The 103,902-nt window shown below is 36.0% G+C and overlaps 2 protein-coding genes across 6 annotated transcripts; both read right to left on the bottom strand.

Moving 5' to 3' along the window:
* Positions 1-1,583: 1,583 nt before the first annotated feature.
* On the bottom strand, positions 1,584-70,242 carry LOC127869225 (colorectal mutant cancer protein-like). Of its 5 annotated transcripts, XM_052411602.1 has the most exons (21): positions 69,995-70,242; positions 62,001-62,127; positions 59,366-59,483; positions 57,445-57,620; positions 41,394-41,507; positions 40,692-40,834; positions 31,358-31,446; positions 29,483-29,652; positions 28,752-28,928; positions 26,514-26,603; positions 24,363-24,445; positions 23,777-23,894; positions 21,047-21,443; positions 19,381-19,600; positions 18,593-18,689; positions 14,382-14,510; positions 12,254-12,460; positions 11,050-11,169; positions 10,527-10,627; positions 6,806-6,908; positions 1,584-5,748 (listed from the first exon to the last, which is right to left on the bottom strand). In XM_052411602.1, the coding sequence occupies exons 1-21, from the start codon at positions 70,144-70,146 to the stop codon at positions 5,671-5,673; spliced, it is 3,009 nt and encodes a 1,002-aa protein (XP_052267562.1). In that variant the 5' UTR covers positions 70,147-70,242; the 3' UTR covers positions 1,584-5,670. The 5 variants fall into 5 exon arrangements, with proteins under 5 accessions (XP_052267562.1, XP_052267566.1, XP_052267564.1 ...); XM_052411606.1 differs by lacking the exons at positions 59,366-59,483; positions 62,001-62,127; positions 69,995-70,242 and adding an exon at positions 59,319-59,343; XM_052411604.1 differs by lacking the exons at positions 59,366-59,483; positions 62,001-62,127; positions 69,995-70,242 and adding an exon at positions 59,248-59,292.
* A 16,600-nt stretch (positions 70,243-86,842) lies between these two features.
* On the bottom strand, positions 86,843-97,271 carry LOC127869223 (uncharacterized). The gene is made up of 3 exons (XM_052411600.1): positions 96,517-97,271; positions 91,180-91,300; positions 86,843-90,408 (listed from the first exon to the last, which is right to left on the bottom strand). Exon 3 carries the CDS (start codon positions 90,202-90,204, stop codon positions 89,068-89,070), a length of 1,137 nt encoding a protein of 378 aa, XP_052267560.1. The 5' UTR covers positions 90,205-90,408; positions 91,180-91,300; positions 96,517-97,271; the 3' UTR covers positions 86,843-89,067.
* Positions 97,272-103,902: the final 6,631 nt, after the last annotated feature.

Genomic DNA, 103,902 nt, shown 5'->3' with positions numbered 1-103,902 from the left:
TTAGAGTGTTGACAGATAAACCATGATTATTTATTTGTTCGTCCTTTAAAATCTATTAGAAACACGTTAAACTGAACATGTTCAATCAGTCGTTCCAGACGAGATGGTCTTGTCGTAGTTCATCAATCAAGTTATAAATGAAAAGTGTGTACATGTATATGCTAGCCACGATAAATGTTATATTGTCAACGTGCCGTCAGTTTTCTCTGATGACAACAAATGACTGCACTGCTCGCATATCATGAATAGTTAATAATTACGTTTTCACTTTTGAGTAGCAACTTGGAAGTTGTAGTGACAATCATTTTTACCTCCAAACCGAGATGGAGCTGGTGTAAACATTTTGTGAATAACTTGAAATTGACTTAAGACGAAGTTCAGTACTCTACTCGTAGGGCTAAGTGACACTTTACCCTTGCCCACTACTGTGTCAACATCATGCGTATTCTAGGATGATGGCTGCTTGTAAGACATACGTTAAGCACCGTATTATTTATTAAATCTCAAATATTTTTTTTACTGACTAATATATTAATCACAATTTTCTCATATCTATTCTCCGTAGCAAAATATTAATCACAATTTTCCCATATCTATTCTCCGTAGCAAATATAACGTTGCAATATTATCTTGTGAAAGCTCGGGTAATAACTTCCTATTAACGAATACTTGGTAAGACACAGTTGTTTCCCTTTCGTTAATACTTGTCTTGATTCAGATTGTCGTGTTACTGGTTGTGTCACGATACGTGTTTTGACACAGGCAACTGGAGAATTCCTGTATTTGACATTGACCTTTAAGTGTGACCTTGATCTTTAGCTACAGACGAACGTTCTTCAAACACCGTCTCTACACTGTTTTCAATTGCTATAAGTTATTTTGAATTCTTTGATTAAGACAAATAAGATACAGTCTGGTGAGCTTTATTTATTCTGTATTTGACTTCTATCTTTGAGACCTTGACCTTTGGGCTCGAGTCATTGGTTCCCTGCGTGACACATCGTGGGTAACTCCGCAAGGCGATGAAATGTAGCAAGTTGCTAAAACAACGCATGCGCAATAATGAAGTTACAGTCGGACAAGTTTTAGTACATTTGACTTCAGAGGGTTATATTTTGTGGCAGGTTATTTTTAACAACTGCATGATTAATGTTACAGTCCTGTATCAGAACGTACATACATTATTGCGGGTGGGGGCAATTAATTGCCTGAAGCCTACCTCTTCTGGGAGAGTGAGGGGCATGATAATTTTTTTGGTAAACTGATCCACAAACTCATAATACACATATAATCTATGAGAGATTACATACATTGTTTTAAATGATGCGGATATGAACTACAAGTTAAATTTCGAGCTAACTCACTGCCAAGGTTTCCGTCTCTAAAAGCAGCAAAAAGTAGAATGTTTCAATTGTAGTAATTTATACAAATTAGTGTTTTTCAAACATACTTAATGAATTAATAGGCTCTGTGAACGAAGATCTTCTGTATGTCTTGAATTGCGAAAGTAACAGCAACTTAGTAAAATGGGGTCCTGAAGAATCTACAACTTTAATTCAATGGATACACGAAATACAATGCTATCGTGCTTTTGTATGTAAATTTTATTACTATTTGACATGTTGTCCAGTATAATAAAGTGCGGATGGCACAGGTTAATCTGGAACGGCATCTATGCACATGCACTTAACCGGTTATTCCAGTGCGCAGCTTTATTATTAATAGACCAGGTATAAAATACAGCCTGGATTATGCCAACAGCATTGAAAGCACGGACTTTTTAGTGAGCATGGCGTGAGCATGAGAACAAAATTGAAGACCTTTTTCTGAAATGATTTATAAAAGACTTGCATGTCGGATACAGCAGTAAATGCATAGAGCAAATATACAATAGCTCAAAAGAACAGGGAATTTGTATCATTAAGCGAAAATTAAGATCATTAAAGACTTTTCATAATTATTCATGTAAGTAATACATAACAAACATTACATACTTCCAGTACATTTTCATGTTGAGAAATCTCCTTGGATATGTCTCCACTTGCTTGCTTGATAACACTGATTATTTACGCCACATATGCATATATACTACTACATCCGATACAAAACTTTATATGTGCACAGGAGACCGTTTCAACAAACACTTGTTAGTTAACGATTTGAGCCGTGCTCTGGGAAAATGGGGTTTAATGCATGTGCGTAAAGTGTCTTTCCACAGGCTAATCAGGGACGACCATTTCCGCTTAAACTTAATTTTTGCTATGAAGAGACTTTCTGGAAACGAAATAAATCATAAAAACGGAAATTGTTTCCCTGATTAGCCTGTGCGGACTGCACAGGCTAATCTGGGAAGACACTATGCACGTGCATTAAACCCCCTTTTCCCAGAGGAAGGCTCAACTGTTTAGTGACATGCCATGCAACTGGCAAACAAGATGTAAGTCACCACAGCCTAGACATGCCATGCAACAGGCAAACAAGATGTAAGTCACCACAGCCTAGACATGCCATGCAACTGGCATACAAGATGTAAGTCACCACAGCCTATTGACATGCCATGCAACAGGCATACAAGATGTAAGTCACCACAGCCTAGACATGCCATACAACTGGCATACAAGATGTAAGTCACCACAGCCTATTGAAACTGTAACCTACATATTCCTGTCATGATACCTGTGACTTTTTTACTAGTCTGTTAAATACAAACCCTGATTTGTAATCATAATTTCCTTTGAAAATATAATAAATAAATACTTTTAATTTTCCTATAATGAGTCATAATAAAAAGCTATTTTAAACAAGAGATTGCCAAGCAATATGGTCCCCTACCGGTGAAACTCCACAAAAGTCAGATTTTTTATATTTGTTGCCATAGCAACCAAAATTATTGACGTAGGAACAATATGAAATGACACTCATAATCTCCATATTGCCGTCTATCCATTTTAAAGTTTCATGAAAAAATATGAAGAACTTTTAAAGTTATCGCAGGATCCAGGAAAGTGTGACGGACTGACAAACTGACTGACGGACAGAGCGCAAACCGTAAGTCCCCTCTGATTTCACTGGCAGGGGACAATCAAACAGGAAATTGCAAAAAAATCTGCATTTATCATGTACAAAATAGTTTACAGATCTTAACTGCCTTTCAGGCACATGATCAAACGAAATAATATATCTTTGTAAGAAAAAATTACTCAGAATTTATCATTATAGAATAAATATGAACATATGAAATGACAAATTCTTTTAAAGCTCTAAACATGGTTGGGTGTGTATTCCAATTATGGGTAAGTAACTGCTTGTGGCAAACGAAAGTTTTAAGATCAAATGATGATTATCAAAATATATATGAGCCTTGTTCTGACAAAACTGGGCTTAATGCATGTGTGTAAAGAGTTGTCCCAGATCAGCCTGTGAAGTCTGCACAGGCTTATCATATGCATCTAATCGGATACTTAACACATAAACTGGTTTTTTGCTTAGAAAAGACTCCATTTTAACAAATTTTAATAAAATAAGAAAGTGTTCTCCCTAATAAGCCTATGGGGACTGCACAGACTGCCTATGGGGACTGCACAGACTGCCTATGGGGACTGCACAGACTGCCTATGGGGACTGCACAGACTGCCTATGGGGACTGCACAGACTGCCTATGGGGACTGCGCAGACTGCCTATGGGGACTGCACAGACTGCCTATGGGGACTGCACAGACTGCCTATGGGGACTGCACAGACTGCCTATGGGGACTGCACAGACTGCCTATGGGGACTGCACAGACTGCCTATGGGGACTGCACAGACTGCCTATGGGGACTGCACAGACTGCCTATGGGGACTGCACAGACTGCCTATGGGGACTGCACAGACTGTATGGGGACTGCACAGACTGCCTATGGGGACTGCACAGACTGCCTATGGGAACTGCACAGGCTAATGTGGGACAATACTTTATTCAAAAGCATAAAGCCCAGTTTTTTTTCCCAGAAAATGTCTCTCAGTATCACTCTAATTTGCATTATTTATTTTTTTCTTAAATAATAACTTTTTTACAAACCTGATTGTAAAAGCAAAAATGAATTGTTGGAATGAGACTGATACCCATCCATATTACCAGATCATATCAATAAATGCACTGTGAGAAACTCAGATCTTTAAGCAACATGGTACAAAACTTCAAAACATTCAAACTAAATTAAGAAGCAAAACAACACAAGCATAATAGCACCATCTTAGCAAAATAGAAAATGTACACAGAATCAATTAAATAAAAAAAATACACACAACCTATCTGGTTTAAAAAAAAAAACAACATAAAATAGCAAAGCACTGTTTGGATGGAACCAAGAGTTATAAATATCCACACTTGACAACATTGAATTTTTCTTTGAACGACTACGGTGACATCAACAATTTTCACAAAATACTTAGCTTATTTTTTGTGTGTAGACACATGCTTACATAATTATATGATGAAGTGGACTTTAATGTGTGGAGCATACTTCTACTATACAGTAAGCAGAACATTTTAATGTTTATTTGTTAAAATGTAAACCATCGATTGGTCATTGTTGGCTCGAGTTCTACTTAAAAGTACCCCTGGTACTCCCAATAATTTTTTAATGTACCAGGGGTACGGACAATATACTAAAACGTACCCTGGAATTCGAGCGCTACATTGGTCATTGTCATCTATTTGTTTCAAATAAATTATGTTCATATGTAAGAATTTTGTTTTGTATAATCCCTTAGCGCATCAAGATTTTTGGCGGGAATACAACTTGAGCTCAACCTTAATTGGCTGGGTACGTTTAAGTATATTTTCCGTATCTTAGTACATTAAAGTATACTTAAGAGTAACCAGCAACATTTAAGTAGTACCCTAGCCGACAATGACCAATCAAGCGACAGTGTCTTATTCCATTTGTGACACAAATACGGTAAACCACTAACAGTGAGTGAGTACAAAAATGATATTAAAGTAAATTGTTGTTCTTAAACATAATTCACAGAAGAACAAGCAATAGCCTTATCCACTGTCTATAAGCTACAAGGATTGTACATTCATACACATATTAAACTATAGGACTATAAGTGGGCCTCAAATTGGGAAAACAAGGCTTAATGTATGTGCTTTAAGTATTGTGCTAGACAAGTCTGTGTGGTCTGCACTGACTAATCTTGGACAACACTTTCAGTCTAGGCTGGATTTTCATTTCAGAACAGATTTCTTTTAAACACAAAAGTTCATAAAGGCTTCCCTGATTAGCCAGAGACTGAGCATGCTAATCCCGGAAACACTTTACGCACAAGCATATACAGAATTATTTCCAGAAAAAGGCTAAATTTTGACATTCAAGATACAGCAGAGCATTTTATTTATTGTGATTTATAACACACTTTTGTGTGCCTCGTTTGATTAGATAATGTTATTGACTGAACTCTTGAACGTTCACAGTTGCAAGAACTCAGATGTAGGCCTCATATAGTTTGTATAATTGTCAGCATATAGCCGCAATATATTATAAACAAGTACTGAATCAAACATGATACATAAAAGATCAACTTAAATCTGACTTTTATGAATACATGACCCTGTTACAAGAATAAAGACCTGGCATGGACAAACAAGATAAAACTAAATGTTCTACACGAATACAAGTATGGCTACAAGGAGGTCTCGCTGGCCAGTCTTTGTTGTGTTTCCTCTTCCTGTCTAGACAGCCGCTGTTTCAGCATTCGTATCTGCAAGGACATCAATAGGATTTGAGCCTCTTTTTGAGAAAACGGGATTAAACCCTTTACCACTTAGATACGTATTTTGATGTGTTTGTAGACCCTTAGAAAGTTTAATGTTATTAAATGTTATTAGGTTCAAGTTTTTAAGTTTTCATTTCTAATCCTTAGATACTGATGAGCAGCAAACAGCATAAAACCTGAACAGACTGGGAGTTACTTGCAGGCTGTTCTGGTTTTATGCTATTTTCACATAGCCATTTCCACTTTGCTTCTGAGAGGGAAAGGTATAAATGCACCTGGGTCGTGTTGTGCCAGACTACCCTGTGCAGTCTAAACAGGCAAATCAGGAAAGATAGTTTTCACTTAAATGGTATTTTTTTATATTAAAGGAAGTCCATTCTTACTGAAAATCCAGTTCAGGCAAAGTGTTGTTCCAGATAAGCCTGTGAGGACTGCACAGGCTAGTCTGGGATGACACTTCATGAATATGAATTTAACCTTTATTCATCATTGTTTTTTGGTCAATAAACAATCATTTTGTGTCCTAATGCTTACATGAGGCCTTTAGTCTGAATAAATAAACTGCAAAACAGAGTGAAAAGGCCGTGTTAGTAAATTGAGGAATAATGACACATTGTTTTGATTTTAATGTGATTTCATATATAATTTTAAATTTATACATTTTGGTCATGAACAGAACTTCTTTCCGTACAACAAACGTATTGTCACAATCATCTTGCACGAAGTTCAAGTTATCAGCTAGGTTCAAAAGAAAATAACTTAGGAACTTTTGAATAACTGGGGCTGAAAATATATTGGCCGTGTTCTGTGAAAAAGGGGTTTAATGCACTTTCCAAAAAAACATGTTTTTTGCTAAGAAGAGACTTTCTTGAAACGAAAAATATCATACAAGTGGAAAGTGTCATCCCTGATTAGCCTGTGCAGACGTCACAGGCTAATCTGGGATGACACTTTACACACATTTATGAAACCCCGGTTTAACACAGCACAGCCCATATCTTGCACATCCACACTTCACAGTTACCCATGATTTCTACTCTACCTGTGACTCGTATCTCTCTGTCAGGGACTGCATCTGTGACTCCAGCTTCTTCAGTTTGGCCTGGTACTTCTTTTTGGCTTTATCAAATGCTGATATCAAGGCACTGAAATATGATATCAATGCACTGAAATGCGATATCAAGGCACTTAAATGTGATATCAATGCACTGAAATGTGATATCAATGCACTGAAATGTGATATCAAGGTACTGGAATGTGATATCAAGGCACTGAAATGTGATATCAAGGCACTGAAATGTGATATCAATGCACTGAAATGTGATATCAATGCACTGAAATGTGATATCAATGCACTGAAATGTGATATCAAGGTACTGGAATGTGATATCAAGGCACTGAAATGTGATATCAAGGCACTGAAATGTGATATCAATGCACTGAAATGTGATATCAATGCACTGAAATGTGATATCAAGGTACTGGAATGTGATATCAAGGCACTGACATGGGATTTCAAGCACTGAAATGTGTTATCAAGGTAGTGAAATGGGATATCAAAGCACTGAAATGTGTTATCAAGGTAGTGAAATGGGATATCAAAGCACTTACATGTAATATTAAGGCAGTGAAATGGGATATCAAGACACTTACATGTGATATCAATGCACTTATATGTGATATCAATGTACTGAAATGAGATATAAAAGTACTTACATGTGATATAAAGGCGCTTAAATGTGATGTGAAGGCACTGACATGTGATAACTTTCACACACACTTTCACACAAAGGCACTTTCATAGGGGAAAACCATACATGTCTGGTTTGTCAGACATAAATAGCTGGACTGAAAGTCTTTGGGGCTTATTCACAAAGATCCTTAGAGAAACTTTTAGATATTCATTTCATTAAAATAATCTAATAGCCACTTGCTACTTCCTTCTGCAGTCTTTTACCATTACATTATTTCAACATACATATATTTGCAAAATGAATAATGTTTATTTATTTTATGCTTTCAGCTGGTTTATAGAGAAATATCAGCGAATTGAAAGTGATAATTAACAAATTAATTTTCAAACAGTGAAAATTAACAGTGAAATTATAAATAATTTTCACTGTTATAATGTGAAATGATGTCATTTTCATGACGTTTTGACACCCATATTTCAGCAAAAATACAAAAAATCCTCTGTAAGCATAAAATAACAAGATACGTTTGTGAAACACAATGTCCCCCTATATGACATTTGACCTTGGAGGATGACCTTGACCATGTGAAGGATGACCTTGACCTTTTACCACTCAAAATGTGCAGCTCCATGAGATACACATGCATGCCAAATATCAAGTTGCTATCTTCAAAATTGCAAAAGTATTCATAAAATAAGCGATTTGGGCCACATATATTTGACCTCTGACCTTGAAGGATGACCTTGACCTTTCACCACTCAAAATGTGCAGCTCCATGAGATACACAGGCATGCCAAATATCAAGTTGCTATCTTCAATATTGCAAAAGTATTCATAAAATGAGCGATTTTGGCCACATATATTTGACCTCTAACCTAGAAGGATGACCTTGACCTTTCACCACTCAAAATGTGCAGCTTCATGAGATACACATGCATGCCAAATATGAAGTTGCTATCTTCAATATAGCAAAAGTTATTGCAAAATGTTAAAGTTGGGCCAAACAGACCAACAGACCAACAGACAGACAGGGCAAAAACAATATGTCCCCCACTATTATAGTGGGGGACATAAAAATAAAATGTTGGATTTTGTGGACTATAGATTTAAATTCACTTGTGATTATAGAAAACATATTTTTATATTCGTGGCTATGCCACTCTTGAAAATATTATTTTCTATAATCACTCAATAAAAATCTATATTCCACCTAATCAAACAAATATCCTTATATTATTTGTAAGCCGAACATTGGCTTTCAAACAAAAACTGTTAAACTGTTAGATCTTAAGATTCCCCTCAAGAGCTTTGAGAAAACCAGCTCCTGACCTTTTAGTGACTGACCAATCAGAACTGGAACATAGTGAACTGAAGACTTAGGTAAGCTATATGTTTTAAGGCTGACTAGGCAATGGTAGACTTAAAGTGATGTCTACTATTACTTTAGCCTCGCTCTGTGAAAACTGAGCTTCATGCATGTGCATTAAGTGTCATGTCAGATTAGATTGTGCTGTCTGCGAAGGCTAATAAGGGATGACCCTTTCCGCATAAACTGTATTTTTGCTATGGAATCTTAATTTAAACGAAATATATCATGAAACTGCAAAATTTTGTCTCTGTTTTAATGCCAGAGCAATGCTCATATATAAATCAGAGGGGGTAATCACGTGATAGTCAAGATGGCAACGTCCACACCGAGACAGTTATTTTCCGCCGTTTTATACCCTTTATTACTTCTGTTTATTTTTAAAATGACGCTCACTTTCCAGCCAAATCAGTAAAAATGTGATAAGCGTTTATTTCATATTTAAATTTGCTTTATATCTCGACTTTACTCCCAGCAAATTTTCTTAGGGAGCCCTAATTAGGTCATCCCGCTAAGAAATTTCGCACCGAGTAAAGTCGAGATATAGAGCGAATATTACTATGAAATAATAGCCAGTAAATTTCTACCCAATATGGCTGGAAAGTGAGCTGCATAAAAAAAATTAATACAAGTAATAAAGGGTACAAAAACAACGAAAAATACCTGCCTCGGCATGGACGTCGCCATCTTGTCACGTGATTACCCCCTCTGTTAATTAGATTAAATAATTTTGAAAGCTTCATGAAGCAACAATTATAACATTTATTAAACGTTGTTATCAACATAATGGTGAAACAGACTTGGTTTTTTCTAATTGAAGACCAATCACCAATTAAGTTTAATGCCCTGTGTTTATTTAGTTGAGCACAACCTAGCAATGTATTCATTTTTTCACAGGGCTTATTCTTTGCAGGCAGTTAAAAAAATAGTCCATTGTAGCTTTTTTTAGTCATAAAACAAATCTTGATCAATTAAAATAGACTCCTTTTGTTTGCTTCAGGCTAGGTTATAGACTGCATCTTCCTAAGTAAGAGTGCTTAATATTTATTAGCGCTTCCAGGTTCAATTCCACTGCCAGATAGAAGATAGCGTCCCCCAATAGACCCATGCCGAAGGTCTTTAACACTTGACCACTAAGATGCGTATTTTGACGAATTTGTAGTCCAATAGATAGTTACATTTAATTAAAGACCTTTACCAGGTATTACTAAATTCAAGTTTTGAAGGCTTCATTTCCAACCCTTAGATACAGATCAGCAGCAAACAGCATAAAACGTAAATAGACTGTGAGTTACTTGCAGGCTGTTCTGGTTTTATGATGTTTGCACATAGCCATTTTAACTTTGTAGTTTTAAAATAAATAATATTTTTTTATGACAAGGATAAGTTTTTTTGAGAGTGAATATAATGAATGGAATATTATGATAGAAGTCACCTCACCTTTAGAACACTTTAATGGCCACTTGTTGGTCTCTATGGATTTATTATTTAACTTGAGGAAAATTAATATTTTTGTGAGAGATATTTACATTTTGAAAGATTGTAACTGGAGAATTTTGAGGTAGTAATAAAAGCAAAGTAAGGTCCTTATTGTGTCCAGAATATTTGACAGTGAAAAACCTATTTAAAATTAATCCCATTTCCAAGTAAATCACTGTGAAGCATGATAAATAAATCAACTAAAAGACACAAGAGCCATGTACCTGTTTGCCCGTTTCAGGTCGTTGACAAACTCGGCCGACTGCTGATGTCGCACTTCAGAGTTGTGGGACAGCTTCTCCAGAGCTCCCACCAGCTCAGACACCTGCAGTGTATGGGAAAACAGGCTCAGACACCTGCAGTGTATGGGAAAACAGGCTCAGACACCTGCAGTGTATGGGAAAACAGGCTTTAATGCATGTGCCTAAAGTGTTGTCCAAAATAAACCTGTGCAGACTTAATCTGGGTTGACACAATTTTCGCACAGGCCTGGTTTTCCCAAAGCAAAGCTCATATGCTTTTAATTGAATTATAATGAAGAAAGAAAAATGGATTTCAGTGGAAGTACAGGATCATACATTTTTCACTTAAGTCAAAATAAAAGTAAAATCTCACTATTTTTTCATCAACATTTATTTTTATATTTGTGCAGTAAATAAATTTAATAACAATTAATACAATCACATTTTCATTTTTTTTCATCTGTGATCAAGTACACTTAAAACTGAAACATTTTCATACACAGACCTGGGTCTTGAGCTTTTTCTCACGTTTCAAAGCGTCTGTGAGCTCTTGAAGAATGTCTGATTGGTCACTGGCCGATGGATTGACCAATGAGATGGAAGGAGAGGAACAATCACTACCAGTCTGAAAGAATACGAAAAATATAAATTCCAGCCAGAGTCAGTTATGTTATATCAGGGCCTGGGTGTACATCTATAATGTACAAAATGAACATGTATAGTACTTAATACATGAACAGATTATCTGTATGTATCAATTTTTTTGCTTTTGGGAATGTTTCTTTGAATGACAATAACACTTTCAAATGACCAGCCATCTAAAATGTTGTCACCTGCCTTACGCAGCCAACTGCCATAAGCGGCAACTTTTACCACTTCACTTGAATGGCTTACTAAACGCAGGTTATTCTGTACTTTACATTTTAAAACCGTTACTTTCACCTCAGTGTCATCATATTACCTTGACCTTCACAAAACCTCTGTCATTAGGTACACTTTATTTAACATATTTGACTTATGAACCTATTATTAATCTCCAAATATCCTTACTTTGTCCCAGGATCAATGTGTGACCTTGACCTCTCTGTGACATATGCCTCAAGTTGCACTATATGCAAGTGGCACATAAGACAAGAGAACACTAAGAACTACGCTACATTTAACTCCATCAATATCCATCAATATCCTTACTTTCTCCGCAAATTTTCCTTGCTCCCACGACAAGCCATTAACTTCTGACTGGAGATAATCTTATCTATGCGCATTACACAGGCTACCACAACAACACTTATTTGAAACACACTTTAATCAATTTATCTCCTGATCTGATAGCATTCTCCTTAAGGTCATCATGTGGCCTTCAAGTCTAAGTTACCTGTGACTCACATACTCTTTTCCAGCAATTACAACTACGCTCCCTAAATCCTAATTGCTATTTAAATCCACTAATTTCACAGCCTTCTTACTTTGACTGCAATGTCATCATCTGACCCTGCTTTCTTGGTGACTTCTTCCTTTGGGTGCTCCATCTGCAACTTTTACAAAAAACATTCCTATCTGCAACTATTACAACTACAGTTCTTATCTGCAACTATTACAACTACAGTTTCTATATGCAACTATTACAACTACAGTTCATATCTGCAACTTTAACAACTACAGTTCCTAATTTATCTTTAAAGCTATAAATAATCTCCCAATCTCCCTACCTTCTCTGCCAGGTCATCATGTGACCTTGCCCTCTCGTGATCTCTCTCAATGCCATCCCGTGACCTCTCTGTGACCTCTGCCTTGAGGTGCTCTATCTGCACGAGGTATGCCGCCTCCTGTGACTGCATGCTGCCCAGCCTCAGTTCCAGGGACCTCTTCTCCTTCTCCAGCAGGTACGTCTGGGCCTTCAGGTCCGCTTTCTCCTCCTGCAAACATCAATGGCATAACCCTTTACCACTCATATACACACTTGATGATGCGTTTGAAGTCCCTTAGAAAATAAAATAAAATGGAAGACCTTTATTTCTAGATTCAATTTAAAGGCTTCATTTCCAATCCAAAGATACTGATCAGCAAACAGAATAAAATATGAACAGACTGCGAAGGATAGTGTTTTTTGGGGGGCAAAATTTTGAGCTAAAATTTAGCCCAAATCCCAATGATTAAGTATATTGCATACTTTGACAGGATACATTTCCCAATTGAAGGTTTACAATTATTATTTTTTTATAATTAAAATACATTGCTAAGTTTCTCTTTTATAATTAAAATACATTGCTAAGTTTCTCAACCTTTCCATCAATATAAATTGAACCATAGTAAGTTTAATATTGAAATCACTATTCATAATTTAAAGTATTTTAAAGTATTTGTAAGCAAAACAAGATATGTGTTTGTCAGAAACACTATGTCCCCTACTGCGCCGCTTTGATTTTTTTATCATTTGGCAGGTTCAGATAATTATTTTCCTTTAAAGCTTATTACTTCCCTTGGATATTTTTTTTACCTTTGACCTTGAAGAATGACCTTAACCTTTCACCACTCAAAATGTTCAGCTCCATGAAATACACATACATGCCAAATATGATATTGCTTTCTTGAATATTGCAAAAGTTATGGCAAAATGTTAAAGTTGGAGCAAACAAACCAACCAACCAACCAACAGACAGGGCAAAAACAATATGTCCCCCACTGTAGTGTTGGGGGACATAAACAAGAGCTGTCAGAGGACAGCGTGCTCGACTATTCGAGTGCATGACAGTATAACGTAAGCCATCATGGGGAAATTGTTCATATTCAATAATTTATTAGACAATCTTTCAAAAATAAAAAAAAGGGAGAAATAAAAAATTTGTTTTGTTTTTGGGGGTGAGAGGGGTTATAATGTGGGGTGTGGTAATTTATTAGATGATGTTTAAAAAAAAAATCAAAATAAAATGGTTGGGGGGGGGGGACAGGGATTCTGGGTAGGGGCATGGGGTATTGTTTGGGTGGAATCCATTGTGGTACTAAGGTAAGTGTTGTTTTGTCAAAGTAATAATAAAATGTGATCATAAATAAACAAGTTATGGCAATTTAAGCTAAATTTTCAATTATCTAAGTGTAAAAGAGGCCATAATTATGTCAAAATGCTTGATACAGTGGTCTGCTCTTGTTTATAGGTTGGGGTCATGTTGGTAAACAAGTACGCAAAATATAAAAGCAATATGTCAAAGGATATAGGAAATATTTGGGGTAGTACACAAGGTTTAACATAGATTTATCAATAATATGCATATTCTAAGTATAAAAGGGGCAATAATTCTGTCAAAATGCTTGATACAGTTGTATGCTCTTGTTTATAGTTGGGGTCATGATGGTAAACAAGTATGCAAAATATGAAAGCAATATTCAAGGGACATTGAAAATATTTGGGGTAGTAGGCAAACTTAAACATTTGCTGCATATTCTAAGTACAAAAGGGGCCATAATTATGACACAATGCTTGATAGAGTTGTCTGCTCTTGTTTATAGGTTGGGGTCATGTTGGTAAACAAGTATGCAAAATATGAAAGCAATATGTCAAGGGACAATGAAAATAATTGGGGTAGTACGAAAACTTTAACATTTGCACGGAAACGGCAACGGAAATGGAAACGCCGACGCCGGGTTGAGTAGGATAGCTCCACTATATATATTTCATATATAATAGTCAAGCTAAAAAACAAACAAACACCAAATGTATTTTTTTGGCAAAAACAAATTGATTTTTTCCAATCCAAAGGGCCTGGCCTCATTCCCAAAATGGTGAAACAAAACACTAGTGTAGTTGTGCAGATTAAAACAAGAGCTTATAAAGGCTCCCACCTTGACAGCCATAAGCTCCTGCATGATGACGGCATTCTCAAGGTCCAGACGTTGGGCGTCCGCTCGGTTCTTCTTCTCAAGACTCGAGTCTGAGTACACACTCTCCAGCTCCATCACCGTCAGGTGCACCTACAGGGAGAGAAACTAACTGTTTACAGTAGGCTGCATTGATGTGCACCTATCTCTGATAGTTTGGTAGCCTGGGTAGGTAGCCCAAAAACAAATAAGATAGTGTACAAGGGATTCTAACACTGCACATGACTTGTTTTCTATAGACAAAGAAGGAAATCAAGTGTGGGTTATTCTGCAATAACTTATGGGCGGAGCTTAATGTTTCGAAAATAGTTCCGAATAAATAAAGAAAATATTGCAGTAAAATGCACGTGCTAAAACCCGCTCTAAAAGAAATATAATAAATGTAGCATGTATATAAGAGTAATTAAACAACTAATTCTATATTTGGTGATTATTGGCATAACCACGCCTACAAAGAATGTTAGTTGTTAGGAAACGTAATTCAGAAAACATTTATAGCATGTCAGCTTTTCAGTAGCATCAATAAACGTGACGTCATTAAGTTTCTACGATTGTTGTTTTCAATGAAAGTGACGTCATTTGCAAAATATTTGTAAATGAAAACGACGTCATATGTTTGAACAATTCAATGATGTCACTAAATAGTGAACTTTGTTCTAAGAAGGGCGGAGTATTGAAAAATATAGTTCACGTCCTAAAACTTGAACTAAATCAATTAGAATCGTGTTAGAATCGAAATAATATTTTTCTATGATGGTTAGTTGTCGAATAACCCACAGTAAGTTGTATAGATGCGTGTTATCAAATCACTCGTGCTTTGCACTCGTGATTTAATTCCTACGCATCTATACTCCTTACTGTGGGTTATTCGACAACAAACCATGGTAGAAAAATATTATTTTAAAAAAAAACCTTACGTTTTACTGTAGGCTGCCTAGACTGGCGACCATCTATAGTTTTTTGTACAGTTGTACCACACATGTGTTATTATCATACAAAATAACAGATGCCACGCTTGGCTGCGAAAGCTTGTCAGATTATATTTTTATGTCCCCAACTATAGTAGTGGGAGACATATTGTTTTTGCCCTGTCTGTTGGTCTGTCTGTTGGTCTGTTTGCGCCAACTTTAACATTTTGCAATAACTTTTGCTATATTGAAGATAGCAACTTCATATTTAGCATTCATGTGTATCTCATGAAGCTGCACATTTTGAGTGGTGAAAGGTCAAGGTCAAGATCATCCTTCAAGGTCAGAGGTCAAATATATGTGGCCAAAATCACTCATTTTATGAATACTTTTGCAATATTGAAGATAGCAACTTGATATTTGGCATGCATGTGTATCTCATGGAGCTGCACATTTTGAGTGGTGAAAGGTCAAGGTCATCCTTCAAGGTCAGAGGTCAAATATATGTGGCCCAAATCGCTTATTTTATAAATACTTTTGCAATATTGAAGATAGCAACTTGATATTTGGCGTGCATGTGCATCTCATGGAGCTGCACATTTTGAGTGGTGAAAGGTCAAGGTCAAGGTCATCCTTCAAGGTCAGAGGTCAAATATATGTGGCCCAAATCGCTTATTTTATGAATACTTTTGCAATATTGAAGATAGCAACTTGATATTTGGCATGCATGTGTATCTCATGGAGCTGCACATTTTGAGTGGTGAAAGGTCAAGGTCATTAGTAGTACTAGTAGTAGAAGTAGTAGTAGTAGTAGTAGTAGTAGTAGTAGTAGTAGTAGTAGTAGTAGTAGTAGTAGTAGTAGTAGCAGTAAAAGTAGTAATAGTAGTTGTAGCAGTAGCAGTAGTAGAGTAGTAGTAGTAGTAGTAGTAGTAGTAGTAGTAGTAGTAGTAGAGAAGTAGTAGTAGTAGTAGTAGTAGTAGTAGTAGTAGTAGTAGTAGTAGTAGTAGTAGTAGTAGTAGTAGTAGTAGTAGTAGAAGTAGTAGTAGTAGAAGTAGTAGTAGAAGTAGTAGTAGTAGCAGCAGCAGCAGCAGCAGCTGCAGTAGCAGCAGCAGCAGTAGTAGTAGTAGTATGCATTACAAAAATGCAGTTAGCCTAACATTAGGTAAAATTTAAATATATTACAAGGGAGGCAAATGCTGTAACAATAAATTTAAACTTATTGCATTTGTTTCCCCTGTATATTACAAAGATATAATAGTGTATTACCTCCCCTGTCCTGCTTATATTTATATTAATCAACAAAATTAAACATTAACACAATATTTAATATACAAAATATACAAAAAATCTCATATTCTGATAATATTTTTACTGATCCAATGTATTTTACTAAAAGGATGATGTTTCATTGGACTGATAGTTATAGATTTAGGATTACAGACCAGTTGCTTCAGTAATATTGTTCAGAGTGTGCCCTGTTGGCCGCGTATGCATTCTTGAGTTATCATTCAAAAACCATTTTACTATTTCGTGTCACCGTGACCTTGACCTTTGACATAGTGACCTCAAAATCAATAGGGGTCATCTGAGAGTCATGATCAATGTACCTATGAAGTTTCATGATCCTAGGCCCAAGCGTTCTTGAGTTATCGTATGACAACCACCTGGTGGACGGACGGACCGACATGAGCAAAGCAATATACCCCCTCTTCATCCAAGGGGGGCATGAAAATGACCAAGTCAGATATCACTGAAAACCAAGGCCTGTAGTTTGTCAAAGAGATCATAGCCAGAGTTTATCATGTATCTATGGACATAAGTCCACAGGTATGTAATGAACACTACTATTAACAACTAAATACATGAAAGAAATGATAATTATATCATTAAAAAAAAAACCTTTGACAAATCAATCATTTTAGTTATAAATAATCAAAATAATAAATCTGTACAGTAACTGTGAAAAGAAATTCATTTATTGGTAAGGAAATTATAATATGAGATTTAAAATTATATATATTACTTCCCTTGAAAATAATTGTCTCTAACAAATCTCTATTTTTAGTAGCAAAAAATTAAAAGCCACTACCGTGACTGTAGATTCAGCACTCAAAATGTGCAGCTCCATGAGATACACATGCATGCCAAATATATAAAGTGGCTATGTTCAATATTAAATAATTATCTCCCTTTAAAGGTTATTACTTCCCTTAAATGTGTATTTTTTACCGTAGACCTTCAAGGATGACCTTGACGTTGACCTTTTACCACAATGTGTTTGTCAGAAACACAATGCCACCTACTGCGCCGCTTTGATTTATTTAACAAAAATATATATATGGGCAGGTCAGATAACTATGTCAATTTAAAGCTTAGTATTTCCCTTGACTTTTTTCGACCCTATACCTTGAAGGATGATGTTGACCTTGAAATTTTACCACTCAAAATGTGCAGCTCCATGAGATACACCTGCATGCCAAATATCAAGTTGCTATCTTCAATATTTAACAAGAAATGTGTTTGTCAGAAACACTATGTCCCCTTTTGCGCCGCTTTGACTTAGTATTTTTGACCTTTGACCTTGACCTTGACCTTTCACCACTCAAAATGTGCAGCTCCATGAGATACACATGCATGCCAAATATGAAGTAGCTATCTTCAATATAGCAAAAGTTATTGCAAAATGTTAAAGTTGGCGCAAACCAACAGACCAACCAACAGACAGGGCAAAAACAATATGTCCCCCACTATAGTGGTGGGGGACATAAAAAGTTATGGCCAATGTTAAGGTTTTAGCACGACGCCTATGGCGGACTGCGGACAGCGAGCTGGCTATGACAATAGCTTGGATTTTCTCCGAAAACAGCCGAGCTAAAAATCAGTTCATGTTATAAAACTCCTGTGATTACTCAATCCATTTTGCCTTTTTATGAGTCAGAATCTGCGTGCTTTAAAGATAATAAACTGATCAACTGCAGCAAGACTTCATTATTTTTTATTTTTTAATTGCCCCGCAGGGACTACCAAATTTGGCAAATGGTCTTGCTTGGACCTCAATCTACTCATACAAGTCCAAGGACAATCACTCATATGAGCCGCGCTCTGTGAAAAAAAGGTTTCCTGCATGTGCATAAAGAGTTCTGGGACAATAATCTACACATATGTGTTAAACCCCCTTTTCAAAGAGCAAGACTTATATCTTATCCTGACCTTGACCTAAATCTACTCATCCAAGGCCAAGGGCAACCACTTATATCTATTCCTAACCTTGCTTTGTTCCTGCTTCAGCCTGTGCACGTAGTCTCGGAGGCGGCGCTCGTCATGCTTTGTGAACTCAGTGTCACAGAAACCTGAGGAGCTGTTGCTGTGGGAACAAACATGAGCTGCGCTTTCTGCATGTGCATAAAGTCTTGTCCGAGATAAGCCTGTGCAGTCTGCACAGGCTAATCTTAGGCATCATTTTCAGCCTAAACATGATTTTTCACTATGAGATCTTTAAAAAAAATATATAATACACGCAGAAAATGTAATCTCAGATTGGCCTGTGTGGACTGCACAGGCTTATCTGGACTGACACTTTACGCACATGCATAAAGCACAGTTTTCCCTTATGGCAGCACACATTTTTTTGAGTGCTATTAAAATCAGTTTCATTTTCATACATCCTTTAAAAAAATTGCTTACACAAATGATTTCATTTAGTGTCAGTTTTGAAAAAAAATATAACTATTGATAGAATGTTCACAACATTTTTTTTTTAAAGTGACATATATTTTTACCTTTCAATATACCCTTTCAAACTTTGTGAACCCATCATACACACAAATGTCAGTACCAAGTTCCACACAAATTTGGCAATAATTTAGATCACAGATTTGTATAGTTTTTAAAGAAGTCATATAAGAAAACATTCTGAACCCATTCCTTGCTTGCAATGTCAAAATTCATTTTCATTTTCTAAGTGATAACAAATGCTTTCAAGTAAGTTATAAGTGGTAAACAGTTTAATCAGCAAAATTAATGCGCTTAGTAGATAAAAAGTTTATCACACTTACGCAGTATATTTCCCGGACGATGACGTGTTCAGATCTGCCCAAGACTGCCCACCAGGTGAATGTCGTCCTGTACACGTGCTGAACGATGAATAAGCATTGAAAGACTTGTCTAGCTTGTGTAGCAGGTGCTTGCTCACGTTTTCTGCGGCTCTACGTGACTGGTGAGCCCGCTGGAGAATGGAGGAGATCTCGTCTTGGTCCTCTGAGAAACTCTCACCTCCTGGGAACAAATGTGAAGAGTCAAGTAGAAAATGTAAAATGTTGAAATACAGTTGAACCTGACCCAACGGTCACTTGAGAATAACGGTCAATTGCAGACAACGTTCAGTCTGGATTTGCCCCGACGAAAATCACTCTATATTACAGTTGAGAATAACGGTCAATTGTCAATAACAGCCAATGGCTAGAATATTTCACTCCGAAAGACATGTTTGAACAACAATCACGCTTCAGTCGTTTCGAGTCGCAAAAATTAAGAACACAAACTAAACAGGTGCATGTAACAATAAGAATCTGTATTTTGTGTTTTTTTTCTTTGAATTTGAACGACACAGTTATACTGTACCATACTGTCATTTAATGACAGCGAATGCGCTTTTATATTTGTTAGAACGTGATGTCCATGACACGTGACAATCTTTACTTAAAAATACATCCCAATGAATGTAATACAAACTCTGGGATTTACTGAATGAATGAGATGCATGAGTAAACAACAATTCTATCGTTGATAAAGTAATAGATTCAGTTTACAAATAGTTATGAAATTAAATCAATTTATAAGACATTATTCTGTATTTAATACAAATTATTTATGTTATTTTGCTTAGGCCAAGTTATCAGCAATGAGCCTTTGTTTTACACAGTGTGCAAACCACATGGTGGGATTACAACATGGCAATACTACCAACTGACCAACCATCTAAAAAGTGGTGATCCAAGCAGTCACTCATTGACAACAGTCACTTTCGCCATTTTCTTTGACTTAATGCTTTTCTCAGTTTTGACTGTACCATGTTTATTTGCTAAAATATGCATATCCTGATTAAAATGTGAGTAATAAAGCAACAATTTACAATCAAGACTTCAGCACATGTCTGCAACTTTTGATCTCTCTTGAATGCTTCTAGATTTTCCATTTGCATTACTGAGCTGTCTGTCCAGATCCTCTGTTACCTTTGTCAGTCATATAGTCAGCAATGTTCCAGGTATGTGAATGCTCCATTCCTTAAATCTATTTGTGTATAAATTGTTCACATACATTTTATTTTTGTCTTCGACTCTTACTACTTTCTTTGCATTAATTATGCATTTATCACCCTATTTTTGCCTCTGGGACAGATCTAATAGTAAAAGGGTCTTACAGTAGATATAGGATCTGAAAGTGGATATAGGATCTGAAAGTGGATATTGGATCTGAAAGTGGATATTGGATCTTAAAAAGGATATAGGATTTGAAAGTGGATATAGGATCTGAAAGTGGATATATGATCTGAAAGAGGATATAGGATCTGAAAAAGGATATAGGATCTGAAAGTGGATATAGAATCTGAAAGTGGATATATCTGACAATTCATCAAGTGTCTGACAGGGATATAGAAATCTAAAGACGATATCAAAACTGATAGGATATATGTACACATTTGTGAACAAAAGCCCTGCTTACCTAGAGAACCCAAGCCAGCTGCCCGACAGTTGGCCAACACAACCCCAAGTTCACTCTCCAGCAATGCACAAATAATTTCATACGTCTCTATACATGACCCGCTATAACTCAATACCATTTGAAGAGCGGTATTGTTTGATTCGTACTTTCCAAGTAACAGCGTCAATCTATCACAATTTGCTTTTGACTCCTCCAACGTTAAATTACACACATCAATCTGTGATTTATAGTTGTCTATTTGGCTCTGAAGACGCTCCAGTTCGATCTCAAATTCCGTCACTCTAGAGTCCACCTCAGTGAGTCCAGACTTTTCCGTGGCATTTTGCACTATTTCTTGAACATTAGAACATTTCCAAAGACTCTGAACAAGGTGTTCTGCAACCTTTGTATTTGGCATCTGAAAAATGAAATATTGAATTCAATGCGCAGTTTGGCTTTTATTTTTCAAGTAAATTTTTGCTAAAATAGGGCCTAAATAAAATAGTAACACGTACGGGTCTATTGACAAATTTTAATACAACTTCACAATAATAGCAGTTTAATCTTTGAGTAATTTATATGATATTGCAAACTGGGCTTAATGCACGTGCAGGCGAATCAGACACTTTTTGCTTTTATTGTATTTTTTTGTTCAAAGGAAGACTCTTCTTAGCAAAGTCCAGTTTAACCCTTTGCATGCTGGGAAATGCTCCAGTTTAACCCTTTGCATGCTGGGAAATTTGTCGTCTGCTAAAATGTCGTCTGTTGAATTTCTAAAATTAGCATTTTCTTCGAATTTTTTTCAAAGAATACTATCAGAATAGCAAACAGTTTGGATCCAGATGAGACGCCACGTTCTGTGGCGTCTCATCTGGATCCAAACTGTTTGCAAAGGCCTTTAAAATTCAGCTCCAGCGCTTTAAGGGTTAAGAGGAAAGTGTTGTACCTGATTAGCCTGTGCAGACTGCACAGGCTAATCTGGGATGACACTTTACACACATGCATTAAGCCCATTATTCCTAGAATGAATCTCTGTTACAAATATTAATACCTACATCGATCTTCTTTTATACAGATATTGCTGTTGATATTGATAGGCATAAAATAAGTTTGTATTCATTCAAAATAATGTGAATTTTCATGGACAGAAGTTTTTTAACAAGCCTAGATATTTTTTTGGCAAACAGTGTTGACCCAGATGAGACGCCGCATGATGCGGCATCTCATCAGGGTCTACACTGTTTGCTTATCTAATTGCATAAAATTACCATGATGTGACACACTTTTTTCAAAATATAACCAGGGAACAATGTTTTTTTCATTCAAAATCGTAAAAGTATATATTTTTCCCAAACAAGAGCTAAAAATGTCACATTGAAGGTTTCCAAAACACATTTATTTATTTTTTTATCTCAATATTTTGTTCATCTCCAATCCTTAGTGAATATACACTGTTACTCCAATATAACGCGCTCCGTTATAACGCTGAATCCAATATAACGCGTAGGGTGCTTGGATACCATTTTTTCTCTAACCTTCCATTTGATTTCTGATTCAAATCCATATTATGCAACTTCATGTATTTTCAGACAATTCAAAGATGGCGGCAATCACATGTTGATTGCTTTATTCAACCGTCCGTTGAACCGATTATAATCGCCTCAAGGTTAAAAAACACAGACAGCTCATTGGTGTAAATCTGTTGTGTAATGTCAATCAAGGTGTGAAAAACTCGCGTGTCAGTGTTTATTACATGTATTCCTCATCAGAGCGGTTCAGTGCGATAATTTCCATAAGTTAAGTGCAAGCGGGATAGTTATACAATTTAAGTAATTCAAACCGATTGAAACATTCTTACTTTGATATGGTTGCAGTTTGACTATATTAAATGAGCGGCTGTGAAATATACTGCCTACTGTATAAAACAACTTTTTTCTGTCATTTCATTATCATTCTAGTATAATGTCATTTAATCTTTCAGTTCGTGGATAAGAAATTAAATAATGCAGACGATTTATTAACATGCGATCGCAGTGTACCGGTAATTGTTAACAGAGTTTCACGTTCATTTTCACGCGGTATCAGAAAGTCCTGGGGAAACACGTTTTTTGCATGCGTATGACGCAATAAAACAATTTTTTGTACATGAGTCGTTTTGCATTCAATCTAAATTTAAAGTTGCTCGTCCAATTAAAGCTCTGCCCCATAATGCACCTTACTCTTAACACTTCTGAAAATGGCATATATGCGTACGGTTGTGAATACGAATTTCTTAAACCTATATCCTCATTAATGTTAAAGATTATTATTTTTTAAGTGATGTTGCAATTTTATTGGATTATCGGATATATGTGCACATAAGAAAAGCGGTATGTATACTGTTATCGATACAATTCGGTTTATATGCATGTATTTGCGTCAACACAGCATGGCAATATACATGACCTATATTATAGGCTATTCTATACCTGTTGTTTTTATAGCGCCCTGCAGTAAATGAGCTCAAAACCTATAACGCGGATCCGTTATAGCGCGGTTTCGCGGCTTGGACCCCATTGACCGCGCTATATTGGAGTTACAGTGTAATACTGAAAACACAATTTTCATCTCAATTTTGAAGCATTTTTTTTTTTAGCAAAACAACACAAAAACAGCATAATCTGGGACTAAATATAACGCAAATGCATTAAGCCCCATTTTCTCAGAATGAGGCTTATTCTAAGAATGTTTGACAAAAATACAAAGTCCTACCCCAACATTGCTGATCACTGATTTCTCGCTGGTAGAAGTCTTCAGTTTCTTGAGTTCTGCCACCTTCGCAACTGGGAAGTTATCAGAGGCCTTGGTTGGGGTGATATTAACACTGGGTCTGTGAAAACAGATTGGGTTTTAAAATAGCATGGGATGTGAAAATAGCATGGGATATTAACACTGGGTCTGTGAACATAGCATGGGATGTTTACACTGGGTCTGTGAACACAGAGTGGGTTATTAACACTGGGTCTGTGAAAACAGATTGGGTTTTAAAATAGCATGGGATGTGAAAACTTGGTCTGTAAAAAAGCATGGGATATTAACACTTGGTCTGTGAAAATAGCATGGGATATTGACACTTGGTCTGTAAAAATTGCAAGGGATATTAACACTTGGTCTGTGAAAATTGCATGGGATATTAACACTTGGTCTGTGAAAATAGCACTGGAAATTAACACTGGGAAAAAATGTATAGTTTGTGAGCTTGGCAATCAGGCCGAATATTTGTCATAAATTTGAAGATTGGAAATAAGACCAAATTTCGGCCACAAATCTGAACAAAAAGAAAAGCTCCAGAACTGACCTGTCCAGGTTTGTGCTCTGGGGCTGCTTGGTGGGTGTGGAGGTCCTGCTGTTGACAGGACTGCGTGAGGTCTGCTCTGTGGCCTGGAATGGACAGGGAACCACAACATGAGCCTCATTCTGGGAAAACAGGGCTTAATACAGTTCACACAGGCTAATTAGGGACAACACTTTGCTTACACTGGAGTCTTGTCTTTAAGAGGGCAATGTTTGGTTAAAAGTGAGCCTTGTTCTGGGAAACAGGGTGCAATGCATGTTTGCAAAGTGTTGTCACAGATTTGACCATGCAGTCCTCGAAGGCTTATCAGGGACAACACTTGCATTTTTGTTTAAGAAGAGACTTCTTTATAGGAAAAAATTAAATGAGGGCAGAAAGTGTCTTTCTCTGATTAGCCTTTGCAGACTGCACAAGATAATCTCAGACAACACCTTAGGCACATGCGTTAAGCCCAATTTTCCCAGCATGAGGCTCATTATGTCAAGTTTTAGCATATTGACAGACACAAAGACTCATTGTGCAAAAGTTGTAGGGCTCAAGACAAGGCTGCACAATTTAATTCAGAGATCTTTAAAAACAGACTCAATAAAGATGGGTTGTGATGGAGTAAGGATGCACAAAGCAGAGACCACACCTCAACATCAAATGGTGTAGGGACCTAAATATTTTCAACAGATTCAGTCAGAGCTCCAGATAAGATGCATATCTGCGTATAAACGCATTGAAAAATTACAAAAAATGCATTGAAAATCGGCCCAATACGTAACATTCCCAATACAAAACTTGATACGTATTTTAATCGATTAATGTGCGTAATCTGTTTAACCAATAATCCAGCTGAATTTTTAGATTAACCTTTGAATCAAAAGTAAGTCAATCAAAAGAAACTTGTAATCAAAATGGCAGCAGCCACCGTGTTCTAATTACGAAAAAGGGACGTTTCAAGCGAACAGCGGCTCCTGCAGGAAGTAACTGTATATCCTTTGAATCAAAAGTAAGTCAATCAAAAGAAACTTGTAATCAAAATGGCAGCAGCCACCGTGTTCTAGTTACGAAAAAGGGAAGTTTCAAGCTAACAGCGGCTCCTGCAGGAAGTAACTGTATATAACAATATGTCAATAGAGATAAATCGTATGACACTTCAAGAATTGTTAAAATAATTTAAGGCGATCTCAATGTAACAGCGATTGGAAAGTCAGAAAAGAAAACCAAACACCATGGCGGAGACAAATTGTCTGACAAAACTGGCAGTGCCATAACTTTGTTTAATTCTGAAATGACGTTCATGTATAACATGAATACTATATGCAAGAAAGACCCAATCAAGCCAGAGATACAACACATGTAAGTTGAATTTTTTAAAGAAAGTCTGTTAATATCATCATTTAAAATTTATTCTGTTTGCATTTATTAATAATAAATAATAATATTTCTAGATTTAACACTCCATGTCAGTTTTTTATGGAAATGGAAATTCCCCTGAATATTCCTAAATATCCTTTATGGCTGAAACAATGTAGCAAAATACCCTTTCACAATAATAGAAGGGGGTAAAATACCCTTTAGACTAAATCCTTATCTGGAGCTCTGGAATCAGTATTTCAATAATTCTACTTGAAACCAAATGGTTAAACTAGCGCTTTGTTACAAACACACTAGCATCATAATGGAAAAATAAACAAAGAAAGTGTAGATCAATGGGGTAGAAAAATGTGTCTTGCACATCTAAGCTGCATGGTGATGACATATTTAAAGCCTCAATTTAATTTCTTGAAAAATGTGGAAGAAAACCAGTGTTGTTTGTTATCTCAAATTGGGGTCTGAATTCCCCATTCACCATCTCAAAAAGAATATATATTTCCAAATGGCTTCCTTTATTCCCCAATAGAAATTAATGAATATGAACACTCAGTTCTTTTCCCTATCCAGCTCAATAAGATCCCAATCCAATGGCCCCTGAACCCGCTCCAAAAATGGTAAAAAAGCACTGTCAACGTATAAAAATGTAAAGCTGAAAAATCGACCTAGGAACTTAGACCCCCATCACTAGGAGGTATAACTAGTTTGTAATTCACAGTTTGATCACAGGGGTACAGTACGCTCTCTTTTACATTTAACACAGTTTTTAAAATTCTCGTCTGGTAGCCTGGTTACCTGCTTTTTGAACTTGTTCTTCTCCTCAGTAAGATTGGCCAGAGCCAGTCTAAGGTGCTGCAGATCTTGTTCCTGTTTGATTATCTGCTCCTGAATAAAAAAGGGAGACAACCCTGAGTCAAATAATCATAGAATATAGTGAAAAGAGAAGGAATTACAATTTTCTGCACAGCTATTTTACCGAGCCGCAAATCTTGTTCCTGTTTGATCATCTGCTCCTGAATGTAATAAAAGAAGACAACTATCATTTGAGATGCCTTCTGGAAAAACTGGGCTTAATACATGTGTGTAAAAGTCCCAAATTAGCCTGTGCAGACAATAAAGGAAAACACTTTCCACTTGTTTCGGATATTTTTTTAAAGGAAGTACCTTCTAAACAAAAAAATTGTGTACGTGAAAAGTGTCAGCCCTGATTAGCATGTGTGGATTGCACAAGCTAATGTGGGATGACACTTTACGTACAGGCATTAAGCCCTGATTTGCCAGAACGAGGCTCAATATATAATTCATAGGAAGGCAACTCTGTTCTACTCCAGAGCAAGTCTAGGGTACTGGACATCATGTTCTTGTTTATTATCTGATGTTCTGCTCCTGCATGGAATAAACAGAGACAACTGTGATACCATCCTACAATCCATAATTAAAAGAGAAACAACTTTGTTGTACTCTGATGTTTCAAAACCCATGCTTTTTGCAAGTCATTCTCAAAGCCACAAGTAAATATTTTTTCCCAATGTTCGAATTGCTAATAAAAATAATAATTGCTTGAAAAGTCTTATCAACAAGAGCTGTCAGAGGACAGGGCGCTCGACTATTCGAGTGCTTGACAGTATGACGTAAGCCATCATGGAGAGGGGGTGTATAATGTGGGTGTGTGATCATTTAATAGATGATCTTTCAAAAATAAGAAAAACTATTTATTTTTTTTGGGTGGGGGGTGGGGGGATTAAGAAAACAAAATATTTTTTTTGGGAGGGGGGGGGGGGGGTTGGGGGGGGGAGTTCTGGGGGGGGGGGCGTGGAGAATGGTTTGGGTGGAGTGCATTGTGGTATGTAAGGTAAGTGTTGTTTTGTCAAACTTTAACATAGATTTATCAATAATATGCATATTCTAAGTATAAAAGGGGTCATAATTCTGTCAAAATGCTTGATACAGTTGTCTGCTCTTGTTTATAGGTTGGGGTGATGTTGGTTAACAAGTATGCAACATATGAAAGCAATATGTCAAGGGACACAGGAAATATTTGGGGTAGTACGCAAACTTTAACATAGATTTATCAATAATATGCATATTCTAAGTATAAAAGGGGCCATAATTATGTCAAAATGCTTGAAACAGTTGTCTGCTCTTGTTTATAGGTTGGGGTCATGATGGTAAACAAGTATGCAAAATATGAAAGCAATATGTCAAAGGACATTGAAAATATTTGGGGTAGTACGCAAACTTTAACATTTGCACGCAAATGGACACAGGAACGGCAACGCCGGGCAGAGTAGGATAGCTCCACTATATATATTTCATATATAATAGTCGAGCTAACAAAATGGCATAAAATATGGCACCTATTTATTTAATTTAACGAACTTCAGAATAAATAATTATATATTGTTGAAAAAAAATTCCAGAAAAAGGTGAGAAAAAGGCCTCATTAACCCTCTAACATTATCCTTTGTTGGAATTCCTCTATCACCTTTGGTGCTTTGACTACCTACAGGGCTTTGTTATCCCCTGCCACAGGCGGAGGAATATAGAAATGGCTTTTTCTGTCTGTCCGTCAGTCTGTCACAAAACATTTCATGGCTTTATCTCAAAAACTATATAAGATATCAACATGAAACTTCATGGGTGTTTAGATATCAAAGAGGAGATACGCCATGCACAAGAACAATAACCCTACACTTTCTGAAATAAAAGTTATTGCCCTTTGTTTTTTTTTAATGTTGTGTCACTTTTTAGGGCTATAAATCAGATACTCTACAAGATTCAATATGAAACTGCATGGATGTATAGATATCAATGAGGAGCATTGAAATGCTGCATAAAAACAATGACGCTACACTTAAATATTTTTATTTTAGGATTATACCAAATATAAAGGGTTTGCACCCTTCCATAAACAAAATTTATTTGGCACCGATATTAAGTCAACAAATTTCTTGTTAATATTACCATTTGATTTGTGTTCATATTACCTTTAAAGCTGTGTTAATATTACCATTTGATCTCTGTTCACATTACCTGTAGAGCTGTGTTCTCATTCCTAAGTAAAGTAACTTCCTCTTGCAGATAGCCTGGATCAGGGAACTCATTTGGAGGGGGTGGAGGTGGGGGGTGAAAGGTCGCTGGGCGTAGGCCACCCACCGAGAGCTCTGATTGGTCCGGCTCAAAACTAAAGTCTTCCAAATTCTTACAAACCTGGAGAAAATACCAAAACTTAAACAAAGTACAAACATGTAAAGGCAAATTTTGATTTTTAAGCTACCCACAAGGTAAGAGAGACAATACAGAAAAGTTTATTTGTTAAGCGCAGAAGTATGAACCACTGCCTAGTACTTCAGCTTTCCTAACACACTCCATATTGACTGATTGAAATTCAACATCACTCTATTTCTATTAACCCTTTCCCGCTCAAAAGCAAATATAAAATGGCTATATGCAACCAGCATAAAACCAGAACAGCCATCGAGTAATTCTCAGGCTGTTCAGGTGATATGCTGCTCGTAATTATTCTAGGATCAGATATGAAGCCTTCAAAATGTTTGTTAAATGTCTTCTCAGAGTAGGCTTTGGAGTCCACAAAGGAGACACTTTCCACTTTTATCATTTTTATTTTTTTTAAAAGGTAGTCTCTTCTTTGGAAAAAAAACCCTGTTCTGGTGGAATGTCCTCCCTGGTAGCCTCTGCACACTGCACAGGCAAAACTGGGCCAACACTTTACTCACATGCATTAACCTCCGTTTTTCCCATACCTCCAACGCCTGTTCCTCCACCCCGTCATCCTCCCCCAGCAGTGCGAGGTTATCTACCCCTGACTCCTGGTCTCCCACTGTCTCTGTGGCTCGCTTCTTCCGCTCATGTATCGTCGTCTGCAGCTCGATCACAACCCGCGATAGCTCCGAGCCAAGGTCGCAGCCCGACTCTGTTCAAAGGAAAATACCTTGACAATGTTGCAGAACTTTAGGACAAGTGCTTTTTCAAATATGTTTGTTTATGCCATATGTGCACACTTGCAAGAATGTCATAATTTGTTTTGGGAAGTAAACTATGTTTCAATTACATCCCGATTCTGCTAAGAGACCACACAAGTGAGCACATGCCCTGCACTGTTTAATTCTGAACCAGTTTGCTCAGATTGTCAATGTCATACAGGCAGACACATAACTATTATTTTTGGTATGAGAGTGGGACAAAAAATTATATATGCATTATTGATCAATGTACCACCTCAATATAGAAATGTTTCAAAAGTATAACAAACTATAAGCATCTGTTGCTTAAATTATGAATCTACCATATTTCAAAATACATTTTACACCTACAGAATTACAGAGATTATATTTGTAGGTTGCTTTTGATACATCACACCATGGTATACTTCTCAATCAACATCAAACAACCATGTAAGGGGAAATCTGAACATTCACAGTAAGCAGGGGCGGATCCAGGATTTCTGGTTAGGTGGGGGGATATTAAAAGATTTGCTGGGGGTCGAGGGGGCCGCTAGGGCTCCTGGTGGGTGCAGGGCAAAGCCCTACTAGGGGGTCCCCGGGGGCTCCACGATTTTAGTGATTTTGAAGGCTTTGACAACCACTTCTCGCGCATGTCACGCCTTATATACTTTCATCAAAGTACCTTCTTATAATGCCAAAAAAGTGCATAGTTTATACGTAATACGGATGGATAAAGTCCGAATACTTGAAAAACCGGGCGACAGAGAGTCTTAAGTTAAAACATTTAGCGATTGTCTGTGATTAGTGGGAAATGTTAACATCTGAATCTTTACATTTGAATTTTAAACAGGAGAGGGAACATTTGATAGAATTTACTCTAGATTATTTTTATGGACTAGTTGCAAACCACATTTGTTAACAAGAAGTTAATACAAGATTTGTTCACCCCTGCATACAAGGTACTAGATAATATATCAACTGTGAAATGTGCTCGATGAGGCCAATTCATTTTTTACCCAGGTGTACAATACCAGCTGTCCCATTTAAAATCCTTTTAAAACCACATAAGTCATGTTCTGAGAAAACTGGGCATAATGCAGGGACGACATTTTCCGCCTAAATTTGATTTTTGCTAAGAAGAGACTTCATTTAAACAAAAAATGTCATAAAAGCGGAATGTGTCGTCCTTGATTAGCCTGTGCGGACTGCACAGGCTAATCTGGGACGACACTTTACGCACATGCATTATGCCCAGTTTTCTCAGAACACAACTCACATGTGTCAACTATAACTTAGCTTCATTCTGAGAAAAGTGGGCTTAATGCATGTGAGTGAACAGTTGTCGAACATTAGCTTGTGCAGAGGGACAAAGCTTTCATGATGGTAATTATTGTTTAAAATAAGTCTCTACTTGCAAAAATCCAGTTAAGGCAGAAAGTGTTGTTCCTGATTAGCCTGTGCAAACTGCACAGGCTAACCTGGGACATAGCTTCCCTCACATGCATTAAGTCAGGTTTTTCGCCCAAGGCGCCAAAATAATTTGAATGAAACTACCACTGATACATAGAATGGGGCAGCGTCGTTTGATCCAGCAAATGAGAAGGATTTGTCAAAATCTGTGGAGATCTGGATTACTACTTTTGTTGGTATATTGTAACAGACATTATTTTGTACCATGTGTTTGTGACTGGGCCTCAATCAAACTTCCACCATCTTGACTCTTCGTGCTTACAGCTGGATCTAGGTCATCTTCGTCCTCTTCTCTATAAATAGTAACACAGTTTTACAGAGTTGCGCCATGCTCTGGGAAAACAGGGCTTAATGCATTTGCATGAAGTTGTGTCTCAGGTACTTTCCATTTTTATGAAAATAAATTGTTTAAGGAAGTCTGTTTAAAAAGGAAAATCCAGTAAAGTCGAAAACTGTACTTGATTAGCCTGAAAACTGCACTTGATTAGCCTGTGAGGACTGCACAGGCTAATATTAGACAACCTATTACAGATATGTATTAAGCCCTGTTTTCCCATAGCAAGGGTCATACATATATACAGTTGTCTTTATAATACAAGTCTTCTTAATATCGAATGATGAACATACAAATAAAAACAGTCTTTACATATCAACAATCTCTTGCATATAGAATTGATACATAATTCTAAGACACATATCAAACAAACACAGTATTGAATATTACAAAGATGTTGTATAAAGAGTTTGAACAGCATAACTTATTCAATTTTTTTAACACTATCCAGTCTTTACCAAAAAGTTTTGACATGAAGACTTGCTTTTACAATATCTTGCTTATCCAACATCAAATGAAATAATATTTATTTTGATGTACTTTCTCAACATATTAACATATGCTTCACATTATGACCCCCTGAACAACTCTTATCACCAAATAACCCTCTTAATTACCACATGATCAACTTTTGTAACACACGAGCAACTTGATCCCCACATGACCTACTTTTATTAGCATATGACCCACTTTCATAACTTATATAACACATTTTATCAGTTAATGACCTACCTCACCACATTATCTTCTTTAACATCACAAAACCTACTTTTTTATCACCTTACCCGCTTTATTACCAAATGGCCTACCGAAAGGTCAATTAACTACTTTGTTACCACATAACTAACAAGAAATGGCGCTGCTGAGGCCGAGGCGTATCCCCACACTGCATGTTTGACCCAGGGGGCACCCCAGGGTTGGTAATGGGGCCATACATACTGTGAAACCATTATTAATCGTCAGGCATTAATTTTCATAAATTTCGTCAGTCGACCGATCGGCGAATTTAAGATCCTAACGAACAATCATGCTCTTTGTTTGAACAAAAACACACTAAGTTGAACAATATTTTAAAACTTTACCGTAGACATGAGGCATTAAATTCCAACATAATCCATGCACACATTCACTGCTGTTTCGTAATCAAGATTAATCCGGTTTTGACACAAAGGGATGTAGATTACACAAGGTACTTAACTGACACGTTACACTTCTTTAAAACGCGTGTGCAGTACAGCTGTATCGAATGCGTTGACTTCGTTTAAGTAGAATGGTAATGAATTAGCGCTTATTGTTTATAACGTTATTACCCATTAGGTGCATTGTGTTTTCAGGGGTGTTGCATATTAGCCATCACGCAGCGAATGCCGATGAAAGACAATAAACCAAATGAAAAGATGACGATGTGTGATCAATATGCGTATTTATCACAAATTAATAAAGAATATTTTAGTATGGCAATTAATAGAATAAGACTAATTGGCAATTGGCTTCGTTGTTACAAACACTCGTTGACGGTTATTCGATCCTACTTGTCCGTTAATCATAACAATGAACGTGTGAATGGCATACATTAAGAGGGCCCATTAATGTCCCTTGATAACAAAAGACTAGTTAATTGGCATGTGACAAACAGGCCCCACCTCCTGCAGTGATTCTCAAGTGTGTTCCCGCATTCGTACCACGATTTTTCACAACTGCGATTGATCGCGAATATGTATTACACACCAATCGGATATTGACTGACGCATTTTTTTTAAAATTCAAAATCAGAAATCGGCGAATTTAAGTACTGACGAAATCGTCATTTTTATAAAAATGACGAAATTTTGTGCTGTCGAAAATAAATGGTTTCACAGTAGTTGAGATTGACCGTATTGTCATAACAGATGTTCAGTATCAATTGGAAGTGAATCGGTGTAGAAATGAAGAAGTTAATGTAAAATAACAAGAGATGTGCTTGTCAGAAACACAATGCCCCCTCCAGAGCCGCTTTGATTAATTAATTTTTTTATCATTTGGCAGGTTCATTACTTACCTCCCTTTTATGCTTATTACATCCCTTGGATTCGTTTTTTTACCTTAAACTTTGAAGGATGACCTTGACCTTTCACTAGCTCCATGAGATACACATGCATGCCAAATATCAAGTTGCTATCTTCAATATTGCAAAAGTTATGGCCAATGCACCATACTGGGAGCATAAAAATGAGTGAAAATCTCTGACCCGGCCCCACCCCAACCCCCATAACTTTTGAGTCAGATCGAAATTCCAAATAGTGCAGGGTCGCACTGTAACAAGTTAGTTGTTACAGATCTTTTTATAGCCATAATTCTTAACTACTAATATTTTCTAATACTGTGAAACCATTTATTTTCGACAGCACAAAATTTCGTCATTTTCATAAAAATGACAATTTCGTCAGCACTTAAATTCGCCGATTTCTGATTTTGAATTTTAAAAAAAATGCGTCAGTCAATATCTGATATTATGTAATACATATTCGCGATCAATCGCAGTTGCGAAAAATCGTGGTACGAATGCGGGAACACACTTGAGAATCACTGCAGGAGGTGGGGCCTGTTTGTCACATGCCAATTAACTAGTCTTTTGTTATCAAGGGATAGTAATGGACAGTCTTAATGTATGCCATTCACACGTTCATTGTTATGATTAGCGGACAAGTGGGATCGAATAACCGTTAACGAGTGTTTGTAACAACGAAGCCAATTGCCAATAAGTCTTATTCTATTATTAGAATATTATCAGATTGTTAAGTGTTTTTTTTTTTCAAATAAAATGCTTTTTTATTCTGATATCAACATTAAAATTATAAACTCTATGTGTGTGTTTGTTCTTAAAAAAGTAAACTACCGGTATATAAATCAATAATGTCAATAATTTAAAAATTAATAAATGGATACATATAAAATAGTAATAAGTGTGGTTAAACGCAAACAATCAAACAACAAACAGTAATTAAAATATTCTTTATTAATTTGTGATAAATACGCATGTTGATCACACATCGTCATCTTTTCATTTGGTTTATTGTCTTTCATCGGCATTTGCTGCGTGGTGGCTAATATGCAACAACCCTGAAAAACACAATGTACCTAATGGGTAATAAAGTTATAAACAATTAGCGCTAATTCATTACCATTCTACATAAACGAAGTCAACGCATTCGATACAGCTTTACTGCACACACGTTTAAATAAGTGTAACGTGTCAGTTAGGTACCTTGTGTAATCTACATCCCTTTGTGTCAAAACCGGATTAATCTTGATTACGAAACAGCAGTGAATGTGTGCATGGATTATGTTGGAATTAAATGCCTCATGTCTACGGTAAAGTTTTAAAATATTCAACTTAGTGTTTGTTTTTGTTCAAACATAGAGCATGATTGTTCGTTAGGATCTTAAATTCGCCGATCGGTCGACTGACGAAATTTATGAAAATTAATGCCTGACGATTAATAATGGTTCCACAGTATATATTTCATATTGTATTTTTACTTAGTAGTTGTTAAATGAATAATTATAGGCTATGTTTATATTGCAAATGCAATATTATTATGACTCAAATAATTTATTGTATTTTTACTTGGCCATTGCCCAAGTATCAATGTTGGGCTAATGTAGCCTATGCAATATAATAGTTAAAATGTGATTTTATTCACCAGTAATTTACTGGGAAACTGTTGAAACTGTATTTAATCATTTATTGATGTGTTGTTATTTTGCAGTTTTTGCTAATGCTTAAAAAAGTATGATTCTGAAAAAGGTCACTCTTTACATATATTCAATATGTTTTTCTTATAGCCTAATGGCTAAATGAGATTGTTAATGTGAATGTATGTAATTCAATTTTTAGCAGTTTTCTCATGTCAACTTACTTGTCAAACGGCATTCGCATCCGCCATCTTGTTTGGAAGCTGTCATTGTCTATTTTGAAAACCGGCGTTTGTTATCATTTTTTTGTCAATTAAAACCATATGTGGTGAAATTTTATTCATTAAATATTGTTCTTTCTAAATATCAAGTAAACGCCACATTATAAACAGACCTGTTTACCCTACCGATTGCTTCTCAGTAGTATGGAGGGCATCTCTCAGTAGTTTTGGGCTGTTGTCAGTAGTTTGAACCTTTTCAATCATTTTGAGCATTGAAACACCATGACTGGGTCACATATCAGTTTAATGGTAAATAAAGCATTTACTTGCTAATAATTTAATCTGTTAAGTGATTTTTTTTGCTTTTATTTGTTACAGCCTGTGCCATTTGGATGGGGAAAATTATCGTGATAAACCATGAAATTGGATAAAATAGCGCGATAAACCATGAAATTGGGAAACATTAAGCATTATAAATATGATTATAAGTAACAGAATTAAAATTGTTTTTAAGTGCATGTTTGACAGCATTGTTATATTATAAAGTGCTGCTTTAACGTATTCTTACAATGAAGACAATATTTAGTTAATATCCATCCACATGCATATTAAACTTGCAATAATCTATAGATTCTTAAATACACCATTTGATCATAAGCTCTTTAAGAGAAGCTAATTAACTAATTAATTAATTTCATTCAGTTTTTTTAAAAATTAAATATCATAAGGGGAAAACATAAACAAATACTGACAAACACCCTTTAGTGTTCTTGTTGTGTTAATGATGTATTAAATGGAGTTAAAATAATATATTTTATTTGTTTACCTTTCAATATCTTGCACTTGACAACCTCAGTTCAATGCTATTTCATTAAACTGTACAGCGTAACAAACATAATAAAGCAGAATATGCATATGAATCTGAGTATACACAGATCCACTTACATATAAATCAAATCATGTTTCTCTCTTTCCATTTTCGAACGATACTCATTGTGAGTAGACTGAACACCAATTTTCCAACACTCGTTTCCGTGACGCACATTCACTGTGCAGATTTCTGATAAATATTTGTTGTTGTTTTTTATCTCAAACGTAGTATTTTGCGTTAATTAACACACGCATTACATTATTCCCTAATGACCATATGAAATCCGTTGTTAATATGAATGGTATATATTATTTTCGCCGTTGATCGCAATTTCTCGTCTGCTTGCCGCCATCTTGGACGTGTGTAAAAACAGGCATGCTCAATCCCGATACATCGACTATCGTCGGTATTCTCCGCAAAAGAGAGAGAGAGAGATGTGTATTCTGATAAGCAACGTAAAATCGTATATATTCGGCTAAATTTGCGAACCAATACGTAAGTCAGTTGTCGTTCGGTGACGACTCGACCAGCTCGATCAGCACTCGTTCCTCGGGAGGCTTGAATTTGAACGTTTCTTACTACACAAGCGCCATAATGATTATGAATGATAAATTACCCGCTAAAAATAAGCCAAAGTACGATTAAAAATTGAAATTTGACCAATTTGATCGATGGATCCGTAGTTTTTCAGTACAAATCCGTAGTGCGTAGTTTAGCCAAATTATCCGTAGTAACTACGGCGAATCCGTAGAAGTAAACAGGTCTGTATAAATTGTAATTAATTGTAGTTTTGCATCAGAAGCTTAATTTTCTCTGAAATATTTATTTTAGAACTCCAATGTCACTTTGTAACATTTGCTTTCATTAGTCCAAATTTTGTAATGTGCAACCCGATTGGCTGATACTGTCTATAAAAAGGCGGATTCATTCAAATTTCCAACTCTGAATCGACAACATCTAGTAACAAGATGTGTTTGTGAAACACAATGTCCCCCTATATGACGTTTGACCTTTAAGGATGACCTTGACCCTTCACCACTCAAAATGTGCAGCTCCATGAGATACACATGCATTTCAAATATAAAATTGCTAGCTTCAATATTGCAGAAGTGACATTACGTGAGCAATTTTTACCCATATAGTTGACCTCTGACCTTGAAGGATGACCTTGACCTTTCACCACTCAAAATGTGCAGCTCCATGAGATACACATGCATGCCAAATATCAAGTTGCTATCTTCAATATTGCAAAAGTATTAATGAAATAAGCTATTTGGGCCACATATATTTGACCTCTGACCTTGAAGGATGACCTTGACTTTTCACCACTCAAAATGTGCAGCTCCATGAGGTACACATGCATGCCAAATATCAAGTTGCTATATTCAATATAGCAAACGTTATTGCAAAATGTTAAAGTTGGCGCAAACAGACCAACCAACAGACCAACTAACCAACCAACAGACAGGGCAAAAACAATATGTCCCCCACTACTATAGTGGGGGACATAAAAATAAGATCCTCTAATAAAATACACTAGTCAACTTAAACTTAAAATAAGAAACAAATCGTAACCATAACACAACTAAAAGAAAGGGTGAACCTAATGTATATTTATATGTGGACGTTATAGTTGTTTTGCCTCGTAATCGAACAAGAAGAAATATAGTAACATTATCATCAACCTTATAGTCTTACGTTTATTATTTATAATCCATACACGGAAACACGTGTAAGTTTCAAGGTTCTAGTGCTTATAGTGTAGGAGAAGATAGTGGCCAGGACGGACGGAGATAACCACAATAGCCCCATGCTTTTAAAAAAAGCGTGGGGATAATGACCAACTTTAGAACCACATGAACCACTTTATCACCAAATGATCCACTTTATAACCAAATGAACCAATGTATCACTGCATGGGCCACTTTATAACCACATGAACCACATAATCACCAAATGATCCACTTTATAACCACATGAACCACTTTATCACCAAATGACACACTTTATAAACACATGAACCACTTTATAACCACATGACACACTTTATAACCACATGAACCACTTTATCACCAAATGAACCACTTTATAACCAAATGAACCACTTTATAACCACATGAACCACTTTATCACCAAATAGACCCACTTTATAACCACATGAACCACTTTATAACCACATGACACACTTTATAACCACATGAACCACTTAATAACCACATGACACACTTTATAACCACATGAACCACTTTATCGCCAAATGATCCACTTTATAACCACATGAACCAATTTATCACCAAATGACACACTTTATAACCACATGAACCACTTTATCACCAAATGACCCACTTAATAACCACATGAACCACTTTATCACCAAAAGACCCACTTTATCACCAAATGATCCATTTTTTCAACACCATACCACAACACGACCTACTTTCTTATCACCTGAACAACTGCATAATCACATCACCTACTTGATGACATTGATCTGATACATGTGACCTACTTGATGACATTGATCTGATACATGTGACCTACTTGATGACATTGATACATGTGACCTACTTGATGACATTGATCTGATACATGTGACCTACTTGATGACATTGATCTGATACATGTGACCTACTTGATAACATTGATCTGATACGTGTGACCTACTTGATGACATTGATACATGTGACCTACTTAATGACATTGATCTGATACATGTGACCTATTTGATGACATTAATCTGATACATGTGACCTACTTGATGACATTGATCTGATACATGTGACCTACTTGATGACATTGATCTGATACATGTGACCTACTTGATAACATTGATCTGATACGTGTGACCTACTTGATGACATTGATACATGTGACCTACTTAATGACATTGATCTGATACATGTGACCTACTTGATGACATCAATCTGATACATGTGACCTACTTGATGACATTGATCTGATACATGTGACCTACTTGATGACATTGATCTGATACATGTGACCTACTTGATGACATTGCTCTGATACATGTGACCTACTTGATGACATTGATCTGATACATGTGACCTACTTGATGACATTGATCTGATACATGTGACCTACTTGATGACATTGATCTGATACATGTGACCTACTTGATGACATTGATACATGTGACCTACTTGATGACATTGATCTGATACATGTGACCTACTTGATGACATTGATACATGTGACCTACTTGATGACATTGATACATGTGACCTACTTGATGACATTGATACATGTGACCTACTTGATGACATTGATACATGTGACCTACTTGATGACATTGATCTGGTACATGTGACCTACTTGATGACATTGATACATGTGACCTACTTGATGACATTGATACATGTGACCTACTTGATGACATTGATACATGTGACCTACTTGATGACATTGATCTGATACACGTGACCTACTTGATGATATTGATCTGATACATGTGACCTACTTGATGACATTGATCGGATACATGTGACCTACTTGATGACATTGATCGGATACATGTGACCTACTTGATGACATTGATCTGATACATGTGACCTACTTGATGACATTGATCTGATACATGTGACCTACTTGATGACATTGATCTGATACATGTGACCTACTTGATGACATTGATCTGATACATGTGACCTACTTGATGACATTGATACATGTGACCTACTTGATGACATTGATCTGATACATGTGACCTACTTGATGACATTGATACATGTGACCTACTTGATGACATTGATACATGTGACCTACTTGATGACATTGATACATGTGACCTACTTGATGACATTGATCTGGTACATGTGACCTACTTGATGACATTGATACATGTGACCTACTTTATGACATTGATACATGTGACCTACTTGATGACATTGATACATGTGACCTACTTGATGACATTGATCTGATACACGTGACCTACTTGATGATATTGATCTGATACATGTGACCTACTTGATGACATTGATCGGATACATGTGACCTACTTGATGACATTGATCGGATACATGTGACCTACTTGATGACATTGATCTGATACATGTGACCTACTTGATGACATTGATCTGATACATGTGACCTACTTGATGACATTGATACATGTGACCTACTTAATGACATTGAAACATGTGACCTACTTGATGACATTGATACATGTGACCTACTTGATGACATTGATCTGATACATGTGACCTACTTGATGACATTGATCTGATACATGTGACCTACTTGATGACATTGCTCTGATACATGTGACCTACTTGATGACATTGATACATGTGACCTACTTGATGACATTGATACATGTGACCTACTTGATGACATTGATACATGTGACCTACTTGATGACATTGATCTGATACATGTGACCTACTTGATGACATTGATCTGATACATGTGACCTACTTGATGACATTGATTGTATTCCTCTCTATCTTCTTCCTAAGTTCAGCTATCACGCTGTGCAGCTCTGTGATCCTTTCCTCGTACCGGAATGTCAGCTCATCCACCCGCTCCTCGCAGTCGTCCTGTAGGTTCCTGTGCTCTGCCTGGGAACAATTATACATCAATCAAGTATTATCTTCGTTCTAGGAAAACTAGGCTTAAAGTGTCGTTTCAGATTATCAGTAGTAGTCTGCACAGGTAAATCAGGGACAACACTTTCAGATAACACAAGACTCTTTGTCACGGTTTAACTCCTATCAATCACCTTCAATTTTTTGGAAAAAAACAACATTTTCATCATATACGTAATGCAATTTGTTGGCCAGTTCCTTTTCCCAGAAACATTCCTCAATCAAATGACATTTATGCTGGATGCCTATAAATACCTACAGCTACCTACGGAAACCTTTGATTTACATAGAAATATTGCTTTTTTAAGGCTTCAGGTAAGGGCCCTATAGCCTTCAAATACAGGGAAACAGTAGCTTGTGAAAACATGTTAAAGGATAATTTTCATGTGATGTAACTGAAACCACATCTCTACTCTTGATATTATTTCAAGAGGCAAACAATAATTAATTATAACAAATATTTTAAGGGGATATAACCAATATTCAGAAAGAATTAAAGAAGAACGAACAGCACCCTCTCTTATTGACTTACGTGCAGTTTTCCTAGCTGTTTCTCCAGACCGTCACGTTCCAGGTTTTCCCGCTGCAGTCGACTGCGTAGGTCCACAATCTCACCCTTGAGTGACGTCAAAGAGGCTTGATGTAGCTGCAAATATATCAAACTGAGCCTTGATGTAGCTGCTCTGTTAAATCGTCATCAAGTTTTCTTATAAAGTACCAGAGAATAGATTCAAAGGAACACTTTTTTTATACAAAATCAGTTTTCTTTTTCATTAAAATTATGAACTACAATTTACAATTAAATTTAAACTATCACTTATTTCAACTGCTATGAGTATACAAATTCTTACCTTATAATATATGAGCTGTGTTCTTGGATAACTGTGCTAAATGCGAGTGTCCGACCAGATTGTGCAGTCTGCACAGGCTAATCAGGGACAACACTTAGTGCCTAAACTGGATTTTTTAAGAAGAGACCTTCTAAATGAAAACTTCAATAAAGGCAGAAAGTGTCTTCCCTTATGAGCCTAGGCAGAGTGCACAGGCTACTCTGAGATGACACTTTATGCATGTGCTTTAAGCCCAGTTTTCCCAAAATGCGGTTACTATAAACACAAATATGTTTGTTCTGAATAAGCTTGGAGAAATAAACATTTATGTTTTACATTACTTATTAGCCACGAACACTGTTGTAAAAAAAGTTGGGAAAGAAAATGCAATAAGCCCATTGTTATAAATCCTGGACTATGAGAAATCCCGATGGAAAATAACCTATGAGTGCAAAAATTAGTGTGCTTGTGTTAATAACTGTATGATTGTAAACAATGAAGCAATAGTGTTGGGAAGAAATCAGGTTCAGCCCATAATTTCATTGGAAATCAAAAAATCATAAACAAATTGTCTGTCACATATCTAAGAATATGCTGAAAAATATGCTGCTTTAAAGAACATTTTTCTCACAGGTCAATATCCAACAAACTGAAAACCTAAGAACTCCTGACAGAAACTCAAGACACTAATTCCCCTTCAAATATCGGCCCATTTGTAATGTGATGCAAATACTATTGGGCCAGACGGAACTGTTAGAGCATTCCTTCTAGTTAAAATCAATCAACACACAAGGAGCTGTCTGCTTTAGTAACAAGGGGTGGGGTGTTTTTTGGGTCTTGATACACCATCTTTTTCTTAAAATATCATAAGACACGCCCCCCCCCCCCCCCCTCACAATATTTTTTAATAATAAACTTCTTTCTATGCCAAATTTATGCTTGAAATTGCATAAACGCACGCAAATTTATGCGAGACATAAATAATTGACTAAAACATATATATAATAACAAAAACATTATAACACAGAACAGCCATTAGATATAAAAAATATATAATAGTATTTCGACATTTATTAAGAATATATTGCATATACAGAAAATGGATTTTTCAAACATTCTTAGAATAAATAGTATGTTTTCTTATATCAAGATTATTTAAAAAAGACTTAGAAAAATTAATAATAAAAAGGTAATACCATAAAAAATGAAATATCATAATTTCTTTAGTAGCTAGAACAACAGACATTTTGCACAAAATTTATTGTTTTTTTATGGAAAATCAAAAACCTCATAGAAAGCCTTTTATAATTGCCATGAAACATTCTTGGAATGTCAGAAACAGGGGAATGATCTTCTCATCATCAATAATCAATTTGAACGTTATTTATGGGCCAACTCAATTACCCCTGAACCTTCAGTCTTCTGTTAATGAACAGACTGTAGGGATAATAAAACAATTATAGTCTGTGAGAATAAACTGCATATGTGAAAGTCTAGGGGGAAACTGGACTAAATGCATATTATAAAATTATAAGCCCGGATTAAGCCAGTGCAGAATATGGGAAAACACTTTACATCTTGACTAGATTTTATTTTATAAGAGACTTTCTTTAAACGAAAAAATTCTATAACAGCGAAAAAGTGTCATCCCTGATTAGCCTGTGCAAACTACACAGCCCTATCTGGGATGATACTTTATGCACAAACATTACGCCTGTGTTCCAGAGACCAGCTCAAATTTAAACTTGAGGAAATGATTGCCATCAGACTATATATTAGGAAAAATGTAGACTGCAGGACAAATGTAGACTGCAGGACAAATAAAGACTTGGGAGAACTGTTGACTTGGGAGAACTGTTGACTTGGGAGAACTGTTGACTTGGGAGAACTGATGACTTGGGAGAACTGTAGACTTGGGAGAACTGTAGACTTGGGAGAACTGTAGACTTGGCAGAACTGTAGACTTGGGAGAACTGTAGACTTGGGAGAACTGTAGACTTGGGAGAACTGTAGACTTGGAAGAACTGTAGACTAGGGAGAACTGTACACTTGGGAGAACTGTAGACTTGGGAGAACTGTAGACTTGGGAGAAATGTAGACTAGGGAGAAATGAAGACTTGGGAGAACAGTAGACTTTGAAGAACTGTAGACTTTGGAGAAATGTAGACTTTGGAGAACTGTAGACTTGGGAGAACTGTAGACTTGGGAGAACTGTAAAATTGGAAGAACTGTAGACTTGGCAGAACTGACGACTTGGGAGAACTGTTGACTTGGAAGAACTGTAGACTTTGGAGAACTGTTGACTTGGGAGAACTGTAGACTTGGGAGAACTGTAGACTTGGGAGAACTGTAGACTTGATAGAAATATAGACTCGGGAGAAATGTAGATTAGGGAGAAATGAAGACTTGGGAGAAATGTAGACTTGGGAGAACTGTAGACTTGGGAGAACTGTAGACTTGGGAGAACTGTAGACTTGAGAGAAATGAAGACTTGAGAGAAATGTAATTTAATGAAGTTTGTGTCTAAAATGTTTACAATATTTTCACAATTTTTAACAGTTTGAGACTCGTTTTTCACAAAATGAGGGGCCAAGGCTGCTTCACAAAGATGGGGAAAAAAGCCCTGATATTGATTTCTGGAATTCAGAAGCCAAGGCCAGTTTAAAATCCAGACTTTTTTTTAGAAATTTGGCCCAGTTTACTCATAAGTTTAGATTGATTATATTTTTTAACGAGAGTGGCCAAACTGTCACAAGATACACCTGTTTGAAGGTTTTGGAAAACTTGATAACTTTACCATGACCCATATTTTAACTTGACCTACATATCATCTAGACAAAACTTCTGACCAAATTTGTTGAAGATCAGATGAAAACTACTTCAATTAGAGAGCGGACACCATGCTTAATGCTTGAAATGCGATCAGTGACCTTGTGATCTAGTTTTTGACCCGGCATGACCCATATTTGAACTTGACCTAGATATTGTCTAGACACAACTTCTGACCAAATTTGGTGATGATTGGATGAAAACTACTTCAATTAGAGAGCGGACACCATGCTAAATCCTTGAAATGCACTAAGTGACTCTGTGACCTAGTTTTTGACCCTGCAGGACCCATATTCAAACTTGACCTAGATATTGTCTAGATACAACTTCTGACCAAGTATGGTGATTATCGGATGAAAACTACTTCTATTACAGAGCAGACACCATGCTAAATGCTTGAAATGCACTAAGTGACCCTGTGACCTAGTTTTCGACCTGGCATGACCCATATTCGTACTTGACCTAGATATTGTCCAGATACAACTTCTGACCAAGTTTGTTGAAGATCGGATGAAAACTATTTGAATCAGAGAGCGGACACTGCTGTGGACGCCGCCCGCCGCCAAGGTGAAACTATAATACGTCCCTTTTTTTTAAACGGGCATATAAAAATCATAGCCATAAGCATCGTCACAACAACACAAAGACACACACCTGACAGTTATGGCAGACGTTCGCCCCTCGGCCCCTGTCCCCATGTGTCTGCCCCAGATACTGGCCCTCCTCCGGGCTGTCCGGGGGGCCGGTCATGCATGACATCATCACTGAGGTCAACCCCGAGTGGCCCTCAATGTGTTACTTGTATGACCCTTATGTGTTCTTAACATTATTGTGTCCACCCTTTACTTTCATTTCATATGTAACTCTAATATTTTGCTGTTTCTATAAAATTGTGTATGAATATGCTTTCTTCACATAAAACACACATTTTAGATCATTACCAAAATCCACTAAATCCATAACCACTTGTCACCACATGTAGGAACACTATTTTCCTGTACTGTATATTCCAAAAGCTTCTCAAAATATGTTAAATTGTCGGGGTCTCTTAAAATAATGCGTATTTCCATGAATTGAGAACCACATTAGCACATGGCAATTCTGAATGTCATACACATTACATGGATAAAATACCATGCTCTCTAATGCACTGCATTTAATGCCCATTTAACAGACCTTTTCAAAAAGGGGGCAATATTTTGTCCTTTATCGTAAACTCTTTTAAAAAGTATCATCAAGTTGACTTTTTTTGTTTAAATGTGGGTTTTTTCAGAGATAGTTTAACAATACAGAATACCAGACAACATGAGTTCACTGAACAGGTGTTTTACCTATATATTGCACATAAAAAACCTTGCTCCAGCAATTAACAGCTGATAAGCCCAGGCTGGGCTGACTCACTGGAGCATTATAAAGATACAGTGAAAGAGGTAGACAGTTAACTACATTCCGAAATTTCACAGGAAGTATGTTGGGTGTCTTGAGTATTGGAAAATATGGAGTGAACTTGGAAATACTGGAAATTAAAATTTATTACGATAAAGATAAAGATAGTTCTAACATTTATTTAATTTGGTAGCTTTTATATGAATGTAAATGTTAATGCACATTTTACAAGTAACCAAGAAAGTGTAAACATTGTTGGTTGGTTTCAACTACATCCAATAAATATTGATTTTAGATCAGAAGATATTATTACACATTATGCTATGAACAGAGGTATAATTATCAAAAATAATATTTTTCTCAATCACACAACCACATTACAAAATAAAAAACATTTGATATGTTACTCTTCTATTTTGCTGTTTTTATAATATGCTGGAAGAAACTGCTTCCTTCACATAAAGAGCACATTTTTAGACCATTAACAGGATGCACCATCCACCAAATCCAAAACCACTAATCACCACAGTCATGTAGGCACACTATTTTCTTGTATTATCACAATTTCACTACAACAAATTAGGCAAGCGCACACAACTTGACTTCCATCAATATTTTACACTATCAAGAATCTACCAGTTCTCTGTACAGGATGGCCAATACCAAGATTAGCATAACTGCAGCACTCAGGTTTAGAGACTTTTCCAATAAAACTTCTTTTTTTCTTGATTTTGGCTTTGAGATTACAAACAGGAAGGTATTAGAGATTAGATTACTCTGGTGATTGGACAACAGAAAAAGTTATGTTCATGAAATTTGCCAGATAATGTTATTCGGCATAACGGTATAACCCAGATTTTGCCTTAATTGAACTTTACCATGAGCCAATGAAATGTTGGAGAACTTTCTCACCAGAAGGCCGAAATGAATAACTTGATTTTTCAATTTTTTATAACAAAAATACCTAAAATTAGCTTAATATAATACATTCTGAGATGTGTTCGAAAAGTGTCCAATTATAATCTGAAAAACTGGTTGACAACCTTTGTTGTGGTGTTTAGCATACAGTATGTACACCATTGGGAAATGCCCACTATTTCTGTAGATGTGTACATACGTCACATAGACACATGTTTGGTTGTGCAATTTATACTAGTAAATGAGTGGGTATCGGCTTTGTGCTAAGAATAAGTTACAGTAATATCGTCGAAATGTCAACATCTCAGCCTCATTTAGTTTTACTGCCAGTTTGAACAAGAGATGTGTTTGTCAGAAACACAATGCCCCCTAATGTGCCGCTTTGATTTTTTTCTTTACCTTTTACCTTGAAGGATGACCTTGACCTTGACCTTCCACCACTCAAAATGTGCAGCTCCATGAGATTCACATGCATGCCAAATATCAAGTTGCTATCTTCAATATTGCAAAAGTTATGAAGAAGTGAAAATGGGTTTTGCTACCAGCATACCAGAACAGCCTGCAAGTAACTCTCAGTTTGTTCAGGTTTTATGCTGTTTGCTGCTCATCAGTATTTTTAGGTTGGAAATGCCGCCTAAACTGGATTTTTGCTAAGAAGAGACTTTCTTGAAACAAAATAAATCATAAAAGCAGAAAGTGTTGTCCTTGATTAGCCTGTGCAGACTGCATGGGCTAATCTTGGAAGACACATCATGTACATGCATTAAAACCCCTTTTAACAGAGCACAGCTCAACTGATTTTACAGTATTTTATTATGATCCCAATGGCTTGTAAAAGCAGAGTAAAACTGTACAACTGTTTCCATAGGAGCAATAATTTATTATTACATGACTGTTGCTTTCTGTTGTACAATTCATTAAACAACTGCACAGATATTCAATGTTTTGGTAGCACTCAAAAGATAAAGAAAATGGCTATATGCAAACAGAATTAAAACAGACCAGCCTGCATGCAACACTCAGTCTGTTAAGGGTTTATGCTGTTTGCTGTTCATTGGTAGCTAATTCACCATTTTAGGAAAGGGGCTGGGTCCCTTTTGATTGAGAAAAATTGACCAAAATTGGTAAATTAGTGTTGTTCTTTAATTGTAAACATTAAATGCTTGAAAAAACTAGAATTAAAGTGTTTTAACTATACAATTTTAATAAAGTGCAACTTTTAGAGCTGGATAGGATTTTTAAACCTTCAATTGGAAAGTTTAAGCCCTATTTGGGAACAATATATACTTTTTTCCCTTGGGAGGGGCCAGAATTCTGACCACTATTTTCAACAAAACAAAAAAACACTGCCATAATACAGCGACACTATACAGTTTCAATGACAGTAACTGCAATACCACTATAAGTGTTCAGTTCTTTCCCCTACAAATCAACGCTGAACAATTTAAAACAGATACTAACACAATTTGTCAGGCCTAGTTTATTACCACTGGCTTTTTATCAGTCCCAAATTGACAGTCATCGCTAGAAACTTCTGGAAATCATACGAGTGATCATTTGCATAATGGCACTGAAAGAAATTTCCTGATCTAGGGAATGCATGATAGAAGAAATTATATTTGTTACAGCGAGAGGATTTGTATAGATAACTAACAATGGGACAAATTGGCAGTGCAACGTTATTTGTATTTCCGTTATTTTTGTTGTTGTTCATGAAGAACAAAAGTCAAATGTTTGACTCATACTTTAGTCATCAAAAATTTATTTATTAACATTTTAAGTAAAAGACTGTATTTGGCCAAAATGAAGATAGGAACAAGAAATGTTTCACAGACATTGATACCGACACAACACATGAGTCGCGTTCTGAGAAAACTTGGAATAATGCATGAGCTCAAAGTGTCGTCCCAGATTAGCCTGTGCAGTCCACACAGGCTAATCAGGGACAACACTTTCAGCTTGCATGACATTTTTTGTTAAAATGAAGTCTCTTATTAGCAAAAATCAAATTAAGACAGAAAGTGTTGTACCTGATTAGCCTGTGCGGAATGCACAGGCTAATCTGGGACAACACTGTTCGCACATGCATTTAGCCCAGTTTTCTCAGAACAATGCTCATATGTTTTGACACAGACAAATCCACTTTGTTACTCTACAGTAGACAAAAAGACACATTGTGGTGCATTCTTTATCATATAAGAGCTCATTGGTTGCAATTTGGGTGATGCCCATTATGTCTAAGTATGCCCCGATATGGTTTTCTACAAATCCGTACAGCCTATATCGGGTCAGTTACTAAACCTGTAACTATTAATACTGGAAAAACACAGACAAAGTTGCAGAATAATTCCAGCAAAACTTGTCTCAGCAAAAATTCCTCTTTTTACACACATTAACACATTAAAAGGAAGATCAACCCAGTACAAAGCAGAGTTGAAAACACACAATTTTGGTATTACATACTCTTTCATGAAAAAACATATCAAGGGCCATAAATTTGGCAAAAATCATCCGTCTAAATTCCTTGCTTAACGATAATTTGCATATAAAGGTAATTTAACTGTGTGAGTTTGAGCGCAGTAGACCCAGTAGCGAAGGAGAGTTAAAAACACAAGCTTCTGTTCATATACAGCAATGGCTGGACAAGTGCAAAGCTTCATGCCTCTCACTCATTGGGCACATTAAGACAAAAAAAAACAAGGGAGAAAACTGAGTAGTAACATTTTTTTATCAAAACGGATCAGTAGTCTCCCATTAATTAATGCAATATGTGGAAAAGTTCTAGGCTATTTAAAGGCTCATACAGAAATGTAATTGGGCCGTACTCTGTAAAAAAAAGGGGGTTTCATGCATGTGTGTAAATTGTCAGAAGACACTTTCCCCCTAAACTGGATGTTGCTAGATAGGGACTTTCTTTAAAACAAAAATATCATAAAAGCGTAAAGTGTCGTCCCTGATTAGCCTGTGCGAACAGCACACTTAACGCACATGCATTAAACCCCCTTTTCACAAAGCGCGGCCCAATTACAGTGTAACCAGAGTCTTCATACGGAATGCTCGGCCATTTTGTCAAAATGGATGATAAATATATTGTGCTAGCAATTACTATTTCTTAAGTAATGTAAATAATTGTGAAATAATGCATCCTTGTAATAATACTCTGACACATATTTGATACAATATCTGTCTTTGTCATTATAGTTATGAAATTCACTATTGTTTGACAATGACTCTTAATACATGTGTGCAGTATCAATATAATATGGGCCTTGCTTTGTGAAAAGGGCGTTAAATGCATGTGTGTAAAGTGTCTTCCAATATTAGCCTGTGCAATTTGCATGATATTGAATATGATATGATATTTTTCATTTCAAGAAAGTCTCTTCTTAGCATAAATCAAGTTTAGGCAGAAAGTGTTGATTGTGATTAGCCAATGCGAACAATACAGGCTAATCTGGGACGACACTTTAGGCGTAAGCATTAAACCCCCTTTTCACAGAGCACAGCTCGTATCTTAAGTTGTTAACGATATTATGTACTAGTAGAACGCAAACTTTGAACAGAGCATTATATGAACAACAATCTGGTAAAAATGGGTTTAATGCATGTAATCAAGACAAGATTTTAACTGGGTTTAATGCATGTCATCAAGACAAGATTTTAACCTCGCTAAACTAGAACTATCCACTTTGTTTAAAATATGGTCTTTCCAGACAAAAAGCTTTGTGTAACGCAAATTTTGCAATCAGAAGAGAGGTGAGCCTAGTTCTGGGAAAACTGGGATTATGCATTCTGCACAGGCTAATCAAGGACAACACTTCTGCACAGGCTAATCAAGGACAACACTTCTGCACAGGCTAATCAAGGACAACACTTCTGCACAGGCTAATCTAGGACAACACTTCTGCACAGGCTAATCAAGGACAACACTTCTGGCTGCTATATTTTTCATTTCAATGCAGACTCTTCTGAATGAAAATCCAGAATAGGCGGAAAGTGTGGTCGCTGACTAGCCTGTGTAGGCGGAAAGTGTGGTCCCTGACTAGCCTGTGTAGGCGGAAAGTGTGGTCCCTGACTAGTCTGTGTAGGCGGAAAGTGTGGTCCCTGACTAGCCTGTGAGGTCTGCTAGGCAGAAAGTGTGGTCCCTGACTAGCCTGTGTAGGCGGAAAGTGTGGTCCCTGACTAGCCTGTGAGGTCTGCTAGGCAGAAAGTGTGGTCCCTGACTAGCCTGTGAGGTCTGCACAAGCTATTCTGGGATGACACTTTATGCACATGCATTATGCCCAGTTTTCCCACAGCCAGGCTCAAGCTGTAGTCAAGGAGATGACGAGAAAGGAGAAGCATCACAATCCAAGTTGTATTAATGAGACATGGATATATATAGGATAACACAAAGTACAAAGTAGTTGCTACTCAAAAGGGGAGGGGTGGAATGGTGTACCATTCTATTGACATTATTATATAAAATCAATAAATGTAGGTAATTTCTTAGTTTCTCACATGTAAAATGGCTATGCATTTGTCATACAAATTTGCAAAAGTACATTTATCTATCAGGCCTGATATTAAGGGCTGAAGGCCAGGACTGAAACTCATCGGCGGGGCATTTGGGGGCCAGGGTGGCCGAAGCCCCCCAAGACGAAAATAATTTTGAGCATTCTAAAACCCATTTGTCAGGCTTTCAGAAAGCCTTTAGACTCATGATGATTCATGCAGGGCTTTCCTTTGACCCGAGCTCCCGGGTTTTGACGCTTAAAAATTACAGAATACCCTAGTTTGACTCTTGAGAAAATTACGTCATGCGTCACATTTGACCCAGGGGAATGTACCGACTTGCGTCAAAGAGATCAAAAGTTATTAAGAGTAATCGATAATTGGCTTGGGGCGGAGTATCTTTTGGTAGACGCTAACCTATATCGCCCGTTTGAAGCACAAGTCCGCCCAGTAAGCGGAGTTTTGCCCATTGAGAAATCTAATAATGACCAATTAAAACACTGCTGGTTCGATGACGCGTGTATCAACGTTCCATTATTTATCTGAGCGTTTGTAATCAGCTGTTTGCAGAAACGACATGTATTCAACCCACCAAAACAGAATGGACTCACCCGCGTCAGTTTTAATAATATCCAATATATAATTATAACATCCCTATCCACAATATTTTGAGAAATACTTCCACAATATGTCAGAATGTATTTCCAATGCTGAATACAGTGTACCCAACCCTGTTTTATTCCATGTTTGCTCCGTTCAAAGACGCGCGAAAGTTATGCTGGCATATGTACTGTCTACAAAGTAAATTTACACGCTTTGCATCAGAGTTGCTAATAATAACCATAGAACTGGTATAACTGACCATGTGGCAAAGTGACAAATTTGGATGCTGCATCTGCTAATTGATTACAACATAGGTGTAATAATTTACCATTTGAGACGGCATACAAAATCGGCGTGTTTGTCGCACGTCCTCGGTAAAGATGGCACATGAAATAATTAAATCCGGATTTGAGCCGTCCAGGGTCGATTTTGAGATGATAGGAAATCCAATTAGTTAGTTTAAGGAGGTATTTTGATGGTAAACGGCTGGCACTGACATGAGCAGTAACTGACGAAACATCTTTTTGTTTTGTTTTAAAACATCTTCGCTACTTTCCCAAAACCGTACCATTCTACGAACGTTGCTATAGTTGTCCGCCAACTATAAATTATCTATTAGCAAAGTAAAGCACTGCAATATCATACTTAAAACAATATGTCAACCGAATTATATATTAATTGCGTATTTGCTAGGTTACTTATTACTGGCTTTCATTTTCTGCAGACAAACAAAACACATATTTTATTTCATTCACAAACGACGTATCTCTACCCGTTTTCGGATACTGTATGGTTCGTCGATTTTAATTTATTTCCAACGGTCTTTATAACATTTTTTATAGAATGACAAATACACATGCGGTGTTACGGATGGTCTGATTGATAAAATTTTGCATTGTACTCGCAAGAAATTGCACATAGAAAGAAAATAAAGAATAACAATAAGCAAGGGCTGGAGGGGCTTTGCCCTCTGTTCCCTTTATCCTACGGTCTCTGAATCTCTGCTTAATTTTCCGTATTTCGAATTTGGGACAATTGACACCCCTGATATATATTACATGTATGTCACTTCAAGTGCGAGTGTATTTTTCACAATGTTGGTCACAATGTATGTTTGCATTATCTCTTTTATTGACTGGAATATATTAAGAAATAAATGTTTAGATATTTGTAAATTTGTTGCTTTATATATATATATATATATATATATATATATATATATATATATATCTCAGTAATTCGCTTTAAGTACAAAAGATCATTGACTCTCCTGCGTTATTATTATGACTCATACAAATTTGATTTTGACTCTTGAAAATTTGGTCCCAAGAGTCATTGACTCTTGAGATTGGAGGTCTAAGGAAAGCCCTGTCATGTATTTTATACTGAAAGTCAATGCTGTCTGACACATATCTTACATCTCTTATATCTCTGGCAAATAACTGCTGGTGCGTGGGTTTGGAGCCCTGTTTCTGATGGAATAAATTTGACATTCAGTATCATACTCTCATTGAAACAAACAGAAATCATTTACTTCTGAGCACAGAAAGATAAGCAATAAAATGTATATTTAAATTGTTTAAAAATTTGTCCAAAATCTGAATTTTATCAACATTCATGTTCCTTGCACCAAAATAATTACAAGAGTTCCGCGGTCGGAGATGACCGCATTGAAGCCGGATTTTTGATTTAAATGACAGGAAAGTACCTTTCGTGTTTTTGTCAATGCAATACTTAAATTACTGAAATATTGTTCAAAGGTCAAAATGAAATGTAAGTACTTTTCAAGGCATGAGCAAACCTTGTGTTATGTTTTGAATGAATGACCTTGAAATGACCAGTGGTCATCTAAGTGTGCTTGCAAACCTTCATGTCAAGTTTGAAGACTCTATGTCCAAGCATACCAAAGTTATAACAATTTTAACATTTTAACATTTAAGGTCACAGTGACCTTGACCTTCAAATGAATGACATTGAAATGACCAGTGGTCATCTTCTAGTACTGGCCAATCTTTATTTCAAGTTTGAAGACTCTAGGTACAAGCATACCAAAGTTATAACATGAAATAAGAACTTTAACATTTTTACATTCAAGGTCACAGTGACCTTGACCTTCAAATGAATGACCTTGAAATGTCCAGTGGTTACTTATTAGTTCTGGCCAACCTTCATGTCAAGTTTCAAGACTCTAGGTCCAAGCATACCAAAGTTATAACAACTTTAACATTTTTACATTCAAGGTCACAGTGACCTTGACCTTCAAATGAATGACCTTGAAATGTCCAGTGGTTACTTACTAGTTCTGGCCAACCTTCATGTCAAGTTTCAAGACTCTAGGTCCAAGCATACCAAAGTTATAACAACTTTAACATTTTTATATTGAAGGTCACAGTGACCTTCACCTTCAAATGAATGACCTTGAAATGACCAGTGGTCATCTGTTAATCCTGGCCAACCTTCATGTCAAGTTTGAAGACTCTAGGTCCAAGCATACCAAAGTTATACCATGAAATAAGAACTTTAACATTTTTACATTCAAGGTCACAGTGACCTTGACCTTCAAATGAATGACCTTGAAATGACCAGTGGTTACTAACTAGTTATGGCCAACCTTCATGTCAAGTTTCAAGACTCTAGGTCCAAGCATACCAAAGTTATAACAACTTTAACATTTTTTATATTGAAGGTCACAGTGACCTTGACCTTCAAATGAATGACCTTGAAATGACCAGTGGTCATCTGTTAATCCTGGCCAACCTTCATGTCAAGTTTGAAGACTCTAGGTCCAAGCATACCAAAGTTATACCATGAAATAAGAACTTTAACATTTTCGAGCAGGCCGCCACCCCGCCCGCCCGCCCGCCCCCCCCGCCCGCCCGACAACATCAATCTATAAGCCGAGATTTTTTCGAAAAAAATCCGGCTAAAAATATCAAGTCATAAAAGTTACACATTGTAAAGTAATTTCAGTGCACTTTAAACCAACAGCGTAACAAATTTAGATACACAATGACACATATATTTCAATAAATGACTACCGGTAGTTAGAACAGTTTAATTTGTTTAAATATAGCTACACTATGAGCTACATAAGTGCAATTCAATGCATGACTAGTTAAAAGAATTGAAGGCTCATTATTTCAATATATGACTATTACAAAATTGAGGTACATTATATCTTAAAAAATTTAATAAGCAATATTGAATTGTAAGCAATTTCAATACATAAGTATGTACTCATAATATTTGAGGTACTATTTTTCATTAAATGACTTGTTAAAAAGAGTCAAAGTAATACGAATAATATGATTTAAGAAAATTTGCTCGTTTTAGTTCGCCATTTTGTTTTCAAAATTTTCTTAAAATATCCGAGTCACTTGAATGTCTGAAAAACTAACATAACGTCATAAGCGTTCATCGGCTAATGATCTACTGACAATGTTTCATGAAGATTCATAAGTCCATATAAGGAAAAATGCCCGGCCCACTGGAGGCCATGTTTTTAAAGCAACTAGAACCATTTACGAACTTGTCCAAAATATCATTGGGACAAATCTTCTGAAAGGTTTCATGATGATCGTACAAAAAATACAGCACGGGCAACCATCTTTAGTATTTTGGTTGCCCAGATAAAGAATAACGAGCCCAGAAATATGTAAATGTGTATATTATACATTCTTTTAATAAAATAATAGATAATTAAATAAAATTGCTGACATTACACATGTTCAATGCATGATGTATAAATATGAACCTGAATTGAATCATTTCCTATTCCTAAATAATGAATGTTATTTAACTAGTATTGATCCATGGTGGTCAATTGTTATTCAATTTTCATTGCACTGAATTGTTTTAAGCTTTAAAAAAAACAAGATGCCCGTCCGGACTACAAACTTTTGAAATTGAGTTGCCAAGGCCAAAATCTACTTGCCCCGGGCTCACGGGAAACCACTAATTTCCATCCCTGAAATACGGCTTCTAGAGTGTTAACAAGGTTTAACTATAGCTATATATGGAAAAATGCCACGCCCCCTTGGGGGCCATGTTTTTCCACCAACCGGAACCATTTTCGAACTCATCCAAGTTATCATTGGGACAAATCATCTGACCAAGTTTCATGATGATCGGACAATAAATGTGGCCTCTAGACTGTTAACAAGGTTTTACAAAAGCATGATATATAGCCATATCAGGAAAAATGCCCCATCCCTGGTGGCCATGTTTTTTAAGCAACCAAAACCATTTTCAAACTCATCCAAGATATCATTAGGACAAATCTTCTGACCAAGTTTCATGAAGATCGGAAAATAAATGTGGCCTCTAGAGTGTCAACAAGGTTTTACTATAGCAATATAAGGAAAAATGCCCCGCCCCCTGGCGGTCATGTTTTTTCACCAACCGGAACCATTTTTTAACTTGTCCAAGATATTATTGGGATGAAGTTTCATGAAGATCGGACAATAAATGTGGCCTCTAGAGTGTTAACAAGATTTTACTATAGCCATCTATAGCAATATAAGGAAAAATGCCCCGCCCCTTGGCAGCCATGTTTTTCAAGCAAACGTAACCATTTTCAAACTCATCCAAGATATCATTGAGACCAATCTTCTGACCAAATTTCATGAAGATTGGACAATAAATGTGGCCTCTAGAGTGTTCACAAGGTTTTACTATAGCCATATAAGAAAAACTGCCCCGCCCCCTGGCGGCTATGTTTTTCCATGTATTTTCACCGATCTGGACCATTTTCGAACTCGTCCGAGATTAATATAAAACCAATGTTTTAACCACGTTTCATGATGATTGGGCAAAAATTGTGACTTCTAGAGTGTTCACAAGGTTTCTCTATAGCCATTATATGAGGAATACTGCCCTGCCCCCTGGCGGCCATGTTTTTCAAAGGACCGGAACCATTTTTGAACTCATGAGGTGAGCTTAAAATGAGTAGGGTGCAGCACAATGCTATTTCAATGTAGATTTTTCTCTACAGACTCAGTGCAACTCCAGACAAGTCCTCTGATCAGTTTGTTAAACCATGAAACATGGGAGAGTAACCGTACTATAGAGTGACCCTACTTTATACATACTATTGCTATGGATTTCCTTAAAGCCCATTCAGCCACCATTCTGCTGAAGATACAGGTTTGTTTGTTTAGATATTTTCGCTCCTATTTGGGAATCTAACTTGCTATTTTTGGATTTGCAGTCCAGCGCTCTACCAATTAAGCTAGCAGACTGGGCTCTATATAAATCAAACCAACTGCTCTCAGTCTCTTATATTAACCCACTCTCATGCTACAATTTCATTTTCTTAAAGTTCATTCTGACACCAACAGTTTTTCTATAGATGAATCATGTGCTTTGAAACTCACCCTATTCTAAAGCAAGATCCATCAGTCTATGCCACACACTCTCAAACTCAGTCTATTAGCAAATTCCATAAGTCGTTGCCCCACACTCTCAAACTCACTCTATTAGCAAATTCCATTAGTCGTTGCCCCACGCTATTGACTTACTCACCCTGTTAGCGAGGTCCATAAGTCTCTGCCCCACGCTGTTGACCTCCGTGACCTCCCTGTAGAGGGTCGGGTCATGTGACTCCACCATACGCCCGAGGCTCACGAAGGGCTCTGGGCTCTGCAGGTCCCGAGCCCCGCTGTCATAGTCCAGACTATCGGGGCGACCAGAGAGGGCCCCTGGAATAGAAAAAGGAAGCTGAGCAAATTTTTGTCTTAAAATTGCATGAACATAATATTATAAGATCATATATTTGTCTGCATTTTTTAGTAGTTGTTTTAAAATGCCCTTTTTCATGGACATGTAAAATTTGTGGATTTCTGATTTTGCAAAAAAATAAAAAAGGAATTTGTGTCAGTCATTTTCTAATGTACTTGTGTTAAATTCGTAGCTCTGTCAACCCAAGAAAATGTGCAATTGTAAATATTCAAAATAGATGCCATGTCTTATTTTTTCAGATTACAACAATCTAATATCTTGTGGGCTAAAAGGGCAGTTGTAGACATACTGAGCAGAAGGTAATGGTAGGTGTGTTTATATAGCAATTAAAATATTTAAATGAAAAAGGCCCTTAATCACTCCCATGAGTTCAAGGTGAACCATTCTTTAAGACAAGACCCGGTGATTTAGTTTTTAATACAATAATAACCCGATTCAAACTTGGCCTAGATATTGTCAAGATACATTTTTACAAAGTTTCATTAAGATTGAGTTATAAATGTGGCATACAGAATGCAAACAAGATTTGTTTACATTTAAGCTAATGACCTTGTTTTTGGACACGCGTGAACCAGACTAGGTATTGTCAAGATCTACATTTTGACCATCAACATCGAATATTGATTTTGTTCTCAGACGACATTTTCTGCTAGATAGGTATGTATGATAAATTTATTCAGTCTTTTTGGGCAAATGATTGAAATTAAATTGTTTACTAGCAAACTCTTCTGAACAATAATTAAATCTTGGTCATTGATTTTTATAAATTTTGCACTTTTTACATATTCATCCCCTTGTTTCAATCGTTTTCATCAAAGCTAAACCAAACATTATGAAAATGCCCAAAAGAATGACAGAGTTATGGCCCAAGAATGTTTTAATATTCGCATATTAGCCCTTTTCCTTCGCTCTGTCTGACACTTTTCAAGCCCCATCATGCCATGTTCATATCTATACTTACCCATGCTGTCAGTGCTCATGGTGGGCCAAGACGTCTGACACTTTTCAAGCCCCATCATGCCATGTGTATTTCTATACTTACCCAGGCTGTCAGTGCTCATGGTGGGCCAAGACGTGATCTGAATGTGAGCCCGTTAGCTTTGTCTGACACTTTTCAAGCCCCATCATGCCATGTTTATTTCTATACCTACCCATGCTGTCTGTACTCATGGTGGGCCAAGACGTGATCTGAGTGTGAGCCCGTTTGCTTTGTCTGACACTTTTCAAGCCCCATCATGCCATGTTTATTTCTATACTTACCCATGCTGTCAGTGCTCATGGTGGGCCAAGACGTGATCTGAGTGTGAGCCCGTTTGCTTTGTCTGACACTTTTCAAGCCCCATCATGCCATGTTTATTTCTATACCTTCCCATGCTGTCTGTACTCATGGTGGGCCAAGACGTGATCTGAGTGTGAGCCCGTTTGCTTTGTCTGACACTTTTCAAGCCCCATCATGCCATGTTTATTTCTATACCTACCCATGCTGTCTGTACTCATGGTGGGCCAAGACGTGATCTGAATGTGAGCCAGTTTGCTCTGTCTGACACTTTTTAAGCCCCATCATGCCATGTTTATTTCTATACTCACCCATGCTGTCAGTGCTCATGGTGGGCCAAGACGTGATCTGAGTGTGAGCCCATGTTTATTTCTATACTTACCCATGCTGTCAGTGCTCATGGTGGGCCAAGATGTGATCTATACTTACCCATGCTGTCAGTGCTCATGGTGGGCCAAGACGTGATCTGAGTGTGAGCCCTACTCATGTTCAGGTCTATCCCAGTGTCCGTCTCATCAACTGCCTGCCCGGAGTCAGGCTCTAAAACCTGCCAGAAAAAAGCATGCTCGGTCTTAGAATAGTTCACCCTTTCCCACTCAGAGACAAAGAAATGGCTGTTTGCAACCAGTATTAAACCAGAACAGCCTGAGAGTACCTCGCAGTTTGTTCAGGTTTTATGCTATTTTCTGCTCATCAGTATCTTAGTGTTGGAATTGAAGGCTAGAACACCTGGAAAAAATGCTGTTTTACTATGGTTAACCCTTGACTGCTTAGACATGCATCTGTGTTTGAAGTCCCTTGGAAAATCAAATAAAATGAAAGACCTTCCCAACTTGATTCAAGTTTTTAAGGCGCTATTTCCCAACGTAAGATTCTGATGAGTATCAAACAGCGTAAAACCTGAACAGACTGCAAGTTACTTTTATGCTCTTCTGATTTTATGCCGGTTGCATATAGCCATTTTCACTATGCTTCTGAGAGGGAAAGCTTTAATTACGATGAACATGGCATTTCACCCTGTCTGCTCTAAAATAACTTTAGGAGTTACTAGAACAACAAGAAACAGTCGGAGACGGGTGATGCTATGTTACAACCCGTTTTGTAATAAAAACCCGAATTGTAATAATTATTACAAAGTGGGTTACGATGCATTATTACATTTCTGGTCGACAGTAACAACCAGTTTTGTAATAAAAACCCGAAATGTAATAAATTGTATCATGTCCATTAAATCAGAGATACAGACTTTTTTAGAAGTTATTTTCATGTTTAAATTAGTTTTAGAGTAGGTATTGACTGTTCCCCCGACTTTTGTTCTTATAGACTACATCAACAAATCATGAATGTAATAATTTATTACAAAGTGGGTTGCGATGCATTATTACATTTCGGGTCGACAGTAACAACCCATTTTGTAATAAAAACCCGAAATGTAATAAATGTTATCATGTCCATTAAATCAGAGATACAGACTTGTTTAGAAGTTATTTTCATGTTTAAATTAGTTTTAGAGGAGGTATTGACTGTTCCCCCGACTTTTGTTCTCATAGACTCCATCAACAAATCATGAATGTAATAATTTATTACAAAAGGGGTTGCGATGCATTATTACATTTCGGGTCGACAGTAACAACCCGTTTTGTAATAAAAATAACTTCTAAAAAAGTCCGCATCTCTGATTTAATGGACATGATAACATTTATTACATTTCGGGTTTTTATTACAAAACGGGTTGTTACTGTTGACCCGAAATTTAATAATGCATCGCAACCCACTTTGTAATAAAGTATTACATTCATGTTTTGTTGATGGAGTCTATGAGAACAAAGGTTGGGGAAACAGTCAATACCTACTCTAAAACTTATTTAAAAATGAAAATAACTTCTAAAAAAGTCTGTATCTCTGATTTAATGGACATGATAAAATTTATTACGTTTCGGGTTTTTATTACAAACCGGTTGTTACAGTCGACCCGAAATATAATAATGCATCGTAACCCACTTTGTAATAATTATTACAATTCGGGTTTTTATTTCAAAACGGGTTGTAACAATGCTCCCCAAAGGTTTTTTTGTCACAATATTGCACTATGTATTCAGATAAAAGGAAACGTCTTGAGGGCACAGTAGTTGGGGGGGACAAGAATTTTTGTATAGAAAATTTCAAAGGGCCATTACTCTGTGAAAAATCATCCGACCAGAACCCGCTGATAATATGCACATCTCTTCGTAGTGAAGCTCCCCATAAAGTTTCATTGAATTCCGGTCATTAGTTGCTGAGAAATAGCCCGGACAAAAATTGTGCACGGATGGATAGACACACGGACGGACGGACACACGGACGGACGGACACACTGACAGACGGACACACGGACGGACAGACGAAGCGGCGACTATATGCTCCCCCCAAAATAAATTTTCGGGGAGCAAAAAAATGTATCTACGGTAAAGAAGGGGATATGGTGAACATTTTATTGTGTAGTGCTCCAAAAACTAACAGCTTTTTTTTTTTACCTTTGACCTTGAAGGATGACCTTTACCTTTCACCACTCAAAATGTGCAGCTTATTGAGATACACATGCATGCCAAGTTGCTATGTTAAATATTTCAAAAGTTATTGCAAAACTTTACTGTACAGTAAAGTTTTGGGACAGAATGACAGACAGAAAGACAGGCCAAAAACAATATACCCCCGATCTATCGATCCGGGGGCATAAAAACTTTGCTTTAATTAAAATTCTGATATGCTCTATACTTGTGTTGTGTACTATCAAGACTTCCAAACCATTTTTATTGTTAGAACATTAATTTTCTTTGATTTCATGTGATGACCCATCCACAAATTTATCACAAACACATCCCAAAATGACGCATGTAAATTCCTCTCTTTTTTCTAACATAAAAAATCTACAAATTTACATGTCAACAAAATATTCATTAACAAATTTTAGCTAATTTGAGCAAACCTTCATCAATTAAAGGCCAGGAAGATCAGACTTTAAATTTTTGAAAGTAAATGCAAGTTGTTCTAAAGATAAGATCAAATAAACAAACATCGACATCACCTGTGAGCGAAAACGAATGAAGTCGTCAAATGAAATCCGCGATGAAGTCCCGATTCCCAACTGCTCCAGTATATCTGTTGTCCACTCTTCAAGGCTCAACTGTTTGCACATATACACAAAATTGTCTCTGAAAAATAAAAGCCTTTTGGTGAGATTTATCCCTTTACCACTTAGATACATGATTTTACACATTTGTTGTCCCTTAGAAAGTTACATTTAATTTAAGACCTTTCTTACTAGATTCAAGTTTTTAAGGCTACATTTCCAACCCTAAGATACTGATGAGCAGCACACCGCATAAATCTGAACAGACTGCGAGTTACACGCAGGGTGTTCTGGTTTTATGCTGTTTGCACTTAGCCATTTTCACTTTGCTTCTGAGTGGGAAAAGGTAAATATGAAAACATGTAAATTGATGTTCTGATCGTGCTGTATCTAATTAAATTTTTTATCTTCGCTGATCTTTGTATACAGGTCATCAGTGCTCCAGCTAGGATTTGAAAAGGGCAGGGGGGCTTATTATTCAAAAGGGCACTTTCAACGCGCAGTATTTTGTCAAAAGGGCACTTTCGACGCGCAATATTTTGTGAAAAGGGCACGTACGAGCGCGTGGCTGTTTCTGAAATGCTTCCTATTGCATGTTAATTTATATGTTATCAATAATTGTATTATTCATATTATTATTAAACCATTCAAAATAATGTCTACAATGAGTATTAAAGTAATTACAATATTATAAGAGATTTATAAATAATCATATGTAAAAATACAAAAACAAAAAAAATATTTTTTATTGCGGGGGGGGGGGGCAGGGCAGAGGTTCGGGAGGGCAGGGCGCGGCGCCCTTTGATTTAGGCCTAGCTGGAGCACTGGGTCATAAATAATTTGCCAAACCAAGTAATTCATTTTCAAAATCTGCAACAATGAGTCTCAGGGTTGCACATATTTGAAAAGATGATTCCAAACTAAAAACAATGGGTCCAATATTGTGTCTATGTAAATTCGGAACAAACAATCTACTTCACATGGTTGTTGATATGTCTTAAACAGAAAAAGGCTGTTAAGCAAGTAAAAACTGTATTTGTTTTACATTTAAAAGCTAACAGTAAAACAATTGCATCTTAAACTTCGAACTTGTAACATCTTATTTATCCGGATCCCAATATGACTTGTCCAATTGTTCATGCATTATATTTATGCATAAGCATAGTTTGGCAATCGCAAAACACGTTATTTACCTACCGTAACAGTGATTTCTTGCTAAAAATTACCGCCGCTTTTTTGCTGCGTCCCAATCGCAAAAATCAAAGTTTTTTCCCCAAAAAGCTGACCAAAATTTCCCCCAAAGACGCCAAATTTCCTCAATTTTTTATGTTTATTTTTTTTATAAAGAAGTCCCTTATGACTTATGATTTCTTAACTCTAGATCTCAACTTTTTCATTAAACATTCTACAAAATATATAACTTTGATTAAGTCCTTTTTGTCCATAAATAATTTCCAAATTGGCCACAAGTATCAATTAAAACAATCCCAATTCGACAAGACTCCTTTTCCCCAAATGGCTAGAAAACCCTTTTAAAACATGCACTTAAAAACAATTTTAATTCTGTTACTTATCATCATAATTATTTATAATGCTTAATTTTTCCCAATTTCATGGTTTATCTCACTATTTTTCCCAATTTCATGGTTTACCGCGCTAATTTTCCCAATTCAAATGGCACAGGTTATAACAAATTAAAGCAAAAAAATCACTGCTTAATGCATTATAAGTTATATAAATATGTTATACATAGGTATAACAAAACATATTTTTCCATGCAGGGATAATTTTAGGTCTGCGTCCTGTACGCATAGAAATCGCAGGGGACTCAAACATTAGCTATAAATGCGTCCCGCAGACGCATAATCCTAAAATTGTATAAATTATGAAACTGTAAAATATTTCGCAAACAGAGAAAAAATAATTGAAGACCAAAAAACGTGCAAATCGACCAAAAATGACCGCCATTTTACTATTGCGCAATCAATAATCCGGGTCATTGGACAGGAAAGCTTATTTCATTGATTTGTGTCATGTAGAGCTATTGCAGTTATTTTTTATGCCCGAAATTACTAACGATTTGGGATGTTTCTCAATCACAAAAAGCAATGATTTTCCTTCAAAATTCCCTTAAAGTGCCAAATTGTCCAAATAAACCCTATAATGTTAGACAGCGATCATTCTGTGGAACGAGTGCCAACAGGGCGTATTGAGTTGCCTCTGAACGACCACAGGCTTAACTATTGGTTCGCAAATTAGTCAGATTTTTTATTCATGTTGCTATTCACACCCCTCTATATTATGGATGAAACCAGAGATAGTCGATGAATCACAATTGAGCATGACGGTTGCATATGTCATTGTCGAAGAAGGCGGACGAGCAGAACAGAAATTACTAATAAAGGCAAAAATTACATTTAAAACAAATGTAACTATGCTATTCATAATCATATTAATCATTCTTCATTTTCCCCAATATCAAGGTTTATTGCACCATTTTTCCCAATTTCATGGTTAAGCGCGCTAATTTTCCCAATCCAAAAGGCTCAGGCTCTAAAAAATAAAAACAAAACATCACTGTATCGTATAGACCTTTATGTGGACGGCGTGTATTCAGTTGCCTGAGCTCAGATTGGCTGATGTGATTACTGAGAATAATTTGATTGACAACTGGCATCATGTCAGTTAAAGACAAATTCAATTAAGAACGTTGTTAAAACGTGTATTACAATATAAACTCTTAATATTATATATTTTTCAAATGAGGTTGTTGTTTGTCGCACTATACAAGCGTTAATGTGATGTACACTGAAGGCTAGTTCTTCTTGAATGCTCTGAGCTTTTATTGGTTCATACGTACAGCTCAGAATTCTTCCTGATTAAACCAAATTCAATGTAAAAAGAATATCTCTCAAGTTTGTCTATAAAATCGAATTCAATCAATCTAAAACAGCGTAACAAACACAATACCTGTTATTATCAATATCAATTTGCGTGTTGTTTCTTGATAAATGCTCAAAACAAAAAGTTGATAAAAAACGTTATCAAAATGAAAGTTTTTAATCAACAATTCGATCTATCTTACGGAGGTTCTGGCGAAAGTCAATGTATTACGATTGGTTGATTAGGCATGAGATCTATCTTGCGGGGTATTCTGGAGATAATAGTGTATTTTAAAATTCGGAATACTTGGAATGGCGCTTTCATTGCAAAAACTTAAACGTTTTTGAAACTTTGGATTAATGTCATTATAATGCGAGCACACCAATCAGTAAGTTGTTTTAATTTGCACATTAGAGATATATAATATATTCAGTACAGCCAACGCGGAACGAATGTATTTCGCGATCTGCAGCGGCAAGGCGAAACATGTCGATGCCGCGTCAGTCATTGAAGCCGCGTCAGTATGCAGCGGCAAGTCGCATTTGGCCGCGAAGCTTCGCATCTGTCCGCCGAGGCATGCCGCGATCCGCGACATGATGCCGAGTCGATGCGCATCATGAAATAAAAAATCTTTTTAAAATTATTAGTTACATGTAGTTAACAAATTTTGAAAGAACAATTATAATAATAATTAAAATCATAATAAATTTATTGTGTGCGGATTGTATTAGCATATACATGTAAGCATAGTTAATGTGTCTGGCCAATTAAGTTTGTTTCCCGCCCGTAGTGTATGTATTTCACACATAAACAAGGTCACATAATTATGTTTTCGCACATACATAGTGGTCAAGGCTCCAGCATATGGTGGATTTTTAAATTAATTGCATGTTGATTTTGCTATTATATTTAAGCTGAGAAAATAAGCAGTTTGAAGCCACATCAATAATCAAGACGGTGAAAATGTATTTGTTGTTTTGTTAATTATCAGCTTATTATTACTATTGTTTGAATATGCGTATATAAACACGTTTTGTTTTGTTCATATTATACGGTTAATATCGCTACTAATTACCCGATAATCCAGTATATTCCAGTTTTAAAGCAAATGCTGGTAAATATTTACGATACGCAAACATTCTCCATATTTCCTTTAGTATCAAATACATTTTGGCATTTGTTACTATTTAAAGTCATGATGAAATTAAGTCTAATTGGGGCGTTTTTTTTCCCACTGAACACGCGATTTACGCCTGACGTGATGTTCATGTATTTATACAACACAAAATACACCCACACTTTCCCACACTTTCAAACAAATTTTACATGTCTGCATAATTTTTGCGCGCTTTTTATGAAACAAAGGATATTTTAGCACTGTTTATTTGACGCTAGAATTTGCCAAAGTATATGATAATTTGATAATCGAACGAAACATTAACAGTTGGGCGTAAATAATTCAATGATAATTTGTTAAAGCGCATTACGTGTCGTATCGCTTATTAAAACGTGAAAATAATCCCTGATTTTTTGCCCAAAATTACAGCCTATATTCGGCTGCTTCCTAATTGCAAAAAATGACGTTTTTTTCCAAAAAATTTGATTAAAATTTCCCCCAAAAAAGACAAAATTTTCCCAATAAAGCCAATATATTACAATGTAATTTATCAATAATTTCAAACGAGTGCCGATCGAGCTTGCCAAGTCGTCGCCGAATGACAACTGACTTACGTATTGTTCGCGAATTTAGCCGAATACAATTTTACGTTGCTATCCACATCTCTCTCTTTATTGCGGAGGTTACCGACGATAGTCGATGTATCCTGATTCTAAACGCCTGTTTTTACACACATCCAAGATGGCGGCAAGCAGACGAGAAATTTGCGATGAGCGGCGAAAATGATAGGAATAATTTAATGTGTGTGTCAATTAACGCAAAATACGTTTGAGATAAAAACAATATATATTTATTAGAAATCTTCACTGTGAATGTGCATCACGGAAATCAGTGTTGGGAAATAGGAGTTAGTCTACCGGTACTCACAAAGTTAATGCATTTAAGATGAGTATCGTTCGAAAATGGAAAGAGACAAACATGATATGATTTATATGTTAATGGATCTGTGTAAAATCAGATTCATATGCATATTCTTCTTTATTATGTTTGTCACGCTTTACAGTTTACTGAAATATCATTGAATGGAGGATGTCAAGTGCAAGATGTTGAAAGGTAAAGAAATCAGTGCTCCAGCTAGCAATAAATAGAGGGGCGCTGCGCCCCTCTAAAATTTGCCCACTTAAAAAGCGCCCCTCTATTTTTCTGTCAAATGCCCTTTTGATCTCTTAATTCCTGCTTTCAGGCCTTATAAATCGCCAGAAACATCGACATGAATACACACATAACATGACTGCCTGGGGTGTATTAAGTCAACACATTGTGAACAAACAAGCCCCAAGGGCATGGTTTGTTATCAGATCACTAATTAGCCTTTTGTTGCAGACGATAGTAGCATGCTGTGAAAGATTATCTCTGAGGTCACGCTTGGTTAGGCACAATCACACTCGAATGAAATCAAACTTAGCACTATTGATTATTTTAAACTTCTGAATTCTTTGGCTATAACTTTTTGTTTGCAAAAATAGTGATTTCAATTCAAAATACCTATTAACATTTGAAAATTAATCATCTTTTTTTAATGTGAATATGCGGTTAATTTTTAGTCCGAAATTACGGCATGGAAAACATATTTGTGTTTGGATTTTATTTCTGAACTTTAAAACACTGTCTGTCCTCAATCATGATGAATTTTAACATGAATAGGGGCAGACAGTTGTTATTTCAACAAATAAAGAACTTGTTTGAAAGGAGGATTTAGCACTCTGCAAGTAAAATGTAATGTTGATATTGTCATATATTTTCGCGACCTAACAAAACTGTCAACGTTGTTGACATTAGTTGAAATAACGTGTTGTGAAATTAATATATCCTAGTATTAACAATAACAATGTGTCATTTTAATCTCCAGACTGGATGCTACTTCATGGTGACATTGATCATTGTTTAGACTTTAAATTTGTCAATATAGATTTTTGTTTTAATTAATATTATAAATTGTGGACAAACATTGGCTCAAAGTTATTTAAAGCAACGAATTTAAGTATTGACAGTCACAACGTTTTTTGACCCAGTGAAACCCCTGAATTTATTTCATGTTTTCTTCATTTCATTTTCTTCTAAAAGGCCACTGATGCTGAAAATGGAACCTGAAAGATTAACATGCAGTTCAATGATGATAGGTGATAAAAAAAACATCAAAATTCCCCCCTCCCCCCCACACACACCGGAAAGAAATATGATATCTACATATCTCTAATGCGTGTAGTCGGATGCTATATATATATAGCCCAAGTCGGTTAGGAAATTGGCTACTAAGTTGTTTTCCTTAGCGCCAATGTAGATAGTAATATATTTATTGTAATTTCATTACACAAAATGAGGAACAGCATACAATTGGTGAAGTCATCCAATGCACTAGTGTTTACAATTAATAAGTATATAGTATAACCAAAGTATATACTTAAGTATATTTATAAATAAATGCCCTATTTTTCAAAATTACGCGTAAAATGTGCCCTTTTTGGGGAATCTCCCCTCTATTTTGAAAAGCTGGCTGGAGCACTGGAAATTAAATAAATTATTTTAACTCCATTTAATACATCATTTACATAGCAAGACCACTAAAGCATTTTTTTTATATAAATATTTGTTAATGTTTTCTCCATATGATATTTAAAAAAAAATTTAAACTGAATTAAATTCTTACTGTTAAAGAGGTTATGATTCAATGGTATATTTAAGAATCAGTATAGATTATTGCAAGTTCAATATGCATGTGAAAGGATATTAACTTAACATTGTCTTTATTGTAAGAACACATTAAATTAGCACTTTATAATATAAAAATGCTGTCAAACATACTTTAATAATTTTAATTCTGTTCTTATAATCATATTTATAAATTATTATGTTTCCCAATTACATGGTTTATCGCGCTATTTTTCCCTATTTCACGGTTTATCGCGTTAATTTTCCCAATCCAAATGGCACACGTGTAACAAAAAAAGCGAAAAAAGTCACTGATTATAATTATAAAACCAGCATAAATCTTGGTTTCTACGCGACACATACATGTATGTACATGTAGGTGGATATCTTTTTACTCGATCCGCCGCGTATGTATGTGGCGGATTTACTCCGTGAAAGTACGCGAGGTTAATACAGACTCGCCGTCGTTGTGCGGATTGACGCCGAGTGCCATGGCGATACGCCGCGTGAATACACGATTTGGCCGCCGTGTTCTAATAATCTGGCCGTGGCATAGCCGCGGATTATGTTTGTGCCGCGTTGGCTGTACTGTATATATGATCTGTTGTGTTCATTTGTGCCAGAAATATAGTTTATATTGCTTATATTACTGATTTAAGTACCGAGCGGATTCCGGGCAGGAGACTTGACATGAAATATACCGTAACCATTTGCAACTCCAAGTGGCCCAAAGGGTCAATAGCAGGGAATTGAATATATTTTCAACTACACTGAAGGCACAACAAGTGCATTAAAATTGGAGCCATGGCCGACTCACGCTATATTCGACTTTATTATTATACCGGATTTATATAGCGCCCTTTTCATGCAAGAGTGCACATTCAAAGGCGCTTAAGTTCAAAGGTCCAAAGACTTAGCGAAACAAAGGATTTCCACAAATCAAACTTGTATTTACATCTGTGAAAATGTTGATATTCAGAATTTTTAAGCAAATTGTCAGATGGACGAACATGTTTTAGAATGGTGTGTCCATATGAAAAAACATGCGTATAGCCTAAACTATAGGATGCAGGGCAAAAAGAATCACTGCACACCATGTTTGTTTTCAGAGTCTTTCCTCTATATAAAGTAGATAATGTCACGGTAAAAATCCCCATTTTATAATAGGGCAATCTCTGAATAGTTTTTACGACTAACAAGATTGCATTGCTAAACATTTCACCATAAGTGAGTTGACTACCTGCTCAAAAATCCATCAGCATCATCATCGCAAGTCTCAAAGAGCTTTCTTAAGCGTTCAGTTTCCCCCGTGCTACTGGATCCCGAAGCAGAGCTGCACTGCGAATCAACTGACTCGTCGCGTACATGGCTACCTTGAACACACTCAGCCATTCTGCTTGGTGACACATCTTCTCAAATCTGGTTTAAACGAATTGTCTGCAGCATCCCAATGTTTTTGCAGCTTCAACATCCGGATATTACTTTAGTTACTTCTTTCCGTATTATGAAATTATTTATTTATTTGGCGCGATTAGAGCTGGGGACCATGTTTGGTTTGGCTAAAGTGCGGATATTGTTAAAAATAACGTGACATTCTGGTATATGCTGTGGTTGTGAACTAAATTTTATATCTTCTTGTCATGTGTCATTACATATTTATTTTATAAATGAATATGCATGATAACACCCGATAAAATTTTTTTTTTCTATATGATTGCCTATTCGCATGCAATCGCTATTTTAACAGCTTAATTCGTATCATGCATAGTAGTAATCGTCGATTGATTCTTGTCCATAATTTCTTTAATTATTGACGTAAACATGTTTATATGTAATTTTCCAAGTCGTGTCTTATAGCATAAAATAAGCATTAAAATTATCCCAAAATTCACGTCGACTTTTTTCTAGAGCTGTGACTTGTTCTGAGTATTCACATCAACCTCCGCCTGGCAGATTCGCCCAGAATAACATACCACGAAATGAACGTTATAGTTATATATTGTAATGCCTTTCGTTTAGAAGACGATTGCCATTTTCAGCTGTAACACTTATCTAAGAAATACATCCAAATATTTTATATCAACCAATCTGTAAATAAATTCCACAAGTAATTCGTTATATATATCAAAGAAGCTTTCCTTATAAAAAAGCGATTTTATAATACTGTTAAATAAATTTCATTATCGCCTCGATAAAACTTACTTGTTCTTGCCATTAATTGTGCTAATTTGAATTTGTATTCTTAAATGACTTATTTATATTATGTTATGTATTTTTATGTTGTAATACATTTTTACGTGAAAATATATGCGCATTTACGTACAAAGACGATGTACTTGTGTGTAAGTCTGAAGAAACTCTCTGTGTGCCTGTCTGTCTGTCTGTCTAAACAGCTTTAAACCCGGGAACAAGTTGAGAAAGCACTGCAAATTGATTATTAATAGTTGTATATGAAGTTATGCTATACGCATGCGCACTTTTGATAACGTGGATATGACGTCAAAAACTTTTTTTATTGAAGTAGGCAATTTCGTAGTTGTAAGTTTGAATCCATCTAGAGTCACACTCGCAATCAATATTTTTGGCATATAGATTTTGACTCAATTATTTAATCAATATTAATTGATAAGGTACATATTAATATCTGTCAGAAAATACATAATTATCGATGTTTTAATATGTCTATATTTTAATGGAAATGGCGTCGACATGACCCTTTAATTTGTTTCAACATCAATGATACAATTACACTAGATATTTCAATGTTTATTGTTATGTTTTTTTCTACATGTAATCATGTGCACCTGTATTGGAACTTTAAACGGGCCTTTTACGTTTTGTTAAATTGACAAAATTATTTAAAAAATGTTTGAGATTCGCAAATTTTCGTTGTAGCTATGATATTTGTGGGTAAATAGTACTACTGAACATTTACCATGCTCTAAAATGTCCATTATATGTATCTTTTGACGATTAAAAAACTTGAAAAATATAAAGCGTTGCAACTCGAAACAATGGAATAATATGGAGAGTTCTATTGTTGCCGTTTTGGTTTGCTATGCTACGAGGATTGCTTATATAAACATTATAAAAAAAATACATCACACATTGTATTAGTACGGATGACCGAGTGGTCTAAGCGATAGCCTTTTACTCCAGTGGTCGGTAGTTCGAGCCCAGTTGAGGGTTACTTTTTTCTGTCTTTGATTTTATTGTTGTTTTTTTACTGGAGCTTTTTAGATCCAATGTTTACATTTATCAATATAAAGCATTTAATGACAAACTTCAATACCAGGGAAGTGCCAAAATTTGTGAAAAGGCCCCTTTAAGACTCGGATAAGTTGACTTTCATGATTAACTGTTGATGCTCACTGTTTATAGACACATCGAATTGGACCTTTATATATATTGTGTGCAATCAAAATGGAAACAAACATATGCGTCGTATTCTGAGAAAACTGGGAAAAATGCATGTGCGTAAACTGTCGTCCCAGATTAGCCTGTGCAGTCAGCACAGGATAATCAGGGACGACACTTTCCGCTTTTATGACATTTTTCGTTTAAATGAAGTCTCTTCTTAGCAAAAATCCATTTAAGGCGGAAAGTGTCGTCCCTGATTAGCCTGTGTGGACTGCACATGCATTATGCCCAGTTTTCTCAGAACGCGACTCATATGAGCCTCGTTCTTAGAAAACGGTGCTTACTTCATATGCGTAAGTGTCGCCGCCGTGGGGGTTAATCAGGGACGACACTTTCCATGTTGGGGGTTAATCAGGGACGACACTTTCCGTATTGACTTGTAATCAGGGACGACACTTTCCGTATTGACTTGTAATCAGAACGACACTTTCCGTATTGACTTGTAACCAGGGACGACACTTTCCGTATTGACTTGATTTTCGTTAAGAAGAAACTTCGTTTAATCGAAAATTTTCATAACAGCGGGAAGTGTCGTCATTGATAAGCTTGTGCGGACTGCACAAACGAATCTGGGACTAACCTTTACCCACATGTTTTAAACACGTTGTTTCCAAGAGCGCACCTCATATGAAATAACGGACAACAATAAAATAATAAAAATATAAATACTGAAGAATAATGATATTTTATTATGAAAACATAGTGTCAAATATGTACAGTTAAACATAGTGTCAAATATGTACAGTAAAACATTGGTGGCATACTACAATGGTGGAATACAACGGCAAATAATAAAATGTGCAGTAAATGAATACAGGCAAATGGAAAAGAACAAAGGATAAAACAACGCAAACTGGAATAATAATAAAAAATACAAAGGTTAATGCCATTTTCTACGTTATGTGAGTGTCATACGGTTTGTTATCCAGCACATAAATAAAACAGCAGCAGAACATGTTACATCTGATAATATCAATATTTTTAAATTCTTAATATTTTATAATGAAGTCTATGGCAGTAGATACGTCATACATTTGGGTTGAAGAAACGTAGTTTGTATTTACAACAACGTTACCGCTATATTATGAACTAATTTCTATATACCGGTACAAAAGCACCTGAGTGTATTCGATCGTGACACCGATAATGCGAGGCTTACATGGATACACGATTTGTTAGGACGACGCATCCCGCCGCAAGACAAATATTTTGATCGAAACGTCGAAATGTTCAAAAGATTTGTACTGTGCTCAACGTATTTCGATAAAAAAACACGTTAGTCATTACAACACGTACCTAAATACTTCACATGTTTAATTGTTTGTAGTCGCTTTTACGAAATATTTATGATTTCTTTATAGGTGATTGCGATTTCATGTTATTCATGAAAACAGTACTAACAAGCCAGAATCCATATATGAGATCCCCCATGTCGCAATTTTCATAAAGTCTTTGAATAAATTAAATTGATCATTTAACGAACGAGTACATTTTTTACTACTGTTCAGTTGTTGGAATAAAAGCGATTTCTGTAGATAACTGTGTTGAAGCTGCCGTCGCGACGTCCTGCATGATTTGTGTCATAGTGATTATTGGCAATGTATGGGTCGAAAGATCAGAGCCGGAAACTGCACTGATGTCCATCGCTGATGATGTCATTTCCGGTAGGACTTTTACTGCCTCGATGTTTTGCTTAACTTCAACTGAAGCAGATTTTGGCTTTACCTCGACTGCCATTGCATCAGATTTGGGCGGTAACTCGACTGATATTTCAGCAGATTTTGGCGGTAATTCGACTGACATTTCAGCGGATTTTGGCTTTGCTTCTACTGACATATCAGCGGATTTTGGCTTTACCTCGACTGTCATTTCAAAAGATTTTGGCTTTGCCTCGACTGGCATTTCAGCAGATTTTGACTGTACATCCATTGATGTAACAGAAGTGATTAGTTTGCCGTTTACCGAAGACGACACAGAATGTGGCTGTGCCTCATTTGATGCAGCAGCTTGTGACTTAAGTTTGTTCATGTTGCGTTCGTTAGAAGCTGCTATAGAATTAGGATGCAAGTGGTCTATAGCAGTGCCGGCATCAACATTCACGTTACCAGCACCCGCCACGTGGTCACTGTGAGCGATGTGCGAGGATGCGTCCTTGGCAATATCTGTTGAGATGGGATGTAAAGCGCCATGCGAGTGTTCAATAAACTCAGCAGCCAAAGTTTCAGGAGATCGGGCAGTGGAGTCGTGTACGTGAAAAACCTCTGTAGCATGTGGAGCTACATCCGCGACCTTGGCTTTCTGGATGTTCACAGCGTGGCTGACAGTTTCTGACAGCGAAGGGAACGTTTCATGCGCATGCGCGTGGTGGTCTTGCAGTTGGGTCGCGTGAGCGTCATGGTGTGGAACGGCAAAAATTGCAAAGGACTCGTTACCAGCAGTAGCGGCTGCCTTGGCGAGAAGCGGTTCAATTATTGGGTCCGAACTTTGAACAAAGTCCGCCGCTACCAGATCTTTGAGCCCGCCGGCCTTGCCAAACATGTCGGCGATGAAACTGTCGCTGAGGAGGAAGTCGGATGTGGGTCCATGGTCCGCGCCTCTAGTGTTGGTGTTTGGTATGCTGGAACGGTCTTCAACATTCAATGTAGGGCGTGTAAAAACAGGTTGTATGGCTGTTCTTGGTCCGTTCTCCATGACAGGTAACAGGTTCGAACCAGTTCTTGTTGGAATGTTGACATTTACATTGTTCCAGTTGGATGATCTGAAATTTCGACCTTGACCTACCTGGTTGTCGTTATTATTGTTGTTCAAATTGTTGCTGTTATTTATTCGTCTATTTATGGTATTATTGGGAATTCTTGGGTTTCTATTATTATTGCCTCCAGAGAAATTAGTATTTCCACGCGTGATCGAAATTTGGTTATTCCTATCATTTACGATTCTACCATTAACATTGTTATTTCCTCTATTGTTGATGTTCCTATTGGGATTGAAATTTTGATTATTTCCATTCAAGTTCACGTTCCGTCCATTAAAGTTTGAATTGCCAGGTCTTTGACTTGTAATGAAATTTCTTCCATTAATAATGCGAGTGCTACGATTGTTTATGTTTGTGTTTCCATTATTTCTTCTATTATTTCCGGCTGCAAAGTTACCATTTCCTAACCTGTTGTTGACATTATTGAAATTTCCTAAACTGCTTCGCTGAGATGTCGATGAAATGGCCTGCGATCCTTGTGCCCGTACGGTAGGGCGTGAAATGGCCTGCGATCCTTGTGTCCGTACGATAGGGCGTGATCCTTGTGCTCGTACGGTAGGGCGTGAAAAGCCGAGTGCTTGAAAGGAGGGCCGTTGCTGCGATGTCCTCGCCACGCGTTGGGCAGGGTTACTGCTTTCTCTCCCCACACCATCCGGGCGTAAAGGCGATATATTGTTCCCACGGGATCGCATCATGTTGTTCACATTGAAATTGTTAACGCTTCTGGAGGGAAAACGGCTATTTACAACTGTAAACGCGCTCCCCGGGTTCTGAAAAGGGACATTCGTGTTACGTCGCGCTGGTGCGTTCGGAATCTGCCTCATTTGTCTCGTGAGAGGATCGTTGAAGCTAAGTCGCGGGGACTGTAGGGTCGCTCTTCCGAACGTTGGGAATCCGCTTCCGAAGTTGTTATTGAATATCCGGTTTCCCTCGCCCACCGGAAATGGTTGTGAAGACCCGTGTCCGGCGTCAAATGGAGCGCCCTGCAGGGAAAAAGACATGTTGTATTAAGGCGATCGGAGTTGTTTTATGTTGATTGTTTTACCAACATATGCTAGTAAATTAACGACTTCACATGATTTAATTAAAACAAATAACACAAAATAAAGGTCACAGGCTGCTTCAAGTGTTTTATACTGTATTTTTTATTTTTCTTATCACTGCATATTTAACTGGTCGATCCCAAATGGATTTGAAAGAATATGGTTAACCTAATTTATATCAAATGGACTTATATAAAGCATCGTTAAAAGCAGAGTATTTCAGTAACCGATAGTTGAGATTTTGTTCGCAAGTTATCATTTCGTTGCTTTTAATACAGTTAAATTAAAAATTAACTATACTTTTTAATAATACTTTTTCTATTTATTAGAAGCTGTAACAGACGGTCATTCACACGCAAAAGGTGCATTTATGTCGAAGGTTATAATACGAATTTGCGATTGAAATTTGAAGTCAAAAAGAAGTAACTGTTATTAACTTATGTTTAACATACTCCTTAAAAATAAAACAGTCCTAAAACCTTGACAATATTCGCTGTAAAACTTGCAGATAGTGTTTATGTGTTACGTGAACGCTTTACAAATCTCATGCAAAATAAATATTGAGTTGCGTACATAAGCTTTTACATGTAATTTAAAACTAAGGACACTAACGCAAAACATGCAATCTTTAAACATCGACAATATTCGTCGTAGCGATTGAAGATGGCGTGTTCTGTAAACGATTAATGAAAATCACATGCGAAAATGTCGCGCAAAGAAGCTTTTATATGGGCGTGCACTGTGAAAAAGGGGTTTAATGCATGTAAAGTATAGTCCCAGATTAGCCTGTATGTTATATTCTGTTTAAAAGAAGTCTCTTCTTAGCAAAACTCCAATTGAAGCGGAACGCACAAGCTAATCAGGGACGACATTTTACGCACCTGCATTCGCATCTGCATTAAATCCCATTTTCACATAGCACGGTCCATATGTTATTTCAACAGAGGAAAATATCTCCTTTAAATGATTCAATTACGAAACCATGACAATATTCTCTGTATTACTTGGAAATAGTTATTTATTAATAGTTCGACGAAAATCGCATGCAAATGGAGTTTCGCCTTAAAGTGGTTGACGGCCGGAGGCAGACAACCACGCACGCACGCACGTACGTACGTACATACGGAATAACGCATACCGTTGTTACATCTCTACGTCGTTTGGATCTGAATAGTTATAAATGTTGATAAAGAGAACACGATACATCAGCTTATCTATTTTTTTTTACTAATACAGCTAAATTATATACACAAATCGTATTACTGTATATTCAATTATCATTTACTTTTATATTGAAGTCAATTGAAAATGAACAAGCTATTAAAAAGAATCCAATTAAAATAGTGCATGTATTAGGAATAGTACGGATATTAATTCAAACTAAGAACTTACCAGCATAGTTAAGTGCTCTCCATAAGAGGTTGCAATAAATGCCGCAATAAAAAGCACACATGATTTTCGTACTTTCATCTTGCTGAGTAAATCTTATTGTAAAATTACTGTTATTTTTGAAATAAATTTCCTTTTTTTATTTGTATACACAATTATTATATATTTTACAACCCTACAGTTTATAGCACATTCGAGACTAGGCCATCGTTCTATGCCGTCTTGCTACCGAAAAAACACCTTAGGTCCGTGAAACTATCCTGGGACCAATCAACGACGCGTGACGTCACACATGTTCGACTAATTGGACTCACCGAACAACAATAGGCGGTTTGTTTGAATGTGAGCCAGACGATTTTGACGTAACGCGCGTGGAAAAGTAGTGTCACCTTAGGCCCGGGGCATCTGCCACCTGCGTTCATGTCTTAATAAGGTGTATTGACAAACGTTTCAATCGTTTCTTAAATTGACCTTGACGTAAACATGACGTTTTTCACACAAGAAGTTGCGAGAACTTGTCAACGGGTAACATTTATATGTAAATTGAGCAATAAATACAACACACATTGTTGAACTTATAAGCACTTCTCCATCCGAAACGATTTTAAATGTACTTAAATAGTGTTCAAATATGTATTGTATTTATGTTTAATTTTGCGGTGTTTACATTGATCAACATATAAAGTAAATATTGCAATTCTGTTTTTGAACGATTGTTTACATTTGGCTCATTCCGGTTACTTGTTCACGAACATTTATCACTTAGCCACGCTCTCGGAAAACGATTTTAATGCATGTGCGTAAACTGCCGTAAAGTGTCGTACCAGAATAGCCTTTGCAATTCGCAATGGCTACACAGGGACAACACTTTCCGCAATGGCTACACAGGGACAACACTTTCCGCAATGGCTATACAGGAACAACACTTTCCGCAATGGCTACACAGGGACAACACTTCCCGCCTTAATTTGATTTTCGTTATGAGGAGACTTCCTATAAAAAAAAGTCCATACAAGATAGAGAAAAAGTCTATAAAAGTTGCATCTCTGATTAGCCTGTACGGACTTTAAATAAATGTGTGTGTCCGAAAATTTAGTTACACAACATACATAACAAACACAAGTGTTAGAGACCTAAAATAAGCGTTCGAAAATTAAGAGAAATTTATCATGCGTATAACGCGATTTTGAAACGAATAATAGCACGTGGTATTAAAATATCACGCCAGATGGTATAGGTTGCTTTAATTTATGTTTCACTTAATGCTGATGGGTGAAACCATCCATTGTCTATGATCGCTAGACATAGTAAACGCAAATGCAATGGGCCATTTCCCTAAGGCATTTGTAAGCTTTGTTCTATGATCTTAATCCGGTGTAGAAACGCATGATCAAAGTGTCACCAGATAAGCGCATCAGGGCAATTGATTTTGACAAAACTCTACATGTCTGAAAATTTAGAGTCACGAGTATAATTAGTTTCGCTCAAAACGGGGTTGGCCGAAATGTAGAGTTTTCGAAAACTTACGGTCAGTTAGTTTCCCCAGGTCGATGCTCATACGGTATTCATAAGCCATTATTCAGGTTTGACACAAATGACAGGTAGACAAACCTCGGGTAATTTATCTGCCTCGAACGTATATTGTTACCAGATAAATTGGCAATCCGGTTTTATACGGAATACCGTTAGGGCCATCGTGGTTACACATTAAAATCGGCGACAATGCGATAGTACGATGGCGACAATGCGATAGTACGATTGCGACAATGCGATAGTACGATTGCGACAACGCGATGGTACGATGGCGACAATGCAATAGTACAATGGCGACAACGCGATAGTACGATGGCGACAATGCGATAGTCATATCGTACTGTCGCCATCGTATCATCGCATTGTCGCCATCGTACTATCGCATTGTCGTACTGTCGTCATCGTATTATCGCATTGTCGCCAACGAACTATCGCACGGTCGCCATCGTATTGTCGCACTGTCGTCATCGTATTGTCGCATTGTCGCCATCGTACTATCACACTGTCAACATCGTATTGTCGCCATCGTACTGTCGCCATCGTATTGTCGCACTGTCGCTATCGTACTATATCGTTGTCGCATTGTCGCCATCGTACTATCGCAATGTCGCCATCGTACTATCGCGTTGTCGCCATCGTAATATCGCATTGTCGTCATTGCATATCGCATTGTCTCCCTCTGGATTTCAATGTGTAACCACGATGACCCTAACGGTATTGCCTTAATAAGTTGTTTGCTAAGAAGAGACTATCTTGAAACGAAAAATATCATAAAAGCGGAAAGTGTCGTTCCTGATCAGCCTGTGCGGACTGCACATGCTAATCTGGGACGAGACTTTATGCACATGCATAAAACCCATTTTCACAGAGCACAACCATATGCATTAAGTGTCGTTTCAGATTAGCATTTGCAGTCCGCATATTTCACCAGGGACAACAATTTCCACCTAGACGGGATTTTCGTTAAGAACCTCCCTGAAACGAAACATTCCATAAAGGCGGAAAGTGTCGTTCATGATAAGCCTGTGCAGACTGCAAATTATAATATGGAACAACACGTTACGATCATGTATGAATCCCATTTTTTTTTCAGAGCGTGGCTTTTATGTTACTAGTATATTTAAATCTGGGACGACACTTTGCACAAATGCGTTCAGCCCAGGTTTGTAAGAACGACACTCAAAGGATGAGGTTCGCATTATGGTTCCGGGCTGCATGGGATTTCATGCGAGGAGGCACGAATATAATTGTTTTTACAAAAGCATAAACAACGCGTACGAAAAGGAGTCTTGAAGAAATATATAAAGTTTTTATTTTTGTGTTTCAAGGGACCTTTTCACGTTTTGGTGAATTGCCAAAATTAAAATAAAATGTTTCAGGTTCGCAAATGTTCGTTGTAATTAAGATATTTGTGAGGAAACAGTAATACTGAACATTTACCAAGCTCTACAATTCCATTATATGCATCTTTTGACGATTTAAAAACCTTAAAATTACAAAGCGTTGCAACGCGAAACGATTGAATAATTTGGAGAGTTCTGTTCCTGTCGTTTTATTTTCTGCAACACTACGAGGATTGCTTATGTAAAGTAACAAATACATCACTCATCGTATGATCACGGAAGGCAAATCGTTTCGCGTTGCAACGCTTTGTAATTTTAAGGTTTTTAAATCGTCAAAAGATGCATATAATGGAATTGTAGAGCTTGGTAAATGTTCAGTATTACTGTTTCCTCACAAATATCTTAATTACAACGAAAATTTGCGAACCTGAAACATTTTATTTTAATTTTGGCAATTCACCAAAACGTGAAAAGGTCCCTTGAAACACAAAAATAAAAACTTTATATATTTCTTCAAGACTCCTTTTCGTACGCGTTGTTTATGCTTTTGTAAAAACAATTATATTCGTGCCTCCTCGCATGAAATCCCATGCAGCCCGGAACCACAATGCGAACCTCATCCTTTGAGTGTCGTTCTTACAAACCTGGGCTGAACGCATTTGTGCAAAGTGTCGTCCCAGATTTAAATATACTAGTAACATAAAAGCCACGCTCTGAAAAAAAAATGGGATTCATACATGATCGTAACGTGTTGTTCCATATTAGAATTTGCAGTCTGCACAGGCTTATCATGAACGACACTTTCCGCCTTTATGGAATGTTTCGTTTCAGGGAGGTTCTTAACGAAAATCCCGTCTAGGTGGAAATTGTTGTCCCTGGTGGAAGACTTTTACTCCAGGGATCAGTGGTTCGAGCCCAGATGAGGGTTACTTATTTCTTTCTTTTCTTTTATTCTTTTTTTCACTGGAGCTTTTTAGATCCAATGTGTACATTTATCAATATAAGGCATTTAATGTCAAACTTCAATATATGACAAAATATATGAAAAGGTCCCTTTAAAAGCACAAAATGACAACGATGTAAGATGTTAGATTGAATTGTAAATTTTTAAAGCACACAATGGGAACATTTTAAGAGTATAGCATTTGTTACTATTGTCTCATAAAAAGTAACTATTGGCTTATAGGAAATGATATTATTAAAAATGGCAAGTATCATTTGTGTTTCAATTAACATTAATAGGTCTTTATTCAGAATTAATGTACAGGTTGCAGGATCACGTGCCTTTGTGGGGTTTATAATTGAACTTTAATGGATGAAAACACAAGATAAGATGTGCTTTTTGCAAAAACCTTTTTAAAAAAAATTCTTAAAATTTCAACTTGTGCATAAATAACAGTTTTTTTATTCTGCTCATGGCAATGCGAAATACCTCAGAATTACTTTATTTATTAAGCCTGTGATCTTGGCCTAAATTTCGCTGTGTCCAATATTGATTTACACCGTTCTACAACACGCAACCTGAGATTTTGGCACCGATTTCAGACACAAACTGCAAGAAACAAGAGGGCCATCAGGCCCTAAGGCGCTTCTCTAAAAGCCAAAGGAACTAGACTATTCTGAAAAAAAAATGCAAGCTGATTCATGAAGATTATTTTGGTCCAAAAAAGTGACTTTTAACATGTTTTTTTTTATATATATATTTGACCTTGTGACCTAGTTTTTAAGCTCATATGACCCAGCTTCAATCTCTAGCAAAATTTCATTGGGACAAATGTTCTGACCAAGTTTCATGAAGATTAGCCAATAAATGTGACTAATATACTGATCTCAACCATTTTTGAACTTAGCCCAGATATTATTAGTTCAAATATTCTGACCAAGTTTCAAAACTGGAAAACTGCCACGCCCCCTGGCGGCCATGTTTTTCAACCAACCGGAATCATTTTCGAACTCGTCCAAGATATAATTGGCACACATGTTCTGACAAAGTTTCATGAAGATTGGACTAAAAATGTGACTTCTAGAGTGTAAACAAGGTTTTACTATAGCCATATAAGGAAAACTGCCAAGCCCCTGGCGGCCATGTTTTTCATCCATACGAAACAATTTTTGAACTTGTCCAAGATTTTATTGGGGCACATGTTCCCACCAAGTTTCATGCAGATTGGACTAAAAATGTGACTTCTAGAGTGTTAACAAGGTTTTACTATAGCCATATAAGGAAAACTGCCACGCCCCCTGGCGGCCATGTTTTTCAACCAACCGGAACCATTTTCGAACTCGTCCAATATATTATTGAGACACATGTTCTCACCAAGTTTCATGAAGATTGGACAATAAATGTGACCTTTAGAGAGTTAACTAGGTAAATGTTGACGACGCACGACGGACAAAAGGCGATCACAAAAGCTCACCATGAGCACGTTGTGCTCAGGTGAGCTAAAGACAGTTGTTTATGCACTAAAGAATTTTGCAAATGTATTTAAATAACTTGAGATATTTGCAAAAATAAAGTTCTTAACGGCGTGTTAACATTTTGTCCAGCCCGTGTGTAAACCCATAAAACCCCTGTAGATTCTGCACCGGTGTATCATAAAAACTATCATACGAACCATTTATTAAGCCGAACTGACGTTTGCGCATTAATAACACGTTGATTATTAATAAATTACAAAATGAGACATATGTATCTGCTTTAAGGACGCCCTTATCGTTAAAAACTAGTCCGAAGTTTGTTAATATTATGGTACAAATTGATTATTTGTGGTAGTATTTCAGTGTTTATATTCTGACAATATATTAATGGTAGTGTAAATGTACGTAAATGTTGAATTTATAACCCAAGTATCTTTCTTATGACAACCTTAGGAAGCCGGAACGAAACCGTTAGAATACAGGTTTTAATCATTTTTAAAATCAATGTTCTAAAACACCAAAAACTATGTTTCAGCATTTTAGCAATAATGAACACAAAAACAGTTATTCCGTGTTATTAATCATTTACTAATTAAATAACACTAATCATTTGAATAATTCAAATATAAGATTAACAAGTATACAAGTAATAGTCAGGATATCAATGTAGACACGTGGTCGACATGGACAACTATAATTCACAAGTAAAACTTGGAAAAGTGCTGAAATAACATAACAGTTACGGGCGTCTTATGGAATTTAGTGTGATCTATCGGCAGGTAGTGACTAGTAACACATTTCGTGTACAATATCCGAGAAATTGTCTAATTATAAAACGTGTTGTTGACATCATGTATTAATTGATATGTATATCAAGTAAGATTCGACTACAATAAGTACATCGCGTTTTTTAAGTTAACATTAAATTTAAGTCCGAAATTTGTCACCAACATGTCAATTAGGAGTTGTTGTTTTTTTACTTTATTCCGCCGAAAATATTTATTTATCTATGAAAACACACGTTTATTATTGTTCAAACGGTAATGTCATACGAGTTCAATCAAATAGTAAAATAAATAAAAAATAATAATAAAAGTTTATATGACCACGAAATGCGTACACATACTCAAATATAAAGTATTTATTTCATGCGTGATATAGTTACAGAGTTATAATACGTAAATTAACGGCAAGTTGCAGTGAATTTCCGTTTATGAGTAATACAGGAACAGATACATTTTAACAAAATATATGAGCCTCGCTCTGTAAAAAGGTGTTTAATACATGTGCGTAAAGTGTCGTCTCAGATTAGCCTGTGTGCAGTTCGCACAGGCTAATCATGGAGGACACTTTCCGCTTAAACTGGATTTTCGGCACGAACAGTCTTCCTTTGAACGAAAATTTCAATACAAGTGGGAAGTGTCGTCCCTGATTAGCCTGTGCGGACTTCACAGGCTAATCTGGGAAGACGCTTTACGCATATGCATTAAACCCCCTTTTCACAGAGCACGGCCCATATAATTTTTAAATGCCGAAGTTATTTGTTATTCCCACACTGTGTGTAAATGTAACGATCGGGTTCTATAGCTATATAAGACACTCGATATCGGTATTTTACATAATTCACATTTGACACGAATGACAGGTAGGTACAGCTCGGGTAATTGGCCTGTCCTTTACGTATAAAATTACATGATAGTTTGACAATACAGTTTGAAGATGCATGAGCTGTAAACACATCTGCTTAAAATAACATATTTTGTACTTTGAAAAGTTTCCTCACTTTTGGATTATTTAAGTGTATATTTGTATCACATCCAAATGTTGCTTTGTACAACACTGCTGAATATGTATTTAGATGTAGAACAATTGGCGTAAAAAGAACACGAAAAAGGTTTAAAGTGTCAAGTTCAAGTGGTTGCATGAATGATGCACCTGGCTTGAAGTAGTACTCAACGTGCGGACGTTCGTCTCTACTTTAGTAAAAACAAATGTAAACCACTGTACGATATTTATCTGTTTATCGTCAGTAGCTATAAATCAGCTAATATATTACATAGCCGTCTGACACTTCTAAGACAATTGAAGCGCTTAAGGTCATCAATACGTATTAAATATTCAATACTTGTACATATTTTACATGTTTTTACACATAAAACATACTATAACAATCACTAAATGTATTGTGTATACAACGTATAGTATCATTATTTTGTGTCGGTCCATAAGCAGCGCGATTTTCTGATCGAAATGACTGGAAGGTTTTTTCTCGAAAACTTTAACAAGTGTAGTTAGCTAATAATACATTTAAGACGTGTTTTTAGGAGAGATTTTAATTTGTAAAGAAAATAATAGATTCAAAGATTTTATACCGAAATGAATATTTTTCATATAATACGAAACAATATTCACGTATGCAATTAGAAACGTTTACAGTAGAGGATCTCCGACTATACGTTGTCCATTATGTCTTTAACAATAGAAACCATCATATTTGTCTGAACTTAACGAATGAAACTACAAGCAGATTCACCATATTTCCATTTATACACATAGTTTCACCAACCAAGCCGAAGTGCATTTAAAGTGAGCGCATGATCCAGATTTATTCATGTTCGATTTACTTATATAAACACAGGACGGCGCATTTTGCTGATTGTTTTTTTTTTAATATTCGGCATATTTGCTTTCATCAACTCAGGATAGTACTTTTTAATCAAGACTGTACTGTCATACGATCAGAAAGACAACACTGGAATAATGTACATATTCCCGGCCATCTATCCACACACAGTTCTGGTTACCTTGCTCATGCATTGTTTAACTGTCCTATGATCATGATCTAGTTTTAATGCATGATTTAGTTTTAATACATTTATGTTATCATAACAACCACATTTTTTTCTGTTGAAAAACCTAAGTAACGTGTATAGCCCCAATATGGCCCTCTATTCGCATACAAAGTTGTAACAACCTACACGTAGCTGGAGTACTTTTTTAAGTTATGGAAGGATATAAGTTGAAATTTAAGTTGGTTTATTACCATATCATCAATGTTTGTTTCACATCAGTAACAACATGATTATTCCCAATATGGCCCTCTAACGATATACCATATCTCTCATCAACCTATAGTACATACTTTTTGAGTTATCACATGATTCAAATTTCAATTGACACACGGACAGACGGATGAACCCTGGAAAAATCTATAGTCCCAGTAGGAAACTAACAAGCAAAAGAATCCATTATAAGCAGAAACATTTTTTTCACATGTTACGGAATGAGACCAAGGGCAAAATTGGGAACTGGTGTTATTGTTTTTTTCTTTCGTACCAAATACTTTATAATTGAGAAAAGGTGTCTGCAGTATCAACGATAAAGAAATTAACTATATGTTCAATGTTTCCCCCCCGACCCTTGTGAAACCTGCTTTATATATGCAGCACTTGTTTTTCCTTTAATAACATACCATCTCATCATCTCATAAAGCTCATCTGCAAGCGAACATATAAAATGAGCACGGAAACAGAACACATCAGCAAAAAGCCATTTGAGAAGATATGAAGATGGGTTTGAGCAAATAAATTTCAGGCAATTCAAAAGACTCATTATTCCCAATCTGAATATTTCACAACGCGATTTTTCCTAATTCAGGTTTTTTATCGATAATATTTCCCAATAGGTGCGGTGCCGATATTTTCTCAATTGTGCCACAAACAACGCTGATTAATCTTTTTAAATCTATTTTCTTGTGTACACAATATATCCCAGTTAAAAAACTAAAAATGGCATCTCTATTAAATTTTAGTTTTATGAAAGGTTTAATTAACTGACAAGGGAATCGGAAGGCCACGTTAGCGTAACCAATGACTTAAATATCAAATGGCTATTTCAATGTCTAATTGGTTTTATAAATAACACATTGTCTACTAAAAGTTTGAAAAACCATTTTCATATAAGTCAGATGTTCACACATTCTGATGAATCTTTTTTAATAACATGCCTTTTGGGCTACTTATTCAGATAGCTTAGCGCCAACTTAGGGAAGGTCTTATTTATAATTAATGTAACCGAGAGTCTGTTAATTCTACTTCACGCAATATAGTATTCGGTAATCACATTTGTAAAGTAAATACATTCGTTAATCGATAGGGGCACAGCTCAATTTATGAATACATTCACAGAACCATACACAACGTATTCATCAGTAAGTGTAACCTGACCGCAATAAGCGCAGAAGCTACAGTTCTAATACGAAAATCATAATCTTAACGGTGAATGTATGCACACATTTTATCAAGACATGTATGGATGATAGTTTGAAACATGTGCATAGTTATCATCAGTTAAATGAGGGCGACTGTGAAACTAAATTTACCAATACATTTACAGATACATACACAATGTATTCATCAGTAAGTGAAACCTAACCACAAATAAGAGCAGAAGCTACACGCTACAACAGTGTAACAAAATATATACAAATGAATAAGCTATCACTCGTGCGATTCGGTTACGACTCTATAAACAAGAAAAACTAACACAACCATACAAACACTTACAGCAGAAGTGAGAAAAAATGTGTGCCTAATTTCGACCAGGTGCCTAAGTTCGATCAGTTTTCTATGACGTATTTTCGAATAACAGCACTCACATCACGCGCCAGCCTTCCTGCGAAAACTCATAACAGAAGTCGTTATTCCATCAACCTCTCGTAAAATGCGGTTTAAACAGGTCTTTATGAATAACAAAGCTTTAATTATGTCAATTGACCAGTCGCCAAATACGAGATCGCTCAACCCACTAAGTTGTGTTTTCATATAACGCTTCCATTACTCCGATAGTCTTTGTTTGTCGGACCATGTGCCGCAATAAACGAAATCTGATTGATTATTTCGTGAGTTTGATTGACTCGACTGGTCAATTATCGATACCTCATTTTTCATGCATTTATCGCGCTTATATTCTTTAAATCACCATTAAATTCATAAAACATCCATCAAAATACTCTTTTCTAAATGGCCAGGGACGCTGCAGTATTCAGGGGAGGTAAGAAAATTCTCCGTAAATGAGCGCTTTGTTTACCTAGGGCTCATAAGGGGGCATTCATAAATTAGATCGACGCATTACATTTTAAGATAATAGACGTCAAATTAAGACGTTTATTGTTAAATTTAAGCTCTTTACTGCAGCGCCATTGCCACGAAAAACTGGCTTTAAGAAGGGGTGAGACATTCCTATGTCCACATTGTGTTTAGGAAAAATATCGTATTATAATGAAAATATGTTTGGTGATTTTACTAATGTGTGTTTATGAATGTTTAATGTTCTTTTCTGTTACCTTCTTAATTGTTAGTTGTTGTTAATTTTATTAAATATTTAACACACACATTACAATAATCTTCAAAATATATGAATAACCTTTCTTTAAAAAAAAAACAAAATTAGACGGTCTTGCTCCTAGCTTTAGTATTCGTGGGAGCAAATAACTATTTATCTACCCCATGTGAGCCCCCATTTGTGACGTCATGAAGACAGCTGGTCGAACTTAGGAGTGCTTTTCAGTGACGTATATTATGTGGGGTAATAGATAGTTTTTAACCATTTACGACCGTTTTGTTTGTTTATATTTCATTTTTTTGGTAGATTTGGATACAGTTTTGAATACTTTGTCTAAATACCATAGCAAGTTTTCAGTAATCGTTGTTGATGTCGAGCATGCGCAGAGACAAAGTTTAACGTGATCGAACTTAGGCACACAGAGCATATCAATTGATAAACGCATAAGCGACTAATACCTTAAACAGGTTTTAATTATGTCAATATAAAAACACCAATACAATAGTATATATCCACTTATCTTCAGTTAAAATATAAATACGTATTTCATTGAAAAAAATAAATGTCCGTCATAAATCGCATCAAACACTTGTAACTTCACGTGTTTTGTCAATCAGCAATACTATATTCAACTGCAACTCAACATAATATCAAACCAACTACACCATGTATGCTATGAATGCATTCAACAATAATTTTTCCCAATCAATTTTAGAGACAGTATAATACAAACATGAATATGAAAATAATTGCATCGATAACGGCAATAGTAATATGTTTATTCAGTATTGCCGATAGAAATATCAGTTTATTATCAACGGGATAAACCAGAATGTTATCGATGAACGTTTCGAAATAATACTTTTGCAAATATTATTTTTGTCCTGAAAATGGTTAAAGACGACTGTCAACTATACAACTGCAAAACAGTTTGCTAAAAAATGTACGAACATTTGCAATCTACTTTAAGACTGCTCTCTGATACTTCAAACTATGAACGTACCCAATATTTATAAATGAGTTGTATCCATGCCAAGTAACTGAAAAAAACATGATCGCTTCAAACGTTTTACCCCAACATTCTCCAATAGACATCAGCCAGGTTGTTAACTCGACTCCCTTCCGTAATCATTCTCAGGAAAACCTCCCCCACAATTTCGTTCTGGCGTCTCTCTAATGCCTGCAGGATAACGTCTGTCTCATCTGTCACCCAGTTCTCATCCATGCAGACGGCCCTTCTGTTCAGGTCAATTAGAGTCAGCAGCTCCAGCTCCATTCTCCTCGTGTTGTACCATCGGAATGGTTCAGGGTGAACTATGAGGGCTTGTCGTATCTTGGAAAGTCTCAATATCATTCTGGGACCTTCATTCATCATTTCTGAAATCGTTGATATCCATGTACGCTGCTGTGCCTCCTCAAGCTCACAAGCTGCCATCAGATTTCTATCTGGAATCATATAATATGGAAGCTCTCGAGTTACCAACGCAAACCTAAGCGCATCCAATCCCTCATGTAACCAGTGCAACAGACTTCTTTCATGAAACAAGGACTGAGGATTATTTTCCGCTATCCATAATACAATGTTCTTCAACGTATACGATGAAACTTCTTTCTGACGTGGATTTAATACATCGTTCTTCACCATTTTCAATAACACATACAATTTTATTTGAATCTCGTTAAGATTGCCTACCAGTTCGATCTCACCGGCGTTAAAACACACTCTCCATTCAACATGTTGATATTCACTGCCTTTAAATCCAACAGGCGTCAGAAATGCTCCAAGTGATAAGACTTTCTGAACGACTTTCGGTGGCGGCCAGTGGCGTGGTCTTGTGGCCCATTTAGACAGGATGTTGGGACAGAAGTAACGTAATGCAAAAACTGTATCGGTGTGTATTTCTCCTAGAATTGTTACGGGCATTGACGGCCCAGCACGTTCATGATGCACCGTGTCTTCCAACAAGGGAACTTTCGACCAATTATTAACATATAAGTCACTGCTCAAAATTTCTCGACGAAATCCATCATCACACAACGCATCGTTTATAAAAGGGTGAATAGTTGTACCGCGTCTCTCTAGTAGCAGTCTACAGTGTCCGGGGTAACTCATACGGTTGCATGATCTCAGAACTGTTATCTCCCTAGGAGAGATATAAGCATGTACGCCATCTTCTAAACAGACGACACTATTGTCTAGATTCATTTCATCCCTATCACTTTCCAGGAAGAAGGTCAGCCCCTCACCCTTGCTGCCCGTGACAATATTCGTTGCCGTCCCACTGGACTTTGCAGTCCACAGCCTGCCATTCTCACTGTATGCGTCTCTCCGAGCCTGTATGATCTGCGGTTTATAACCGAGCCAGCTCAGTACAGTGCATGTCTCAACAGAGGCATTTTCCCACTGAACCTGAAATAGGTTTCAATAAAACAAAAACATGCTTTAGTCATAAAACGATATGTTATTGATAGTCGTCACATAATTCAAAAATAATAACATCTTAAATACATTTACAAGATGCAATACAATAAAATAATATTAAATGAAAATTGTACTTGAAATAATATCTAACACGCAGGTATATAACACTACTATACATAAGCTTTATCTACCATCCGACGTGTCCTCTACTTCAAAGCAACAAATTGTGAATGCAGACAAAGCGTTAACATGAATATTCACTTGTTTAAAAAATCCGATACACTTTAAAGCGAGGGGTCTCTTGATGGCAAAGATATTCATCAAGTTACCAGGATTAAAATGAAGATAATTAGCGACAATGACCAGCAGTTATTTGGGTTACTAAAACAAATTCATATTTACACAGTAATTTAATTATTTAGGTTAACCTGTGAAACTTAAGACTGTAATTTTGCAATTTAAATGGAGGTCTAAAAGTCAAAGAAATTTCATGTAAAAAGTTTTGTCGTTGTTTTTCTATATGTAGAAACGGATAAATTAATTGTAGAAAATTGTTAAGATTGGTATGTTAACTGTATTTATCAACCATGTGTTTAATATTGTAACATTGTCTTAAATGTAATGCACACCTGCCTTTAAGAATTCCAACATTACACCACTGAGGTTCGTCAAATATAATTTGTAAGGAGGGGCCGACGTCTGTTCGATTAAAACACTGCATTACAAGTCATTTGCATTAGAAACCCACTGCATACTTACCTTACCGGGGCTTGTCTGGAGAACCCTTCATCAAGCCCGATGCCACCTTCAGCCATCTATACACTGCTGTCTGGAGAACCCTTCATCACGTCTGACTCCACCTTCAGCCATCTATACACTGCTGTAATAAGATGTTAGGAACATGAAAGCTCATTAGTTGATAATGGTAACAATAAACAGTATGAACAAGAATGTTTGCAGTAGTGCAGTTCATTGTCAGAACATTAGGATTGTGAACTAGCATTAGCAAGGTCAGGAATGCATATATTTAATTCCCATAAACTGTTCATTACTATTATTATTGTAGCGCTTATTTTTTTTTAAAGTTGTATAAGTAATGATAATGGGAAAGAAAATAAGTTAGCCAATTTTCTTAAATTTCTTGCCAATTAAAAGTTCGAATGATATGAGGTCCGCTTGTTTTATAGATACGTGTCTGATGAAACATGCCTAATTTTGTACAAAATATTTTTTATTTTCTACGCCAGGTAATACGCTGATCGTGTATTGTTTGATAAATGGTTTGAAGCATTTGATATCCAATCGATATTCAAAGCTAAATGACATCACGGAATTAAACAATATGACGCCATTTAATATAGTATAGCTTATTTTTGTCCTGTAACTACGTTGTGGCTGTGGCAAGACTAGTACTGGGTAAGAACAATATGTTCCCCGGCTTCTTGCTTGTCCCTCCCGATGTAATAAACGGTAGTATATTTTTATTGAGTGTTAACTTTCTAACACCGGTACTCACAGTTTAAGGTCAGATATACGCCGTAAGAGGGGCCTTTTCACTGATTTTGGCATGTATTGAACTTTGCCATGACTTGCTTCAAATTGATAAATGTAAAAATCGGTTCTAAAAAGCTCCCGTAAAAAAACAATAATAAAATGTAAGAGAAAAAAGGTAACCCTCAATTGGGCTCGAACCATTGACCCCTGGAGTAAAAATATATCGCTTAGACCACTCGGCAATCCGTGCTCATACAATCACTGATGTATTTTATACTTTATATTATATAAGCAATCCTCGTAGTAACCTAAAATATAACGATATCAACAGACCACTCCAAATTATTCAATCGTTGCGCGTTGCAACGCTATATAATTTTCAGGTTTTCAAGTCGTCAAAAGATGCATTAAATGGATCTTTTTGAGCATGGTAACTGTTTTGTTTTACTGTTTCCTCACAAATATCATAACTACAACGACAATTAGCGAATCTGAAACATATTTTTTAATTTTGTCAATTTACCAAAAACGTTAAAAGGCCTCTTTAAGAAGTAATACAGCGAACATTCTGTACTCAATGAAGTGGGAGCTATTTCGTCCTTAAATGTGTGTTCACCTGAAGCGATGCGACTTATTAAAATATAAAATAATATTAATGCACGCAGTTGTATTTAACGCATTTGTCTTTTATTTATAGTTATGTTAATGCCCAGATAGTCTGAATACATTCAAAAACTGAATATAATAAACTATGGTATCATTACGATTAATTAATACAACTACAGAAAATATAATACCGTTACCGTGACATTATGTTAAAGCGAGATTATACGATTTTGTCAAATATTTATGAATTTATATAAAATGTGCAAAAACACTTATTATATATATATTTCAATATAAATTAGAATACAAGTTAAGAAGAACGTGTGTCGAAAAATGCAAAAAAAGCCAGATATGTAATTCTGAAATCGAAAATGTCTGTACAGTCGACTTCGCCAGCTTGTATATCATGCATGTACGATGTGGATCTAAATTTAGTTTAACGGTGTATTCTTCTTCTTCATTATTTTTTATCGAGTGCACCGGGATTGTCTCCCATATGGCCATCGCTCCCAGAAAGACGTGTTAGTTGGTTACGGGGGATAGTGCAAGATACAGGAGACACCCCGTTCCAGGTGACCCTGGGTATTTTAGTGCCCGGTGTATAGCACCTAGTACACTGCACATCGGTTTAACGTCTCATGCGAAAGACGAGTTAGTAGCAGGGGGGCACGCGTATACGGGAGCTTACCGCGTTTAAGTGAGAAAGTTGTTGCAAAACCTCAAAGATGGCGTCGTTTAAGTGTTTTTCGTGAAGGAGTAGCGGATATTTTCACCCGGTAAGCCAGTTTATATTTATATTTCTTATAAATGAATAAGCCCTTTCGGCTCTACGGTGTTTGTGCTCCCCTCGGTTTTTTGTTTCAAAACCGTAGACGTCGGAATAAAAAAGTTATTGAAGCAAAACCGTCGACAAATTTGTTGTTTAATTTCTTGACCTTCGAGATGTTGGATATTCGAATATCATTTTCTCTCATAATAAAGAGTATTTGTGCATGTGTACAGTAAAATATAACATAAATCACGAATATTTTATTATCTCGACGCGTTGTTATGTATATTAATTCATTTAATGCCGAATTATATCGGGTTCATCCCCATTTTTGGAACTAAACTTCCTTTTAAGCACATTTTGGGACCTGACTTCCAAATGATTAACAGCTCTTTCCTATGTTACAAATTTTATGCAAAATAACTTTCGTGAATGAATAAACACAGTGTAATTCTTACCTGTTTATTTTAACACAAATGGACATACTTATGTTTGAATATGCATCCAACGGAATACTATGCTTACTATTTCCAGATATCTAGACGCCAGTTATATATGTTGAGGATGCCAAGATTTAAAAAGACGGCGTAATGAAGTGTGTACCGCTCTAGAATGCGATAGGTACATGAAAACCCACCAATCAAACAAAAAAGATTACGTCGAAGTACCTTGCCAAACAATCACATATACGTACAATAAAAGTGTAATGAAAATCAGAAGAGGGTAAAGCCGGTTTGATACTAGTATAAGGTTGATGTAACCAAATACTGCCATTGTTGCGATTCGGAATACATGAAGCAATTTGGAATACCTGACATCTGCTTAGAAGATGCATATCGGTGGATGTTTTTTTATGATACTTAAATATGAATTTTTTATTTAATACAATGATATTCGACGCGTTTTACCATAACGATACTGATACATGTATGTGACTTTGATGTGACACATTTTGGACGACCTTCTTTTAAACCAGTTCTGAGTTGGTCACTATATTATAATCGCAAAATGTGAATTTGTAGTGGATAGAAAGATTTGTGCAAATGCACTACACGATATGATTTCAGTATAAGTGATCAATATAATTTTTATACATGTATGTTTTTTTCTCTTTGCAAATACATACTATTTATGACTGTTGTATTGAGGGAATAAAGTATTGGTTCACTTAGAAAGATTATTTCGTTTGTTCCTAACATTGCCATCTAATCGTCAGTAATGTTAATATGTCAAATGCATAACGAATTAAATCCGACCCAATTTTTTTTTATCATGTATGTAAGTGCTGAATACAATTGAAAATTTATGCAGAGACATCGTAGGAAGAAATGACGTAACACAGATAATGGTTTATTTTCATAAGTGAGAAACTAGCATCATGACATATACGGAATAAAACGTGTAAGTAAGTAGCACTCATAGCAATTATTTGTCAGACGTGTCTATGTAGACTTTATAAATAAAACAAAAACACTACAAACATCAGCTGTACATGTGTTGTTATGTTCTTGTTTTTTATTTGCTGTTTTAGTCCGCCTCTGTTGAAGAATTCTTTCTTGCATATTCTACATTTAAACTCATGTGGTCCATGAATGGGGCATGATATCTCAATCCTCCCCTGATGTAAAATTCCTCATTACATATACTGCAACGAAAGATGCACTTATTTTCGCCCTTTAACCTGCATCATCTGAAAAGACAGTAAAAGAATGGTAAAAAAAAAGTTCATAGCAGAATAAGGTCGACATGTCATAAAATACATGAAATTAATTATAATATTACTGAAAGATAAACGTTCTATTATCTCGTACATCAGCCACCACACAATCCATCTTCTTGAAAATAGGTGAATTGATTCAATTTGTCGGCAGGTTTTTTGAACAGCATTATTATTATTCTACAGTACGTAACGTGATTAAGAAAACACTTATAATGCACCACTTAACATGCTATAAAACTATAATATTGAAGAACACATATACACTTTATTTAAGATGGGTAGGTATATCATGTCAAGCTCTTTTACATATGAAAGAGCTGTTTGTCATTTGGAAGTCAGGTCCAAAAATGTGCTTAAAAGGAAGTCAGTTCCAAATAAGGGGTTTAAACCAATAATGTTTGCCAATAAATTAATTATCAGTGATAAAACGGCGTCGGTAAAATGAAGTAATCATGATTTTATTTATATTTTACTGTTCACGTGTGTCAATACTGTGTATTATAAGAGAAAATGATATTTGTATATCCAATTTCTCGAACGTCCCGTAAGTAGACAACAGATTTGTGGACGGGTTTCCTTCAATAACTTTTTTATCCCGACGTCTACGATCTTGAAACAAAAAACCGAGGGAAGCACACACACCGGAGAGCCGAAACGGCGTATTCATTTAAAATAATTATAAATACAAAGGGGCTAACCGGGTGAAAATATCCTCCCTTCCTTTAAGAAAATCAAACAAACGACGCCATCTTTAAAGTTTTGCAACAACTTTCTCACTTAAACGCGGTAAGCTCCCGTATACGCGTGCCCCCCTGTAGTAGGTTAGGTGCAGCGGGGGATCGAACCAGCGATCTCTGGATTGTGAAGCCAGTGTGTTACAACTAGACCACGGATCCGCTACAACGGTTCATTTTAAATTCCTGCAACGTTATATATCGCCCCATTGGAGCAAAAAAATACCATGTGCCTTCTAATAATAATTTCGATGTCACATGGTACCTTTTTGCACTTAGGGGGTGATATATTAAAACGACACACGAACACTAACTTTGATCCTAATAAAAAGAAGAATGCTTCGATTATTGTAGGATAATATGTACGAAATATCTTCGCACAATCGGCTAATTTGTCTTTGCTGCATTTTATGAAAATCGTCACAAATGTATACTTTTTCTTGCCTATTTTGTGTCATTGTAACATATTTTATCAATATAAAACAATTTACCACATATAAAAATCGTATAATCTCGCTTTAACAGTTTGCATTTGTAATACTCAACAATAATCCATTCCCACTGCATTCAACTCGCTATTTATAGTTTTTAACACGAAACAAATGGGAAATCCCCTTAAAACGGAGACGATTATTTATAGAAATACATACGCCAATAAAAGAAATTACAAATATTGATGTGTTTATCATATCATCTCAAACATATGTTAATAATTTACAAAGCACTCAACAATTATAGACCCATTAAACAAACTAAGCATAAACATAACTTACCCCAACGTATTGTATGTTCCTGTTTTGGCTTTTAAAAGGAAATAAGTCACTTTCGATTTCGAACAATAAATTACGTTTAACAGCCGATATATATTTTAACTATTACAAAACCTTCACGCTTAGAGTTCATGCTCATAAAATATAAATCCTTATCATAAACAACATAAATTGAGAAAAACATAAACAAGTTAAATTAAAATAACATCAATCGTTCGCTTAAACCATCGATGCCGAAATCAGACACGATTTTCGAAGCATTGTGTCACACCGGTCTTACTGACCTGTGTGAATGCGCGCTAAGCATTGTGGGAAACGGACTTTTTTCCATCATGGCGTTGGTAAACAAAATAAACACGGAAGTGAAAAATGGTAATTAATTATTATCAAAAACAGGCCCCATCAAACCGGGCCAGCTGTAATATATACATGGATGCAGTTTGTGCTTCAAAAGGAGCCACTTTTCATGTCAGTCTATTGTTTGTAAGAATCACCTAACACGTAACTTAGACTAACTAAACACGTTGCAAGACTGTATCTTCGAAATAGTAAATAAATCAAAATCATAAATAAATATTTATAATTAAATACCTGCTGAAATTTGAGAACGTAAACGATTTAAAATAAACGCTGTGAACATTACAAGGAATCTTACATGTAGGCCTCATGTGTGAGAGGATTAATCAGGGAAAAAATAAATGGAGTTCAAAGGATCTAACATTTTGAGGAGGACGTCATGGTATCTTGGACATTTGGCACTTTCATATATTTATTTAGTAGATACTGAAAATGCTGAATGTGCTAATTGCAACATCAAAGACGAGCAGGTGAGAATTTTACAGCTTTATTTTTCTTGACATAAAGTTGTATGGCGCTCTAGTCTTATTTATAAGACGCGCAAAGAATTTAGAGATACTTTTTATATGGGCTAAATTCTTTGCTCCAAATATTACCCATATAAAAAATAGCTTAATATTTAAGAGCGTCAAAAATTTGGACTAATGGCGCTCAATTTTAGCTCGGCTGTTTTCGGGGAAAACCCTAGGTATTGTCATAGCTCGTCGTCAGATGTCCGCGTCGTGCTAAAACCTTTACATCGGCTCTAAAATCAAAGTGCTTCCACCTATAACATTGAAACCTCACATGTATATGCACCATGATGATTTCTACACACCACACCCATTTTGGGGTCACTCGGTCAAAGGTCAAGGTCACCAACCTCTAAAAAATTCTTTTAATAAATTTCATTTATTCAAAACTGCACCGCAGCCTAGCTTGGCACCCATAATGTGGTGCTCTTGTTTATATATAATTTTAAAAATGTATTAATAACCAGAATAGTTTATACATGTATAAATAAAAAGATACAGCCATGAACAGTGTGTTTTAATTTTTAATAAATATTCTTTGATTGCGTATATGCAAAACAATGAAGTCCATATATTTTTAACTGATTTTTAAAATGTTGAATGTCACACATTACGTACCAGTCCGTTTATATACCGACACTTTATGTACCACTATCTGACACTTTAGGTACCATATTTATAATATAAAGAGATAACTAATTTAATATGAATGTGTGTTATTGATGAAATGTATTTTGTGTGATAGTATTTATGATTTTAGACTTATATATTGGCCATAGATTTTATATTTTGTCAGATTGTCTAAGTGTAACTGAGTGTCTTAGTTTAATTTATTAGCCCAAGTACATGTAGTACTTAATAAATGATTTATTAGTCTTACCTGAAATTGAAGTAAATTATAAAAATTCATTTGTCTCTTATCTTATCCTGACTAAGGATTATAAAGTCTAAAATGTTTGTATTATTTTGTATAATTGAAATGTGATACTTTGAAGAGAAGAGAGAATGACCTTAATGTTCAAACTGTAAAAAAAATAAAAATTATTTCCTTCTTTAGACTTTAATCATGTTTAGAGAATGACCTTAATTCATCAGGACTGCTATGAATGAATGGACAATAACACCTATATTTTATGTAGGTGGTACATAAAGTTTCAAAGTACCGGTAGTACATTAAAGGTCTGGTACATGTACATAAGGTGTTACACCCTAAATTGTTCATGGTATCAGTGTTTCAATAATGTAGTGTTTCTTATTATGTATTGCTTAGGTTGTTTTGTTTCAAATTTCAAATTTGCATTTATTTTAAAGCATTTTCAGTCACTTTGTGATTTCCATGTTTTTTGTAATAAGGTGAATTATGTTGTACATGGCGTCAAATATTAATTCATGGTCGCTATGGTGTAGAGAATGATGTCCGCTGGGCGTGGGTTCGATCAATACTCTGGGAGTTCTCCTTATCGTCTCCATGGACAACAAGTTCTGGTGTACCAAGTAGTAGTAGTAGTAGTAGTAGTAGTGGTGGTGGTTGTGGTGGTGGTGGTGGTAGTAGTAGTAGTAGTAGTAGTAGTATTAGTAGTAGAAGTAGTAGTAGTAGTAGTAGTAGTAGTAGTAGTAGTAGTAGTAGTAGTAGTAGTAGTAATAGTAGTAGACTAGTAGTAGTAGAAGTAAGATCAGTAGTAGTAGTCGTAGTTGTTGTTCTTGTTGTAGTAGTAGATAATTAATTAATTAGTAGTAGAAGTAGTAAGAGTTGTAATGGTTGTGTTTGTATTTGTATTGAATTCTGATAATACAACACAATGATGCTGCTGCTAACAATGATGATGATGAATATGATAATGCTGCTGCTGATTGTGATGATGATTGTATGATGGGACTTTGGTATTATAAAATGTGTGAGGTTCAAACACAAAACCTGTTGGATAATAAAACTTCTCATTTTATGACAAAAGAGCTAGATTGTAGAGTAAAAAATAAGTATAAAATTTGCTAATAGGAAAGCTACCATTAAAGGACCATGACTTGTGGGCTTCATCAAAAGCAATGCATGAAACAGTTATATCTCTTTCAAATGCACTCAATATTGCTGTTCCAATTGATATGCTCAGAAATGCATCTGGATGGGCATACACCAATGAGTACTTTCCTTCAGTTATTTCCTCTAAAGACACATTAACAACACTGTCGCCCTTAGCAGGAATTCCGGACGCCCCCCCTAAGATGTTCCCTCACCAGACATTTCCCCCATTTTAGTTTAAGTGCTTACATTACCCCCCCCCCCCTCACAATAAATTTATAATGGTTTGGTTGAAGTAAAATCTTGATTTATTATCAAAATGATTTTTTTGCTTATGTAATCTTATGTAATTAACTTTTTATATGAAGCAGCTTGTTTGTTGTTTTCTTTGGATTAATCATTCATTATTTTTGTTAAACTGTTTAAGGAGTGCATGTAAATCAGTAAGACGTGCATGTTGGTGTACTAGAGGAATACTAGAGGAATACATGGGATATTCTCAAAATCTTACACATGTTGTTTTTAATATAATTAAATAGGATCAATTGATGAATTAATTCAGTTTGAGTCAACTTGGGCTGGGTTGTGGAACTATAGTTATTTGTTGTTTTTAATCCAATTAAATAGGGTACTATGTAACTGTCAAAGAAAATATGCATTCATACGCATTTAAGCCAAGTTTTGGATGTCACTGATATTTTCAATTTTACTAGTACCTAATTAAGACTAATTAAAACAGAATTGGACTTTCCTTGCAAAGTATTTATTATTAATAATAAAATAAGCTAATGTAATCAAAACATATTGATATTTTAATAATTTAACTAAATGATATTAATAATATTTAAATTTGCCCCAAAAAACTAGGGCAGGTAGATAGGAAGGATTTTTTTTTGAAAACCAACAGTGTTGTCAGTGTAAAATATTTGTAAAGCTTCTTCAATTTCAGTTTTACATTTTATGACCTGCAACACATTCTATGCTGCTTTATTTTACTATGGTAAGTCATTAAAATTTTATTTATTGTTCAACTATATAATGTGCTAATCTCATATAATGAATTACTACCCCATTTAAAGATGACACCTAATCTAAATTCATTAATACAATAGTTATAATTGTTTTATTGTAACATACTATTCCACTAAAAATGACCATCATAGAACATCAATTCTGTGCTTTTACTAAAATTTTCATTGATCTCAATTATTTAAAGAAAAAAATATATCAGGCACTTATAAAAAAATATATAATTAGGGTGTCAAAATTTAACAAACTGAACAAGTCAATTTGAACTTCTCTTGCAATGCAAATGGAGCCACTTGAAATACCAAATTGTTCCCATACTAGTCGGCAATATAGCTATGACATTGTGTCTATTCATAACATGCACCAGATACACCTGAAACTTTTTAAGCGGTTTTGAAAACGCTATTTCATTGCAAACTTTCGTCAATAAAGGATACATGTTGTTATACAACCGAAAGTGAAAGTACAGTTTTAAAAAAATGAATAAAGAGCGAAATTGTTGAAAACTTACGAAAATTTTAATTGATACTAACATAAGACCGTAAGACTGAACAAAATTATACTTAACTTTTAAATCATAACATGAAAGTTTACTTATAAAGCAAATTCTTCATTCATCCGCGGAATTTTTTGTGTCGTAGTCATAAATGCCTCCAAATGGAGGTGCGTGATGCGTCTAAGTATAGAGGTGACAATAACGTAGTGACGTCACCATTTATGTATAGAATGTTTTCGAAGTGGTTACCTACCCTATCGGCGACAGAGCGGTTAAACACTACTCAACATCAACGTAGCTCGCATCAAATCAGTGCCGTTATTACCCACCTTGTCATGCTGGTTGATTCGAATATTATTGCTATTAAACGAGTGTTATTATTTTTATTTAAGTTTATTTCCATATACGTGTGTGACTGTAAAACATGTATTAGCAGTAAAAGTATGGAAATAAAATGGCACCGGACTGCATACAATACTATAAAGCTCAGGGCCCTCAATCTATCAAATCTGCCGCCGAATTTCGGTGGCAGTCCTCCACCTGAAAAGTATATTTTTTTCCCCTTTTGGGGGGAAACATTCCCCCTAAAAAAAAAAAAAAAAAAATTTTTTTTTTTTTTTTTATAGAAAGATGTTTGTCATGATTATTATATCTCAATTCTATTCTAATTTAATCTTTTCAAACATACTAAATTATGAAAAAATGCAATGGATATAGTGCAAACATGTACAAATGAAATAATGAGAGAGTAAGTAAAAAAATCCCCCAAAAAGGGAAACGCCACGAAAATTCCCCCTCCTAAGGGCTGCGGACCCCTTCCCCCAAAGTAGTGTGAGGGCCCTGACGCTACATACTAGCCTCAATCCATGCCTGATGGGAATATTAACGTGTGAATGAAGTGGATAGTGGCTACCGATTGCCTGTTTGCAAAGATAAGAGTTTGATAACGTTTCATCATACAACGGTAGCATTTGTCTTGAAATCAATATTTCTCTCTTTTTTTGAAGATTGGTAACACGTTCCGGTAGGTCATATTGGATGTCAAAGAAAAGCAGTGTTTTTGTAAGAACTGCATCTCTCATGGATGAAGTCAACGATATAAATAATACTTTACTATATAATCATGAGATGCAATGATAAACCACTAATTATTAAGAATCGTTTGGACAAAAACTTCACAGGCAAATAACATAATTTTATATAATAAAAACAACAAGATACATAACGTTCATCGAATTTTCATCTTTAAATTTGAACGTATTCAAAATGCATGGGTTCCAATATATTTCCACTCGTACTATTCTTATTTAATGAAGAGTCTGTTTATTTATATTAAACCGCATGAATACAATTCGTGAATTTTTAAGATAATTCTTTAATATTCACAACATTCACCTGGCACTCGTACACTTTATTAGAACACAATTAATGCATGTAATGTTTCCTATAGTAACCTTAAGACGATATAGAAAATATTTTATTTTATTTATTACGTGCGCTCGGAATAGCTATGGCGCACGCGCTAGCTATGAAGTGCTCACGCGCTAGCTTTGTCGTGCATACGCGATAAATATGAAATTTGCAAGCGAGAGCTATGACGAGCGCAAATAATAGCTGATCAATGAGAAAACGTATCAAGTTACAGTATACTAAATAATTTTGGTGAGCAATTCTATACCATCCAAAAACATGAACATCATTTATTTTCAAGACCAAAGTCTCTGTAGGGGCTCTTTCCATGACATGATTTTGGAATATTTGTGTGTGCATGTGGTACGGGAAACATTGTTGTTTACTAGAAATTCACTCTTTGCTTGAATGTTGAAGAATACATGAGACTTTGAATGATAGCGGGAAACCCTCATCAACTGGAGAGAAGCTGGTACACAGATTGACGTAGAACAGTGACCGTTGATTCGTTTCGAGTTCTTTCTTACATTACGCATGACCTATTTTTTTAGTGTTTAAATTAATTTTGGGTTGAAATGCTCTTCGAGAAAATGTATGATTTTGATGGTCTCTTCGTGCAAACATTTGACTTTATATTGTATTGAAGTTATTGCTTTTACATTGAATTTGTTAAGTAAATCTTAAAGTATATTGTGACCTATCAGATCACAATAAGTAGTGCGTGCTCAAGCTATATTGATTAATGGAACCTGTGGAAACGTCAGCCATTTTGTAACTTGCGCACTGGGCAAATCATTGTGTTTTTCTTAAGGATTATCTATGAGTCATCACTTGGTAAAAGATCTACCGTTCAATGTTTCATGAAAGGTTCATTATATTTCGAGATCCGAAATTATCATCTTAGATTTCTCTAATTTTGTAAAGGAAAAAAAAAAGTTTATTGTCATTACTTAACGTTTACAGTAGTCCATACACTGATGTTACGCGTTTACGTTATTTTTCCTGTCAATCTTTTGGGAATTGAGCCTTTACTGCAGAGACTACACATAATATGACAGCAAATTCCCTTTAACGAATAACGCCCTGTTATATACATACTAGAATAAGCAGTAAGTTGTGCTTTGAGTCTTCCTTTTTCAATTAGCTAAATAACAAACCGTACTAGATTTCTGTATGATAAAATATATAAATTGAATTCCTGCAGTTACTGTAGAAGTTAGGCGTCCGAATTCCAAAACGGGTATTTTAATAATAATACTTATATCTTTTTTAAAGCTAATTAACACAAGTTCAAAAGAGTAACATGTGGTTTTCTGTATAACGTTTTGACTCCCATATATAACAAACAATTTAAAAATATACATTAAGACAATCTCGTGCACATGTGATCATATGCACGCACACAGACATGCACTTATAACTTGTATGCTTTAATCACAATATATAGTTATCGATTCTATTACAATATAAGGATAACTAAACAGTATCCATGGTGTATTTGGCACAATGAATGCCAGTGGAGTCTCATTGGTAAGAAGATTTAGGGTATATTTAAAGCGGGTATATAC

This window comes from Dreissena polymorpha, chromosome 2 (genome assembly GCF_020536995.1).
Source record: "Dreissena polymorpha isolate Duluth1 chromosome 2, UMN_Dpol_1.0, whole genome shotgun sequence".
In the NCBI taxonomy this organism is placed as follows: Eukaryota; Metazoa; Mollusca; class Bivalvia; order Myida; family Dreissenidae; genus Dreissena; species Dreissena polymorpha.
This window is presented reverse-complemented; position numbering and strand designations above follow the sequence as displayed.

Excerpts from the sequence above, each read along its gene's own strand:
- LOC127869225 (XM_052411602.1), bottom strand. The coding sequence starts at position 70,146 with ATGGCTGAGTGTGTTCAAGGTAGCCATGTACGCGACGAGTCAGTTGAT. Across the intron at positions 28,929-29,482 it reads TGGAGGAACAGGCGTTGGAG|GTTTGTAAGAATTTGGAAGA; the intron begins GTATGGGAAAAA and ends TATTTTCTCCAG. Across the intron at positions 14,511-18,592 it reads TGAAGCAGGAACAAAGCAAG|GTGCACCTGACGGTGATGGA; the intron begins GTTAGGAATAGA and ends CTCTCCCTGTAG.
- LOC127869223 (XM_052411600.1), bottom strand. The coding sequence starts at position 90,204 with ATGAATCTAGACAATAGTGTCGTCTGTTTAGAAGATGGCGTACATGCT.